This window comes from Schistocerca cancellata, chromosome 7 (assembly GCF_023864275.1).
Source record: "Schistocerca cancellata isolate TAMUIC-IGC-003103 chromosome 7, iqSchCanc2.1, whole genome shotgun sequence".
NCBI classification, from domain to species: domain Eukaryota; kingdom Metazoa; phylum Arthropoda; class Insecta; order Orthoptera; family Acrididae; genus Schistocerca; species Schistocerca cancellata.
In genome coordinates, this window is record NC_064632.1 from 160779455 (window position 1) to 160923633 (window position 144179).

Genomic DNA, 144179 nt, shown 5'->3' on the forward strand with positions numbered 1-144179 from the left:
GCAAAGTTATGATCTGTCCATTCGTTCATTGACGTCTCTGTTCACTGTAATAAGTTTAGTGTCTGTGTTTTGCGACCGCACCGCAAAACCGTGCGATTAGTAGACGAAAGGACGTGCCTCTCCAATGGGAACCGAAAACATTTGATCGCAAGGTCATAGGTCAACCGATTCCTCCACAGGAAAACACGTCTGATATGTTCTATACGACACTGGTGACGGCATGTGCGTCACATGACAGGAATATGTTGTCGACCCACCTAACTTGTACACTTGGCGAATGGGTAAAAACATTCTTCTACGTTGCCCGATTTAGGATTTCATGTGGATGTGATAATTACTCCCAAAAAAGTGATGAAAACATAAGAGTTTGTCACATAAACTGCAACAAATGAATCCAACAGTTTCGCAATCGCTCACTTTTCCCTGTGCTCTGTCAAAACATATGTTTCAAATTTTTCCGTGTGTAGACCGTCAAATCCTGCCTATGTCCAAGCAAATCTGAACATGTCCTGGAATTTTGGAGAGCGAAGTTGATTATGTGTGAGTGCCTGAACGTTGATAATTGTCTGAAAATAAGAAATAAAACTTTTCGCTCGAAGGGAGACTCGAACCTATGACCTCTCGTTCCGCAGCTGCTCACGCTAACCACGGGACCACGGCGTTCCTGAGTTCAATTTATCGTTGATGTTGCATATCTTGCACATCGACTACTCGGTTTGTATATTTTGCTTATTTTTTCATAGTTACACACAACTTCTTCCTGTTTTCTCGATTGATCTGTGTTCAGGTTTTCAAGACCTATCCACTGTGCCAACTTATAACTAAATCTGAGGGGGTTGCGATGGGGAGGTTCCCTTGTGAGGTCGCTGATATGGAGTACCTGACAATAGATGGCGGCACACTGTACCTAATATGAAAAAATGTATGTTTTTTTTGGGGGCGGGGGGGGGGGGGGGGGTCCGGATACTTTTGATCACATAGTGTATGAAAGATAGCTTCATCAGCGAATAGAACCTGTGCCAACTAATGTTCATTGTTTACGGCCTCAATTAAGACATGAACATGGCCATGGCCACGGCCACGAGTGCCGCATACCCTTCAGATTTAAGACCATGGACGACTTCGGGATGCCGTGTTCCCGACTGAGATGACGTCTCGAGGCTTTTGGATGCTGCTCGAAAGCCTTTCGCATAGTCTCCACAGTTTCCTAGGACGTTTTCTCTTGCTCACGTTCCCTGTTCGCTAGAACTTGTTGACCTAACCTCTAATGATTGTTCTCAGTGGGACTTATGTGCGGTAACATTGACGAAACCGTTCTTGAATCTCAGAAAAAGGCATTCCATTGAGTCTCCAACTTACGACGCTGATTTGTCGTTCTGTGGTCAGCATATCTCAGATTGCCTGCAATAAAGAGACAGAAATTAACGTTGTCCCTGAAATGGTTAGATACTTCTCTGGCACTCTGCATATGTAGATACGGGTAAATCATTCCATGCTGCTTCAACTGTATCGTAGCGGCTGTGCCAGTCTCTCAGCATCCTATAATCGGGTGTTCTTAGGGGTTGACAGATACGGAAAACGTGCTGGCCATTGAAATAGCCGGGCAAACACTGTATCGAGGCATATCAGAGCACGGACGACACACGGTATTGCGTTATCTTATTGAAAGATAACGATGCGGACATCTCGAATATAGGGCACAGCCACTGGCCTTAATACGTCAGTAATGTAACGTCTGCTGTCTAAATTAGCGACTACACTAACCGGAAGTGGAAACGGCCTTGCCGTAGTAGATACACCTGTTCCCGTCAGATCACCGAAGTTAAGCGCTGTCGGGCATGGCCGGCACTTGGATGGGTGACCACTGGGCTGCCATGTGCTGTTGCCATTTGTCGGGGTGCACTCAGCCTCGTGATTCCAATTGAGGAGCTACTCGACCGAATAGTAGCGGCTCCGGTCACAGAAAACCATCATAACGACCGGGAGAGCGGTGTGCCGACCACACGCCCCTCCTATCCGCATTCTCAGCTAAGGATGACACGGCGGTCGGATGGTACCGATAGGGCACTTGTGGCCTGAAGACAGAGTGCATATCCGGAAGTCATCGTATTGTGTACCCAATGTATCCAACACCGTCACATTAGCTGTTGGGCCTATATGACGATGACAAACGATATCTAGCAAGGTGCCGCCGTGCACGGATACGTCCATCGGATCTGTCGTGTCCAGCCTTAATGGCGTGGCATGGCCCTACTGAACCCACCGATTATATTTTATCCAATGCGAGCATGAAGACTGCGGAACGATAAACCGTAGTGGCACATGACAGGGCACATCCTGACTCTGTCAACCTCCGACACGTACCGGTAGACGTTTCTTCTTCTGACGCGAGGCGCAGCACGAACTTCCCCACAGGGAACCAACAATCAAATGCCAATTTTGAATAAGCGTTACTCCTGCTTAATTTGCACAGTTACGCTGAACTGTTGGTGTTTTGATGGTGGACAATCTAATCAAAAGCCTGGGCCTTCCCATCACGTATTGGTACAATAAGCTCCGACACACGCTTAACCCACTGACTTACTAATTATTCTCCCCATAGTGAGCCCTATATATACTATTTAAATTTTCGAAAATCAGCAAATTTTTACTTACACACTTTTCTCAGAATTATGTAAGTCTTCTTTTAGTCATTGTTTATGCACTTACCAGTGAGGACCCCCTTCGTAATAGCCGGTAACAGCAACGCCGCATTGTGGCACGGAAGCAATGACGCCTTAGTACACTCCTGGAAATGGAAAAAAGAACACATTGACACCGGTGTGTCAGACCCACCATACTTGCTCCGGACACTGCGAGAGTGCTGTACAAGCAATGATCACACGCACGGCACAGCGGACACACCAGGAACCGCGGTGTCGGCCGTCGAATGGCGCTAGCTGCGCAGCATTTGTGCACCGCCGCCGTCAGTGTCAGCCAGTTTGCCGTGGCATACGGAGCTCCATCGCAGTCTTTAACACTGGTAGCATGCCGCGACAGCGTGGACGTGAACCGTATGTGCAGTTGACGGACTTTGAGCGAGGGCGTATAGTGGGCATGCGGGAGGCCGGGTGGACGTACCGCCGAATTGCTCAACACGTGGGGCGTGAGGTCTCCACAGTACATCGATGTTGTCGCCAGTGGTCGGCGGAAGGTGCACGTGCCCGTCGACCTGGGACCGGACCGCAGCGACGCACGGATGCACGCCAAGACCGTAGGATCCTACGCAGTGCCGTAGGGGACCGCACCGCCACTTCCCAGCAAATTAGGGACACTGTTGCTCCTGGGGTATCGGCGAGGACCATTCGCAACCGTCTCCATGAAGCTGGGCTACGGTCCCGCACACCGTTAGGCCGTCTTCCGCTCACGCCCCAACATCGTGCAGCCCGCCTCCAGTGGTGTCGCGACAGGCGTGAATGGAGGGACGAATGGAGACGTGTCGTCTTCAGCGATGAGAGTCGCTTCTGCCTTGGTGCCAATGATGGTCGTATGCGTGTTTGGCGCCGTGCAGGTGAGCGCCACAATCAGGACTGCATACGACCGAGGCACACAGGGCCAACACCCGGCATCATGGTGTGGGGAGCGATCTCCTACACTGGCCGTACACCACTGGTGATCGTCGAGGGGACACTGAATAGTGCACGGTACATCCAAACCGTCATCGAACCCATCGTTCTACCATTCCTAGACCGGCAAGGGAACTTGCTGTTCCAACAGGACAATGCACGTCCGCATGTATCCCGTGCCACCCAACGTGCTCTAGAAGGTGTAAGTCAACTACCCTGGCCAGCAAGATCTCCGGATCTGTCCCCCATTGAGCATGTTTGAGACTGGATGAAGCGTCGTCTCACGCGGTCTGCACGTCCAGCACGAACGCTGGTCCAACTGAGGCGCCAGGTGGAAATGGCATGGCAAGCCGTTCCACAGGACAACATCCAGCATCTCTACGATCGTCTCCATGGGAGAATAGCAGCCTGCATTGCTGCGAAAGGTGGATATACACTGTACTAGTGCCGACATTGTGCATGCTCTGTTGCCTGTGTCTATGTGCCTGTGGTTCTTTCAGTGTGATCATGTGATGTATCTGACCCCAGGAATGTGTCAATAAAGTTTCCCCTTCCTGGGACAATGAATTCACGGTGTTCTTATTTCAATTTCCAGGAGTGTAGATCGTTGGGCACCACATCTGCACATACGAGTCTCCTAATTGCCATAAAATCCGGGGATTGTGCGATAAGCTCTGACGCCACGTTCAGTCGATATGAGACGTGTCCGAACCGACTCAGATCTTGCGAGTTTGGGGACCAGCACAGAAATTGGAACTCGCCACTGTGGTACTCGAACCACTTCATTACACTCCTGCCCTTGTTACAAGGCGAGTTATCTTGTTCAAAAATGCCACTACAGTCAGGAAATATGGTCGTCATGAAGAGGTGTACGTGGTTTGCAACCAGTGTACGATACAACTTGACAGTGATGGCGAGTTGCACGAGCTCCACTCGACCCACGGATGCCGACGTGAATGTTTCCCGAACACACGGGGCCACCGCCAGCTTACCTCCGACCCGCAGTGCAGGTGTCAAGGAGCTGTTCCCAAGGATGGATTCGCGCCGTTCCATAGCCATGATGAAGAAGGTATCGGGATTCTTCAAACCATGCAACGCTCTGCCACTGTGGCAACGTCCAGTGCGGATGGTTATGTGCCAATTTCAGTCGTCGTTATCGATGTCGTGATGTTAACATCGACACATGTGTGGGTTGTCGGCTGCGGATGCCCATCGTTAGGAGTGATCGCTGCACTGTGTGATCAGGCACACTTGTACTCTGTCGAGCATTAAAATCTGACGTTAGTTCCGCCACAGTTCGCCGCCTGCTCTGTTTTACCAGTCTGCCCAGCCTACGACGTCCGACATCTACACTCCTGGAAATTGAAATAAGAACACCGTGAATTCATTGTCCCAGGAAGGGGAAACTTTATTGACACATTCCTGGGGTCAGATACATCACATGATCACACTGACAGAACCACAGGCACATAGACACAGGCAACGGAGCATGCACAATGTCGGCACTAGTACAGTGTATATCCACCTTTCGCAGCAATGCAGGCTGCTATTCTCCCATGGAGACGATCGTAGAGATGCTGGATGTAGTCCTGTGGAACGGCTTGCCATGCCATTTCCACCTGGCGCCTCAGTTGGACCAGCGTTCGTGCTGGACGTGCAGACCGCGTGAGACGACGCTTCATCCAGTCCCAAACATGCTCAATGGGGGACAGATCCGGAGATCTTGCTGGCCAGGGTAGTTGACTTACACCTTCTAGAGCACGTTGGGTGGCACGGGATACATGCGGACGTGCATTGTCCTGTTGGAACAGCAAGTTCCCTTGCCGGTCTAGGAATGGTAGAACGATGGGTTCGATGACGGTTTGGATGTACCGTGCACTATTCAGTGTCCCCTCGACGATCACCAGTGGTGTACGGCCAGTGTAGGAGATCGCTCCCCACACCATGATGCCGGGTGTTGGCCCTGTGTGCCTCGGTCGTATGCAGTCCTGATTGTGGCGCTCACCTGCACGGCGCCAAACACGCATACGACCATCATTGGCACCAAGGAAGAAGCGACTCTCATCGCTGAAGACGACACGTCTCCATTCGTCCCTCCATTCACGCCTGTCGCGACACCACTGGAGGCGGGCTGCACGATGTTGGGGCGTGAGCGGAAGACGGCCTAACGGTGTGTGGGACCGTAGCCCAGCTTCATGGAGACGGTTGCGAATGGTCCTCGCCGATACCCCAGGAGCAACAGTGTCCCTAATTTGCTGGGAAGTGGCGGTGCGGTCCCCTACGGCACTGCGTAGGATCCTACGGTCTTGGCGTGCATCCGTGCGTCGCTGCGGTCCGGTCCCAGGTCGACGGGCACGTGCACCTTCCGCCGACCACTGGCGACAACATCGATGTACTGTGGAGACCTCACGCCCCACGTGTTGAGCAATTCGGCGATACGTCCACCCGGCCTCCCTCATGCCCACTATACGCCCTCGCTCAAAGTCCGTCAACTGCACATACGGTTCACGTCCACGCTGTCGCGGCATGCTACGAGTGTTAAAGACTGCGATGGAGCTCCGTATGCCACGGCAAACTGGCTGACACTGACGGCGGCGGTGCACAAATGCTGCGCAGCTAGCGCCATTCGACGGCCAACACCGCGGTTCCTGGTGTGTCCGCTGTGCCGTGCGTGTGATCATTGCTTGTACAGCCCTCTCGCAGTGTCCGGAGCAAGTATGGTGGGTCTGACACACCGGTGTCAATGTGTTCTTTTTTCCATTTCCAGGAGTGTAGTATGAGGGGTGGCCAGCCAACTCCATGACGTCTGGACATGGTTTCACTCTGGTTTCGTCACGTGTTGAAGACACTCAGGATTGGGTCGATTAAACCTAAAAAGCTTGAAACGATTGCTCGCAAAATATCGAAAGAAATCGAGTGTTATACACGACTAAAGAGATTGCTTTCTCAGTTTTCCAATGGTGCGTAACATGTCGTGCCATCTATTAACGGAGAAGGAGTAACACTAAGAAGAAACCATAGCTGTTCGGCCTGTCTCACAGCTAGAGCCCTCCAGAAGAACAGTATAGATCTTACGATAACACTAAAAGGGCCACACCAGCTGCAAGTTTTAGCGTGAGACCTTTTCGCGTCTCTGTTACGATGCAAACTTTAAAAACATTGCCCCACCACGAAAAGTATAACGTTTCTCATGGGATAGACAGAATTTTTGTAGGCGGAGCTTAAGGTTAACATTGAGACCCTGATTGGTAAGATGAAAACACAGCCAGATAGTTTTCTTTTAAACCAACTTCGGTAAATTGTAGTAAGGAGAAGTTAGGAGAGAGTTGCTTCCGAGACAGCGAGCTGTATGGAGCTGCGTCGCCCGCTGCCCTCTGACGCTGCATAGCCAACGACAAGGTAATGATGCCGAATCTTTGAGCGCATAAGGCTTCACTCAGAACTGCAGAAGTCTCATCTGTTACAACCCCTTTTTACGTAATACTAGTGTCGATCGTCAATTGAAGCTCATGGTATTCACGTTTGCTATGTAAGTTAAAATCTGAAACGCGATGATTTTTCTGTTATATAATTATTGAGAAGCCACATCAGCCACTGTAACTTACGACAAGTTAGATAAGTAATTAAAGATAATTGAGGGTCACTGTAGACCATTTTGATAGTTTTCTCTTTTGTGAAACTAAATTTAAACCTAGATTATAGATGTGATATGGCAAAGGTCATCCTTCGATCCATTGTAGAACTTGGAAACCAATTCAGGGAATATTCGTTCACATTTTTGTTGAACGCAGTTGGTTTTTATCATCCTGTATTAAAACATTTCCTTTTATCAATAGTGCAATTTATAAACAACGTTTTGTGAGTAGAATAAAATTTCCAATGGTAAACTTAACTGCTTTTTCGACGTTATTTTACCAGCTAACTAAAAATAGGAAAGCCTTGAACCCCTTCCACTAAATTTAGTTAGTGTTAAGATTCTTTTACAGGGAGTGCAGTGGAGCTGACGCTGAAATCATTAAGTATTGGATTATATCATCGCTAGTCTCACTGAACTCTTCTGAACTCTACATGTCATGTGTGGTCTGGCGTCTCCTTACCAGCAACAGGTCCCAGCTTCAAACTAGTCAATTCCCTAAAAAACACGCTCAGAGCGTCGTTGCGCGAAAGTGGTAGGGAGACACAACATAGAACAACAGACACCACGCAGAATGTTAGAGAATGGCGACCCTTCCAGGATGGTAAAATACCATGATTGAAGGGCGACCACATGCCTAACTATGTCAGAAAAATACCCTGTTGAAAAATTTTCGTAGTAAAAAATTTTTTCCTAAAGTTATAAATAGTCGAAAACAGTAACTGCAGCGATAGATAGTAAGAAAGTATTCAATAGAACGTGAGACATTCTAGCAGAGACAATAGCATAATTAAGTTATGAATTTTAATATTGTAAGAATTAAGTTTTCTCTCCAATGCAAGCGCACAGGTGGCGGATACATCGTTGACAAGTTGGTTCTCACCCAACAAGTAAGTGAATGGATTGTCAAGACCTGTGTGCAAAAATTTTATGAAACGCGTGAGATCGTATGAGCGCATGTTGTCGCGAAGTAGGGCGCGTGAATTGCTTTTAAAACAGAAAATGAGGGATTCGGAAAGATTAGCAACGGCAGATCGAGACCTTGACCGAATTGAGGTCGAGACCCAGCATGAAGATGGACAGAGAATAGAGGACAGTACAACAGACGATGCTGTATCGCGAGAAATAGGATATATAACGCACCATAACGAGGATAATGAACGTCAAGGCATAGAAAACGTAAATCAGCATACGACAGAGGAGCAGGAAGTAGAGAGACAGCCGATGAGGATTCTAACTTGCGTCTTGAATACGTAGAGCCCATAGTACAAGTAATCAGAGCTCCCTCACCACAGAGTACAAGGAATTCGAGCAGAAACGTGTCACCGCACAGTTCAATGAATCGGTTGCAAACCAACACTTGGGCTAAAACACAGAGCGTAGGACGTCGGAAGAAAACGCAATATGACCCACCAATCTGGCAGAATTATTACAATTAATGACAGAAACCATAACAAGACAAAATAAAGAAATCGCGAACCAAATTAAAATTCAGAATGCAGAAACGACGGACCAAATTGCAGAAATCACGAGACAAATGCGTGAGATTAAAGAACAAAACAAAAAAATTCAGTTACACCTAAGTCATATTGAAGACGAGGCAAAAGAATCTCTAGAAGTGATAGGAAACTTAGTAACAGGTCACAATCAATTGAGAACAGACATTGACAAGGTACAAGCGGACGTACAAACATTGCGTAATGACACTCAAGACGAGATCAAAACATTACGTACAACACCCAGGGAGAAGTCAAGAAACTAGAGAAACAGATAAACGTAATTACTAGACAAGCAGCAGGTACAGCGCGTGAAATTGTTGAAAACAGTGTGTTACGCAAACTATCACAAAAGCAGCGCTGAAAAGATATGATAACCGCATAGTCAAAATAGAAGCGCAAACGAAGCGACAATTTCAGAAATTGCGAACAGAGTTGTTGCAAACCATTGAAGAGCGTAGTGAACAAGATCGAACAAGCACTGAGTCTGCAACTACATCCGTATCTGTAACAGCACCGGAAAAACAAACAATTAAGAATGACGCGAGATAAAGAGGATGAAGAATTATAATGGTATGCACAAAAGGGGGAATCGCCTCAACTCATGTTAGAAGTCCATAAAGAAATCGACGAAAAATTGCAGGAAGTTCAAGGTATTTCGGAACACAGTAAAAGAGAATTAGAGGGTATTTTACGAGATAAAACAGAGTTATTTTTACCTAAGACTGGCAGTATTAAACACTTTCGGTACAAGTTTGAAGTAAAACAGCACAAACCATTTAGAGTGCCACCCTATACAATCCCATTAAGCTACAGGAATAACGTATTCCAGGAGATATCTAAAATGTTAGATGATGATATTATTGAACCAGCTACCTCCACATATAACAGCCCGCTCCATATTGTACAAAAACGAGATGGGAGCATCAGGTTAGTGCTTGATTCCAGGCAGATCAACACAATCATAATCACTGAGACAGATCGCCCAGAAAATTTAGAGGAATTGATACAAAACTTCCACGGTGCTAAGATATTTTCATCAATTGATTTACGGAGTAGTTTCTGGCAAATAGAATTGGCCCCAGAATGTAAAAAATTTACAGCATTTATCGTATTCGGTAGATGTTACCAGTTTAAACGATTGCCATTTGGTTTAAACATATCATCAGCAGCGTTTATTAGGGGATTTAATACTATACTCAGTCCTGAAATTTTACAAAAAGTTACTTGTTATGTTTATGATGTGATTATAGCAGAACCCTCTTAGGAACATCACAACGACACATTAAATCAGTTTTTACAGATCATGAAAGAGCATGGGGTCACAGTAAACATAACAAAATCCAAATTTGGAAGGCGAGAGGTCGAATTTCTAGGACATATAATTTCAGAGAAAGGGGTAATGCCCGACCCAGAAAAACTAACGGCAATCAAAGAATTCTGTACTTCATATAATAAGAAAACTCTCAGAAGATTTCTAGGTCTCACCGGATTCTATAAAAAATTTATTTGGATCGACTCTCTCGCAACACCACGCCTATGTGCATTGACTGGAAAAACACGCCATGGGTATGGGATCAACAAGCCAATGAAGAATTTTTAAAAGTGAAAAACGCACTAACAACAGCACCGATTTTAGCACATCCTGATCTAACAGAAAATTTTTGTATGGCCACTGATAGCGCGAAAACAGGTTTAGGAGTTGTTTTATTCCTAGAATACGATCAGGCAGGGCTAAGATCATATAGAACAATTGCATTTTCCAGTCGGGTACTCACAAAAAGCGAGAAAAACTATTCAGTCACGGAGCTGCAAGCATTGGTCATTGTATGGGGCTTCCAACGTTTTCGATACTTCCTATTCGGAAGAAAAACAAAAGTATACACAGACCACAAAGCATTATAATTTCTGTTATCCGCCAAACTAACTCATGGGAGGTTAACCAGATGGATGTTAAGACTACAAGAATTTGACTTCACTATTACACACATACCAGGACCAGCGAATGTATTAGCAGATGCTTTATCACGATGTCCACAGGGTGCATCCAATAACATAGGTTTGGAAGCAGCAGAAGACCAGTTTACAATGTACTATATGAAAAAAGTACCTTTTGAAAACTACATTACGACAGCATTGAAAGACATAGGCAAAGAACAGGACAAGGATCCCGAAACACTAGGAATCAAACACAAGTGGAGAAGTAAGGATTCTCCAGACATTCGACAGCACTATCTCGTAAAAAACAATGTTTTATTTTTTACACGAAATGTTGCAACGAATGAATGGTTAATTTATATCCCAGATGAACTAATAAATAAGTACATATGGTATACACATTTAAGTAATGGCCACTTTGGACCAAAGAAATGCTTTTTAAAAATAAAACAAACAAGCCATTTTCCTAATATAGAAAGACGAATTAGAACAGTATTAGTCAAATGCAAAAAATGTATGAGGGCTAAACACGTCACTTTCCAAACCAAACCACCTATGTTTCCAATAATCCCTAAAAAATTAAAACAAATAGCTGCAACAGATTTTATGGGGCCCCTCCCACGCACAAAAATGGATATATTTTCATATTTGTCGTTTTGAAATTTACTTCTAAAAATGTTACCTTGACACCATTAAAACGGGCAACAGGTCTTACTATAAGTAAAGCATTTAGACAAGATTTTCTCAGACAAGTAGGTCGAGTGGAACGAATAATTTCGGATAATGGCCCACAATACGAATCGGTGCAATGGCAGAACACGTTAAAACAACACAAAATAAAACCCATCTACATATCTAAGTACAAACCTAGCGTAAATCCAGCAGAACGATCTATGAAGGACATAGGCACTTTATGCCGATTATATGCAGGCAAAAGACACAACACTTGGGATGTATACCTTGAAGATTTTCAAGAAGTAATAAATGAAATGCCACATAGCACTACACTACTACCTCCAGTTACTGTACTTAAAAATATTGAACCCCCAAACATAACTAGAGAAAATGTTAGATTTCCTATTGTACCACGTAGACAGCACAAACAAGTCATAGCAACAGCACTCTCCAACATCAGAAAGGCAGCCATTAAAAAAAAAAAAAAAGAGGAGATAGAACAGCAATTAAAAGAACATTCTCAGTAGGCCACAAATTATTTGTAAAAACACACCATCTCTCCAGCAAACAGAAACACAAAATACGTTTTACGCTGCATACAAAGGACCTGTCATAATTAGCCGAATTGCTCATGATAATGCTGTGGAACTAATGAACCCAAAAACAGGCAAAACCTTAGGACTTCACCATGTGAGCCATATCAAAAAGTTTGAAGATTAATTTTATTACTGGTAAATAATCAGCACAATATTTCAAGATTATGTTGAAGATAAGATCGTCAGGACAAAGAAGAATGAAGAGAGAGGAAGGTGGGAAAAAGAAATTAGTTTCAATAAAAACAAAAACAAAAATAACACCAATAGTACCATAGATTAAGGTGAAGGGATAAAGCGTAGATAGTCTAACAGCATGAAATACTAAAATGTTATACACCACGACACTACACAAAAATAAAAAACGAATTTGAGGATTCTTGTAGAAGTTAAGACTCAAAATATCTTAGAACTGTAACGTGGAAAGGGCGTCGAAATTTGTAAAGGTTTTTAAGAAGGCGTAAAACAATGTAGGTACTAGACATATGTTAGATGATTAAAAGTAAAATTTTTTGTAAGAACCATTGTAAAAACTCCAGCAAAGACCAGATGCAACGACCCACAAGTTTTTCGACGTTATTTTACCAGCTAACTAAAAATAGGAAAGCCTTGAACCCCTTCCACTAAATTTAGTTAGTATTAAGATTCTTTTACAGGGAGTGCAATGGAGCTGACGCTGAAATCATTAAGTATTTGGTTATATCATCGCTAGTCTCACTGAACTCTTCTGAACTCTACATGTCATGTGTGGTCTGGCGTCTCCTTATCAGCAACAGGTCCCAGGTTCAAACTAGTCAGTTCCCTAAAAGACACGCTCAGAGCGTCGTTGCGCGAAAGTGGTAGGGAGACACAACATAGAACAGCAGACACCACGCAGAATGTTAGAGGATTGGCAGAAAATTAATGCGTGGTGTAATGACTGGCAGTTACCTCTCAATATCAGTAAGTGTAACATACTGCGTATAGCAAGGCGAAAATCCCCATTAACGCAAGAGTACAAAATAAATGCCCAGTCTTTGTAAGCGGTAACATCCGTCAAGTATCTGGATATGGCTATTCGAAATGATCTCAAATTGAATGATCAGGTTACACAAGTAACGGGTATGGCAAACTCTAGATTGCGGTTTATTGGTAGAATCCTGAAGCGATGCACTTCTTCAACAAGGGAAATAGCTTACAATACCATAGTTCCTCCAGTCTTAGAGTATTGGTCGTCTGTATGGGACCCTTACAGTTGGGTCTGATTCAAAAGATTGAGAAGGTCCAAAGAAGAGCGGCAAGATTCGTGATTGGTACATTTACCCATCGCAAGAGCGTTACAAATCTCATGGAAAGTTTGAAGTGGGACACACTTGCAGACAGACGGTGAGCTAAACGGAAGGGGCTGATCACTAAATTCCAAAATCCGATCTTCACCAAGGATGTAGAGCATGTATTATTATACTAGCTTTCAGGTCGCGTAATGATCACCATTCAAAGCTAAGGGATATTAGAGCTCGTACTGAGGCGTTCAGACAGTCGTTTCTCCCTCGGGCGATCCGTAAGTGGAACAGAGAGGGGGGGGAGGGGGAATATAACTTGGGCACTCCGCCACACACCGCTTAGTGGCTAGCGGAGTATATACACTCCTGGAAATTGAAATAAGAACACCGTGAATTCATTGTCCCAGGAAGGGGAAACTTTATTGACACATTCCTGGGGTCAGATACATCACATGATCACACTGACAGAACCACAGGCACATAGACACAGGCAACATAGCATGCACAATGTCGGCACTAGTACAGTGTATATCCACCATTCGCAGCAATGCAGGCTGCTATTCTCCCATGGAGACGATCGTAGAGATGCTGGATGTAGTCCTGTGGAACGGCTTGCCATGCCATTTCCACCTGGCGCCTCAGTTGGACCAGCGTTCGTGCTGGACGTGCAGACCGCGTGAGACGACCGTTCATCCAGTCCCAAACATGCTCAATGGGGGACAGATCCGGAGATCTTGCTGGCCAGGGTAGTTGACTTACACCTTCTAGAGCACGTTGGGTGGCACGGGATACATGCGGACGTGCATTGTTCTGTTGGAACAGCAAGTTCCCTTGCCGGTCTAGGAATGGTAGAACGATGGGTTCGATGACGGTTTGGATGTACCGTGCACTATTCAGTGTCCCCTCGACGATCACCAGTGGTGTACGGCCAGTGTAGGAGATCGCTCCCCACACCATGATGCCGGGTGTTGGCCCTGTGTGCCTCGGTCGTATGCAGTCCTGATTGTGGCGCTCGCCTGCACGGCGCCAAACACGCATACGACCATCATTGGCACCAAGGCAGAAGCGACTCTCATCGCTGAAGACGACACGTCTCCATTCGTCCCTCCATTCACGCCTGTCGCGACACCACTGGAGGCGGGCTGCACGATGTTGGGGCGTGAGCGGAAGACGGCCTAACGGTGTGCGGGACCGTAGCCCAGCTTCATGGAGACGGTTGCGAATGGTCCTCGCCGATACCCCAGGAGCAACAGTGTCCCTAATTTGCTGGGAAGTGGCGCTGCGGTCCCCTACGGCACTGCGTAGGATCCTACGGTCTTGGCGTGCATCCGTGCGTCGCTGCGGTCCGGTCCCAGGTCGACGGGCACGTGCACCTTCCGCCGACCACTGGCGACAACATCGATGTACTGTGGAGACCTCACGCCCCACGTGTTGAGCAATTCGGCGGTACGTCCACCCGGCCTCCCGCATGCCCACTATACGCCCTCGCTCAAAGTCCGTCAACTGCACGTACGGTTCACGTCCACGCTGTCGCGGCATGCTACCAGTGTTAAAGACTGCGATGGAGCTCCGTATGCCACGGCAAACTGGCTGACACTGACGGCGGCGGTGCACAAATGCTGCGCAGCTAGCGCCATTCGACGGCCAACACCGCTGTTCCTGGTGTGTCCGCTATGCCGTGCGTGTGATCGTTGCTTGTACAGCCCTCTCGCAGTGTCCGGAGCAAGTATGGTGGGTGTGACACACCGGTGTCAATGTGTTCTTTTTTCCATTTCCAGGAGTGTATGTAGTTGTACATGTAAATGTAACTTAGGTACCGTCTGCTGCGAAGCCCCTAGTTCAACCATGTGCGCTGAACGATGTGCTCCAAACACTTGTACTTTCAGAAGTGTTGTACCCTGTCGTCAGATACGCCACAGATCGCCGATTACCCAGCTTTGCAGAGCAGTCAAGCCTTTGAACCGATGTTTTGTGATGAGGGGGCGCGGACGTGTAACACCTCGTCTCCTACATGTGATTTCATTCTCCTCCATCCATTTTCGACAGTAGCACTTGAACAGGCGACTAGCTTCAGCGATCCGAGATGCTCTTTCTCACGCGCCGGACGGCAGCAGTCTGCCCTTTGTCAAGGCGCTTATGCTAGAGGATTTCGCCATTTGCGATCCGTATCGTCGCCAGAATGACTCCCCACAGACTCTCCTGAGCCTATAAATATTGTAATGTTGTTGCTTTAATTTGCTATGAAAGCGGTGTTGATTGACAATAAAGGCGGTTTAAAAGCTGTGAGCTGTCTGGGGAAGTTAACCTTGCATTACTGCGCAACTGTTTCACCAGGTATCCAGTCTAGCTTACCAAATTCCCAACCAGACTAACATTAATTATAATCTTTTAATAGTCATACGACATCCAGTTATATATATATATAAAAGAGAATATAAATAAAAAGAAATAAATCAGTTTATATTTGGAAATTTATTTTAACATTGATCATTTAAATTTCAGCATATTAAACGTGAGTCATAACTAAGCTGGTGCCTTATTTAGGATTGTGAAAATGTGAGTTTGTAATCTTACGGAACACATCAAATAGGGAGCCAAGATTGGGAGACTGCATACAACACTGCATTCATAAAATAACACACAAAGAACGTTGAAACATATGCAAGAGGAAATTAACCACAACCAACCGATTCAATTTTCACCCAAAGAAGTTACGTTCGTAGCTCAATCCTGTCCGTCCCTGTCCGTCATGAAATTACCACACACTGGTATACTAAATTCATACTAACTCTCTGTGAAATCTTCCCGAAAAGAATAGCTGGGGGCTACTTTCATGATTACACCACATGCTTCACGTGGTCAACTTGGTTTACACAAAGAGTGTAACTCCACAATAATTTTGATAATTAAAATAAATTAGATCGAAAAGCAATTTACAAAAGAAGAACATCGAACTGGTTACTAACGTCTTACTATTAACCTGATGGGTCAAACAATTGTATAAGCACGTGGTACTGGTCTCACAAAGTACACCCCACGTGGGTTGAACATAAAGAAAAGCTGCTATATTGAAAAATAATGTCAAGACGAGACGCTATAATCTCACGCACATTCGCATTTAACATTGATGAACTTAGTTAGAGTTACTGATCAACACGTGGTTCCACTTTACTCACAAAGTATTGACAAAGCAACTACCGGAAGATATTCTGAACTTCACACCCGAATTACACCGCGTTGCAATTTAAGATAACATTAGATATTTTAGAGCTAAACCTGAAATAAAGGTGATTAAATTTTCAGTTAGGCTGAACTTAAGCAATCCATTGTCCTACGGACTTAGCAGACACGCGCTTAGCTGGAGATCTTACCACTTCAGACGCTCGCCACGGACAGACTGACCTGGTCCCTTCCTGAGGGGTGGCTCACAAATACAAACGGAAGTGGCCAGAGGGGCAGCTTCCTATACCAACATGACAAGGGACAGACAGGACCATACCACTGGATAGAAACCTCTTCGCTTTTAGAAAGCGTAGCTACCTGTTCCGACGTTGGTCCTACTGTTCTCTAGCAGACAGGCTTGTCTGCTACCCTCAAGCATGCAACTAGAAATACATTTGCTCATTCATCCTCTCACACAGAAGGGAAGGGGGATGACAGTATCTTATCATAAACAGTATATAAAAGAAAGCGGATGTAGGTTCCGTATGAGACTGTGTGACATGAATTACATATAAACTGTGTTTTAAAGTGTAGTAGTGTGACAGATCGTTCTTGTTTATGTGTAAAAGTAACACGTTCCACTACTCAGTCTCCTCCCAGATAGTCAGAAACGCCACAGTAAATTTAGAAGAGGAATTCATGCCGTAAATGGCAACATATTTCAGAAATTAACATGAAAGGAATCCAACAGAGACCTTTCAATATTACATTACCACGTCACGCGACTGTAGCATCACCAGGCAACAATCACTATTGCGGTAGGCAGGGGTTGTAATGTGTTCAGTGCATGCATGGTCATAACGGTACGGAGGTGAACGGTTTGGACGGCCTCTCTAGTTACAACGCATTACTGCAATTCATCCTCTATGCTACTTTGGAAAGTGGCTATAATTTCGCACCTTACAAGAACTCATCCACCTACTTTGCCGTGATCTACAAACACAGTTAGGTATCATGCGATAGGTTGTACTTCGTATATATGAATATATAAAGGAGACTGACATTGTCACGTACGTTTTGTAAATAATAGTTAACGCTTATTGCATGAATGGTGACGGAGTGTCTTTATTATAAAACAGCGTAATGAATGATTGCCTATACTAGTAGAGGTTCGAACTCCAGTGGAGATGAAACGGCAGGCAGAACTCAAGCTCTGGGTGGAAGGCCCGCACAGGTGTTGGTCCTGCTTAAACACAGGAAGTAGCTCGACGGACGTCGTGGCACCTGAGTTCTGGAGCACAAAAGTGTGACGGCCGGCCGCTATTGTAGTAGGAGAGGGGAACGAAGAAGCGGCACCTCGGAAACCACGCAGGCTGGGTTATTTCCAAGGATTTTTACTCAGAAGCGTACCCTTATACGAGTATAGATTTTTCCTCGCAAACTTCCCGCCCTGGACGACAAAAGACTAAAATACGGTTGGTCGGCGTTCGGAAGAATCCGTAGAGAGGGTGAATATTCCGTGGTTTCGGGAATATGATCCGTTTTCGGAATTACGATGGTGGGGAGCCGAGCCTTGCTGGGAAGCCAGCGCTGGAGAGTCGTGGTCTTCCGTTATGAGCGTCCGTGTGTGACGGTCGCTCGATATCAGCTTTTGTTGGTACAGACGGACTTGCTGTCTTTGCTCTCAGTAGAGTTTATAGTTAGAACAGTTAGGAGCTGTACTGTTGCGAACCTATACGATTCTGGACTTCAGCTCCGAGTTGGAAGTTGTTGTTGAGTACTCAGCGTTCAGGAATTGAGAGCACTTCCTCTGCCTATACAGGGTTATTACAAATGATTGAAGCGATTTCACAGCTCTACAATAACTTTATTATTTGAGATATTTTCACAATGCTTTGCACACACATACAAAAACTCAAAAAGTTTTTTTACGCATTCAGAAATGTTCGATATGTGCCCCTTTAGTGATTCGGCAGACATCAAGCTGATAATCAAGTTCCTCCCACACTCGGCGCAGCATGTCCCCATCAATGAGTTCGAAAGCATCGTTGATGCGAGCTCGCAGTTCTGGCACGTTTCTGGGTAGATGAGGTTTAAACACTGAATCTTCCACATAACCCCACAGAAAGAAATCGCATGGGGTTAAGTCGGGAGACCGTGGAAGCCATGTAAAGCCCTACACCCCACTGTGCTATTCCTGCTTTGATTTCTGACAGGTAGACCTTGTATTCTCCCACTTCCTGGCCTGGCGGCAGAAACCTGAAGTGCGGCTTCAGCCGAACAAAACTTTATGAGTTTTTCTACGTATCTGTAGTGTGTCGTGACCATATGTCAATGAATGGAGCTACAGTGAATTTATGAAATCGTTGAGACGTTATCTGAACTCCGTCCTTGTGGTTCGGAGTGCGCGTTCTCGTCTGTAGAACACAGAGAGGAGAAAACAGTATTAGAGTATATTAGTAGCAGGACCGCCTTCTGCCGTCCTAGTGTTTGAAAGAGTTTATTTGTGGCTGGAATTCTTCCATCGTCGCAGACGAGTACGAGAACCAGCACTTCGACGCACCGGACGCAGTACATACGGTGATATCGCAAATTGCTAAACGGCTGTGATCACGTTAGTTTATTTCCACTGAGGATCCACACCACCGTAGATCATCTTTGAAAGTAGTGTCTTCTAGTGTTTGGTACGCAGATGATGTCAGTCATTCCGCGTTATTGATATTAGACCGCGCAGTCATAATAAGGGGCAGAGGTGGGCAATTGATCAGTAATTTTCTTAGGAAATGTAAACTTTGTAATATAAAGTTTTTCTTAATCTACAATAAATATATAAGCAGGAACTATGTTTATCATTTAGTAGGATCAGTTGCCTTCATCATTCATTTATGTTTAGATTGTAAATTATATGTTAAAGTCCATTAAGAGGTCCTAAGATCTGCTTCAGGGGGTAGTCAGACAGGGCCAAATCTTCATTTTAGCGTTTATTATTTTCCGTTGCGCACATTCATTTTACACCCGCCTGGAGTAGCATCTTGGAACTTGGAACTGTTCTAGCAGCTGAAGGAGATGTTTCGTCCATGCTCAGATTATACCAAATGCCGTCCCTTTCTGCACCACAAACGTCCACTGCGGAACTAGCCTGGTGATGTGGTGACCAGCAGAGATAATCACCATTTACAGAGCGCACTGCGTTGTACAGGTCTTCAACGAACATCACACTTGATCCTTCACACTTAGGGCATCCGGCTGTAGAAGATCCATTCGTTCCACTGTCTTCTCCAGAGTGAGGTTAGCGACAAGATCTAGGGGGACATTTAAAGGCACTGCTGTATGACCGTCCCATCGCCAATGTGCAGGCGTTACAGGAGCATGTGGCTAACGCATGTGAAACAATCCATATGGATCCAGGTGTACCTGAAAATGTGCATGATTTACTGTGAACAAGAGCTGAAGGATTTGTGAGGTTGGGTAGTAACCACATGGGCAGCACTGCTTATAACTATAGTACCTATTTCTGCGTAACTTCTACGTACATGTTTTTCGTAAGTGGTCTACCAGTCACATTTTCCTATGCCTTGCTTTTACCTCTTCTGTGGTTTTACATCTTTTTTTAATCCCAGGTGTAGTACCTTTCTCCACTTCAAAGTTGTTTTCAGGCGCGTGAGATAGTGTGACTGTGTGGCTCAATACGAATGTGGTAGGTGTGAGTTAATGAGTGTAATTTTATAGAGTTTCTCGTGTGCAACAATTTTAGATGTTTCAACCACATTCGTTTGTTCTAATGAGTCTAAGGGCGCTCATAACCTCGCCATTGAGTACCAATAAGCTACAAACACACACACACACACACACACACACACACACACACACACACACACACATACACACACGCGGTGTTCTCAGCAGCAGGATAGCGAACTCGTATTGGCTACAAAATTCGTCTGATTTGAACTTGATGAAATACATCTGGGACGCTACTGGTAGCCATATGTACACACACAAAACACCGTACCTAATTTAGAGAAATCGCTTGAAATGCATTTAGAAATCTGGTGCTACAAACGAACAGAAACATGCCGAACAGAATCGATGGTACGAGGGTGAGTCAAATGAAAACCTTAAATTTGTAATAACAAATCGAAATTTCGCGCCGTTATCCTGTAAGTTGGTAAGTTTGCTACAAACAGCGTGCACAATGGCCTGTAGGTGGCAGCATAGTGCAGATGCACAGTGTGGTGTGCGTACTGTAAGACCTTCGGTACACACACCATAAGATTATTTGACTTGTCGCTCTAGCGAAGTAGGCGAGTGTCAGCAATATGTCTCGTGGTCTTATCGTGGCGTGTTTATCTTCTGCCGTTAGGTCAGACGATAGAAATGCCACTTGCACGCTTAAAGTAGCAGATTGACGGTGACCAACTTTAAACAGAACTTGATTAATTTTCACACACATTTATTAAAATAATAACAATCGTAAACCTTACTTGATTCTGGATGCTGTTTACAATTGACAATCTAAAGTTCCTTTGGTCTTGGTACCTTAATCTTATTCTCACATATCTCAGATACTTGATAAAGTGTCTATTCATTTATCTTTATGGCTAAGTACAGGAATATGATAATCTTATTAGGCGAAGACTGAAACTTGACTACAGACTAAGGCAGACATGCAGACTTATGCAGACTGACTAATCGGAGGTCTGTACACTCGTTATAATACCTCGAGCGTTCAGGTATCACTGCGCGAGTGTGATCCGCGAGGAGAAAAGGTTCTACATTAGCAGTAATCTCTTTGGCTGCGTTACATATTAATACGCGGATCGGCGGAAGCAGAATTTGGTCCGTCTTTATGGCAGCCCCATCTCGTAGTGCGGAGACAGACGAGCGCTACGCCGGCGCTGTTGTGCTTACCGGGCCCCCTCTAGTGGGAAAGTTGTGTACGCGCTGACTACGCGGAACTATGTACACAACACACACATACCGTCGCAGTATCAGTATGAAGATGGCCGCCCCACTTGCGACTTGCACCAGGGAAGAACAGCGTTCTGTTATTCCGTTTTTGCGTAGTGAAGGTGTGAAACCTATAGAAATTCATCGACGAATGAAGGTTCGGTACGGTGATGCATGTTTGTCACAGCAGCAAGCCTACGAATGGAGTAGCAAGTCCGCAAATGGTGTGACTTCAGTGGAAGATGCTCCTCGTCCAGGTCAGGCACAACGAGTTGTGACTCCACAGAACATTGCAGCAGTTGAAGCCATAGTGAATGAAAACCGCCGAGTGACACTCAATGACATTGCAGCAGATTAGTCATGGATCAGCACACCACACTGTGCATGATGTGCTCCAGTTTCACAAAGTGTCTGCAAGATGGGTGCCACGGCAGCTGACACCTGAAATGAGAGAACGACGTGTTGATGCTTGTGAAGAACTTCTTCGGCGCTTTGAACGAGAAAGTGATGGCTTCCTTGGAAGAATCGCACTGGGGACGAAACCTGGGTTCACTTCAACCAACCGGAAAAGAAGAGAGCGAGCAAGGAGTGGCGCATTCCTCATCACCAAAAAAATGTTCAAATGTGTGTGAAATCTTATGGGACTTAACTGCTAAGGTCATCAGTCCCTAAGCTTACACACTACTTTATCTAAATTATCCTAAGCACAAACACACACACCCATGCCCGAGGGAGGACTCGAACCTCCGCCGGGATCATCACCAAAACCAAAGAAGTTTCGAACAGAACCGTCAGCAGGGAAGGTTATGCTCTCTTTTGGGACGAAAAAGGCGTCATTTTTTATCATTACATGCCTAGAGGGACCACTGTCGCCAGCGCATCGTACACAGATCTCCTAAAAAATCATCTGCGGCCTGTAACAAATGAAAGCGACGTGGATTGCTGTCAGCAGGTGTCCTTTTGCAACATGACAACGCAAGGCCCCACACCGCCCGTACAAAAGTCGCAACAATCACAGACCTACATTTTGAGTGTCTTCCTCATCCAACATACTCACCAGACCTCCATATGTTTAGACCACTCAAAGACGCAATGGGAGGAAAGAAGTTCCGTTCTGATGAAGATGTACTCCGCGCGGTGCATGAATGGTTGAGCGGACTACCAAAAGAATTTTTTTCTAAAGGAATTTATGCACTTTGTAAGCGCTGGAGGACTTGCATTGAGCGTGGGGGAGATTATGTTGAAAAGTGATACAGCTTTGTACCACTTCTGCACAATAAATAATATTTAAAAAAATATTTAAGGTTTTCATTTGACTCACCCTCGTATATTGCATTCCTAAGGCGAACAAATAGTCCATTAAGCTGATGTTCATAATGCTTGGGCTCATTAATGTAATTAGCAGCTGCACAGGAGAATTCTGCCGCTACAATCAACTCAACAAAAACATAAGTCGATTGACATCATTGTTATTTCATTGTCATAACTTTTGCTTCAGTCTTGCATACAGACTTACTTCACTGAAAAGCTGAAAAACAAAACAGTGATACAGGCATCTTAGAGGATTTCAACACTTGAGAACGTTGGTAGGTGTGGCTGCCACGATCGGCGACTTCTCTCGAGTCACTCTTGCGCAACAGTTAGACAGACCGCACACTGGATACGAAAGCCACCACAACGCTGGGAGAGGGACGTGATGGTGTTCCAGCAACGAGGTACGAGTGTTGCTGCTGTGTGGGGGAGGTGTGAAAGCTCCGCTAGGCCGCCCTGCTGACTCACCGTCTCTGAATGGCCGTGCCTTTCATGAAATGTCTGAAAGGCTCGCGACGGCTGCGGTGGACCAGCGGCGTGAAATCCGTGGGCGGAAAGGAATCTGGATGTTGATGACAGGTTTGGGTTTGCCTGAAGCTGACAGTCAGCAGATGCGGAGAGCTGATAGTGTAGAAAGAGTGCCGACAGAGATGATTAAAAACGCCAATAATTTTAATCGGAAGCAGGAGGGTGTGAAACTGAATGGTGTCTTCATTCAGGTGCTGAAAAAAAATTTGTGCGATAACAATAGCAGATGACAATACCCAACTTCGCGTGAGGTTTGAGACATGTGACACCACACATCTGTTCTGGAGCAAGCAGAAACGAAATTTTACTTCGGAGAGTAGCTGTCCATAGTGTGCATCGGACATTAATAAACATCTGCAACCATCTTGAAGATGTCTTCTGCAGATAGTGACGAAACGTTGTATTTTTCCAAGAAATTCACTCGACCGTGACACAATAGACTGGAATAATAAAAATAATGAAATAATTGATCAAAGTCAATCATTAGAACTACGCGTAAAGAAACTAAACGCTATGTCAGCTCTACATAAGCGTTGCTTCCTACTTACAATGGCGGAAAAAATCGCAGCACCAAAAATTCGTTAATGTAGAGTAATGAAATTTTGAGAATACATTTGTCTAGGTAACATGATAAACATTGCAAGATCACAGGTTAGTGTAAGTACGAGATAAGCCATTGAAAATGTGAAATGCTGGTATATTAATAACCGGTGTAACCGCCAGAACGTTGAAAGCAAGCATCCAAACGTGCATGCAATGTGCTGTACAGGTGCTGGATGTCATTTTGTGAGATGGAATACTACGACTGTTGCACTTGGGCGGTCAGTACAGGGACGGCTAATGTTGGTTGTGGATGACGCTGGAGTTATCGTGCGATGATGTCCCGTGTGTGCTAGATGGGAGACAGGTCGGTGATCGAGAAGACCAAAGCAACATGTCGACAGTCTGTTGACCATGTTAGGTTACAACAGAAGTGTTATTCTATTGGAAAATACCCTTTGGAATGATGTTCATCAAAGGCACGCAACAGACCAAATCACCAGACTTTCCACATGTCGGTTGGTTGGTTGGTTGTTTGGGGAAGGAGACCAGACAGCGTGGTCATCGGTCTCATCGGATTAGGGAAGGATGGGGAAGGAAGTCGGCCGTGCCCTTTCAGAGGAACCATCCCGGCATTTGCCTGGAGTGATTTAGGGAAATCACGGAAAACCTAAATCAGGATGGCCGGACCCGGGATTGAACCGTCGTCCTCCCGAATGCGAGTCCAGTGTCTAACCACTGCGCCACCTCGCTCGGTCCACCTGTCGGTCCAGTGTGTCTAGCACCCAGACAGAATCAAATGATAATTGAATGAAGACCCTAAGCTGTCACAGGCGTTGATATACATCAACGGGGACAGTTTAAAATTGTGCCCCGACCGGGACTCGAACCCGAGACGCTCTATCCATCTGAGCCACCGAGGGCACAGAGGATAGTGCGACTGCAAGGATTTATCCCATGCACGCTCCCCGTGCGACCTACATTCCCAACTTAATGTCCACACACACTACATTCGTAGTGCCCCTGCCCATTACACTCATTTTTCGCGGCAGACAATCTTACGATTCCCGTAAGAGTTCGAGCAATGCGAGTGCATCCAGCACAGAAGAAGAAGGTCAATGGTCAGTTAGCCTTAATTATATATATATATATATACTCCTGGAAATTGAAATAAGAACACCGTGAATTCATTGTCCCAGGAAGGGGAAACTTTATTGACACATTCCTGGGGTCAGATACATCACATGATCACACTGACAGAACCACAGGCACATAGACACAGGCAACAGAGCATGCACAATGTCGGCACTAGTACAGTGTATATCCACCTTTCGCAGCAATGCAGGCTGCTATTCTCCCATGGAGACGATCGTAGAGATGCTGGATGTAGTCCTGTGGAACGGCTTGCCATGCCATTTCCACCTGGCGCCTCAGTTGGACCAGCGTTCGTGCTGGACGTGCAGACCGCGTGAGACGACGCTTCATCCAGTCCCAAACATGCTCAATGAGGGACAGATCCGGAGATCTTGCTGGCCAGGGTAGTTGACTTACACCTTCTAGAGCACGTTGGGTGGCACGGGATACATGCGGACGTGCATTGTCCTGTTGGAACAGCAAGTTCCCTTGCCGGTCTAGGAATGGTAGAACGATGGGTTCGATGACGGTTTGGATGTACCGTGCACTATTCAGTGTCCCCTCGACGATCACCAGTGGTGTACGGCCAGTGTAGGAAATCGCTCCCCACACCATGATGCCGGGTGTTGGCCCTGTGTGCCTCGGTCGTATGCAGTCCTGATTGTGGCGCTCACCTGCACGGCGCCAAACACGCATACGACCATCATTGGCACCAAGGCAGAAGCGACTCTCATCGCTGAAGACGACACGTCTCCATTCGTCCCTCCATTCACGCCTGTCGCGACACCACTGGAGGCGGGCTGCACGATGTTGGGGCGTGAGCGGAAGACGGCCTAACGGTGTGCGGGACCGTAGCCCAGCTTCATGGAGACGGTTGCAAATGGTCCTCGCCGATACCCCAGGAGCAACAGTGTCCCTAATTTGCTGGGAAGTGGCGGTGCGGTCCCCTACGGCACTGCATAGGATCCTACGGTCTTGGCGTGCATCCGTGCGTCGCTGCGGTCCGGTCCCAGGTCGACGGGCACGTGCACCTTCCGCCGACCACTGGCGACAACATCGATGTACTGTGGAGACCTCACGCCCCACGTGTTGAGCAATTCGGCGGTACGTCCACCCGGCCTCCCGCATGCCCACTATACGCCCTCGCTCAAAGTCCGTCAACTGCACATACGGTTCACGTCCACGCTGTCGCGGCATGCTACCAGTGTTAAAGACTGCGATGGAGCTCCGTATGCCACGGCAAACTGGCTGACACTGACGGCGGCGGTGCACAAATGCTGCGCAGCTAGCGCCATTCGACGGCCAACACCGCGGTTCCTGGTGTGTCCACTGTGCCGTGCGTGTGATCATTGCTTGTACAGCCCTCTCGCAGTGTCCGGAGCAAGTATGGTGGGTCTGACACACCGGTGTCAATGTGTTCTTTTTTCCATTTCCAGGAGTGTATATATATATATATATATATATATATATATATATATATATATATATATATATAGGGTGTTACAAAAGGTACGGCCAAACTTTCAGGAAACATTCCTCACACAAAAATAAAGAAAAGCTGTTGTGTGGACATGTGTCCGGAAACGCTTAATTTCCATGTTAAAGCTCATTTTAGTTTCGTCAGTATCTACTGAACTTCCTCGATTCACCGCCATGATTTCATACGGGATACTCTATCTGTGCAGCTCGAACATGTGCCTTTACAAGTACCACACAACATGTGGTTCATGCACGATGGAGCTCCTGCACATTTCAGTCGAAGTGTTAGTACGCTTCTCAACAACAGATTCGGTGACCGATGGATTGCTAGAGGCGGACCAGTTCCATGGCCTCCACGCTCTCCTGACCTCAACCCTCTTGACTTTCATTTATGGGGGCATTTGAAAGCTCTTGTCTACGCAACCCCGGTACCAAATGTAAAGACTCTTCGTGCTCGTATTGTGGAAGGCTGTGATACAATACGCCATTCTCCAGGGCTGCATCAGCGCATCAGAGATTCCATGCGACGGAGGGTGGATGCATGTATCCTCGCTAACGGAGCACATTTTGAAAATTTCCTGTAACATAGTGTTTGAAGTCACGCTGGTACGTTCTGTTGCTGTGTGTTTCCATTCCATGATTAATGTGATTTGAAGAGAAGTAATAAAATGAGCTCTAACATGGATAGTAAGAGTTTCCGGAGACATGTCCACATAACATATTTTCTTTCTTTGTGTGTGAGGAATGTTTCCTGAGAGTTTGGCCGTACCTTTTTGTAACACCCTGTATATATAGCCTTAACTATATGTCCGAAAGAACAGATACCATTGGTGACCATGAAGCTCTGTTAGAATGAAATGATAATTAAATCAGGAGCCTAAGCTGTCGACAGACGTTGATATATGTATATCAACGGGGTGTGGTGAAATAAATAAAAAAAATTAAATTTATTGGTTTTTTGAAAAGAGGAAAAAATTATTGGCACGGAACTGTAACTTTACAATTTTTGAAAGGCTTTTTTTTACGGACTGTATTGACCGGCTTGAATGCGGACAAATTCAGTGCTGCGTGAAAATTGCCTGTAATATAATTTACCATTCCGATTAATTACATTTTGAATTCTACGTCATTGTTGATTTAATCAGAGTTCTCACCTTAGACGTAGAATTAGTCCTTCTGCCACAGTATTAATTCATTAGTCGCCATCGGTGTTCTTCTCTTTGTTGACCGTGTGTATCTTCCTGAGTCGGTATCGGTTCACTTCACGAAGACGGTGGAAACCAAGGTATACAATGCTACGTTACTTTAAATAATTCTCGTAAAACTTAGATACTTCTCACTATGTTTTATTCACAACACAATAACACTTGCTGTGCTCGTCGCACAAACCATAATTACTAACCATATGGCTGCCTTTCCGCACACTCCAAAAATTACGTCCAACAAGGCAACAATCGAGAGTGTCTCTTAGATCCTTCTTGGAGTATGAAACAAAAGAGAATCCAATGTGAACATTACAAAGATTATAATCTGCATGCCTCTCAATTTAATCTTTGGCGCAGCCTTTAAGGTATTGCATGTTTCTGCGTCGGAATGTGTCATTACAGGGGACAGTTGAAAATGTGTGCCCCGAACAGGACTCGAACCCGGGATCTCCTCCTTACATGGCAGACGCTCTATCCATCTAATCCACCGAGGGCACAGAGGACAGTGCGACTGCAAGGATTTATCCCTTGCACGCTTCCCGTGAGATGCACATTCCCAACTTAATGTCCACACACTACATCCGTAGTGCCCCTGCCCATTACACTCATTACCCGCAGCAGACAATCTTACCGAGTCCCGTAAGAGTTCGGGCAATGCGTGTGCATCCAGCACAGAAGAAGAAGGTCAATGGCTGGTTAGCCTTAACTATATGAAGATGCTATCTGTTCTTTCGGACATGTCCGACAGACAGTAATGTCGCAAATTGAGTCCACCTTGATGCAAAACACCTTGTTATTCGTTTATTTTTTTATTATCCCAAGCTAGTTTCGGCGACAAATATCACCATCATCAGTGGGTTTTTTAAATCTTATTTATTGTATGTTCGCGAACAGCTAGATGGCGTAATATTCTGGATTCAGAAACAAAGTGCAAAAGTTTTGTTTTCCTGTGCAAAAAGCAGCCACACACAATCCAACGAACATGACATGATGTTGGCTAAGTAAACAGACGGCAACAGAGAAAAAAGAGCACAGAAATCGTGTCACAAACAGCGCCAATAATTGCTTAAAACATGCTGTAGCATACAATAAATAAGATTAAAAAACCCACTGATGATGGTGATATTTTTCGCTGAAACTAGTTTGGGATAATAAAGAAATAAACGAATAACAAAGTGTTTTGCAGGTGTGATTACTCTGCTAGCAGGTCGTAGTCCACCAGAGCGCGTGATCCGTCGTCAGTGTGCATAGGCTCGACCTCTGCAGAAATGGGGAGCGGAACATCCGAAGCGTCAGAAAGTATTTTATCTTCCTGATTATTCCTCTTATCCTTCTGAGACTTTGATTTCTATGAAGATTTCCTCATTTTATCTTCCGGGAGCGAAGCAGACCATATTTTTCTTCAGTCTGTAGCCTGTGGTTGCTGGTCCTTGTCTTGAGAGGGGGCACCTCGACAGGCGTCCTCGTCCGTGGTGACGCCTGAGGATGACTAGGCATCTCTGACAGTGTTTAGCATCAAGGTGGACTCAATTTGTGATATTACTGTTTTTCTATGCAAACACGGACCAAATGGAAAAGTACCAAGATAATACACTCCTGGAAATGGAAAAAAGAACACATTGACACCGGTGTGTCAGACCCACCATACTTGCTCCGGACACTGCGAGAGGGCTGTACAAGCAATGATCACACGCACGGCACAGCGGACACACCAGGAACCGCGGTGTTGGCCGTCGAATGGCGCTAGCTGCGCAGCATTTGTGCACCGCCGCCGTCAGTGTCAGCCAGTTTGCCGTGGCATACGGAGCTCCATCGCAGTCTTTAACACTGGTAGCATGCCGCGACAGCGTGGACGTGAACCGTATGTGCAGTTGACGGACTTTGAGCTAGGGCGTATAGTGGGCATGCGGGAGGCTGGATGGACGTACCGCCGAATTGCTCAACACGTGGGGCGTGAGGTCTCCACAGTACATCGATGTTGTCGCCAGTGGTCGGCGGAAGGTGCACGTGCCCGTCGACCTGGGACCGGACCGCAGCGACGCACGGATGCACGCCAAGACCGTAGGATCCTACGCAGTGCCGTAGGGGACCGCACCGCCACTTCCCAGCAAATTAGGGACACTGTTGCTCCTGGGGTATCGGCGAGGACCATTCGCAACCGTCTCCATGAAGCTGGGCTACGGTTCCACACACCGTTAGGCCGTCTTCCGCTCACGCCCCAACATCGTGCAGCCCGCCTCCAGTGGTGTCGCGACAGGCGTGAATGGAGGGACGAATGGAGTCGTGTCGTCTTCAGCAATGAGAGTCGCTTCTGCCTTGGTGCCAATGATGGTCGTATGCGTGTTTGGCGCCGTGCAGGTGAGCGCCACAATCAGGACTGCATACGACCGAGGCACACAGGGCCAACACCCGGCATCATGGTGTGGGGAGCGATCTCCTACACTGGCCGTACACCACTGGTGATCGTCGAGGGGACACTGAATAGTGCACGGTACATCCAAACCGTCATCGAACCCATCGTTCTACCATTCCTAGACCGGCAAGGGAACTTGCTGTTCCAACAGGACAATGCACGTCCGCATGTATCCCGTGCCACCCAACGTGCTCTAGAAGGTGTAAGTCAACTACCCTGGCCAGCAAGATCTCCGGATCTGTCCCCCATTGAGCATGTTTGGGACTGGATGAAGCGTCGTCTCACGCGGTCTGCACGTCCAGCACGAACGCTAGTCCAACTGAGGCGCCAGGTGGAAATGGCATGGCAAGCCGTTCCACAGGACTACATCCAGCATCTCTACGATCGTCTCCATGGGAGAATAGCAGCCTGCATTGCTGCGAAAGGTGGATATACACTGTACTAGTGCCGACATTGTGCATGCTCTGTTGCCTGTGTCTATGTGCCTGTGGTTCTGTCAGTGTGATCATGTGATGTATCTGACCCCAGGAATGTGTCAATAAAGTTTCCCCTTTTTGGGACAATGAATTCACGGTGTTCTTATTTCAGTTTCCAGGAGTGTATTATTGTCCGAAAGAACAGATACCATCTTCATACACGGAGACAGAATGGTTGCAAGTCCTCCTAGTCTCCTTCCAACGAACGTATGGCCATTACTGGCACCGAGGCAGAACCAGCTTTCATCAGAAATCACGACAGATCTCCACCCCGCCCTCCAATGAGCTCCCGCTTGCCACCACTGAAGTCGCTCATGACGGTGGTTTGTGATCAGTGGAATGTACGCTACAGAGCTGTCTGGCTCGGAGCTGTCCTTGAAGTAACCGATTTGTTACTGTTCGTTGTGTCACAGTGATGCCAACTCCTGCTCAGTTGTGCGCCCTAAAACACCAATCATCATCATCATCATCCTGCTCAGACTGCTGCTACAGATGCAGCACGATGCGCCAGAGCCATACATCGAACATGATAGCCTTCCCTCTTGGTAGTGCTGTGTGGCCATCCGGAACCCGGTCTTCTTGCGACCGTACATTCTCGTGACAACCGCTGCTAGCAATCTGTGCATGACTACATGCCTGCGAAGTACTTCAGCAGTATCGCAGGAGGAACAGTCACCTTCTCATAGCCCTATTACCCGACCCCATTCGACCTCCGCGAGTTTTGATAATGGCGTCTCTGTCGCCTTCAAGGCATTCTAATTGACACCAGCTTACTACGTTCAGTTCCAAAGGTAACTAACGCACACGACCGTTACAGCGATATTTAAAGCAAACCTGATTTGCACTGTCATAGTGGCGCTACTAGCGCCAGTCTTACGCAACTAGCGCAATTTGAACAGTCGTCATCTTGCAGCAGAAACACGCTTACCAACTTTCGTTTATGTCGCACTCCTTCTTGGTGTTGTGATTTTTTTTCTGTCAATGTATTTTGGTAACAGCCGGCCGCGGTGGTCTAGCGGTTCTGGCGCTGCAGTCCGGAACCGCGGGACTGCTACGGTCGCAGGTTCGAATCCTGCCTCGGGCATGGGTGTGTGTGGTGTCCTTAGGTTAGTTAGGTTTAAGTAGTTCTAAGTTCTAGGGGACTTATGACCTAAGATGTTGAGTCCCATAGTGCTCAGAGCCATTTGAACCATATTTTGGTAACAAATATCAAGGAGCTTAGATAACAGGAATAATTTATTTTTGCACTAAACTAAGGATTTTTCAGACTTTAAGGATTTTGTTGATGTCCATGATGAACATCAACAAAAGCAACACGAAGATAATGGAATGTAGTTGAATTAAATCGGATGACGCTGAGGGAATTAGATTAGGAAATACGTAAACGTAAGCTCCGTCCAAAGACCCTGGCGGGCCCAGCGGTACCGACCGGCCGCCGTGTCATCATCAGCCCACAGGCGTCACTGGGAGCGGATATGGAGGGGCATGTGGTCAGCACACCGCTCTCCCGGCTGTATGTCAGTTTCCGAGACCGTTGCCGCTACTTCTCAATCAAGTAGCTCCTCAGTTTGCTCATGAGGGCTGAATGCACCCTACTTGCCAACAGCGCTCGGCAGACCGGATGGTCACCCAGCCAAGTGCTAGCCCAACCCGACAGCGCTTAACTTCGGCGGTCTGACGGGAACCGATGTTACCACTGCGGCAAGGAGATTAGAAAATGAGACACTTAAAGTAGTAGATGAGTTTTGCTATTTGGGGAGCAAAATAACTGATAATTGTCGAAGTAGAGAGGGTATAAAATGTAGACTGGCAATGGCAAGGAAAGTGTTTCTGAGGAAGAGAAATTTGCTAACGTCGTGTATAGATTTAAGTGTCAGGAAGTCGTTTCTGAAAGTATTTGTATGGAGTGTAGCCATGTATGGAAGTGAAACATGGACGATAAATAGTTTGGACAAGAAGAGAATAGAAGCTTTCGAAATGTGGTACTACAGAAGAATGCTGAAGATTAGATGGGTAGATCACATAACTAATGAGGAAGTATTGAATAGGATTGGGGAGAAGAGAAGTTTGTGGCACAACTTGACTAGAAGAAGGGATCGGTTGGTAGGACACATTCTGAGACATCAATGGATCATCAATTTAGCACTTGAGGGAAGCGTGTGGGGTAAAAATCGTAGATGGAGACCGAGAGATGAAAATAGTAAGGAGATTCGGTAGTATGTAGTTTGTAATAGTTACTCTGAGATGAAGAGGCTTGCACAGGACAGAGTAGCATGGAGAGCTGAATCAAACCAGTCTTCGAACTGAGGATCACAACAACAAGTTGCTTCCAAAGCATTTCAGCCTGACATTAGCGTTTCTTGCTACTTGTTGTATGTGATCTTTCCAATATAGCTCGCTTCAAGCGATTACTCGTGAGGCATTTCGCGACTGTTACTGTTTTCAGTAATTTGTGTCTGCAACAGCGTGATCGACCAATAATGGATCTCTTCGCCTACTTATCCGCGATTATTTGGGTTTATTATCGCTCAGGGTCAGCTGACAGTCCGCGTACCACTTGTCGATCTTGTGCAGTTCTTCCTACATTTTGCTGCCATCTTCTGGTGTTGCAACCATCCTACACACGTCATCATTTATGAAACACCCCAGGCAGCTTCCGACGTTGTCTATATACAATGCCGCCAAAAAAAAGTGAAGCACACAAAACGGGAGGACTGAACGAATTGAAACTTCACGGGTTGAGAGAGCATGTAATGGTATTTCAGTAGCTACAAAACTAATTTAGAAAGAATTTGGCACTATGAACCCACTAACCAGTATGACATTGTACCAGGGTGTCACAAAGGCATTGTATCCTCCCCTGACGCAAGCTTGCCCACAACGGTTGTATCCCATCCTTGGCACCCTGTGTATCGCCACTGGGACGGAGCTCGTATCACATACGCTCTGCTGGAGTTAGATCTGGGGATCTTGATGGTTACAGGAGTACCTCAGCATCACACAAACAGTTCATAGAGACACGTGTCAAGTGTGGATGAGCATTGTCCTGTTAGAAAATGGCACCACGATTCAGTTCCATGGGAGGTAACACATGAGCACACAGTATGTCCATGATGAAACATTGTGTCATAAGAATTTCCTCAACCACTACCAGCTGGGACTTGAAGTCGTACTCGATGGCTTCCCACATCATGACACCCGGACTGACATCACTGTGCCCTCCAGAATATTGGAAGAATGGAATCTCTCCCAAGTTAGCGGTAGTAGTCGCCGACAATGATCGCCCGGGGTAGTGCGGCACTGTGATTCATCGCTGAACACAATGAGATGTGACTCATCAGTAATGCATGCTTACTGGTCACAGCACACCTTAGACGCAGCTGTTTGTGTTGTGGTGATAAGGGTAGCCTAAGTATGGGACGGTAATTCAGTAGTCCCTTTGCCACTTGTCTCCAACCAATGGCGCTGGGTGACACAAATGTTTCAGGGATTCCATTACGTGTTATCGGACGACAGGCGCCGATTTCAAACGGGTTGGTATACAATGTGACGATCCTTCACGTGGCAGTCAGACCTGGTCGACAAGAAACCTTCCAAAGCGTATGCCTGCCATCCCGTTCCCCTGTAATCCACCATAGGGCCACTGTCACAACGGAATGCCCGAGAAACTTGGACGCTGCACGGTTCGACCAACCGGCCAAATGGAGATCCAGAATAACGCCCCTTTCAAACTCTGTCAAGTAGTGGTAACCCTTTCTCATACGGGAATGAGCCATCTCTGTGTCGTTCACAGTGATCAGTCAACATCTGACGCAGTTTCCCGCCTCCTATATACGATTAGACTTGGCGGCCATAGCTGTAACAACTGGCTTTCTGTTATATCGGTTTTTTTCACGCTGTTTCAACCGGACTGTTAAAATCGCTCAAAAATAATCAGTTTCTGAAATAACCAATTTTCGGCTTTTCATTCCTGTTATTTCCTGTAATATGCAGAAATTAAGCGAACAGGGAAATGTTTTGACTCCCTCAGTTTCACAATATGTAGAATTAAAATACTCAATCAAATAAGCAAAGAAAAGAAAACTGAACCTGTAAGTTGCTTTTCTTGAAAACTGGAAAGTGCTTGACTACTACAAAAAACACCAGTATTCTTCTACTGATTCTAGTTTTTTTGAAACTCTACTCAAAAATCGTTTTGTATCGGGAATAACACCATTATTTGGACATTACGAATAGTCAGTCTGCTGAGGTTGAATACCTCTATTTTTCGTGTTAATTTGTCCGTTTTCAAGGGCTAAAAGCAGATAAGAGCAATATGTAAAGATTTTTTGATCATGATGTGTTCAGTATCATTATATCATGATGTGTTCAATAATATTGTAACAGGCGCTCAATTTGTAATGTATTTCGTCAGCCTACATCTGTAATGCGATATGCCTCGGGCATGGATGTATGTGATGTCCTTAGGTTAGTTAGGTTTAACTAGTTCTAAGTTCTAGGGGACTAATGACCTCAGAAGTTGAGTCCCATAGTGCTCAGAGCCATTTGAACCATTTTTGTAATACGACAACAAGACGTGCAGAAGACGTGTAAACATATGACACCACATAAATCGACAAATCGATAGTCAAATCGAAACCGGCTGTATTTAGACCGACATCTTGTCCACTGCACTACAGAGTTGTTTGTGATATTGTTTCCAAGTTACTGTTACGTAAGTGAAAATTTGTGAACAGTGACCAAGAAAGTCAAGAGAGCCACGGAAATGGAAACACCTCAGCACGTCACAACGAGACTCCCACGCCAGAAGAACAACGTGAGTGACGGTTACAAAACATTTTTGTGCAAACATCAGTCCAGATTCCAAAGTGACATCGCCTCTTCCACAGGATGGCCACAGCATTTATAAAAAGACTATGTAACATCGGTATGATGTCATTGTAAAGTTGTTTTTGTAATGCCATTTAGCCTGAATATGAGGTATTCCCTCAAAACATGTCGCTAAATAAATAAGTATTAGCTACAATAGTTGACAAAGTTTGTGACTGGTAGCGGTAATTTAAAAAAATCCATTACATATTTCTTGAGACAGTCACGGTCGAAAAATGGTCAGAATGGCTTCAAAGATGAGAGCAAATTGTGTAGAAACAGGCAGCATAACAGCTACCTTCCATTTTTATTGTACTTTATGTATTAACTGTTAAGTTTTAAGGTTTCTCCTCATATTATGTCGCGTGTCTAATCTTTTAAATCAAATGGAGCATTGTATTGCATTGATACTGCACCTCGTAAAATACTTACAGTCTAGGGATGGTGCCATTCTGCGAGAAACTATCATATAGACCAGACGGGGCAAGTCTTGCACAGTGAATGTAGACACGTACCATGTAATAGGCCACGACACATGGTAAGAGATTCACCACTGTCCCAGCAATACTGTACTCTCGTTTCTGTTAACATCTTTGTTATAATAGTACTGTTCGCTTTTCCCTATTTTCTATAATAACTCAATATTTCAAAGCAATCCTAATTTAACGAATAAAAATTGCTCATTCTTTAATAAAAATGTTCCTTTAAAAACGAAAATTCTTAGCACTGCTATTGTGGCTAATTAATGATTCGGTTTTTTACACGTTTATTAGTAAAAATAAAAGCACCTGTCAAACTAAGACCAAACACATAGAGAAAACACCGGTTACTCAGAACTAAAATACCGGTATCGGTTTTTAGCGACCGGTTTTTCCTGTCCCTGATTACAGAGTCTGATAATAACGCTAAACACGGAGTTCTGCACTCTGGTGATTATTCTATTCTGCACTCTGGTGATTATTCTATCTGTCACAAAGAATTGCAGTTCTAATCATTGACGTATCCGCCGTCAGTGTATACGTGTACAAAGTTATACAGACATCTATCCGTGTTTTCTGGGTGTTTCACTTTTCTGGTCAGGAAGTGTACATCGTAAAGAGAAACAGCCGTATGAAGCTCTCTTGGGGTATCCCCGGAATTACCTATACATTTGTATATTTTGTCTTCTTAAGAACGATGTTATGAGTTCTATCAGGGAGGAAGTCACGAATCTAATAAATAAAATCTGATACTATGTCTTATATCCATTTGCAAGCGAAACATCCTCTTTAGACAAAATCTTAGTTTGTTTAAATCGTACTGCTTGATACAGCGTCTGTACTTCGCTCAATACGACATTAATGACGTCCACAAGGATCCGATTACCACTCCTTCGCGAAGCCTTGTTCTCTCGCCTTATTGCAACAGAATAGCCGTTTTTTTTTTTTTCTTCTTACAAGTACTGATTAGGAAGTATGTTAATTAACTACCCATAGCTGCATCGTATTACAATTTAATTGCAAGTGCCTCGTCCCTTCATGTCTGACCTGATTCTTATTTAGCTAAAACAGCTAATTGGCTGGGAGCTTGTAATGAAAATTGCTGTCCATTATCTGAGTATCGGATGTCGTTTGGCACGTCAGGGATTGCGGGGACGCAGAGGCAACTCAGACCGGTCCCCCCCCCCCCCCCCCCCCCCCCGGTAAACATGTCCGGACAGGTTCTGAGCTGGCGACCTTCACCCCACGCTCCCATCTAGAGCAGCACAGCCGTACATACAGATGTTGCGCTCATCCGCTTCATAGGTCACATTGTGGACACTCATTATTTACAAGATACTTCAGCGAAATTATCATCTGGAAAGTTTTCTTTATCTTCGCACTGACCAACTGGGATCAAGTAAAATCTCTCATCTCTCTTTATTGTTACCTATTTTTTCAGTATCTCTTCATATTCTCTCGATGTCGTCTTCTTCTTTCCTCCTTCCATATTATTTCTTCCTTAATTTATTCTGTCTTTAAATCTTTCAAATTTATTATATTATTCTAAAAATAGTTTCTTCCTGTAATTCCGATTGTTTTCTATTACAGGGTGGCGTACGAAATGTGTCACCATTTTGTTTCTGAGTATAAACTTTATTGTCAATACAATCTGAAAGGAACATATAGTACAATGAAGAGCCGTCCATGGAGATTTGTTCTAACTCAGCACATGCTCAATATGTCCACCATTTCGTTTCCTAACTTCCTTCAAATGAACACTGAAGTTAGTGATTACCCTCCGGCACATGTCTTCCGTAATTTCACTGCAATCTTGAAGAATAAGTCTTCTGAGCTCCATTAAATCACGTGGACGTTTCGGGAAAAATTTTTCCTTTAGGGCCGGCCGAAGTGGCCGCGCGGTTCTGGCGCTGCAGTCTGGAACCGCGAGACCGCTACGGTCGCAGGTTCGAATCCTGCCTCGGGCATGGATGTGTGTGATGTCCTTAGGTTAGTTAGGTTTAACTAGTTCTAAGTTCTAGGGGACTAATGACCTCAGCAGTTGAGTCCCATAGTGCTCAGAGCCATTTGAACCATTTTTTTTTCCCTTTAGGTACCCCCAAATAAAAAAGTCACATGGATTGAGGTCTGGACTATTGGGGGGCCAATTTTGTTCGTCATTGAAGCGACCTGGAAAACTGAGTGAAATGATCCGCATACCGAAATGCTCGAGTAAAATCTCTAACACAGTCTTTGCAGTATGTGGCCTTGCTCCATCTTGCATGAACCACATTGCGTATTGACAGGCAAGGCAATAGCAAGAAGCTGTGGAAAGAAGCTATTGCGAAGCATGCTCAAATAACGCTCGCTGTTCACAGTTTCTTCAAAGAAAAGGGTCCAATAAGTCCGTGACTGGAAATTGCTGCCCACACTGTAATCCTCGGAGCATAATGCTGTCGTTCATGAAGCACTTGAGGGTTTTCAGTGGCCCAAAAGCGTACATTTTGTTTGTTAACCAAACCGTCTAAATCAAAATGCGCCTCATCTGAAAACCAGACGTTGTTGAGAGTTTCTTCCCTATCCTCCGTCCACTGAGCAAACAGTAGTCTCTGTTGCTTGTGTTCTTCAGTGAGCTTCTGTGCACAGGTCATCTTGTATGGATACATATGGAGGTCACTTTTAAGAATGCGTTGAACGGAGCGTCTGGATATTCCCAGTTGCACTGCTGCCGTTCTACACGATTTCCCGGGACTTCTCTGTACAACAACTCGTACCGCTTCAGTATTCTCCGGCGAACAAACAGGCTTACGCCGATGTCGCTTCGCTTCCAATACTGTTACTTCCTGTACAAATTTATCGTACAACCTGTGGATGGTCTTCTTGCAAGGGACCCATCGTGTGTTAAACTGTTGTCGAAAACGCCTCTGATTCACAACAAGGCTTTTCGGTTCATGAAAAAGTAACACAATTGCCGATCGTTGCTGTGTCGTCAATCTTCCATTGTCAGCCATTGCTGCTTACTAGTCTCCTAGCGGCAGTATCGTGAATTACACGTCATTTCGTAACTCATTTGTTTTTCCAAGCTCTGCTGGTACTGCTGTAGAGATCCCAGCGGTATATCTAATGTGCGTCGTAAATTGAGAAAAAAACAATTGGTAACACATTTCGTGCGCCACCCTTTATTTATTTATACTTGTTTTCTTATTTCCGCAATCCACGACACTGTTGACTTTTTTCATAGATATACAGTAATACAGGATGACCCGAAAGTCCGTAAACATTTGAAACTTCAATATTTCACGGAATAATGTAGGTAGAGAGGTAAAAACTGACACACGTTGTTGAAACGACATAGGGCTCTATTGAAACCAAAAAAGTGCAGAAACTGACCAACATATGGCGCCTGATATGATACAAAAGCAATAATTAGCGTAATAATTGGTTTTTAGCAAAGAAAATATTATGTATAACAAATGCTCAACATGTCGATCGCCTTTCATCAACAATACCTGTAGCCGAAGGACAATGTTGTGAACAGCACTTACAACATCTCAGTAGGTATAGTGAGAAATTGCCGTCGGATGTCGTCTTTTAGCAACTCCAATGAGATTACGGTAGACTTGCAGCCCTACAACCAATAACCACACGGACTGAGGCCTGCGGACCTGGGAGTCCAAACACGACGGAAGTGGCGGCTCACCACCCGATCATCACCCAAACTATGTGCACAAGAGATCTTTAATACGTGTAGCAGTATAGGGTGGAGCGTCATCCTGCATAAAAGTCAAACTTCCCAGCAGGTGTTTATCAGCCAGGCTAAGGATAATGCGACTCTAGCACCTACTGGCGTGCCTATTCAGCTTGCTGAAAATGGTTCAAATGGCTCTGAGCACTATGGGACTTAACATCTGAGGTCATCAGTACCCTAGAACTTAGAACTACTTAAACCTAACTAACCTAAGGACATCACACACATCCATGCCCAAGGCAGGATTCGAACCTGCGACCGTAGCGTTCACCTTGCTCAGTAGACGATGCGAACGTAAGGACCACACAACACTGAGTCCCTGAACAATCCCTGACTCGGTGGCGGATAGAATCCCGGCTCTTTCGCTTGGTGATCCGCCACGCTGACGCGCGCTTATGGGTGATGGGACACCTTTGGAGTGTGAAATGGGCTTCGGCGCTCCACAAGACGATAGAAAACCAATCGTCGCCTTCCCTCATTTTTTGAAGTGTCCACACCGCAAATGCTTTCCGCATCACGAAATCGGTGGCTAACACTTTATGATGCCGCTGGATTTTGTACGGATAGCATTGGAGGGTACTGACGTGTTGCTGTCCAGCGCTCTGTTGGCCGGTTTTTGCACTCGTTTATGGTTTCAGTAAAAACCCATGTCACTTCACGCATCTGTGTCAGGTTAACCTCTCTTCCTTCATTACTCCGTGAATTAGTGCATTTTCAAATGTTAACGGACTTTTGCGTCACCCCGCATTTGTTGCGTTAGCCTGTTCCCATTCATTCGCTAGATGTGTCCCCATACCTCCGATATTTTCTCTACGTTTTGGTAGCTCTTGTAACACCACCTTCTCCTTCCAGATACGTAGACCACATTCAGAGTGTGCTACAACAACACGATTTGTAGTAAACATCACTCGAATTTTGATGATTCATCAGTTGATTGAAAACAGAAGCTCTGTGGTAGAAGTAGACACGATTTTCATTACTACTTTTTCGTCACACAGATCCATATCATGTACCATCAAATTGTTTCAGAGTAAATCAACATACCTAAGAATATTTATACCGGATACACTACAGAGAATGATTTAAACATTAAACGGAGAGCATGACGGACCAAGATGACAGTCGGCGATACAGCTCCAATAGAAGTACACTGGCGAGCAACAATAGGTTCCTCCCGTCTGTTGCGGCATTGTTGATGCAGCCAGTTAGATCCAACATTGTTGGTGTAAATGAATGTGCTCTCCTGTGCTATGATAAGATCGTGCGGATTAAATGTCCCCGTTACTTCCCGTTTTTCAACAATCTTTTGTTTGTGTTACTCCCGTTATTTTCCTAATGACACTTCTTTCAAGTATCTCTATTCTGACCACTTCTAGTTCTCTGTTAAAAATTTACGTGCATATAAATACTGCGGTCTTACTACTCGGTATAGCGCTTCAGTTTTGTATTTCTGAAGGTGTATTTCTTGTTGTACATATTTCTAGTACACGATAAAGTTTTTCAGTTTCACTAATGCTTACATTTACCGAAAATCTTTATGATTCCTCCTGTTGCATGTTTTCTCCATGATACTCAAATTTACGAACTTTTTCTGTTTGGTCAGAAACAGTTTGAAATGCTTGCTAGGGTACTGCAAGGTAGGTTGTGCTCATAAATAATCGTTAAGGAAAAACTTCGATACGTCCCGCTGTTCCCTAGTTCATTAGCATTGAAGTCGATCGATCAGGCCGTTGCAGCTAGCCATATACAGTTATTAGTGTCAGCTGTTCTCATTTATATGACTGACCGAGCCGACAGCCAAGGTGGGGTGAGGGCTGTACTTGATAACAGCGCACATTCCATAGACAAATTCCCCTCCCACAGGTTCATCACATCGAGCCAGCGGGTTCTGAAACGATAAATGACAATCAAGCGACCTGTCTCACTGCTGCGTACCACCCTCCTACACAAAACATTCCAGCTGCAAAATGGTTCAAATGGCTCTGAGCACTATGGGACTCAACATCTTAGGTCATAAGTCCCCTAGAACTTAGAACTACTTAAACCTAACTAACCTAAGGACATCACACACACCCATGCCCGAGGCAGCATTCGAACCTGCTACCGTAGCAGTCCCGCGGTTCCGGACTGCAGCGCCAGAACCGCTAGACCATCGCGGCCGGCCATTCCAGCTGCAGAACTGGACCTCTCCTAGACCAAAATCACAGAGTCATTTGAGGAGGGAACTGAAACGACTAGCACAGGGTATGCCGAGTCACAAATACTCCTACAACACTTAGACACTCACCCAGAAGTGGAAATAACGCCACCAGAGCATCTCGTGGTCGTGCGGTGGCGTTCTCGCTTCCCACGCCCGGGTTCCCGGGTTCGATTCCCGGCGGGGTCAGGGATTTTCTCTGCCTCGTGATGGCTGGGTGTTGTGTGCTGTCCTTAGGTTAGTTAGGTTTAAGTAGTTCTAAGTCTAGGGGACTGATGACCATAGAAGTTAAGTCCCATAGTGCTCAGAGCCATTTGAACCAACGCCACCAGAAAGGCCAACACACTTCCATCGTGACTCCAGATGTCGACCGGACAGACTAGACGTCTACTTACACAAAAATCTCCCCGAGGTCATCAACGCCTTAAACTCCGACCACGACGCCGTCATTTTGCGATTCGCGATGAGCACATTTACCCTGAGGCGAAGAACACAGTAACGTATAACTCCAACTGGGACAGATACAAACAACTGGCAGGCGAGACTTCGCCCCAGAGATGCCTCACAAATGAGACGTAGACGCCGATACCGAGGATTTTACTCGTGTAGTGACGACTTGCAGCGCTACAATAAAAATTACGCTCCAATACAGACGCGACTATCTACCTCCCGACCTCGTGCAACTACACCCTTCTGGGACGTTTCTCTCAACTGAATTTTTATCAAATCGTAATCCCAAGTACTGAACTGTGTCAACCTGTAATTTTTCCTCCTATCTATGTAATTATGTAGTTCTCAATTCGTTCGAGCAATCAATCATTCAAAATAGGAAACACAATCATAGCTCAGTGACTCAAAATGATTCAGAAATGTTACTTGTTAGAATGAAATCAGGCGATGATTCTTCATCTCTGCAGGCTCGTGCTTTGCGGCAGTTTGCTAATCTGTAGAAATAAAATGCCTCGTAATTTCGGGAGCGTTGTATAATCAGTCGGGAAACCTCAGATCAAGCGGATATTTGGCTTTGATGAAGTTTAACCTTCCGAAGAAGTAATGGAGCTCTTGGATTATTAAATGCAGTTTCGTATCCAGTCTTTCGGAAGTTCCCTTCTGATTAACAACTACGCAATATATCGGTGAATATCATTAATTCTCAAATGTCAAATACACACCTTTTGTATGAAGGAGCAATATATATGTATATTTCCCTTTTAACCGTACAATTTCGTCTCGGTTATCTTTTGTCATAAATCTCAATATTCAGATTACAATTCTTCAAACCAAGCTCAGGCTAATCTGCACGAAGACCATCTCGGAAGCTTTTTTCTTCTAACAACCACCAGAGAGAGTACTACAAAGAATAAATATGCGCTCATGGCATAGCTATTGTATGAAACTACTTTGTGCATGGATTCTGCGGGTATGAAGATAGAAAATTAGTAAACGTCATTCAAGGGTAGAATTGTATCAGAATAATTCATCGAATATAAAGAGATATTACAAACCCCCTCCCCGACCTATTTACCAAGTTACGAAGCAGGGCTATGCCCCAGCCGATTTGCCAAACTATTTAGTAGACATATGGATCTGATATCCACCACACGTATGCTTTAGCGTACTGTCTCCCCGACAGATATTCGAAAATCCTCAATGAAAAGAAATTTTATATAATGAATGTAGAGGTTCTGAGTGTGGCCTCTACTGTGGCGGGTTATACTGAATGCTGAGTGGATGCCTGGTAGTCGTTCGCCGCATTGTCATGGAAACATAATTTTTAAAACATTAATTTATTGGTCAATAAACTACAAAATGCGTTAATGCTATTATTCCTCTGCACCCCCCCCCCCCCCTCCAATTGGCCATGGCATGTGGTAAACATCTCGACGCTTCGGAGACAGTATTTGTCATATCAACAGGTACACCTTGATGTAACTTCGACTGGCTGGCACGTAGTAAGCCGTTTCCGTGGTCTCTTGCATTAGCCGTGCAATCTGTCTCAATTTTATTCAGCTATGCCCGATAAAAATATACTGAAAGAGAACGGGTTGTTAAAATTCACGGTGAGACCTCCGGCTGTCATTTATTTTGCAGAATTCGCTACTAGTTTCGGTCAATGACCATTATCCAGCTTAATTGGCGTAAACGGCAGGAAACTTATACCGTAATTTGAATACCGACCAGTGTGTTACTAGCTGTCAATGTGAACTTGCTTCTTCACGAAAATAATCGTGCACAGTTGCTATTGTGCAATTTTTTTTTACATATTATAGTGGGTTTAAAACAGCAAATTACTTTTGTTGGAAATAATGGCATAACTTTCCTGCCATTTATGCCAGCTAAGTTTGATAATGGCCATCGACCGAAACTAGTAGCGCATTGTGCAAATTAAATGACAGCTGAAGATTTCACCACGAATTTTAATAATTATGTGGCGGCTAAATATCCCCACCTGCAAACATACATAAATAGACCGGAACTGATTTGTGCTGTGTTTACATTTTCCGGTCAATAACTTTGATGTATGATGTAGGGACATTATGAGGGTATGTGTAACAACTTAAATGTTGCTTACTACTGTGCAATCTGTATGAATCTTGCATTAGATTAGATTAGATACAGTTTTCGTTTGTTGGACACAAAAATGAAATGATTCTCGTGGGCGTTGAACATGTCACACAGTACAACAGAAAAAGCATAGAGCATTTGAATATAATACTTTTCTGATCATTTGTCAGTGTATGTGATTAGATCACAGTAAACTGGAACTGCTAATATTCACAGAATTCACACACTATCAGAATGAAACATAGTTAAGCACTTTTAATAAATTTGCCATACACAAAATGCTTAACCTTCACTGTTATGACCAAGTGCTGTCACAACTGAAATCTAACAGACATTTTTACTTAAGCTGGACGAGCAGTCTCCGTTAAGACATTCTTCTATATAGAGTACAAGCAGATGCCTACCAAAATGTCTTTAAAACTCTGTGTAAACTGCGTTTTATCTGAAACCAAGTTTTTAACTGCTGCTGGTAATTTATTGAAAATGTGTGTATTCTGAGTGTTGGTGATTTTTAGGTCTTTCTGTAGATTGTTCTTATTCCTAGTACATAGCGTATTGAACTATTGGCTGGAAACACAGACATGTTATTTGCAACAAATTTCATTAAGGAATAAATGTAGTGAGAAGCAGTGAATAGAATACCCAGTTCTTTGAACAGGTTTCTACTTGATGTTGCTGAACTAACACCACAAATGAGTCTTATTACACACATTTACACTCTAAAAACTTTTTCTCTGTTTGGCGAGTTACCCCATAATAGGATCCCATATGATATAATGGAATGAAAGTAAGCAGACTGTGGAAGTTTGGTTTATATTTCTAGCTCCTACATCTGACATTATTCGCACTGCAAACACAGCTGTGAGACCGTGGAGCAACAGGACACATCATCAGTGAATTCCCTGATCATCTTGCTGAAATTCGAAGCTCTTGTTGTTACTTTTTGCTTGTTTTAGAATCAAATATTGTCTCTAAAAAGCTCCACCTTTCACAGAACATAAGGCTTTCCATTTTATTTGTACCCGTGATTTTTCGACGGGCTTCACTTTTACATCTCTGAAAATGTCATCTGTTCTTTTGATCTGTTTTCTCGTTAGCTCTAGAAGTGTCTATTCTGTTGCACCTGCACGTTTGAAGGTGCACGTTTCAGAGCTTGGATTTCCTTGGTTCCCCAGCTGTTTACTCACTCTATGACTTAACAGCAGTTCACCTCCAAAGTAGTCGGAAGTAGGGTGTTTCTTTGTTAAATAATACCTGTTTCTTTATAAATTCGCCAAAATAATAGCGGACACACTATTCTATCGTTTATTATCATATTATGCAACCGTGGCGTACGTTGTGGGATATACTTTTACACACGGTACTTATCATACCCAACCCTTGACGCTCATACATATTAGAAATGGCGTTCAAATTGCCGTTTTTGCAGTTTCGTGCAGTTCTGTACCCTTCTCCTCGACATTTTAGGAAATCTTTGTAATACTTCCGAAATTGTTAAGAGGCATTTACAATTCTCCGGTTCAACAATCGCGTTAATTGAGGTGATTCCCATGACGCTTTTTGGGTGGTCCAGACACTTAAAAAAAATCCTTCAGATCAGGGAATCTGCCTCCACATATGTCTTTCACTGTAGCAGAAGAAAGTGCCAGTGATCAATCATGAATGTGGAACTTTATCCCATACTACAAAAAGCAGTGCTTCTGCCAGCCAACGTATCCAACAATTTTTCTTAACTGTTGCCATTCTCCTGGCTAGGTTCACGTCAGCAAACATTGAAGCCAACGGCGAATGGTAACAACCAGTTTGCTCCATTAATAACGATATACGCTGTATATATTACTCCGGGATCGAGAACGTGAGAACGGGAAAACCTTCACGTTTAAACCAGTTAGTTAATTAGCTCCACGTTCTATATGTCTTTCGCACGATTTTCATCGCGTGTAGAACAAGTCGGGCTACGTGCAGATCATCTGTTTGTGTTTATGGCCATGTACAGACCATATACACATCACGAAGTACCGAAAAGACTTAAATTTATTAGCAAAAATCAGCCTGAAAGTCTGAACATTACTCACGCAGTAAGAGAAGCGTAGTTAAATGAACCCGCAATAATGATTTTTTTATCTTATATATGTTGCAAGTGTCAATACTTAATTTAGCTATACAATAAACATATTTGTCTTTTACATAACACAAGCTGCTAGTTTTTAATTACAAATTCATCTCCAGGACAAAAGAGACGATTAGAAATACTTCGTTTCAGATTTAAAATTTGCCTAACTGAATATCAGTTATTTATGTTTTCGGAAAAATGATGGCAGACTGCTTCATGAGAACAGCAATCTTTTCTGAGCCAGCTGCAAAGTTAGTGAAAAATAGAGGTCATTATTTACTCTACCAATGTAGCCGTGGACATGTCTAGTCCGTTCAGAATTACAGGATAAAGTAAGGCATTTTTGCAGTAGAGTTAATTTTGCAGTTTTTGTCATAAACTCGCTAAGACGAACTCATCCAGTGCAGTGGTCCTGCTTTTGACAACACACAGCATGACAATATCTTCACGAGTCTACAGTTGCGCTCTCCACAGTCAGTGGAACGCACGGACAAAACAAGTTACTGTGGTGTGGCATATCTCATGGTGGAAGCAATGTGATTTGTTCCCTCGTATCTGTGAATCCATTTTAGGGCTACAAGAAGCAAGAACTATTCATTTTAGGTATTATGAGATCTACGGAAATAATTTATTTATTTTGTGAAATATGTAAAGAGAGGGAACTGAAGAAGTCAGCGCTTGAGGTTAACAATAATCGCAATCCATCATAGGTCACTCAGCCAGACGGCTGTTGCCGTTGCTCTTACATCAGCTCTATGCGTTTTTGCAAGACGTTTGTTGCAAATACACTACTGGCCATTAAGATTGCTACACCAACAAGAAATGCAGATGATAAACGGGTATTCACTGGACAAATATATTACACTAGAACTGACATGTGATTACATTTTCACGCAATTTGGGTGCATAGATCCCGAGAAATCAGTACCCACAACAACCACCTCTGGCCGTAATGACCACCTTGATACGCCTGGGCATTGAGTTAAACATAGCTTGGATGGCGTGTACAGGTACAGCTGCCCATGCAGCTTCAACACGTTACCACAGTTCATCAAGAGTAGTGACTGGCGTATTGTGACGAGCCAGTTGCTCGGCCACCATTGACCAGACGTTTTCAATTGGTGAGAAATCTGGAGAATGTGCTGGCCAGGGCAGCAGCCGAACATTTACTATATCCAGAAAGGCCCGTACAGGACCTGCAATATGCGATCGTGCATTATCCTACTGAAATGTACGGTTTCGCAGGGATCGATTGCAGGGTAGAGCCACGATAGTAACACATCTTAAATGTAACGTCCACTGTTCAAAGTGTCGTCAATGCGAACAATAGGTGACCGAGACGTGTAACCAATGGCACCCCATACCATCACGCCGGTTGATACGCCAGTATGGCGGTGACGAATACACGCTTCCAATGTGCGTTCACCGTAATGTCGTCAAACACGGATGCGACCATCATGATGCTGTAAACAGAACCTGGATTCATCGGAAAAAATGACGTTCTGCCATTCGTGCACCTAGGTCCGTCGTTGAGTACACCATCGCAGGCGCTCCTGTCTGTGATGCAGCGTCAAGGGTAACCGCAGCTATGGTCTCCGAGCTGATAGTTCATGCTGCTGCAAACATCGTCGAACTGTTCGTGCAGATGGTTGTTGTCTTGCAAACGTCCCATCTGTTGACTCAGGGATCGAGACGCGGCTGCACGATCCGTTACAGCTATGCGGATAAGATGCCTATCATCTCGACTGCTAGTGATACGAGGTCGTTGGGATCCAGCACGGCGTTCCGTATTACCCTCCTGAACCCACCGATTCCATATTCTGCTAACAGTCATTTGATCTCGACCAACGCGAGCAGTAATGTCGCGATACGATAAACCGCAATTGCGATAGACTACAATCCGACCTTTATCAAAGTCGGAAACGTGATGGTACGCATTTCTCCTCCTTACACGAGGCATCACAAAAACGTTTTACCAGGCAACGCCGGTCAACTGCTGTTTGTGTATAAGAAATCGGTTGGAAACTTTCCTCATGTCAGGACGTTGTAGGTGTCGCCACCGGCGCCAACCTTGTGTGAATGCTCTGAAAAGCTATCATTTGCAAATCACATTATCTTCTTCCCGTCGGTTAAATTTCGCGTCTGTAGCACGTCATCTTCGTGGTGTAGCAATTTTAATGGCCAGTCGTGCATTACTCGAGCAAGTACTTCGCATGTTTAACTATAAACATATTTGCCAAATTACCTAACCTACTGTTCCTAACTTACATTCCTTCAAACGGAATTTTTTATTTAACATACACCTATGTGAAATGTATTTTGACCTTTTTTGATAATATATTTTATTTCAAAGGTTTCCGTATTTGGTTCGACATGCGTCCTAAGATGAGGGTCGCGTGTGAAAATTAAAACTTAGAGATACCGATCAAGTGAAAAGTAAAAGAGTGTACGAAAATTACGAAACTTCGGACCTCTCGGCTGCAGCCTTTTAGTGGAACATGAAAATATAAATGTATACGAAAAATAAAAATTGATCATATGGTAGCGATGGCCAGGTATCCCCACTCCGACGTAAATACTTGTCTTAGCGTCGTACCAACTTTCCAATGCCCTCGTCATAGAAGGCAGCCGCCTATGCTTCCCGCCAATTCTCTACGCTCATCTATAGCTCGTTGTCTGTGCGAAAATGTTGTCTTCATAGCCAGTAGCTAATGTGAGCAGAGATGAAACACAGAGGGAGCCAATTACGGGCTGTAGTGAGGGTGATCAAACACTTCCCATCGAAAACGCTGAAGGAGCATTTTCATTGCCCCTGGAGGTGCCGACCGAGCATTGTCACAAAGTAGGGACCGTATGACAGTTCTGTAATGTGGGCTGCATAACATCAGGCGAACTCTCTCACCAGGACCTCATACACTATTTTCTGCGCATCTTTATGTGCTCACCATGGTCTCAGATCTGAAAAGAGCGAAGTGATGTAATCGACAGGAATACTAGAGACACTGTCGAACACATATGTGCAAAGCTTTACTAGATTTTCACAACGGTTTCCATTTCTTGAGCGATCGGAACTTACTTTCCGAATATCCCTCGTATATATTGGAAAGTGAAAGGAATATAAATTTTGAATAACCTTTTTTTTAAGAGAAGATGTCTGCGGTAAGACTGCAGCATTGCAATTTGTAGAAATGACTATTGGCAGCTAGTTTGTTCACTTGCTCAAAGCTGAGAGAAAGACTGCTCCACTTCCCTGAGTCATGCATTAACATATTAACTAACTAAGCTATTTAGTTTTTACAGAAATTCTCTGTTAACATTGTATCCTTTTCGAATCATTGTTCACTTTGTTAACCACACTATTGTTCTGACCAACGTTATGTATGAAGATCACGCTAAGTTTTTCTCTGACTTTTAGAATATATGCTTCATTCTAAAATCGTTGTCTTGGAATATCATTTCATAGGAATAGTTACCCTCCCCATCCTACTTTTTATCATTAGGCATTACCACATATCACCAAGTAGTATGCAACAGTTTCAATATATCCAGAACGAGAATTTCACTCTGCAGCGGAGTGTGCGCTGATATGAAACTTCCTGACAGATTAAAACTGTGTGCAGGACCGGGACTCGAACTTGAGACCTTTGCCTTTCGTGGGCAAGTGCTCTACCAACTGAGCTACCCAAGCACGACTCACGATCCGTCCTCACAGCTTCAATTCTGCCAGTACCTCGTCTCCTACCTTCCAAACTTCACAGAAGCTCTTCTGCGAAACTTGCAGAACTAGCACTCCTGGAAGAAAGGATAATGCGGAGTCAGGGCTCAGCCACAGCCTAGGGGGTGTTTCCAGAATTAGATTTTCACTTTGCAGCGGAGTCTGCGCTGATATGAAACTTCCTGACAGATTAAAACTGTGTGCCGGACCGAGACTCGAAACATCCCCTAGGCTGTGGTTAAGCCATGTCTCCGCATTATCCTTTCTTCCAGGAATGCTAGTTCTGCAAGGTTCGCACAAGAGCTTCCGTAAAGTTTGGAAGGTAGGAGACAAGGTACTGACAAAATTGAAGCTGCGAGGAAGGGGCGTGAGTCGTGCTTGGGTAGCTCAGTTGGTAGAGCACTTGCCCGCGAAAGGCAAAGGTCCCGAGTTCGAGTCTCGGTCCGGCACACAGTTTTAATCTGTCAGGAAGTTTCAGTTTCAATATAGTTTGGAAAGTTTATTTAGAAGTAGAAATCTAGCTTAGCCGCTGCCTTCTTGCTGTTTGCCGGTGTGCTTTCGAGAAATCTGCAACAACGTTGTGAAGACGCGAGGTACACTACGTGATCAAAAGTATCCGGACACCTCGCTGAAAATGACTTACAAGTTCGTGGCGCCCTCCATCGGTAACGCTGGAATTCAGTATGGTGCTGGCCAATTCTTAGCCTTGCTGACAGCTTCCACTCTCGCAGGCATACGTTTAATCAGGTGCTGGAAGGTTTCTTGGGGAATGACAGCCCATTCTACTTGGAGTGCTGCACTGAGGAGACTATAAATGTCGGTCGGTGAGGCCAGGCACGAAATCGGCGTTCCGAACCAACCCAAACGTGTTCTATAGGGTTCAAGTAAGGACTCTGTGTAGGCCAGTGCATTATAGTGATGTTATTGTCGTGTAACCACTCCGCGACAGGCCGTGCATTATGAGCATGTGCTCCATCGTGTTGAAAGATGCAATCGCCATCCCCGACATGTGGGCATTTGCTATACCCACACCCTGCCATCGGATCGCCACATTATATACCGTGATTCGTCACTCCACACAACACTTTTCCACTGTTCAATCGTCCAATGTTTAAGCTCCTTACACCGAGCGAGGCATCGTTTGGTGTATACCGGCGTGATGTGGGCCTTATGAACAGCCGCTCGACCACCTTCTGCCTAATTGTCATAGTACTTGCAGTTGATCTTGATGCGGTTTGGAAATCCTGTGTTATGGTCTGGATAGATGTTTGCCTATTACACATTACGGCCCTCTTCAACCGTCGGCGGTCTCTGTCAGTCAACAGACGACGTCGGCCTGTACGCTTTTGTGCTGTACGTGTCCCTTCACGTATCCACTTTACTATAACATAGGAAATAGTGGACCTACGGATGTTTAAGAGTGTGGAAATCTCGCGTACAGACGTATGACACAAGTGACACCCGAACTCCTGACCACGTTCGAAGACCGTAAGTTCCGCAGAGCGTCCCATTCCGATCTCTCATGATGTCTAATGACTACTGAGGTCGCTGATATGGAGTACCTGGCAGTAGGTGGCAGCACAATGCACCTAATATGAAAAACGTATGTTTTTGCGGGTGTCCGGATACTTTTGATCACATAGTGTAAGTGGAAATTTTAATTAGGGTCAGCTAATAGTTTTACTTCAGTTGTGCATTTAGTATTAAGACAAGCTGTATTCATACCAACTGAAATATGTCAATAGAAAATCAACCAGGCCAAAACATAAATAAATCAAGGTAATAAACAGGTGAAAAATATTTATAAGCTAAGAAATATGTAAATAACAATTATAGTGTGTAAGAAAAATATAAAAAAATGTTTTGTAAAATTTATTTAAGTTCTTTGCGTATCGATAGTGACAGTGAAGTATCCGCACCAAGCTCTTTGTTGGCGGGAGAGCTCGCGCATTGATGCATAGGGAGCGTGCAGCATTGTCGATCGAACACTCTTGAGTCAACCTTTGTGCAGTGAAGTTGTGTTTGGAGACAGATCGGTGTGCTGTTCGCCACCAGCTATATATTACTTGAAGAATACTATAATTATGTAATTGTTAATTATTTATGAATTATTAAAAATCGACGTCATGAAGACATCAAAGGTATTTCAGCCATAACTGCGTATTGTAAGTTCGTTGTTACATTTTTAATCTGTTTTATGTAAACCATTCCCCAGCTAATGTTTTATAAATTGAATCATTATAAAGAGTTAAAAATTTATATTCAATCATTTTCAGAACAGATGAGTTTATCTCAGTCAGTATCGTATTATTTTTCATTGAACCCAGTAACCACAAGATTTAACTTTTGTTGAGTTTTCTCAAATTATTTTTTTAATGATGACATTGAATTTTGCACCAATAACTTCAGTCAAAAAAGCAAATGAATAATAAGTACAATTTTAGCTCACATATTTGCAATCCTAGTAAATGAATGTCAACCCAAATAATTATCAACAATAGATCAGAGTGAGCATATTCAGACATGCAGTCAGATGACGTTAGCCAGAGGCGACCCAGTAAATAAAAGGCAAGGAAAATACATATGTATGTTTTCAGGTTCACTGCATAGACAACCAGTATTAACGGTCACGGCGCAAGTTGTGAGTTCACGTCGAAATAATTTTCTTTTGATCAGTCACATTAATATCGTTATCAATAAAGGCACAAGGCGTACAAAATTGTGTACGCTAAAGACTATCAGATAAGACACGTTGTCAAAAGCAAGTCCACACAGGAAAGCTGCAAGGCACAAAAAGTTCAATTATCCTTCTTTCTTTCATTCGACGGAAAGTAAGTTAAATTATTTTTTTTATAGACGGGAAGGGTATCGTCTAAACGCACTAAGTTCAATCATTATTTCTTTTATTTATTCGATGGGAAGATTTCACAATTATAGTTCAATTGAAATTAGCTTCTGTTTAGTCAAACGTTAGCATACGAGTTTAAGTATATGGGTGCATAGTTTTGGCAATACGTAGACTTTTATTGAGTGGGAGGTAAAGGAGGAAACTTCGGCATTGTGTTATTCACACACATTTGAACATTTTTTGACGCAAGGTGTGGTACCTGCCCAATGTTGTCCGGGAAATCGACAGATTTCCAAGATTCTGTGATGTTGTGGTGAGGGTTCAGTGTTGACAACCATACGGATCTTGTTGTTGTCCATGGTCGCCTTACCATCAGGCAATACGTCGAACAGATCCTGTCGGACGACGTGGTGGCTGTTCATACGGTGGTGACCCTGAATTGCTTCAAATGCCAGGGTCTGTGTGGGGGCCATCAGCAGGAATGTCTCGCGAAGCCTGAACATTGAAGTAATGGAATGGCCGGCGATGAGTTCTGACCTAAACCCATCGCGCATACGTGGGACTTGTTTGACAGACGTGTTTGTGGTCATCCTATTCCACCACATACCCTCCAACAACTCTCATGGTCTCTCACTAAAGGATAGCCTCGATTGGTGAGAAGTCAGCGTGGCTGAATGCCATGCAAAGGGGCCCGGGTTCGATTCCCGGCTGGGTTGGAGACTTTCTCCGCTCAGGGACTGGGTGTTGTGTTGTCTTCATCATCATCACAGCATCCTCATTGACGCTCAAGTCGCCAAAGTGGCATCAACTAAAAATACTTGCACCAAGCGACAGCTCTACCCGACGGGAGGCCCTAGCCACACATTTCATTTCACTAAAGGATGGGAAGGGATGCCACAGGGTGACCTCCGTAGACTTATACGCAGCATAGCACATAAGTGTCCGGCAGTCACAGAAGGCATACACGTTGTTGAAGCTCTCCAAGACCAACGAAAACCACCCAGAATAAGGGGACGAATGATTGTTTCCACTATGTTTTCAACACCTGTCGGACATTTCAGTTCTTTTCATGCAAACGATCGGGGACACAATGATGCTCTATGGCGTATTTAATTTGTGAAAAATAAATGTGTTATTTTGTAACATACCCAGTCCTTAGTTACTGCTCAATACAGTATGTTAGACACCCAGATTCATGTTCCCCTAATTCTTTTGAGCAGTGTATATTAACCGCATACCAGCGGACATGTGTTGTGTGTGTGCCGCGGCTGCTGGTATGAGACCAGGCGCCGGCGGGAAGCGTCTCAAGGTCGCCAGACCGGCAGGCCCGTCTGCTCGCTTCAGGACCACATGTCTGCTTCACGTGGTCCACTGATTACGACAGTCTGCAGATTATCAAATAAAGTACTGCCAATAGCACATTCAGGGTTGGAAATTGATCATCTGTCACTCAGAAAGTAAATGGGCAGCTCAAGGCGTCTAATTTCCGTTTCGTTTGCTACATCTGCAGCTTGTCAGCTACACGTATGCTGTCGAAATCGTGTTACAGATAATTTTTGTGATTTTTCGTATAAGGTCCGAGTAGAAATTTTCGAAAAAAGTACGTTTGTCTCATTTCGTTTGTACGAAAGTGTGCTGAGAATTTTCTATGCGGAAAAAAAAACAAAAAAAAAAGGTTATCAGCAATCTACATGTTTATTCTTCATGTCTACATAGTCACTCTGCCGGTGAACTCATTTCTCCCAGCGAGAGATCATTCAAAAATGGTTCAAATGGCTCTGAGCACTATGGGACTTAATTTCTGAGGTCATCAGTCCCCTAGAACTTAGAACTACTTAAACCTAACTAATCTAAGAACATCACACACATCCATGCCCGAGGCAGGATTCGAACCTGCGACCGTAGCGGTCGTGCGGTTCCAGACTGTAGCGCCTAGAACCGCTCGTCCACACTGGCCGGCCAGTTTGTTGGCACCGTCACTGTAAAATGCCTGGCTTTGTTGGCGGAGCCACAACCTCACCTCTGCTTGCATCTCTGTCAAAGTGAAGTCCTCGAAGGTGTTCTTTGAGTTTTACAAACAGATGAAAATCGCAAGGGGTCAAGTCGGGACTGCATGGAGGATGATCGATGACAGTGAACTCAAGGCGTCGGATTGTTACAGATGTCGCAGCACTCGTGTCTGATCTGGCATTGACATGGAGAAGGAGACGGTAATCCACGTGTGGACAAGCTGTTTGAATTCGAAACTCCGTTACAACACGTTGTTTCTCACGCAACGATATAGTTACGTTACACACCAGCATGGTATACGTAGAGTTACAGTATGTTAATAACGTTTGTTTTATTTAAAAAGATTGAACCGTTTTCACATAAAAATTCGGAAGCAATACTTTTCAGCATGCCCTCGTAAGATCCCTTCACGACTTTGATTCTTAATGTCATCTAGATTTGGCAGTTTTACTTCAATTGTTGCAGTTGTAAGTACGATTCGAAACTTACGTCACGTTCGAGGAATGGTTTTAGTCACCGTGAGGTAATAGTTAAGCGGGAAATGTGGAATTTTCAATGGACAACAGTTCACAGTTTATAATAAACTACAGTCAATGATCTTCACAAAATCCTCTGCCATTTATTCTGTATCTTCACTGGGTTGGCATGTTAACACGAATTTGACAATGGTAGTATTTGAGGGTGACCAGATGCCCTTCGAGTCAACTCCCATTCCAGCTCCGGACGGAAACTAGTGTACCCTGCCTGTCTGCGTCTAGTCTTACCTCATGTAAAACTGTGAGACTTTTTCGAAATAGTGTAACCGACACGGGACATGGGTACCAACCCAGTATTCACTTAGTCAAATGTGGAAAACCGACTAAAAACTACATCCAGAAAGGTCAGCACACTGGCCCTTGTCGTTAATCCACCGCTCATCTACATCTACGTCTACATAGATACTCTGCAAATCACACTTAAGTGCCTGACAGAGGGTTCATCGAACCATCTTCACAATAATTCTCTATTATTCCACTCTCGAATAGCTTATATTCCGTGCTAGCTCTGATTTCCCTTATTTTACTCTGATGATCGTTTCTCTCTATGTAGGTCAGCGTCAAGAAAATATTTTCGCATTCGGAAGAGAAAGTTGGTGATTGAAATTTCGTGAGAAGATTTCGCCGCAACGAAAACCACCGTTGATGGGTCCGGAGCGCGCGCCTCTCCCCTCCGCCACACACCGTTGGGTAGCTTGCGGAGTATAAACGTAGATGTAGATGTAGAATCCCGGAAGCTGCGAGCTAACGCATGCAGCTATCCGAACGGACGATGATCTTTAAGAAAAAACTCTTGGCAGAACAGACTTGTAAATTAAATACACCACATGTCTGTCTTAACAACTCCTATGCATCTAACTGAGTCGCCATTTCATAACCAAATTTCCGAGATAATCGAACCACCCTTCCGCCGTCGCTGACTCGGAAGCGACAGTAAATCCGCTATTACACGGCGCACCTATCGTACGCAAGGCTGCACCAGCGCCCCAAGCGTACAAGTCCCGAACTGGCCACTTTTTCGTTAGTATTATTACATAGCAGACTGCACCAGCGCTCCTAATGTATATGTTCGGATCCACAGTCTTGTTTACATCGGTTCCGTCGTTGAATGTGGAAGTTCATATCTTTGTACACCTGCTATTTACTCAAATTCAAGATTTTTGTTTATTAAGCAGTGACTGTTACATTGTACAGCTACAATAAAATTACTTTATAATTATACAGAATTATGGACGACAGTGTTCGTTTTATGTCGTGTGGTGCAAGAAAATAGTTATTTTTACGTTTACGACATTTAAACATTGCCTACGTAGATTTTTGTGCCAGTATCCGCCTTGGTTGTTAGAAGGGCAGAACGGTGACGTAGCGCCGGGAGTAGGAATTGGGTTCGACCCTGTCTGGGAAGAAGGGGTGAAGGCAGTCATAGACCAGCAATTAGAGGTGCTGTGTACATTGATGAGACAAAGCTCCTTATGACCGCCTGCTTAATAGCTTGTTTGTTCGTGTTTGGAACGAAATACATAACTGATTCTGCGTATCTGGGATAAGAAAGTTTGTTGGTGGGTTTGTGGTGGTATGTGGCATTAGATATCTACGCACAGGTTACGTAATTCACGTAAATAAGAGGCCGCTGATTTGCATACGCTGTGCCGTCACCCGATAGTGACCCAGATGGGTTCCATAGGACTTACATTAGGCGAAATCGGTCGCCGAGACATCAAGGTGAGGTCACTATAATGCACCTCAAACCACTACAGCATGGTTCTGGCTCCGCCACATGGACAACCCCCGTCGGGGGTTCGAGTCCTCCCTCGGGCATGGCTGTCTGTGTCCTCCTTAGCGTAAGTTAGTTTAAGTTAGATTAACTAGTGTGTAAGCCTAGGAACAGATGACCTCAGCAGTTTGGTCCCGTAGGAACTTACCACTACCACCACACGGACAATTGTACAGCTGAAAGACTACATCGCCGTCGGGGAAGACACCAAGCATGAAGGAATGCAGGTGGTTCGCAGCTGTCAGCGTGTCTTCGGTTACTACCACAGGTCCCATGCAAGCGTAGGAGAATGTCTCCCATTGTACACTCCTGGAAATGGAAAAAAGAACACATTGACACCGGTGTGTCAGACCCACCATACTTGCTCCGGACACTGCGAGAGGGCTGTACAAGCAATGATCACACGCACGGCACAGCGGACACACCAGGAACCGCGGTGTTGGCCGTCGAATGGCGCTAGCTGCGCAGCATTTGTGCACCGCCGCCGTCAGTGTCAGCCAGTTTGCCGTGGCATACGGAGCTCCATCGCAGTCTTTAACACTGGTAGCATGCCGCGACAGCGTGGACGTGAACCGTATGTGCAGTTGACGGACTTTGAGCGAGGGCGTATAGTGGGCATGCGGGAGGCCGGGTGGACGTACCGCCGAATTGCTCAACACGTGGGGCGTGAGGTCTCCACAGTACATCGATGTTGTCGCCAGTGGTCGGCGGAAGGTGCACGTGCCCGTCGACCTGGGGCCGGACCGCAGCGACGCACGGATGCACGCCAAGACCGTAGGATCCTACGCAGTGCCGTAGGGGACCGCACCGCCACTTCCCAGCAAATTAGGGACACTGTTGCTCCTGGGGTATCGGCGAGGACCATTCGCAACCGTCTCCATGAAGCTGGGCTACGGTCCCGCACACCGTTAGGCCGTCTTCCGCTCACGCCCCAACATCGTGCAGCCCGCCTCCAGTGGCGTCGCGACAGGCGTGAATGGAGGGACGAATGGAGACGTGTCGTCTTCAGCGATGAGAGTCGCTTCTGCCTTGGTGCCAATGATGGTCGTATGCGTGTTTGGCGCCGTGCAGGTGAGCGCCACAATCAGGACTGCATACGACCGAGGCACACAGGGCCAACACCCGGCATCATGGTGTGGGGAGCGATCTCCTACACTGGCCGTACACCACTGGTGATCGTCGAGGGGACACTGAATAGTGCACGGTACATCCAAACCGTCATCGAACCCATCGTTCTACCATTCCTAGACCGGCAAGGGAACTTGCTGTTCCAACAGGACAATGCACGTCCGCATGTATCCCGTGCCACCCAACGTGCTCTAGAAGGTGTAAGTCAACTACCCTGGCCAGCAAGATCTCCGGAACTGTCCCCTATTGAGCATGTTTGGGACTGGATGAAGCGTCGTCTCACGCGGTCTGCACGTCCAGCACGAACGCTGGTCCAACTGAGGCGCCACGTGGAAATGGCATGGCAAGCCGTTCCACAGGACTACATCCAGCATCTCTACGATCGTCTCCATGGGAGAATAGCAGCCTGCATTGCTGCGAAAGGTGGATATACACTGTACTAGTGCCGACATTGTGCATGCTCTGTTGCCTGTGTCTATGTGCCTGTGGTTCTGTCAGTGTGATCATGTGATGTATCTGACCCCAGGAATGTGTCAATAAAGTTTCCCCTTCCTGGGACAATGAATTCACGGTGTTCTTATTTCAATTTCCAGGAGTGTATAACACTGCTCCCACCGGCCTGCGTCCGTGGCGCGCTGCACATTTTGACCCGCTGTTCACCTCGGTGACTGCGTTTATAGAAACGACCATTGACCTACTGTAGCAAAAATGTGATGCGTCAGAAGAGCCGACACAGTCCCATCGATCGACGGTCGAACCTAGATGGTCCCGTGCCCACTGCAATCGTAATCGATGATGTCGTTGGGTAAGCGTGTGAACACGTAAGGATGGTCTGTGAAGCTCCATGTTCAACAATGCGCTATGAAAGGGATGCTCCAAAGCACTTGTGCGTGCACCAGTATTGTGCTCTTTCAGCAGATGCCACAGATCAGCATCTATCCTATTTACCCCACGTTCTGTGAAAAGTCGTAGGTGTCCAACCATTTAGCGCCTAGTGGTAGTTTCACTGTCCTTCTACCTCAGGATGATTTGGACAGAGCGATGGAGGAACTGAAGAGGTTAAGGGGGGAGGAGGGTAAACAGCGGTAGGAAGTGGTAGCTGGGAACAGGGGCCACAGAAAGAGAACAGTGTCTGAGAATTTCCCAATTGGCACAACCAATAGATTTGTCTTGCTACCACAGTTAAGTAAGGAAGAGGCTCCAGTAGAAGTAGATATAGTTAAGATGCAACAGAATCTCACTATGAAACCAAATGTTTAAAAAAAATAGAAAGTAAGAGGAAAGTTCTGTTGTTAGGTAGCAGCCATGGAAGAGGCGTGGGCCAGATTTTGCAGGAAAAATTAGGTGACAGGTACCAGGTCACAAACTTTTTGAAGCCAATTGCTTGTCTTAGCCAGGTGGTCGAGGCTATAGGATCCTTGTCTAAGGGTTTCTCAAAGCAGGATCATGTGATGATAGTCGGTGGAGTGGGAAACTGTATTGATAGGGATCAGGGCTACAGTATTGAGTGTGACCTGGTGAAAATAGCCTCGGCAACGACCCATACCAATGTTGGGCTGGTGCGGCATGATCAGCCCCAGTTGAACCGCTCTGTCAGGAGGGTAAATATGGAGTTGCATCAGTTGCGTAGGGCGGCCACTATGTCAGACACTGGATTGGTTCCTGTCGAGGCTATTGATGGGGGGGGGATTTCATAAGGCATGGCATACACATCAGTAGGAAAGGGAAGGGTAAACTGGCAGGGTTGATAGTGAAATCCTAGTACTCATGGATGTACCTCTTTTTTAGACTAATATCAGTGTCCAATGAGAAGTTCAGGCAGGCAGGTGCTAAAAAGGTCCAAAACTCACAAGATTCTCACAACAGGAAAGACAATAATAATGTTACCATATTTAATCTAAATATTGGTGGATTAAAGAAAAAGGTAGATTCTCACAAAAGTAAAGTAAAAAATAATGTTACCATTTTTACCAAAATATTTCGGGATTGAAGAATAAAGCAGATGAGCTCCTGGTTTGTTTAGATGACATTGAATCTGATAATGTAGTAGATACAATATGCCCATCTGATCATCACATTGTGTCTGATATGGAAAAGGTAAATATCAGTGGCTATAAACTAGTTGCACATATGAGTAAAGAGAATAAAGTGAGAGGAGGAGTTGCCATACACGTCAAAAGTTATCACTGTGTAAAAAGCTTAGATATAAAAATGTTTTACCTACAACAACATATAGAAGCATGTGCCTGTCAACTTAAACTGAAGGAGGGCTCTTTTATAATTGTAACAGTATATAGGCCCCCTTCACGAAACTTCCATTTATTCCTGGAAAACTTGGATACCTTGTTGTGCTATCTGTCAGACTGGGGAAAGCAAATTATTATGTGTGGGGACTTCAATGTTGACTCACTGAAAGAGTGTAATAGGAAGATGACCTGGAAGTCTTGCTCAGGTCTTTCAATTTGACATCTGTCATTAATTTTCGTACTCAGGTAGTAAAGGACAGCAGCACATTGATAGATAACACTTTTACAGACCAAGATAAGTTTAAAAACATAAATTCTTGTCCTGTTGAGAATGGCCTTTCTGATCATGGTGCTCAGCTAGTTACAGTATACGACATAGCTCCATTCAGTAATTCAAAACTACCCTCCAAAGTTGTGCATTCAATTAATGACTCAACAATTAGAAATTTCAGAGAAAATCTTCAGCAGTTGGACTGGGATGAGGTGTACAAGGAACACGATGCTAATTTAAAATATAGCTTATTCCATGACACACTTGTAAGAGAATTTGAAAACTGTTTCCCCAAGAAAGTAGTTAAATCTAATTATAAGAAACCATGCAAAAAACCTTGACTTACTAAAGGAATAAAAATATCTTGTAACCACAAAGGGGAACTGTATCTAACAACAAGAAAGAGTAATGACCCAGAAACAGCCAAATATTATAAAAACTACTGTGCTACATTAAGAAAGGTTATTAAAAAGTCCAGAAGCATGTACATCGTGTGTGATATTAATACCTCAGATAACAAAATCAAAACAATTTGGAATATTATTACAAGGGAGACAGGGCAACCAAGAGTACAGGATGACGGCATTACCATCAAAGCGAATGGAAACTTGTCAAACAACAAGCTGGAAGTCGAAAACATTTTGAATAATCATTTTTTAAATGTTGTAGAGAAAATAGGATCTAAAAGTTCATTAGAAGGAGCAAGGCAGTTAAAGGAAGAGGCCTTACCCACACCATTTGATACTACTGAAATTCCACCCACCTCTCCTTCTGAAATTAGGAAGATAACAAACTCTCTCAAGAATAAAAGCTCACATGGAATTGATGGTATTTCCAGCAGGATAATAAAAGCTCGTTCCCAAGAGATAAGTTGGATTCTTAGCCACATATGTAATAGCTCTCTGAAGCAGGGTATTTTCCCAGATAGACTGAAGTATGCCATTGATAAACCACTGCATAAAAAAGGGGTAACATCTGATGTCAACAACTACCGCCCAATCTCTCTTCTGACTGCCTTATCCAAAATTCTTGAAAAAGTAATGTATTGTAGGGTCGCTTCACACATTTGTAAAAATAAAGTTTTAACAAAATGTCAGTTTGGTTTCCAGAAAGGTTTTTCAACGGAAAATGCTATATATACTTTCACTAATGAAATATTAAATGCTCTGAGTAACCGGAAGTCACCCGTTGGGATTTTTTGTGATCTCCCAAAGGCTTTTGATCGTGTAAATCATGGAATACTTCTAGATAAGCTCAAGTACTGTGGTATGAATGGGACAGCGCTGAAATGGTTTAAATCATACCTAACTGGAAGAGTGCAGAAAGTTGAAATAAGCAGTTCACATAATATGCAAAAAACTGGTGATTTCTCAAAGTGGGGAACAATCAAGAATGAGGTGCCGCAAGATTCTGTCTTGGGTCCTCTGCTGTTCTTAAAGATATTAATGACTTACCATTCTATATTCACGAAGATGCAAAGCTGGTACTTTTTGCCAATGATACACACCCAACAGACAAGAATTAACTGGTGAAATTGAAAACGACGTTTTTCAGAAATCATTAAGTGGTTCTCTGCAAATGAGCTCTCATTAAACTTTGACAAAACACAGTACATTCAATTGCACACAGTAAATGGAATGACACCATTAATAAATATACACTTCGATCAGAAATCGATAACTAAGGTAGAATACTCAAAATTTCTAGGTGTATGCATTGATGAGAGGTTGACATGGAAAAAACACACTGAAGATCTGCTGAAACGTTTGAATTCAGCTACTTATGCTATTAGGATCATTGCAAATTTTGGCGATATACATCTCAGTAAATTAGCTTACCAAGCCTATTTTCATTCTCTACTTCCGTATGACATCATATTCTGGGGTAACTCATCATTGAGTTAAAGAGTGTTCATTGCACAAAAGCGTGTAATCAGAATAATCGCTGGAGCTCATCCAAGATCATCCTGCAGACACTTATTTAAAGAGCTAGAGATCTTCACTGTAGCTTCACAATATATATATTCACTTGTGAAATATGTTATTAACAATCCGAACGAATTCAAGAGTAATAGCTGTGTACATGGCTACAACACTAGGAGAAAGGATGATCTTCACTACTCAAGGTTAAATCTAACTTTGGCTCAGAAGTGGATATAGTATGCTGCCACAAAAGTCTTTGGTCACTTACCTAATAGCATCAAAAGTCTGACAGATAGCCATACAGCATTTAAAAGGAAATTAAAATAATTTCTTAATGGCAACTCCTTCTACTCATTAGATGAGTTTTTGGATATAGTAAGTGGCTAATATCCCAAACTCCACAAAAAAAATATTGAGTGTCATGTAATATTTGGTGTAATGTAATATCTTGTATAGACACCTTTTATTAACCTGACACGTTCCACATCATTACGAAGTTTCGTATTCATGATCTATGGAACAAGTACTAATCTAATCTAATCAGTAGATGGTCACAATAGTAGCACGTGTATATTAGATCAGCTTCGTCGTTTTCAAAATACCCGCTCACAGTCCCTGCATAATAATACTCTGCCCTTTCTCAAAGCCTATGTCTCAATGTATTTCCCAATTTGCAGCCCGTATCATCCCTAGGGCGATGCCATTCCGTGTCTAACAAACTTCTGTTACCGGGTCACGTGCTCGTAATGCCACAAGGTGGCATCCAACGTTGCGGTGGGCAGTGGTCATAATGTTCTGGGTTATCAGTGCACCAGCAATTGGAGGTGCGGTAGATACTCCCTGTTAATGAAGGAATCGAGGTCCGAAGATCCACAGGCATTTAGGAACTTCGTTAGAATGGACGGGATTCGCACAAGTGGCGCAGTAATGAGGGACGCTATTTCACAATAGCGCGACCACCAAGGTGCAAAACGACTTTTGCAGTCCTAATTGGTCGCGGCCGACACAACTGCTCTGACTCTTGTGGCTGTTTATCCTTCCCAGTATGCTGAATAACACAAAAGAAGCAGTCAAATCATATACATGCGATACTCTCACCAATTAAGGTGATATATACACATATCGAAAGTGAAAAACATTTACGTAACACGAAGAAACCCAGAATTAAGACGCTACGGTCGCAGGTTCGAATCCTGCCTCGGGCATGGATGTGTGTGATGTCCTTAGGTTAGTTAGGTTTAAGTAGTTCTAAGTTCTAGGGGACTGATGACCACAGATGTTAAGTCCCATAGTGCTCAGAGCCATTTGAACCATTTTTGAACCAGAATTAAGATTTGTAGAGGAACCTAAATGTGTAACAACATATCTAAAGGATCATATCCTTGCTGTATATCTCAGTAAGGTCACTCTTTACTTTGTTTCATTCCCTTTCAGCAATAAGAAGCTATCATTAAATATGTAGCTTTTCTCAACGCCAATACAAAAGAGAGAATTTTCATTTGTTTTACTACTGTATTTAAAAAAATTACACACTAGAAAAAGGCGTAAAAAATTTCGCGCAATAGCCAAAGAGTGTTTAGAGCTCACGTATTTCTCGTCTGCTGACCAGACGTGAAAACAATAACAAGCAAAATGTCCGCTCGAAATGCTGCTTCGTTATGCACGTGCGCGCAAACACCTCTTGTATTGCGAATTCGCCAATCCACGGCCGAATAGAATATTTCACTCCGGCGGAAAAACCGTCTGGTGAAATCGCAACATAACCCGTTCTGCCGCTAGGTGAGAGGCTGAGCCCCACCTGACTTGTACGTCGTTAGGGGTGTCGTATAATACCGGCTTCATTCTAGATTCACACGCTACGATTTCTGCCGTACGGCAAGTCGTCTGTTCTTCAATAGTCCACAGCCGCACACAGGGTTTTTAAACGCGGCGTGCAGTGGCCGGGACACAGCAACTGCGGTCCATCGACCTTAAGTCCTGCCGCCGCCGAAGCCAGCCGCCGTACAGTAGGCTGTCGTGTCGGCCGATAGTGTCAAGGCGTTTGCGCTGCGAAGGACTTCAGAACAATGCAGCGAAAGAAGGACGACGAGTGTTGTCGAGCAACGAACTGCGCTATTGCTTGCGCTCTTTGTTCACCCTTAGGACTGTCGACATTTTTAAAAATATCGGTAATCCGATAAAACGATATTTAAAAGAATTTCGTTACCGACCCTCAATGCAGTGACCAAAATAATCGATACATCGCCAGTAAAATACCGTCGAGCCGGTCAAAAAAAAAAAAAAAAAAAAAAAAAAAATTACTGGTTGCACATCGTAAATATATTGCCAGTTTGAAAGCTGTATATTTAAGTATTTATTTATTATTAGACATTCTGTGCATGAACAAGTTAGCAGCCTGCTTATCCCCCCTTAGAACAAGATCAGGCAGCAAAACGTTGCACTTTCATACTTGGTTATAACCATTTTGCTAACAATTGTAACTGCATGTAAGTTGCACAATAAAAGGTGTCCGATGGATCTGTCATTCGGTTTCGTCACATGTCGGATTTGCGTGGAACACTTTATGTCGACTTCCCTGTTTTTTTCATTTCTGCAAAACTCCAGTGAACTAGCAGTTGCAGTGTCAAAACTGCGTGGAGAAGTGAAACGTTACAGTTTCTGTTGCCAGCGCCGACCACCGACTACGTCTGCATTTCCCCTCACGCATCTCTGCCCACCGCGAAGACCGATCATGTCATTCAGATTTTTGTTTATCAGTTTCTGCAACTGTTTTCTGAAGAATGCCGATGTGAAGAAATAGCACATTAGTTGTGTTAAAAATTGTTTTCACATCCGATATCTTGTTATTCCATTCACACCGTCTTCCTCCTCCCCCCCCCCTCCCCACCTCCAAGCGCAACCTGACTTCTATGTGCCATCTGTTCTTGCTTCACACAGTCGAAGAGAAAGAGTGAATGTGATGAAGGCTCAAAAGGTAGTAACACAATGAAAGCACGTAAAATCATGTTGTACCACAATTTCAAAAAAATAATTTCAAATATTTAACGAAAGTTCTAGGGGACCGATGACCTCAGATGTTAAGTCCCATAGTGCTCAGAGCCATTTGAAACATTTTTGAACCTAAATCTCACCAGGCAAATCACGGGACAGTTTCCTTAAAAGGGCACGGTCGGTTTCCTTCCCCATCCTTGACACAATCTTAGCTTGTGCTGTAACGACCTCGATGTCGATACGATGTTAACCTCAATCTTCCTTCCTTCCTTCTTCTTTATTGTGTCTACGATGCTTCTGAACGGGAAGACGAAACGAAATGAAATTTCACAGGTTGAAAGGAAATTTGATGTTATTCCAATGGCTACAAAATCGAATTAAATTTGCAAAGAATTTGGGAACATAGGCCCTCTTATCAGAGTGACAGTGCTCTTCCCCTGCCCTGGATGCACGGAGTTATTCGGTAGGGAACGGTGTCATATAGCCGCTGTAACTTCCTTTGACGCCAACTGGCCCACAACTTTTGCAACTGGTGCTTGACATCCCGCTTTATGGTGCTGGAGCGGAGTTGGCATCCACGCTTGTGCCACACATGTTCTGCCAGCGACAGCAGCACCTCAACATCAAATAGACAGTTCGTAGGGATAGGTGTCATGTATGTACGAGCATTGTTCTGTTGAAAAATGGCGTCACAATACTGACACATGTGAGGTAACACATGAGGACGCAGAATGTCCGTGAAGTACCGTTGTGCCACTAGAATTGCCTCGATCACTGCCAGCCATCACCTGGAGTCATTCTCGGTGGCTCCCTACACCAAGACACCAGAAGTAACATCGCTGTGCCTCTCCAAAACTTTGGAGGAATGGAACATCTCCCTAGGTCACCGTCGTTGTCGTCGGCAGTGGTCCTCTGGGGTAGTGCAGAACCAGGACTTATTGCTGAACAGAATGCGCTGTCATTCAATAGCAGTCCACGCTTCCTGGTCACGGGAGCACTCCAAATGAAGCCGTTTGTGTTGTGTTGTTAACGGCGGCCTATACGTGGGTCAGTAATTCCCTAGCCCAGCTATTGCCGGTCTTTGACCAATGGTATGGCATCACAGAGAATGTTGCAGGGAGTTCATTAATATAAACTTCCTGCTAGAATTAAAACTGACGCTCCCACATATGATTTAGCCAAACGTTTTACTTACTTTCAGAGATCATTGGTTGGCAAGTGTCCGCATCATACACGGAACTCTCCCGATTTTATTAATAGGCTGGGGGCTCTCCACCTAAGTAGTTTGGATCTTCTAGTGAGTTTTGATGTAGTATCTCTTTGTACAAAAGTACCTCTTGCTGATTCCTTGGTGCTAATTGGTTAACAGTTTCAGTCGGACATCACTGCTTTGTTTCGATACGCTCTTTCCTCAACCTATGTTATGTTTAACCAAGAATATGCTGAACAGACTGACGGCGTCGCCATGGGCGAGAAAACAGCACTTGAATCAGCGGTTTCTAAACGAACTGTTCTTTGGAGATACGTGGATGATACTTATGTCGAGCGGTTCTAGGCGCTTCAGTCCGGAACCGCGCTGCTGCTACGGTCGCAGGTTCGAATCCTGCCCCGGGTATGGATTGTGTGATGTCCTTAGGTTAGTTAGGTTTAAGTAGTTCTAAGTTCTAGGGGACTGATGACCTCAGATGTTAAGTCCCATAGTGCTCAGAGCCGTTTTGAACCAAGCTGCTGGTGGCTCCATAATGGACTCTCTTCTTTGGATGTTCGGCTACTTGGAGATCATTGATAGCCATTCGTGGACGTCATGTTCCCTTCGTTGGAAATATTTCCTTCAAAATAGCAAGAACCCTTAGTAATTTTCAGGCAAAAGTAATTTTCCGCCCACCATCTAAGATTTCGGACCTGCTTATTACGGAAGTCAGGAATTTACAAAATAACTTGCTATTGTAGTTGTAATTTTTCCTCCTATCTACGTGATTATGTAGCTTTCAATTCGTTCGAGCAATCAATCATTCATAATAGGAAACACAGTCATAGCTCAGTCACTCCAAAATGATTCTGAAATTTTACTTGTTAGAATGAAATCAGGCGATGATTCTTCTTCTCTGCAGGCTCGTGCTTTGCGGCAGTCTGCTAATCTGTACAAATAAAATGCCTTGTAATTTTGGGAGCGTTGTATAATCAGTCGGGAAATCTCAGATCAAGCGGATATTTGGCTTTGATTAAGTTTAACCTTCCGAAGAAGCAATGGAGCTCTTGGATTATTAAATGCAGGTTCGTATCCAGTCTTTCGGAAGTCCCTTCTGATTAACAACTACGCAATATATCGATAAATATCATTAATTCCCAAATGTCACATACACACCTTTTTTTGAAGGAGCAATATATATAGATATTTCCTTTTTAATCGTACAGTTCGTATCAGTTATCTTCTGTGATAAATCTCAATAATCAAATTACAGTTCTTCCAAACCAAGCTCATGCTAATCGGCACGAAGACAATCTTGGAAGCCCCCTTTCTCTTTTTTCTAACAACCACCAGAGAGAGTACTACCAGGAATACTTATGCGCTCATGGCATAGCTATTGTATGAACTACTTTTCGCATGGATTCTGCGAGTATGAAGATAGAAAATTAGTAAACGTCATTAAAGGGTAGAATTGTATCAGAATAATTCATCGAAGATAAAGAGATATTACATAGTGTCGCCTAAAAATCATGCACGGTGGAAGACCGTTGCCCATAACATAAACGTTGCCGTCTCCTTCTGCAATCCAACAAGTCTGCAGTTGCGGAACATTGTATGTCCGACGAACATTCAATGGAGTATGACACATTAATTTTGGCCAGAGCAACATATTTCTGGGACTCCGTTGTAAAAGAATCCGTTGAAATACGCATCGCGGGAGATCTAATGAACCGTGACAGCGGCTACCAGCTGGAAAATGCGTGGAATCCCGTCATCTCCGAGATTTGCTCCACACGAAGACGCCAGAATACTCCGATGACTGCGGCGAGCGGAAACGTCAAAGACAGCTGATCCCTACAGTTAAACCAGCGAGGGCGCTGCCGCCGGTCGGTGTGGTCCGTGTGTCACCGTGACACACGCATTCGCGGCAATACTATCTACAGAATTAGCGCGCTATGTAAGGCAGATCGGAGGACATCTTTGTCAATCTTTGATGGTTCACCTGATGATGACTGGCAGGTGTCCAGTTGAATTCTGGAATGAAGTTTACGACGACCGGCTGCAATCCCGAAATCTCTTCGAACAACAGAATTAAAACTGTGCGCCGTACCAAGACTCGAACTCGGAACTTCTCCTTTCGTTGGTAAGTACTCTACCGACTGAACTACCCACGCACAACCCACGACCCGTCATCACAGCTTTACTTCCGCCGGAAACTCCTGCCCTACCTTACAACCTTCACAGAAGTTCTCCTGCGAAAGTTGCGAGACTAGCATTCCTGGAAGGAAGGATATTGCGGAGACATGACTTAGCCACAGCCTGGGGCATGTTTACAGAATGAGATTTTCACTCTGGAGCGGAGTGTGCGCTGATCTAAAACTGTGTGCAGTTTTAATGCTGTCAGGAAGTTTCATATCAGCGCCCACTCCGCTGAAGAGTGAAAATCTCATTCTCATCCATATCTCATTCTCATCCATTATTTGTTCTCGTAAGACAACGGCAAACGTGAAGGCGTTACGATATGCTTGGTACACAATACGGCAGTCCTCCCTAGTGATGGTCAAACTTGAGGTCTACCGGAAACCTGACGATCTGTATGCCTGCTCTCAAATTTCCGTACAGTCCAATATCAGGCCATTGCCACATCCGAATGCCCTATGTACCTGGATACTGCACATTTGGACCAGCCAACTAACTGGAGACCCACAGTCAGGCTCCTTTCAAACTCTGCCATGTGCTGATAAGACTGTCTCGAACGAGTACGCGGCGTCTCCATATCCTTCACAGTGATAACTCAACATCGGGCGCTGTTCACGCACGTTATACACTGAGGTGACAAAATTCATGGGATAGCGATATGCTCGGCGGTAGTACCAAGCACACAAAGTTATAAAAGGGCAGCGCATTGCGGAAGCTGTCATTTGTACTCAGGTCTTTCACGTGAAAAGGTTCTCGACGTGATTATGGCCGCACGATGGGAACTGACAATCTTTGAATGCGCAATGGTAGTTGGAGCTAGCCGCAAGGGACATTCCATTTCGAAAATCATTGGGATATTCAATATTGCAAGATCCACAGAGTCAAGAGTGTGCCAAGAACACCAGATTTCAGGCATTACCTCTCACCAGAGACAACACAGTGGTCGACGCCATCTGCATAGAGCTGTCAGTGCTAACAGACAAGCAACACTGCGTGAAATAACCGTAGAAATCAGTGTTGGACGTACGACGAATGTATTCGTAAGGGCAGCAGCGAAATTCGACGTTAATTGGCTATGGCAGTTGACAACCGACGTGAGCGCCTTTGGAGACCGCTACGGTCGCAGATTCGAATCCTGCCTCGGGCATGGATGTGTGTGATGTCCTTAGGTTAGTTAGGTTTAACTAGTTCTAAGTTCTAGCGGACTAATGACCTCAGAAGTTGAGTCCCATAGTGCTCAGAGCCATTTGTGAGCGCCTTTGCTAACTGCACGACATTGCCTGCAGCGCCTCTCCTGGGCTCGTGACCATATCTATTGGACCCTGGACAACTGGAAAATCGTGGTCTGGTCAGATGAGTCCCGATTTCAGTTGGTAATAACTGATGGTAGGGTTCGAGTGTGTCGCAGGCTCCACGGAGCCAAGGACCTAAGTCGTCAACAATACACTGTACAAGCTGCTGGGGCCGGCCGGTGTGTCCGAGCGGTTCTAGGCGCTACAGTCTGGAACCGCGAGACTGCTACGGTCGCTGGTTCGAATCCTGCCTCGGGAATGGATGTGTGTGATGTCCTTAGGTTAGTTAGGTTTAAGAAGTTCTAACTTCTAGGGTACTGATGGACTCAGAAGTTAAGTCCCATAGTGCTCAGAGCCATTTTGAACCAATCTGCTGGTGGCTCCATAACGGATTCTCTTCTTTGGATGTTCGGCTACTTGGAGATCATTGATAGCCATTCGCGGACGTCATGTTCCCAAGGCCGCGCGGGGTAGCCGCGCCGTCTAAGGCGTGTTGTCACGGTCCGCGGGCTCCGCCCGTCGGAGGTTCGAGTCCTCCTTCGGCCATGGGTGTGTGTGTTTTCCGTAGCGTAAGTTAGTTTAAGTTACATTATGTAGTGTGTAAGCTTCGGGAGCGATGACCTCAGCAGTTTGGTCCCATAAGACCTTACCACAAATTTCCAAATTTCCATGTTCCCAAACAACAATGGAATTTTTATGGATGACAGTGCGCCATGTCACCAGGCCACAATTATTCGCGATTTGTTTGAAAAACATTCGAGAAAATTCGAGTGAATGATTTGGCCAGTCAGATCCCCCGACATAAATCCTACAGGGTGTTTCAAAAATGACCGGTATATTTGAAACGGCAATAAAAACTGAACGAGCAGCGATAGAAATACACCGTTTGTTGCAATATGCTTGGGACAACAGTACATTTTCAGGCGGACAAACTTTCGAAATTACAGTAGTTACAATTTTCAACAACAGATGGCGCTGCAAGTGATGTGAAAGATATAGAAGACAACGCAATCTGTGGGTGCGCCATTCTGTACGTCGTCTTTCTGCTGTAAGCGTGTGCTGTTCACAACGTGCAAGTGTGCTGTAGACAACATGGTTTATTCCTTAGAACAGAGGATTTTTCTGGTGTTGGAATTCCACCGCCTAGAACACAGTGTTGTTGCAACAAGACGAAGTTTTCAACGGAGGTTTAATGTAACCAAAGGACCGAAAAGCGATACAATAAAGGATCTGTTTGAAAAATTTCAACGGACTGGGAACGTGACGGATGAACGTGCTGGAAAGGTAGGGCGACCGCGTACGGCAACCACAGAGGGCAATGCGCAGCTAGTGCAGCAGGTGATCCAACATCAGCCTCGGGTTTCCGTTCACTGTGTTGCAGCTGCGGTCCAAATGACGCCAACGTCCACGTATCGTCTCATGCGCCAGAGTTTACACCTCTATCCATACAAAATTCAAACGCGGCAACCACTCAGCGCCGCTACCATTGCTGCACGAGAGACATTCGCTAACGATATAGTGCACAGGATTGATGACGGCGATATGCATGTGGGCAGCATTTGGTTTACTGACGAAGCTTATTTTTACCTGGACGGCTTCGTCAATAAACAGAACTGGCGCATATGGGGAACCGAAAAGCCCCATGTTGCAGTCCCATCGTCCCTGCATCCTCAAAAAGTACTGGTCTGGGCCGCCATTTCTTCCAAAGGAATCATTGGCCCATTTTTCAGATCTGAAACGATTACTGCATCACGCTATCTGGACATTCTTCGTGAATTTGTGGCGGTACAAACTGCCTTAGACGACACTGCGAACACCTCGTGGTTTATGCAAGATGGTGCCCGGCCACATCGCACGGCCGACGTCTTTAATTTCCTGAATGAATATTTCGATGATCGTGTGATTGCTTTGGGCTATCCGAAACATACAGGAGGCGGCGTGGATTGGCCTCCGTATTCGCCAGACATGAACCCCTGTGACGTCTTTCTGTGGGGACACTTGAAAGACCAGGTGTACCGCCAGAATCCAGAAACAATTGAACAGCTGAAGCAGTACATCTCATCTGCATGTGAAGCCATTCCGCCAGACACGTTGTCAAAGGTTTCGGGTAATTTCATTCAGAGACTACGCCATATTATTGCTACGCATGGTGGATATGTGAAAAATATCGTACTATAGAGTTTCCCAGACCGCAGCGCCATCTGTTGTTGAAAATTGTAACTACTGTAATTTCGAAAGTTTGTCTGCCTGAAAATGTACTGTTGTCCCAAGCATATTGCAACAAACGGTGTATTTCTATCGCTGCTCGTTTAGTTTGTATTGCCGTTTCAAATATACCGGTCATTTTTGAAACACCCTGTATCTACCATTTATGGGGCGTAACTGGGAGGTCAGTTCGTGCACAAGATCCTGCACAGGCAACACTTCCACAATTACGGCAGGCTTTAGAGGCAGCATGGCTCGACATTTCTGCAGGGCACTTCCAGCGACTTGTTGAGTCCATGCCACGCCGAGTTTCTGCACTACTGTTGGCAAAAGGAGGTCCGACTCGATATTAGGAGGTATCCCGTGACTCTTGTCACCTCAGTCTAGTGTCACAAAGGCGGTTACGCCTTCTGCACGCAAAGTGCAATTGGTCCAGGCACTGAACCCAGACGATCGTCCTCCGTGGTATGCATTCACGTGCTCCGTGTTTGCGTCCTATCTGAGTACCTGAAAAGCTCCTGTTTCTAATGAAGCAACCCTCCATATTTCTAGGCATGTGATTCGCCACAATGTTACGGTTTGGTGCTTCGAAACCGATTAAACACAGGTGAACATATCTGTGATGACCCGAAGCTTAATGTTTGCTGTGGCGTAATGTGCGATAGCGTGATAGGGCCGTAATGGAACTCTCGATACACTCGAACAGCTTCTAATATCAACGATCGAAGAATTCAGTGCCCCTCACTGGAATTTGAACGTACGGAATATGCTGAATGAGTAATTTCCTGATAGGTGGACCGGTCGCGATGGTCCCACCACATGGCCACCTCCACTCTCCCACTGTCACGCCAGAAGAATTCTGTTGCCGGGCTACTTCAAGGATCGTGTGCACACAATACTAGTCACTGACATCACTACCCTTCATGCAGAATTAATCGAACGTAAATGTAGAATCACGCTATTTAAGAGCTAGAGGCTCGAAGTATTGCGAAGCACACAGCCTCGGATGGCGAGTAGTAATAGGTCGGGATGGGTCTGCCAAGGATCCAAAGGCTTAATGCCTTACTGAAGGGCTCTCCCCTGGACACCTTCGGTCTTGGCAGTCCGTAAATCCCGTAAATCTAACACTTTACATCTATAATTTCCTACTGTCGTAATACATAAATTGTTAATTTAAAGTATTTTTATTTCCTAATTAGTTTTAAGTTTACAAGTGTTTAAAGGTTGAAGACTGTTAAACTTCGTTAAAGAAAGACGACAGCAGATATGCTTCATATCCTGTATATGTACAATTTAATTTTGTGTAAACACGATTTGTTTTAGTAACTAGGTAGCAGGTCATTTGTAAACTCAAACAAAAAGATTAAAACAAAAGAAAAGAAAAGGAAGAAAGACGCACCTCGAAGGAGTTATCCAGTGGTGGGACGAAAATCGATAATGTGTCGTACATGTATGTACAGACAAACAAATGTTTACATTTCCAGAAAAATTGGACAATTTTGTAAATAGGCTATTTAGGTTTGAGAATGCGCTAGGTGACGATCAGTTTGGCTTTAGGAAAAGTAAAGGGACGAGAGAGGCAATTCTGACGTTACGGCTAATAATGGAAGCAAGGCTAAAGAAAAATCAAGACACTTTCATAGGATTTGTCGACCTGGAAAAAGCGTTCGACAATATAAAATGGTGCAAGCTGTTCGAGATTCTGAAAAAAGTAGGGGTAAGCTATAGGGAGAGACGGGTCATATACAATATGTACAAAACCAAGAGGGAATAATAAGAGTGGGCGATCAAGAATGAAGCGCTCGTATTAAGAAGGGTATAAGACAAGGCTGTAGCCTTTCGCCCCTACTCTTCAATCTGTACATCGAGGAAGCAATGATGGAAATAAAAGAAAGGTTCAGGAGTGGAATTAAAATACAAGGTGAAAGGATATCAGTGATACGATTCGCTGATGACATTGCTATCCTGAGTGAAAGTGAAGAGAATTAAATGATCTGCTGAACGGAATGAACAGTCTAATGAGTACACAGTATGGTTTGAGAGTAAATCGGAGAAAGACGAAGGTAATGAGAAGTAATAGAAATGAGAACAGCGAGAAACTTAACATCAGGATTGATGGTCACGAAGTCAATGAAGTTAAGGAATTCTGCTACCTAGGCAGTAAAATAACCAATGACGGACGGAGCAAGGAGGACATCAAAAGCAGACTCACTATGGCAAAAAAGGCATTTCTGGCCAAGAGAAGTCTACTAATATCAAATACCGGCCTTAATTTGAGGAAGAAATTTCTGAGGATGTATGTCTGGAGTACAGCATTGTATGGTAGTGAAACATGGACTGTGGGAAAACCGGAACAGAAGAGAATCGAAGCATTTGAGATGTGGTGCTATAGACGAATGTTGAGAATTAGGTGGACTGATAAGGTAAGGAATGAGGAGGTTCTACGCAGAATCGGAGAGGAAAGGAATATGTGAAAAACACTGATAAGGAGAATGGACAGGATGATAAGACATCTGCTAAGACATGAGGGAATGACTTGCATGGTACTAGAGGGAGCTGTAGAGGGCAAAAACTGTAGAGGAAGACAGAGATTGGAATACGTCAAGCAAATAATTGAGGACGTAGGTTGCAAGTGCTACTCTGAGATGAAGAGGTTAGCACAGGAAAGGAATTCGTGGCGGGCCGCATCAAACCAGTCAGTAGACTGATGAACAAAATAAAAAAAAAAAAAAAAGGTTTTCTTATTGGTAACGCCACGTAACGCTCTGTATGAAAAATCACTGTGCTGTGTGCAGTCTGTGGCTAGTTTGCATTGTTGTCTGCCATTGTAGTGTTAGGCAGCTGGATGTTAACAGCGCGTAACGTTGCGCAGTTGGAGGTGAGCCGCCAGCAGTGCTGGATGTGGGGAAGTGAGATGGCGGATTTTTGAGAGCTGATGATCTGGACGTGTGTCCATCAGAAACAGTACATTTGTAAGAATGGATGTCATGAACTGCTATATATATTAGGACTTTTGAACACTATTAAGGTAAATACATTGTTTGTTCTCTATCAAAATCTTTCATTTGCTAACTGTGCCTATCAGTAGTTAGTGCCTTCAGTAGTTTGAATCTTTTATTTAGCTGGCAGTAGTGGCGCTCGCTGTATTGCAGTAGTTCGAGTAACGAAGATTTTTGTGAGGTAAGTGATTTGTGAAACGTATAGGTTAATGTTAGTCAGGGCCATTCTTTTGTGGGGATTTTTGAAAGTCAGATTGCGTTGCGCTAGAAATATTGTGTGTCAGTTTAAGCACAGTCATGTATAATTGTTCAAAGGGGACGTTTCAATTTACTCAGGAGAAAGAGCTTCACAAATTAAGCAAGTCAATAACAGATTGGATTGGATTGTTTGGGGGAAGAGACCAAACAGCGAGGTCATCGGTCTCATCGGATTAGGAAAGGACGCGGAAGGAAGTCGGTCGTGCCCTTTCAAAGGAACCATCCCGGCATTTGCCTGGAGCGATTTAGGGAAATCACAGAAAACCTAAATGAGGATGGCTGGACGCGGGATTGAACCGTCGTCCTCCCGAATGCGAATCCAGTGTGCTAACCACTGCGCCACCTCGCTCGGTAGTTAATAACGCTCTTCAGAATGAGATTTTCACTCTGCAGTGGAGTGTGCGCTGATATGAAACTTCCTGGCAGATTTTAACTGTGTTTCCGACTGAGACTCGAACTCGGGATCTTTGCCTTTCGCGGGCAAGTGCTCTACCAACTGAGCTACCGCAGCACGACTCACGCCTGGTACTCACAGCTTTACTTCTGCCAGTATCTCGTCTCCCACCTTCCAAACTTGCCCGCGAAAGGCAAAGGTCCCGAGTTCGAGTCTCGGTCGGGCACACAGTTTTAATCTGCCAGGAAGTTTCAATAACGCTCTTGTCTGTCACTGGCCCTTTAGCAAGCAGTTATTCGGCTTGGCATTGATCGACAGAGTTGTTGGATGTCTTCCTGTGGGATATCGTGCCAAACTCTCTCCAATTGGCGCGTTAGATCGTCAGTATCGCGAGATGGCTGGAGGAGAGATCCGCCGACCTCGCTGGCCAGGATAGGGTTTGGCAAGTATGTAGACAATTAGAAACTTTCGCCTTGTAGGGGCGGACATTATTGGGCTGAAATGTAAGCTCAGTTTGGCTTGCCAAGAAGGAAACAAAATAGAGAGTATAATACCGTCGACTTACCGCTGCGGTGTATGGGAGCCGCAGATGACAACCAAAAGGTTGCTGCTGTGAAAAGATCACTCCTGGCTGTCGGGCCGTATGGATGACGACAGTCACTCTGGTGTCGCACTGCTGTCTGGGGCGTTCTCAGGCACCTCTTCGCTGGTCATGGGAGCTCATTTCGAAACAGGACTCGTCACTGAGAACAGTTCTACTTCAGTCCAGGTCTAAGACAGTGGTGGGATACAAAACCTCACTGTCGCCTGCCGTACGCCAGGACAGTCAGGAGTGATGGTGTGAGGAGCAATTACTTCTCATAGCAAAACCGTTTTGGATGTCATCAGCGGCAACCTTACAGCACAACGGTACGTCGACGATTTCTACACCCCATTTTGTTCCCTGGGCTTATATTTCAGCAAGATAACGCCCGACAGCACACAGCGAGCGTTTCTACTGCTTCTCTCCGAGCTTACCAAGCCCGGACTTATCCAAGAAGGTAGCCAGATCTCTCCCCAGTTGAGAACGTTTGGAGCATTATGGGCAGGGCCCTCCAACCAGCTCGGGATTTTTACGATCTTACGTGCCAATTGGACGGAATTTGCCCCCGGGAGGATACCCAGCAGCTTTATCAATGGCAAACTGAATAACTGCTTGCATAAGGGCCAAAGGCGGACCATCGCGTAATTGACTTGTTTACTTTAAATGCGACCATTTTAAGTTAGGCTTTACCGTTACTGTTATTGTCATTAAATGAAACAACAAGTTTACTGTTACCAGTCACTATTTATTTATTTCCACGACGCGTTTCAAAGGTTTAAACCTCCATCATCAGGTGTGTTACGACTGTGAAAGGAAACTGTGACCACTGGAGACAGTGCCACAAGTTCCTCAAAAAAATTGTGACTTGTTTAACTCGTAAAGCTCTTTCTGTTGAATAAATTATCCGTTTTTCTGGAATTGCAATCATTAGCTTGTCTGTACAAGTACATCACATCTCCCGATGCTGCAGTTCTGACCCCTACAACGGCAGAACTCGGATATCGCCTTGATGTTTTACGAGCGACGAGTGGGCCACAGTTTGAAATTCCGCCATGAACGAAAAAAATCTTTGGGAATTGCTAAGCGTTTTACAACAAACAACGATGTTTTGAAATGACAGTGTGACTTTATAGAGACCCTGTCGCTGTAGGTGCTAGGTGGCGAGGAAGGGGGGGGGGGAGGGGCTCAGAGAAAAAATTTGTCCCGGACGACACTTTCCCGGCGGCGCCATTCCGAGGATCGCATTCGTGAGGAGATTTCGATTTTTCGTGGTTTCCCCTGATAACTGAACGGGAACGCCGGAATGGGTTCTTCCAAAATGACACTAGCCGTTTCCTTCTTCATCCTTCCCCGATTCTGTCTAGATCTCCTTCTTTGGTTGGTTAGTTGGTTGATTTGGAGGCAGGGACGGGGGGGGGGGGGAGAGGACCAAATAGCGAGGTCATCGGTCTCGTCGACTGGTCGTTAAGCTCAGATGTTGTATCTTAGGACGTCGCGTCCGTAGGACATTAATCTGTAAGCTTTCGTCGTGATTCTCCTTGCAGAAAGTCGCGGTCGATTCATTGCTCTATCCTTGTCCGTTCCCAAGCCGTGCTTGTCCCTGATAGTGCAGGTGCCGGCGAGCCATCTCTCTCGGGTTTCGCCAGCTTCCTCAGGAAAACGGACGGCGCCGGGGTTGACACACGCACGCGGTGAATCACTCGCTCCCACTTGACGTCAGGGGCCACTGAATCAGCAGGCGACGCGAAGTGCTGTGTTGATGATCCACACGCGCGCCTCTTTTTGCGCGGCGGCACGTAGTGTCAGTGTCGTTCCGGCTGTAGTCAGCTGTTTGGATGTCACACAACGCATATAACTCACAGAAATGTTAGAGCGCAGAAGAATCACTGTTTGACGCTAGGACACACATTTCAGCCACCTTAACACCTTCCAGTTCACTTTGCAGCGTTACGCGCAGCTATTCTGAGAACATCCTCGTGTATTTTTGTGGTGGTATCGCTGCTCATAAATTCCATTCATAGAAGGGAAATATCGAAAGAGGATTATGTGAATAAGAAGGGCTTATTTTAATAGTGGTACAAGTCCATTACCTCCACTTTTCTGTCTATAATACTTCTGAAATAATGATCCAAACAAACAGAAAGAAAGGCTCATCTAGCAAAAAGCCATATGCTTGAATATTTCTGGTATCTCAACTGCAGATTTTTCAGCGTTCATCTAACTTTAGAACTCTGCATCCCAAAAAAGCGTTCATCTAACTTTAGAACTCTGCATCCCAAAATCAACAAAGATGGACTTGTACCACTGTTGAAATTAGCCTTTCATGTGTACCAATTTGTTTTGCTTCCGTATGGCCACTTTATGAAATGTAATGTGACGTAAGTGCCAGCTATGTGTAGAAATGAGAAACAAATCGGACTGCGAGAATGTAAACGAAATATGTCTTGTCTGAACCAACACTCAAAATGAACAAAAATGGACTTGTACAACGAATGAAATTAGCCCTTCATGTGTACCTGTTTGTTTTGCTTCCGTTGTGAGCGTGTGAGTACTATTCTGTCATTCTGCGCAACGGATTAATCTGGGATGTACCCTTTACCCTGTGGCTCCTGCAAGATCCAATTTCCACCCCCACACTACTACAGAAGTCTGACAGACGCTCCTAACGTTCTAAAGAGAAATGCCTGAAAAACTTTCAGCAATAAATATCTTCTCCACTGTAAGGATGACACAAAAAATTCACAAAATTACTTACGTAACTAGTGGGATACTTGGGTACTGGAGTAGTGCTACTTAGTGTAAGGAAAACATGAAACGATCGAAAATTATTATTTATTTTGCAAAAATTCTGAGAAATCACAATGTCACTTTTAGTTATGAACTGAACAAGTTATTTCTGGGTTCTTTTCGGAATGTGAAGTTACCTCTTAAGGATAGGATTCGATAATGAAATTTCTATACAAAGTTTAAGATTGTTATTGACTTGGCAGAATGGCTGAGAGCCGCGCCTACTCTACTTGATTAATTATCCGTTAGAATGTTGCTAGGTACGGTCGAGGCTGTCGCGTGTGAAATGCAGTGAAGTGTACTGTTGTGGAGGAAATGTGGGGCTCGCAAGAGCTGTAGCGCACAATACCGTAAGCTGCGATGACTGCTGTCTGCGCTACTCGCTGCTGACAAATAAGATAACTCTCGTTCTATCGGAATTGACCTTCGCCAATCAAACTCTCCCTACACCTTGATGAAGTCAAGGACTCCTATACACCCTTAGTCTAACTATTGGCGTGGTACACCGATCAGATAACCAGTCCACCACGATGCCACTCAAAAATTCGCTCGCAGGCGTTTACTATAACTCTGTCCGTTCACACCACACAATAAGTGTGGTGGCCAACACAGTGAACAATGCTTAATCACAAGGACTCAATATAGAGTCGTACTCCGCTTCACTCTCGACAGAGGTGCTCTCCCAGTGAAGTACTGAGGAGAGACTTGTTCCTCGCTCTTTGAGTACACGTACAAGTGCACACGTTCTCGTTACGTGTTCTCGCTCCAAGAGCGACAGCAGAACGGCCCCTCCCCACGCCAGACGTGAAGGGGTATATCTTTCGGTCTCTTCCATTGCTCCTTCAGCTCAAGGCGTCGGGAATATCGTCTGCCAATCAGCATTGCTCTTCTAAAACAGGAGAATGACGTTTCGTTTAAGGCGACCAATCCGGAAATCTGTAGCATCAGCATTTGGCGTTTACTGTCTCCCTGTGAAAACCTCTGAAACTGCGTGCTATGTTTGTAAAGAATGCTTAGGCTGGGCGCTCACACACAATGTAGCGGAATTTGCTTTTAAGCCAAACACGGGGTCGTTCTTCCTTTCACTCAAGGCAAACGTTGTCTGCTCTACAGGCAGTCACCGTCAGACGTATATAGGCTGGCTCGTCCTCTGAAGGGACCGGCCTCCTGGCGTGCGGTCTACCTCTACCGAAATAAAAGCCCCTGTGACCGTCGTGTCTTGAATGTGTGTGTGTAGGCCAGCATCGAGTATTTCAATCTTGGTGCGCACTTGCGATTTACTACGAGGGCAGTTCAATAAGTAATGCAACACATTTTTTTTCTCGGCCAATTTTGGTTGAAAAAACCGGAAATTTCTTGTGGAATATTTTCAAACATTCCCGCTTCGTCTCGTATAATTTCATTGACTTCCGACAGGTGGCAGCGCTGTACGGAGCTGTTAAAATGGCGTCTGTAACGGATGTGCGTTGCAAACAACGGGCAGTGATCGAGTTTATTTTGGCGGAAAACCAGGGCATCTCAGATATTCATAGGCGCTTGCAGAATGTCTACGGTGATCTGGCAGTGGACAAAAGCACGGTGAGTCGTTGGGCAAAGCGTGTGTCATCATCGCCGCAAGGTCAAGCAAGACTGTCTGATCTCCCGCGCGCGGGCCGGCCGTGCACAGGTGTGACTCCTGCAATGGCGGAGCGTGCAAACACACTCATTCGAGATGATCGACGGATCACCATCAAACAACTCAGTGCTCAACTTGACATCTCTGTTGGTAGTGCTGTCACAATTGTTCACCAGTTGGGATATTCAAAGGTTTGTTCCCGCTGGGTCCCTCGTTGTCTAACCGAACACCATAAAGAGCAAAGGAGAACCATCTGTGCGGAATTGCTTGCTCGTCATGTGGCTGAGGGTGACAATTTCTTGTCAAAGATTGTTACAGGCGATGAAACATGGGTTCATCACTTCGAACCTGAAACAAAACGGCAATCAATGGAGTGGCGCCACACCCACTCCCCTACCAAGAAAAAGTTTAAAGCCATACCCTCAGCCGGTAAAGTCATGGTTACAGTCTTCTGGGACGCTGAAGGGGTTATTCTGTTCGATGTCCTTCCCCATGGTCAAACGATCAACTCTGAAGTGTATTGTGCTACTCTTCAGAAATTGAAGAAACGACTTCAGCGTGTTCGTAGGCACAAAAATCTGAACGAACTTCTCCTTCTTCATGACAACGTAAGACCTCACACAAGTCTTCGAACCCGAGAGGAGCTCACAAAACTTCAGTGGACTGTTCTTCCTCATGCACCCTACAGCCCCGATCTCGCACCGTCGGATTTCCATATGTTTGGCCCAATGAAGGACGCAATCCGTGGGAGGCATTACGCGGATGATGAAGACGTTATTGATGCAGTACGACGTTGGCTCCGACATCGACCAGTGGAATGGTACCGTGTAGGCATACAGGCCCTCATTTCAAGGTGGCGTAAGGCCGTAGCATTGAATGGAGATTACGTTGAAAAATAGTGTTGTGTAGCTAACAGATTGGGGAATAACCTGGTGTATTTCAATGCTGAATAAAACAACCCCAGTTTCAGAAAAAAAATGTGTTGCATTACTTATTGAACTGCCCTCATTTGCATATCGTTTACATGAATTCATACAACATTGCCTTTATCTTATCGAGTTTGGGTTCGAATGAAGCGTCTTGATGTGCGCAATATGATTGTGAGGGCGGAATATGTAAGCAATGAAGGTCAGGAGACCACGACATCTTACATGTAAGGTAACGTGACGTACATTCAAAAGTTCCATTCAGAGTATTGAAATATGCGAACAAACTAACGTCACATGCTCAAGTAAGTTCCAGCCACGTGTAGAAATGAGAAACAAATCTGACTGCGAGAATGTAAACGAAATATACCCTGTCTGAACCATATCTCTTGTATTTGACTTACCTGCATCACAATGGAAAACACTGTGCAAATGCTCTCGTAGAAAAAGAAGAAAAGGGTGCATCTCAGTTTCTCAGCTGCTACTAACTGCAGAGAATCGCTGTAGTACAATGTGAGCTGTTAAATACATGTACTGCAAACTTGGTTCTTACAATATTTATCTCTCATAAAAAAGGATGTTCATCAAGTAATGGAAGCTGGATAAGGTCGTAGGATAATCTGAGTTACTCTCTAGACAAAAATTCTTGTCAAGAAACTGTTTAAAATAAATTCCGCTAAAAGAATCTAGATACTGTTCCATTAACAAAATTTCACCATTGAAGGCTTACAAGCAATAAGAAAAGATTTCATTACAAATTAAAATTAAGTAAGGTCAACACTAGAGACTGAAAAATGTAACTCAGCACGAAAATATATTCTAACACAGAAGTCCTCATACTGATGATTAAATTTTTTTCTACGAACTTGCAGCATGCTGAAGATGAAAAATAGGTCCGTAACTTGTTTTACAATTGAAACAAATGGTTGTGGCTTCATCATAAGTTGCGGTGAGAGGTGTTTTTTTTTTTTGTTTTTTTGTTTTTGTTACTCCTTGCTGGTGACTAGTTTCTGACACCTGTGTCCATTTTCAAACCATCAATACCGTAAGTGTGCCCTTACAGCCGACAGGTGCCGTATTTACTGTTGGTAAGTCGATCAAAGTGCCGCTTTGATCATCACTGCAGGGGCAGTTTTTGTACAAAGGCTATCGCCTGTATTGTCACACGTACAATATGGATGGTTTGAAAATGGACACAGGTGTCCGAAACTAGTGAACATCAAGAAATAAAAGAAAGATACTTCTCAAGACGGAGCTACAAATATTTCTTTTCGTCTTTTCAGATCCATTAACATTGGCTGTGACAAAACTTTATAATAACAGCAAGAAATTTCTGATTTGGATGTTTCTGTTGAACCAAGAATATCTAATTAAATGTTGCCGCAATTAAGTAAAAATATATTCATTCCTTACCTTAAATCCTACTGTTCTCAAAATAGTGTCTGTCTTAGTAAATCCATCTCATTCAGTGCAGAATGATAATATTCCTTTTGTAATAATAATATCTTCCATCGGATCAATAAAATAATTCCCAAGATCACCATGTCCTGCGTCCTTCCTGTAGAAGCTCACTATCGCCACACCCTGCTACAGTTATCTGTCTCCTCGCGATCAACACTGAACACCTGCGCACCTTGGTAGATGAAAGGTGACCTAACTAGTCTCCGACTTGTTCCTGACGATACAAATATTACATGTGCGTCCTAAAACATCCAAAAACAAGAAAGTTTTCTAAAAAATTACTTACACACCTAGATCGTCTGTTAATGTGTGTTTACATTTTATCTATGTTCATCCCTTTCCGTCTACCCTCACGGACAAAAGTTTATCGGAGCAAGATCCGGCATTATTAGACGCCAACAGAAGTGACAGTTGCGGTTGACTCGTCGAGCACGTAATCTCAGATTTGGATCCAGAACGAATCCCTCACTGTGGAGCAGACTGTGCACTGCTTTGAAACTTCGTAGCAGATTAGAACGGCCCGAAGTCGGGAAAGTCGGAGGTAGGTAATAGCATAAATGCAACTGGGGGGGTAGGTCCTAGACTGTATCTGGGCAGGTCAGCCTGTAGGACTGTTGCCCGCTAAAGGCAATCAAGGAGCGGGGTTCAAGTCCCGGTCCTCTATGACTAACATACTTCCTAGGCACATACTATCCCATGACAGTCTAGTTTTCTAAGTTTCAACACACACCTGTAAGTAAGGAATCAACCCAGATTAATCCTTTCGGATTAAAACTCTTTGTCAGACAAAGACTTTAAGCATTTAGTGGCAAATATCATACAGACTGTCCGCCTGGTTAGCTGAGTGGTAACTTATTTGCCTACCAAGCAGCAGGCTCGTGTTCAGTTCCCGGACGGGTTGGAAATTTTCTCCGCTCGTGGACTGCGTGTTGTGTTGTTGTCATCATCATCATCTCATCATCAAGTCGCCCACTGTGGCGTCACCTGAATGGAGCGTTGCAACCCGGCGGACGAACTTCCCCGGATGGGGCCTCCCGGCCATCGATGCCTCACGATCATTTCACTTTCATCCTACAGACTGACATATACTGGAAGCTTCCTATAAAACATTATCTACACTCGTGCTCATAAATTAAGGATAACTGCAGAATGTGGTGCCACACAACGTGGCACGGCACAAAACTGGCGCTAATAGCATAGACACATAGGGAACACAGACGACACAGCTCTGTAAGTCCACGGTATTGGTGATAAGTTGAGAAAACCGTCCCGAAACACATGTGCTACAAAACGCCACTGTTTCCTGCGCATGTACCCCGACATCAGTATGGGATATGATCACCGTGCAGACGTACACAGGTCACACAACGGGTTGGCATACTCTGGATCAGGTGGTCGAGCAGCTGCTGGGTTACAGCCTCCCATTCTTGCACCAGTGCCCGTCGGAGCTCCTGAACTGTCGTCGGGGTTTGAAGATGTGCAGCGATACGTCGACCGAGAGCATCCCAGACGTGCTCGATGGGGTTTAGGTCTGGAGAACGGGCAGACCACTCCAATCGCCTCATATCTTCTGCTTCAAGATACTCCACCACGATGGCAGCTCGGAAGATGGGACCCACTGCACCACTGAAAAGGCGGACACACTGGTGCAAAATGACGTCCCGACACACCTGACCTGTTACAGTTCCTCTATCAAAGACATGCAGGGGTGTACGTGCACCAATCATAATTCCACCCCACACCATCAAATCACGACTTCCATACAGGTCCCTTTCAAGGACATTATGGGGTTGGTATCTGGTTCCTGGTTCACGCCAGATGAAAACCCACCGAGAATCACTGTTCAGACTATACCTGGACTCGCCCGTGAACATAACCTGGGACCACTGTTGCAATGACCATGTACTGTGTTCTTGACACTAGGCTTGACGGGCTCTCCTGTGACCCGGGGTCAGTGGAATGCACCTTGCAGGTCTCCGGGCGAAGAAAAACCATGTCTGTTCAGTCGTCTGTAGACTGTGTGTCTGAAGATAACTGTTCGAGTGGCTGCGGTAAGGTCCCGAGCAAGGCTACCTGCAGTACTCTGTGACCGTCTGCGGGCACTGATGGTGAGGTATTAGTCTTCTTGTGATGTTGTACACTGTAGACGTCCGGTACTGTAGCGCCTGGACACCCTTCCTGTCTGCTGGAATCGTTGCCACAATCTTGAGATCACACTTTGTGGCACACGGATGGCCCATGCTACGACCTGCTGTGTTTGACCAGCCTCTAGTCGCCATAGTATTCTACCCCTCATAACGTCATCAATATGTGTTCTTTGAGCCATTTTCAACACACAGTCACCATTAGCACGTCTGAAAACGTCTGCACACTTACTAGCTGCACCGTACTCTGACATGCACCAACACACTTCTGCGTATGTGGACTGCTGCCAGCGCCACCGTGCGACGACCGCAGGTCAAATGCACCGCATGGTCATACCCCCGAGGTGATTTAAACTGGCAAACCGCCCACCAGAGCGTTGTTTCACCATGTATCAGCATTATCCTTAATTTATGAGCATGAATATATAAATGAAAATACTGAATATAACTTTCTCCTCGTGTAAAGTGCGCTTTAGATACCGTATTCAATTGCTCAGCAATACTGACTGTTTCTTGACGCATGTGAATAGTGTCGCGAAACAAAACTTTAAACTTATTGTGATACTGAATTTGAAATAATGAGAACTCTCAATAACTATTTAAGTGAAACTCAATATTGAAATACATTACGAAAATTGAGCAGCATGAAGGGCAATTTCTGACTTGAAATGTCGACAGAAATAAAATACCGCTCCACTAGGAAGAAAAATAACTGTCTGAGATTACCTGCACTGTTCACTGTAAATTAATCTGCTTGTTTTGCGCAAGACCTGGCAATTCTGACTACGAACTGTTTCCTCATACGAATGCGAAGTGAGATCTGAACTGAAATAAAAGCGACTTACCTCATGCTCAGCGTGATGTTTTGTGTATGATGTACTGACGTCCCCGAAAGCAAATACGAATCAGCAGATGCAGCACTTAAAGAAAAAAATAAACTACTCACAGAAAAATTCGATTTCTCCTTGTCAGAAACAATCTGTGGCTTCGTATCACGTAAGGTACAATGCAAACACGACGAAATATACAAAACTTTACTAAGAAAGATGGAGGAGGGTATCACTTTAAATAGAGTCATTCTTGGCAAATTAACTCTAGTTACTGTCAAGAAGATTGTACAACATAAAAATACTGTAAAAATTACGAAATTCTCTCAGTACAAAAATTACAGATATTCCAACCAATTGCGTTGTTTCTGACACAATGAAAACAAAGAGGTGAAATTAACACAAATGGGCCGGACTCAGTGGCCGAGCGGTTCTAGGCGCTGCAGTCTGGAACCACGCGACCGCTACGGTCGCAGGTTCGAATCCTGCCTCGGGCATGAATGTGTGTGATGTCCTGAGGTTAGTTAGGTTTAAGTAGTTCTAAGTTATAGGGGACTGATGACCTCAGATGTTAAGTCCCATAGTGCTCAGAGCCATTTGAACCATTTTTTTTAACACTAATGATGAATGTTATTAGTTATGAGGGACAAAGATTTCCTTCAATTAATATTTCTGAGAAATACGCGTTTCATTCTTGCACATACATTGTTTACCATGAAAAATTCCTCCAAAAATAGAATCAAAAATATGTCCACAACTACCGTCCCATGTCCAATTTTTGTATTGGTCTCTTGTTCGGTTTTAGGAAACAAGCGAAGATCACTTTTGGCGACACTGTCTCTGTAGGGCCTCTTGAATTTGTGCGCGCAACGACCTGACGTTAATGCTAATCAACTCGAAACCGGTGCAACGTATAGATTTTTTTCCTTAACAGTCATTTCTCAGCACAACATATCCTGCAACACCCTTAAAAGCTTTTGAGACTTTTTCTGGCCACCGTGTCTACTATAAAGTAATTATATTCTTTTGTACTCATTTTTAATTTCTATGTTGATTGAGGGCGTTCAGTGTACTTCTGCACAACCTTTAAAAAAGTGGTTTTCTAACAGAGTAGGTTATTAAGAAATATGGTGTAAATGTGTCTATTTCTCTTCAAATCTTCCTTGTACCATTCGCAACCGTCGACTCCCATTTCTTCCTGAGACAAGTCCACCCCCTCACGGAGTCTTTCAGTGCACTCTTTCCATCTGTTCGCTCTCTCCTCCTCGCTTAACAGTGGAATTCTCATTTCGTTGTTGTTGTGATCTTCAGTCCGAACACTGGCTTCCTCCGGCTCTCCGTGTTACTCTGTAAGTTCTTCCCGCAGTATCACATCTCCTATCTCCCAGTGCAGTGACGCCCGTGCTGACCCTCACGTCTGCTAAGCTAAAGAGACGACCGCGTCGTTTGGGCGCCCTGGTTTCTCCAGCAGTGGGCGACAGATTGAGCGAGGCGAGTGTGACGCAGGAAGCCTGCCGCCTCACTCTCTGCGCTTAATGCCCGCCGGAAATCCAATCAGGGGCGACGACGCGGCGCGACGCGACGCGACACGTCACCAGGCGGGCGGAACACTCACTGTCCGCTGCTGTCCGCTGCTGGATGTGACAGGGGACGTGGAAACCAAAACCCCGTCCGTCGATGCGCTGCGAGGACACTGAGTGGCGGAGCGAGGAGGCCCAGCCTAACCTCGTGGCGGACTGCCATCGGATATCTCGTCTCGACTGACAACTTGTGACGAGCGCAGCGTGCCTAGCTTTTCTTGTACTGAGTCTCGTCTGACCACGAGTGGTCATCTTTGTTTACGCATCGGCGCTAAAATCCCGTGCGTTGTGTGCTGTGCAGCTTGGAACCTGAACAGTGAAAATGAAGTTACGATAGACTATCCTTTTTACCAAAAAATAAAACTGTAGTAACTCCTTTTTCATAGGCCACAAGAAGTATACTTACCACCAGACCTCCAAAACTACCGTAAGCTACCATAGAGTATCGTAAGCAAGCATATAATATTTCTGGCAGCCTTGGTAAATTAAGATCATACCCGCATTACCTGTAGGTTAGGTGTGTTGCATATCTATTGGGCGTTACCTCATATGATCGCTTTGTTTACATATACGATAAGTGTCTTCCTAGATTCTCCTAGAAACCGGAAGAGGCGAACAGTCTAGGAACTCAGTGAGAATATACAGGGTGGTTCATTGATCGTGACCGGGCCAAATATCTCACGAAATAAGCGTCAAACGAAAAAACTACAAACAATGAAACTTGTCTAGCTAGAAGGGGGAAACCAGATGGCGCTATGGTTGGCCCGCTAGATGGCGCTGCCATAGGTCAAACGGATATCAACTGCGTTTTTTTAAATAGGAACCCCCATTTTTATTACATATTCGTGTAGTACGTAAAGAAATATGAATGATTTAGTTGGACTACGTTTTTCGCTTTGTCATAGATGGCGCTGTAATAGTCACAGACGTATGGCTCACAATTTTAGACGAACAGTTGGTAACAGGTACGTTTTTTAAATTAAAATACAGAACGTAGGTACGTTTGAACATTTTATTTCGGTTGTTCCAATGTGATATACGTACCTTTGTGAACTTCTCATTTCTGAGAACGCATCCTGTTACAGCGTGATTACCTGTAAACACCACATTAATGCAATAAATGCTCACAATGATGTCCGTCAACCTCAATGCATTTGGCAATACGTGCAACGACATTCCTCTCAACAGCGAATAGTTCGCCTTCCGTAATGTTCGCACATGCAATGACAATACGCTGACGCATGTTGTCAGGCGTTGTCGGTGCATCACGATAGCAAATATCCTTCAACTTTCCCCACAGGAAGAAATCCGGGGACGTCAGATCCGGTGAACGTGCGGGCCATGGTATGGTGCTTCGACGGCCAATCCACCTGTCATGAAATATGCTATTCAATACCGCTTCACCCCACGCGAGCTATGTGCCGGACATCCATCATGTTAGAAGTACATCGCCATTCTGTCATGCAGTGAAACATCTTGTAGTAACATCGGTAGAACATTACGTAGGAAATCAGCATACACTGCACAATTTACATTGCCACCGATAAAATAAAATGGGGACCAGTAATCCTTCCTCCCATAATGCCGAACCATACATTAACCCGCCAAGGTCGCTGATGTTCCACTTGTCGCAGCCATCGTGGATTTACCGTCGCCCAATAGTGCATATTATGCCGGTTTATGTTACCGTTGTTGGTGAATGACGCTTCATCGCTAAATAGAACGCGTGCAAAAAATCTGTCACCGTCCCGTAATTTCAGTTGTGCCCAGTGCAGAACTGTACACGACGTTCAGAGTCGTCGCCATGCAATTCCTGGCGCATAGAAATATTGTAAGGGTGCAATCAATGTTGATGTAGCATTCTCAACACCAACGTTCTTGAGATTCCCGATTCTCGCCCAATTTGTCTGCTACTGATTTGCGGATTAGCCGCGACAGCAGCAAAAACGCCTACTTGGGCGTCATTATTTGTTACAGGTCGTGGTTGACGTTTCACATGTGGCTGAACACTTCCTGTTTCCTTAGATAACGTAACTATCCGGCTAACGGCCCGGACACTTGGATGATGTCATCCAGGATACCGAGCAGCATACATAGCACACGCCCGTTGGGTATTTTGATCACAATAGCCATACATCAACATGATATCGACCTTTTCCGCAATTGGTAAACGGTCCGTTTTAACACGGGTAATGTATCACGAAGCAAATACCGTCCGCACTGGCGGAATGTTACGTGGTACCACGTACTTATACGTTTGTGACTATTACAGCGCCATTTATAACAAAGCGAAAAAAGTGGTCCAACTAAAACATTTATATTTCTTTACGTACTACACGAATATGTAATAAAAATGTGGGTTTCTATTTAAAAAGACGCAGTTGATATCCGCTTGACCTATGGCAGCGCCACCTAGAGGGCCAACTAGAGCGCCATCTGGTTTCCCCCTTCAAGCTAGAAGAGTTCCGTTCTTTGTAGTTTTTTCATTTGATGCTTATTTCGTGAGATATTTGGCCCGGTCACTATCAATGGACCACACTGTAAAAAGGGCCGCATAACATAGGGAACATTTTTGTTCTGTATAGTTATCCTTCTGTCTGTTACTTAAAAATAAACAATATTTAAAGCAAAATTGTAATTATCAATGTTTAATTCAGGTTTTATTAGAAAATTATTTATATGTAACATGAGACAGAGGAATATTGTCGTAATTATTTTTTTAAAAAGCAATACAGGTTTATCATATGGCCCTAAAAAACATAAGTGCATCAAAAAAAAGGTAAAATTAAAAAAAGACGCAAAACTGAAATACATCATACATCGCCTCAGTACCTTGATGAACTTATATAAATCACGGTTCTGTCATTCTTAAACAACGTTCGCATTTATCAGTAATTACAGGAGACTCTTACCTTTGATTGTGATGAAGAACGTTCTGTCAAGACAAAATAACAAAAATAATTATATAGATTTTTATGTTTGTGCTTGTAATCTGAGCTCGTATCGAATGTAATTCGTTTCGTTACATAAAAGCTCAGAAGTTACGCGATCAACTAATTTATATTAATTATAATATGCAATTTATAATCTGTAGTGATATAAAGTACACAATTGACAAACACTGAAGGATGTGTGGTTCTAAACACTTGGAAACAAACAGAGCAATGGTCGGCTCCCAGTTTCTCTCTCACACATTAATTTGTGTTTCTTTCCCTAATACGGTCGCAGGTTCGAATTCCGGCTCGGGCACGGATGTGTGTGACGTCCTTAGGTTAGTTAGGTTTAAGTAGTTCTAAGTTCTAGGGGACTGGTGGCCGCAGATGTTAAGTCCCATAGTGCTCAGAGCCATTTGAACCATTTTTTCCCTCATAGTGCTACCAACATCACCGGTAATCCTACCATTTACTGCGTCATTCATGCGCTCTACTAAAAATACTTACCATCAACTGTGTTTCTTTACTGCTTCCACAGGAAGACATCGTACCACTTCTGTACCCACCTGGCATCTAACGGTAGCCCGCTGCACCAGCTGTAGTTAATGCTTGTTGTGAAACATGGGTTTTAATTGTCATGAAATGTGTCTCGTGTCTTTCAGGGGCCGTGGTAAGTTTAAATACCACAAAATAATGTTTTTTAAAAGCCAGTGGAAATTACACTTATCACATAAAATTTTTTTGTCGATAAATGGGAAGTGTACTTGCCAAAAAATTAATATTTCCTTTTGTGTACTTTGAAAAGCATACTTAATACCAGTGCTGAGTTTCCGGGCATACACTCGAGAATGCGTCCTCTTTTAATTTTTTGAATCCTCATAGCGAGAAAAAAGTTACATTTCATTTATATTCAAATACATCAAAATCATACGTCAATGACGTTATTAGCAAAAGCAGGTAATGATTTCAAATTTTGTCTGCGTCTAGGGCATTTATAAATGGAATCTTGGTATTCCTTGTCCTGGGAGCCAATCTCACAGCCTTGTCAAATTGTGACGAAAATTTCTATCTGTCCAGTATTATTGAAATCTTTCCGCATCTAATGGTAAGAGTCACGGAAATAAGTAACAGTCTCATATGGTCAGGCTTTAAAATACATACATCAAAAAAGTTTTGCATCACCCTGATTCCCAGAACTCTGGAAGATAGACGTTGACTGTGGATATTGTATCACGGACACAGTCCCTTTGACTGTTCACAGATGGGACTAAAACCGCTCAAAGATGTAAACAACCATGCATGAGCAGCGTCTGTTGGACGGGCGGGGTCCGACAACCAATCAGTTCCAGTCATTCCACAAGGAAGGAGGTACGCGGCTCGTGTTGTTTGTAGTTCAGCTACGCCTAGACGGTCAATACCGCGGTTCGATAGCGTCCTCTTTGTTACTTTGTGCCAGGAAGGGCTCTCAACAAGGGAAGTGTCCAGGCATCTCGGACTGAACCAAAGCGATGTTGTTCGGACATGGAGGAGATACAGACAGGAACTATTGATGACATGCCTCGCTCAGGCCGCCCAAGGGCTACTACTGCAGTAGATAACTACCTACGGATTATGGCTCGGAGGACCACTGACAGCAACGCAACCGTGTTGAATGATGCTTTTCGTGCAGCGACGGGACGTCGTGTTACGACTCAGACTGCGCGCAATAGGCCCCATGATGCGCAACTTCACCCCTGAAGTCCATGACGAGGTCCATCTTTGCAACCGCGACACCATGGTACCGATGGGCCCAACAACATGCCGAGTGGACCGTTCAGGATTGTCATCATGCTGTATTCACCGATGAGTGTCGCATGTGCCTTCAACCAGACAATCGTCGGAGACGTGTTTGCAGGCAACCCGGTCAGGCTGAACGCCTTAGACACACTATCCAGGGAGCAGCAAGGTGGAGGTTCCCTGCTGTTTTGGGGTGGCATTATGTGGGGCCGACGTACGAGGCTGGTGATCATGGAAGGCACCGTAATGGCTGTACCATACGTGACTGCCATCCTCCGACCGATAGTGCAACCATATCGGCAGCATATCGGCGAGACATTCGTCTTCATGGACGACATTTGGCGGCCGCTTCGTGCACATCTTGTGAATGACTTCCTTCAGGATAACGACATCGCTCGACTAGAGTGGTCAGAATTTTCTCCAGACATGAACCCTATCGAACATGCTTGAGATAGATTGAAAAGGACTATTTATGGACGACATGACCTACCAACCACTCTGAGGAATCTACGCCGAATCGCCGTTGAGGAGTGGGAAAATCTGGACCAACAGTGCCTTGATGAACTTGGGGATAGTATGCCACGACGAATACAGGCATGCATCAATGCAAGAAGACGTGCTACTGGGTATTAGCGCTACTGGTGTGTACAGCAATCTGGAGCACCACCTCTGAGAGGCTTGCTGTATGGTGGTACAAAATGCAATTTGTGGTTTTCATGAGCATTGAAATGGGTGGAAATGATATTTATGTTTAGCTCTATTCCAATTTTCTGTACAGGTTCCGGATCGCTTAGAACTAAGGTGATGCATAACTTTTTTTGATGTCTGTGTATATGTATGGAGCGAATACTAATAAAGTCGTAAAAACGCAGGGACGTAGTCCTGAATGGAAATGGAAGCAAAAAGGTCCTATGAAAATGTGTCCGCAAAAGGACGGTGTAAGTGCAACGACAAGAAATTATCCCGGAACGCAGTACAGAGCTGCATCGCATCCACGTCACAACAGATGTTCAAAGTGGCCTGCATGGGATGCAATGCACGCGTTCGCACATCCCTCTCTCACAGTAGACATAAAATCGTACTTTGGTTTACATCATGTTGGTACGTCACAAGCCTGGACCTTGTACTAGGACTCATGTCAATATCCTGTAGAACCTGTCCACCAAATCTGGTGTAAGCACAATCCGCCGCCTCCTGGCACGTTCCCCTACGATCACACAAACTCCCGTAAGGAGCTGGGAATGTTGTGTGATGTGGTAGGTATCTGTGTTGGCTCTCGACCGTTTCCATCTGCTTGGCCGTACACAAGCACCATCTGGGTTTGTTCCCGAAATGAATACCGGTTCATTCTGCTGCTACAGTACGCTGCGTCACTCACACAGCCTGCAACACTCAAGGAACACACGGCACGTGGTCAGAGGAAATTTCATTCGTCAGCGCCATCTACTGTGGCAACGATGCGTTTCCGGACACATGTTCATCGGACCTTTTATTTTCCGTTTCCACTCAGGAATCCTTCCCTGCAGTTTGTCGGTTTTATTAATGTTCATTCTGTATACATTGTGTTCCAGTTAAGTCAGGACTGCTTGTGTTAAATTCCAGCCGGCCGCTGTGGCCGAGCGGTTCTAGTCGCTTCAGTCCGGAACCGCGCTGCTGCTACGGTCGCAGGTTCGAATCCTGACTCGGACATGGATGTGTATGATGTCCTTAGGTTAGCTAGGTTTAAGTATTTCTAAGTCTAGGTGACTGATGACAGATGTTAAGTCCCATAGTGCTCAGAGCCATTTGAACCAAATTGCAACACTATCCCGTAGCAAGTTGCGGCCATTGCAGTCCTTGAAGTTTCGTCAACAGTCGTGAAGGAGGTCAAAGCGCTAGCATCGTTGCAGCAGGTGTCCTGTCCACGAATGTAACAGTATTTGTCTGACAGTCTTTGCAAAGCAGTGACCCGCCAGGATAGCCGAGTGCGCTAACGCGCTGCTTCCTGGACTCGGGTAGGCGCGCCGGCCCGGATCGTATCCGCCCGGCGGATTAACGACGACGGCCGGTGTGCCGGCCAGCCTGGATGTGGTTTTTAGGCGGTTTTCCACATCCTCCTAGGTGAATACCGGGCTGGTCCTCACGTCCCGTCTCAGTTACACGACTCGCAGACATTTGCAACACATTCACATTGTTTCACGATTTATACTAAACGCAGACAGCTGGAGTACACTAATTCCGTCCTGGGCGGTATGGGGTGGCGGCAGGTAGGGCATCCTGCCACCCCTTAAAATTAACCATGCCACATCCGTCCCTAACCCTGCCGACCCTGCACAAAATGTGGGATAAAGGCAGTAGCAAAAGAAAGAAAGAAAGTCTTTGCAAAGCAGTAGTGCAGCGAGGCAACATCAAGTTTCATGTTAATTTAGGCACATCAGGCAGTGAATTCGTCGATTTCCACCTGAATACCGGGAGGAAGGTTCCCTGTCGGTCCTGGACGATAACGCTCCAGCCCACAAAAGGAAGATCGTGCGAGAGCTTTGGCTAGCAAACGGGTCACAGTCCTGGATCAGCTGCCGCACACGCCGTGTTTGACCGCAGTCGACTTCTGGTTGTTCTCTAAATTGAAGTTGGAAATGGAACGACACTGTTACGACGTCGTGAAGGACAGCCAAGAAAATTTTACTGCAGTACTAAATTCAGTTCCAAAAAAGGACTACAGAACTGTCCCAAAACACTTTTAAAGCGATTTCAGCTATATATTGATTCAAGGAAAGAATGTTTTGAATCAATACAGTAATTTTGTGAACACAGTCCGCGACTTTTATTTTTCATAGCCATAGTACCAACGGAACTGGAACACACTGTGTATACTTCTTCAACCTCCAAACTCTAGAGAACGGTGGTTTGATGTCGTGCGAGATTAAGAAGTGAGATGAAATTTCACACACTGTTTGGGACCATTAGATTATAAATATGTGGTACTGGCGTACCCAGCTAACAGTGGTGAAATGCCTGGGCTAGCAGGACAGAGCGGATTAGGTTGTGGAAAGGGGCCAAAATAGGTTGCTGTCAGTTGCACTCAACATAGAAACTTTATTTACCAACACACAGTACTAAAAAAGGATGCAAAACACTGAAAACTTTAATTGACCTCCTTTGATTAACTTGAGATCGGTTGAAGGCCACACTCAAAATCCAAGACGCAAGGCCTAAGCAAGAAATTGAAATACAAAGTTCTTCTGGAGGTTTCACCCAAAAATATTTTCTAAATCCTCAATCTAAACAGGCTGAGGGCCTTAGGAATTTAATTTTAATTGAACTTGGCTGCAGGCTGCATATTAGGCAATAAGAAGAGTTTCAGTCAAAAGGCAGAAGGCCTTATCTTGAAACACTCCATGCAAAATTCGGCTGATGGACCCATACAAAAGCATAACAACCTTATGCCTTAATGGCAAGACAAGAACATTAATTTAAGACATATTACAACTCGGCTGAAAGTCGCACAACAGCAAATAATTTAACGGCTTAAGCCCTAGAAAGAAGAGTTTCAATTTTAAAAGACAGAAGGCCGTATCTTAAAACATTTCATATAAAATTCGGCTGAAGGAATAACAATCTCATGCCTTACGAGCAAGAGAAGATCATTAATTTAAGAGGTATTAACATTCGGATGAAGGCCACATATCAACCAAATATGTTTAACGGCTTAAGGCCTGGAAAAAGAGTTTCAATTTAAAAGGCAGAAGGCCTTATCTTAAAACATCTCATGTAAAATCGGCTGAATGCTGCATATAAAAGAATAAAAATCTCATGCCTTAAGGGCAAGATAATAACATTAATTTAAGAGATACTGATACTCGGCTGAAGGCCACACATCAACCAAATAACTGAAATCCAAACAGGGAAATAACTATGTAACACACAAGGAACGGCGATCAGAAGTTTCCAAGGGTCGGCAGGGATTGTAACACTAACGCCCGTTTAGGTGAGACAGGCAGCCTGTTCAACGACTTCTTAATCTGAAGGCAACCCAACCGACAGACAGCCGACCGACCAATCAACAAGATCAGTTCCGCTCCACGCATCGAGCAAACCGACCAGATTTCAATACAACGACACAAAAAATATTGGCGCCCACAACGACCAACAACACCTCAGCTGTCGACCTACACGCCACGCTGGACAGCAACAACACTACAAGGAAAATACATTGCCGAAAATTACGTCAACGACCAGGGCAGGTAACAGGAACGTCAATGGCCACAAGGCAGAAGATACCGCTGGTAAACTTCAATAACGGGGAATAAATCAAGTTAAACTCCACAGGAATTTGAATGAGTGCAAAAAACTTAGTCTTTACACAGTAGGACGTAGTAAAACAAGGCTTCAACGGAAAGAGCCGCGTGCACATGCCCGACTGTTGCATGTCTGGAGTGGGGCAGACTGCTGAGCGTGTTCACAGATCAGAGGCGTGCGTGACTTCACCGTTACACGCGCAATGCAGTGATACACCTAGTGTGCACGGAACCTTGCGCAGGTGTCAACACGCATTAAGACACACAGCTGCTAAGTTTGCACGCAACACGACTTCCGGAACACGAGAATCGAGTGTGGAAAATCGATTTTTGTAGTTCATATATTAAGGCGCAAATCGATTTCAGCAGCCTGGTCAAACATCGGTTTTCCGATCGTCAGTTGTCTTCCACCAAAGGCCTCTACAAATCAACTGCTCCGGTTTTCGACTTAGTCAACAAGAGAGGTGTTTCTCTTCAGTGAAGTACGAGGTGCATTCAAGTTCTAATGCCTCTGATTTTTTTTCTCCGGACTGGAAAGAGACAGAAACATGCGCATTGTTTTAAAATGAGGCCGCGTTCATTGTCAATACGTCCCAAAGATGGCAGCACCGTACGGCAGATGTAATTTTACCACCAGCGGCGAGAATGAGAACTGTTTTAAATACTTAAAATGGCGACGTTTTCCTTAGTTGAACAGCGTGCAATCATTCGTTTTCTGAATTTGCATGGTGTGAAACCAACTGAAATTCATCGACAGTTGAAGGATACATGTGGTGATAGAGTTATGGATGTGTCGAAAGTGCGTTCGTGGGTGCGACAGTTAAACGAAGGCAGAACTTCATGTGACAACAAACCGAAACAACCTCGGGCTCGCACAAGCCGGTCTGACGACATGATCGAGAAAGTGGAGAGAATTGTTTTGGGGGATCGCCGAATGACTGTTGTACAGATCGCCTCCAGAGTTGGCATTTCTGTGGGTTCTGACACACAATTCTGCATGACGAGCTGATAATGCGAAAAGTGTCATCCAGGTGGGTGCCACGAATGCTGACGGACGACCACATGGCTGCCCGTGTGGCATGTTGCCAAGTAATGTTGACGTGCAACGACAGCATGAATGGGACTTTCTTTTCGTTGGTTGTGACAATGGATGAGACGTGGATGCCATTTTTCAATCCAGAAACAAAGCGCCAGTCAGCTCAATGGAAGCACACAGATTCACTGCCACCAAAAAATTTCGGGTAACCGCCAGTGCTGAAAAAATGATGGTGTCCATGTTCTGGGACAGCGAGGGCGTAATCCTTACCCATTGCGTTCCAAAGGGCACTACGGTAACAGGTGCATCCTATGAAAATGTTTTGAAGAACAAATTCCTTCCTGCACCGCAACAAAAAACGTCCGGGAAGGGCTGTGCGTGTGCTGTTTCACCAAGACAACGCACCCGCACATCGAGCTAACGTTACGCAACAGTTTCTTCGTGATAACAACTTTGAAGTGATTCCTCATGCTCCCTACTCACCTGACCTGGCTCGTAGTGACTTTTGGTTTTTTCCAACAATGAAAGACACTCTCCGTGGCCGCACATTCACCAGCCGTGCTACTATTGCCTCAGCGATTTTCCAGTGGTCGAAACAGACTCCTAAAGAAGCCTTCGCCGCTGCCATGGAATCATGGCGTCAGCGTTGTGAAAAATGTGTACGTCTGTAGGGCGATTACGTCGAGAAGTAACGCCAGTTTCATCGATTTCGGGTGAGTAGTTAATTAGAAAAAAAATCGGAGGCCTTAGAACTTGAATGCACCTCGTATATTAGGTGGATGACATCTTGGCCAGTCCAGCATTCTTACTTCTTTGTCGCTGCACGAAAGGACATTCCGTGCAGATTAATCAATATTTTTAAAAGCAGTAGGAAGTGACAACCTAAGCTCGTTGCGGAAACGGTAGTAAGTTGACATGGGAGTGAAAATGCTTTGTGGTAAAGGAAATCTGGCAGCTGGAACCATATTTCCAAAATCGATATTCTGGTCTTTACATGGCCAACCAGAAGCAACATTTATGAAATCGGACTTATACACTCCTGGAAATTGAAATAAGAACACCGTGAATTCATTGTTCCAGGAAGGGGAAACTTTATTGACACATTCCTGGGGTCAGATACATCACATGATCACACTGACAGAACCACAGGCACATAGACACAGGCAACAGAGCATGCACAATGTCGGCACTAGTACAGTGTATATCCACCTTTCGCAGCAATGCAGGCTGCTATTCTCCCATGGAGACGATCGTAGAGATGCTGGATGTAGTCCTGTGGAACAGATTGCCATGCCATTTCCACCTGGCGCCTCAGTTGGACCAGCGTTCGTGCTGGACGTGCAGACCGCGTGAGACGACGCTTCATCCAGTCCCAAACATGCTCAATGGGGGACAGATCCGGAGATCTTGCTGGCCAGGGTAGTTGACTTACACCTTCTAGAGCACGTTGGGTGGCACGGGATACATGCGGACGTGCATTGTCCTGTTGGAACAGCAAGTTCCCTTGCCGGTCTAGGAATGGTAGAACGATGGGTTCGGTGACGGTTTGGATGTACCGTGCACTATTCAGTGTCCCCTCGACGATCACCAGTGGTGTACGGCCAGTGTAGGAGATCGCTCCCCACACCATGATGCCGGGTGTTGGCCCTGTGTGCCTCGGTCGTATGCAGTCCTGATTGTGGCGCTCACCTGCACGGCGCCAAACACGCATACGACCATCATTGGCACCAAGGCAGAAGCGACTCTCATCGCTGAAGACGACACGTCTCCATTCGTCCCTCCATTCACGCCTGTCGCGACACCACTGGAGGCGGGAAGCACGATGTTGGGGCGTGAAGACGGCCTAACGGTGTGCAGGACCGTAGCCCAGCTTCATTTAGACGGTTGCGAATGGTCCTCGCCGATACCCCAGGAGCAACAGTGTCCCTAATTTGCTGGGAAGTGGCGGTGCGGTCCCCTACGGCACTGCGTAGGATCCTACGGTCTTGGCGTGCATCCGTGCGTCGCTGCGGTCCGGTCCCAGGTCGACGGGCACGTGCACCTTCCGCCGACCACTGACGACAACATCGACGTACTGTGGAGACCTCACGCCCCACGTGTTGAGCAATTCAGCGGTACGTCCACCCGGCCTCCCGCATCCCACTATACGCCCTCGCTCAAAGTCCGTCAACTGCACATACGGTTCACGTCCACGCTGTCGCGGCATGCTACCAGTGTTAAAGACTGCGATGGAGCTCCGTATGCCACGGCAACCTGGCTGACACTGACGGCGGCGGTGCACAAATGCTGCGCAGCTAGCGCCATTCGACGGCCAACACCGCGGTTCCTGGTGTATCCGCTGTGCCGTGCGTGTGATCATTGCTTGTACAGCCCTCTCGCAGTGTCCGGAGCAAGTATGGTGGGTCTGACACATCGGTGTCAATGTGTTCTTTTTTCCATTTCCAGGAGTGTATATGCCTCTACATACACACTCCGCAAGCCACTATAAGGAGCATGGTGGACGCTATTCTGTACCACTACTGTAGTATACATTCACCGCCTTTCTTGTTCCACTCTCAAATGGAGGGAGAGAGAATCACCTATCTGTATGCTTCAGTATGGACCTGGACTCACATTCGGGACGTCGGCGGTTTAATCCAGTGTCCGGTCATTCTGATTTGGGTTTTCCGTGATTTTCCTAAGTAGCTCCAGGTAAATGGTTCCTCTGAAAGGGCACAGCTGATTTCCTTCCTCATCCTTGAAATAATCCGAGCTTGTGTTCCGTCTCTAATGACTTCGACGTCGACGGGGCATTAAACCCTAATCCTCCTTTTTCTTCTTCAGTGCAAACCCTGATTTCCCTTTTGTTGTCTTCGTGGTCCTTACACGAGATTGTACGTCTTTGAAAGTACATTCGTTATATAGTATATAACAAAAAGCCGGTTCTCTAAATTTTCTCAATAGTGTTTCGTGAAAGGAACGTCGTCTGCCCTTCAGGGATTTCCATTTGAGTTCACGGAGCATCCCCGTAAAATTCGCATGTTAATCAACCCTACCGATGATGAATATGACAGCAAGCCTCTGATATACTTCGATGTCTGGCATTAATTCGACCTGGTGAGGATCCAAAATACTCGAGCAGTACTCAAGAATGGGTCGCACAAGTGTTCCAATATACCGAAGTCGACCATTTTCCTTCTCTGCAAGAGATCTTAAGCGCTCGTTCCACTTCATCTCGATCTGAAACGCCAGAAAATTTAGTCAGTAAGACCTGACATTATCAGATGACGGAGAAAATTATCTTACGTATTTTTATAAATGACCAAAGAAAGTTTACATCGCTTAAATGTCTTGACCGCAAAAAATATATTACGTTGCAAGTGATAAATGCTTTCCGCTACTGCACAACCATCCTGAGACCACTCACGGTAAGGCACTGTGTCTAAGAACAATGTAGGCTAGAAAGCCATCGTCTGGTACTATACCTCGGTACAAGCCCGTTACTGAGTCAAGTTTCATTACACTGTTGGCTACATCAACGAAGTTACAGACTGTTATTCCATTTACACCGGACTGCTTCTTTCTGCCGAATATACGTGATTCACACAGTCAAAGAGAGTGACTGGACGTGATGAAAGCTGAGAAAGTAGTAAGACTCCTCCACACAGTGAAAGTGAAATTATGTTCTACTACAATTTCAAAAGAAAAATTTCAGATATTTACCGAAAATTGCGAAAAAATAAAAAAAAATCCTGAGGCATGTTTATTATGAAGTGTATCTGTTTACAAAGTTTACATATCTTCTTTACGAACTGTAACTCGTCAGCATCAAGAATGTGAAGTACAAAATTATGCAAAGTTGGTCAAGCTTGTTTGTCACCATCTGAGGCAATTTTCAACTGCGTTCTATTAAATTCTTCTATTCGCTGCATTTATTTACAGCAGAGGCGAACAGTGAAAAGAGACTTCAGCAAAAATATATTGGTTCAGGTACTGACGGTAGAATAAGCTAGAAAGGAGGCATCTCCACGTCAATCGCAACTAGTGATACGATCCCAGAGCAGAAAACTCGTGTACAGAATACAGACTTTGGCTTCACTATTGTTTAACAAACAGTTTATGTTTAGTGTTGTAGAAAAAACATGTACCGAAATTCCCGTACTTGTGCACTGTTGTACTTCAAAACGCCGTGTAACCCACGGTTCAAGAAAATGAGGATCTCAACCATGCTTTCCGAAAAGAACTTACACTGTAATATGAGGGGTGATCAGAAAGTTTCCTTTCGAACGCTACACTAACCCCTTGCCAACAAGTAGGTGCTTATACAGGGTGGTCCATTGATAGTGACCGGGCCAAATATCTCACGAAATAAGCATCAAACGAAAAAACTACAAAGAACGAAACTCGTTTAGATTGAAGGGGAAACCAGATGGCGCTATGGTTGGCCCGCTAGATGGCGCTGCCATAGGTCAAACGGATATCAACTGCGTTTTTTTTTTTAAATAGGAACCTCCATTTTAATTACATATTCGTGTACTACGTAAAGAAATAGGAATGTTTTAGTTGGAACACTTTTTTCGCTTTGTGACAGATGGCGTTGTAACAGTCACAAACGTATAAGTGTGTGGTATCACGTAACATTCCGCCAGTGCGGACGGTATTTGCTTCGTGATACATTACCCGTGTTAAAATGGACCGTTTACCAACTCCGGAAAAGGTCGATATCGTGTTGATGTATGGCTATTGTGATCAAAATACCCAAGTGTGCTATGTATGCTGCTCGGTATCCTGGACGACATCATCCAACTGTCCGGACCGTTCGCCGGATAGTTATGTTATTTAAGGGAACAGAAAGTGTTCAGCCACATGTGAAACGTCAACCACTACCTATAACAAATTATAATGCCCAAGTAGGTGTTTTAGCTGCAGTTGCGGCTAATCCGCACATCGGTAGCAGACAAACTGCGCGAGAATCGGGAATCTCAAGAACGTCGGTGTTGAGAATGCTGCATCAACATCGATTGCACCCGTACCATATTTCTATGCACCAGGAATTGCATGGCGACGGCTTTGAACGTCGTGTACAGTCTGCCACTGGCACAAGAGAAATTACGGGACAATGGCAGATTTTTTTGCACGCGTTCTATTTAGCGACGAAGCGTCATTCACCAACAGCGGTAACGTAAACCGGCATAATATGCACTATTGGGCAACGGAAAATCCACGATGGCTGCGACAAGTGAAACATCAGCGACCTTGGCGGGTTAATGTATGGTGCGGCATTATGGGAGGAAGGCCATGTGAATGGAATAACAAGATTTCAGATGTGTAGATGGTTCAAATGGCTCTGAGCATTATGGGACTGAACATCTATGGTCATCAGTCGCCTAGAACTTAGAACTACTTAAACCTAACTAACCTAAGGACAGCACACAACACCCAGTCATCACGAGGCAGAGAAAATCCCTGACCCCACCGGGAATCGGACCCGGGAACCCGGGCGCGGGAAGCGAGAACGCTACCGCACGACCACGACCTGCCGACAGATCTGTAGAAACAGCACATCATTGCGTTAGAAAACAATTTTTAACGCAACTAGTGTGCTATTTCTTCACATCGGCGTTCTTCAAAAACGTTTGCTAAAACTGATGAACAAAAATCTGAATAACTAGATTGGTCTTTGCGGTGGACAGAGACGTTGAAAATGCGTCTTTACTTATTTTTATCATTTAAACACTGACCTACAGAATTTTCCCATACAAAGACAACTCAAACTTAACCTATTCATTTATTACCCACAATATACAATCCCAACACAATCTAACGCTATACAGTGACAACATGACTTCCAATAGTTATCGCAAAAGAATCGCCCTGAATTTCAAGATATACTAACAATAATAAAAGTCCAAAAAATATGAAGTTAAAGAAATATGAAACTACTTCCAACTCCGTTAATTGCCAAAATCATTTCAATCACGAACCCCATATATTTTTTTTATAAATCACCTACCTCACAGAAAATCTTCATAACACGAACTACATCAATTACAGAAAGCAGCAGCTTCAACTAGCTAAATAAAAAGATTCTAACTACTATAGACTCTAACTACTAGGAGGCATATGGTTAGCAAAAGAATGATTTTGTGGAAGAGCAAACAAAATTTTACTTTATTCACGTGACATCCAGTTCTAAATATTATATAATAGTCAAAATAATTCCACAACCCAAACGTAACCAACAACACCCATCCACATTTTACGTTTCCTTGGGTCTCACTTTACAATGCATGTCCTGCCAACACAAAGTCTCCACTAAGAAAAAACGTGTCCATACACTTCTCTGTGCACTCGCTAACTGCTAGTCCGTCCAACCACAGAATCTCTTGCCGAGGGCGTAGAGCGCTGTGAGCGATACTGACACAGTCTATAGCGCTGCCAACATACAAACAGGCTACTTACAACGTGTGAGGGGAAATGCTGATGTAAACAGAAACTGCAACGTTCAGCTTCAACACACAAGTCGTGTTGTTCGCAGGAGTTTGCAGTAATGAAAAAACAGAGGAGTCGACATGAAGCGTTGCAGACAAATGCGATAAGTCGATATGTGACGAAACCGAGCGAGGGACCCATCGGATACCTGTTATTGTGCCACTTACATGCAGTTATCATTGTTAGCAAAGTGGTTACCGCCAAGCATGAGGGTGGGTCGTTTTCCTTTCAATTCTTCCTCTAAGGGAGTAAGCGGGCTGCTAGCTTGTTGATATACAGAATGTCTAATGAAAAACCAATACTTAAATACACAGCTCTAAAACTGGCACTAAATTTACAGTGTGCAGCCCACTTTTTTTCTTTTTGTCTGGTACGTTGATAATTTTCCCCTGTCATATCGATATATCGATAAGAATTATCGATATGTCGACCGCCGATTATGATATACTTTTAAATATCGATGTATCGGATTACGGATATTTTTAAAAATATCTGCAGTCCTAGTTCTACCCCATATAGCTTGCGAATTAGTGAGATGATCGTGCAGTGTTAATCAAGGTGTCTACCAGGCCTCTTTGTTTCCATGACAGGAAGTCGTTCTCTTTTTGTTGAAGGCCAGCATTCAGCACCATACGGTGCAACTGAATGGATAACAGACCGGTATACTTTCGACGTGAACCCGTTTGGAATCTTCTGGTCACAGGTTTTGTGTCTTGTTATTACTTCCCCGCCACTGCCACCTGAATCTAGTGTGAAATCCAGAAACTGTCTCGTATTATTGTACATCCCTGACATTTGTAAATTTTGTACTGGGTTATCTGATGACGCTACTGAACAATTGCACCTAATCGAAATAATAAGAAAACAACAATCCTTTCCCACTTAAATGATTTTTAGGGGTACAAAATTATCATGATAGCACGCAGGCAGATACAAATACAACACAAAAAATGATATAATTTTAAATATCGATATATCGGATTACGGATATTTTTAAAAATATCTGCAGTCCTAGTTCTACCCCATGTAGCTTGCGAATTAGTGGAATGATCAAGGTGTCTACCAGAGCCTCTTTGTTTCCATGATAGGAAGTCGTTCTCTTTTTGTTGAAGGCCAGCATTCAGCACCATACGGTGCAACTGAATGGATAACAGATCGGTATACTTCCGACGTGAACCTGTTTGGAATCTTCTGGTCACAGGTTTTGTGTCTTGTTATTACTTCCTCGCCACTGCCACCTGAATCCAGTGCAACTAATTTGTCACATAAGTAAACAAAATCTGTCAGCGGGAAAGCATTACCAAATCTTTCCTTGAAAACTTGTCAAGCGCCTGACGATTAACTGTCTGAATGAAGTAACTGAATTCGCGTGCGCACGTTAAAAGTGTTGAAAAGAAACACTGGTGTCGTAATGCTTTAATGTGTCAGGAAATTGGAAAGTTTGTAATACAGATTACATTACAAAGTGGTAAACAATGAAGTCACCAGACCGACGTTACCCCACAGAGCTGATTGTTAGGATATTCCACTCAAAAAGTAATAGAGCCTACTGACACAGTTGATGAAACGTCTGTTTAAAGACTTAAGATTTACTGCAGAGTTTACGGCTGAATACATTAGTCAACAGGATACATTATCGGTAAGTAACAGCTTTGTTCCTACGATTAACTAGCATACCACGGTACACCAGTATTTCCCCAGTCTCAATTTTATGTTCAAACAGTGTGTTCTCTTCTTCAACAAACGCTAGTGCACGCACAGACCAGAGGTAAAATAATGTCAGACGAGGTACATGTTCCCGTAATAAGTATTCCATCTCGTATTCCGCAGTTGATGTATGTGAAATGAATGTTAAATAGCTGCTGTTCAAATCCTGCTGTCTGTCTCAACATTTATTCCTGTGGGTTCATGCGGAGAAATGTAATGAAATATTGAAGACATGTTTTTAAAAAAAGCACGGTGTGATCTGCATACAGTATTTTTGCATCGTATAACCTGTCATTTAGTGTGAAATCCAGAAACTGTCTCGTATTATTTATTGAACATCCCTGACGTTTGTAAAGTTTGTAGTGGTTTAACTGATGACACTACTGAATAATTGCACCGTATCGAAATAATAAGGAAACAACAATCCTTTCCCGCTTAAATGATTTTAAGGGTTTAAAATTAACACAATAGCACGTAGGCAGATACAAATACAACACAAAAAAAAGCAAAAAATTTATTGCACAAAAAACTATGCGGGACCCGGTAGGCAGCAACCAAACAAATTAGACGTCCTTGCTGTCCTCTTATAATGACACGCGGGTGGTACGACTGTGTGTTTCTTTCAGAATTATTTTACACGTGTACCGACTGACAAAGTCCTGGATCTGAAACTGTTAACTGAAGAGCACACTATTTTTTTTTTCATCAGTCTACTGACTGGTTTGATGCGGCCCGCCACGAATTCCTTCCCTGAGCTAACCTCAGAGTAGCACTTACAACCTATGACCTCAATTATTTGCTTGACGTATTCCAATCTCTGTCTTCCTCTACAGTTTTTGCCCTCTACAGCTCCCTCTAGTACCATGGAAGTCATTCCCTCATGTCTTAGCAGATGTCCTATCATCCTGTCCCTTCTCCTTATCAGTGCTTTCCACATATTCCTTTCCTCTCCGATTCTGCGTAGAACCTCCTCATTCCTTACCTTATCAGTCCACCTAATTTTCAACATTCGTCTATAGCACCACATCTCAAATGCTTCGATTCACTTCTGTTCCGGTTTTCCCACAGTCCATGTTTCACTGCCATACAATGCTGTATTCCAGGCGTACATCCTCAGAAATTTCTTCCTCAAATTAAGGCCGGTATTTGATATTAGTAGACTTCTCTTGGCCAGAAATGCCTTTTTTGCCATAGCGAGTCTGCTTTTGATGTCCTCCTTGCTCCGTCCGTCATTGGCTATTTTACTGCCTAGGTAGCAGAATTCCTTAACTTCATTGACTTCGTGACCATCAATCCTGATGTTAAGTTTCTCGCTGTTCTCATTTCTACTACTTCTCATTACCTTCGTCTTTCTCCGATTTACTCTCAAACCATACTGTGCACTTTTTAGACTGTTCATTCCGTTCAGCAGATCATTTAATTCTTCTTCACTTTCACTCAGGACAGCAATGTCATCAGCGAATCGTATCATTGATATCCTTTCACCTTGTATTTTAATTCCACTCCTGAACCTTTCTTTTATTTCCATCATTGCTTCCTCGACGTACAGATTGAAGAGTAGGGGCGAAAGGCTACAGCCTTGTCTTACACCCTTCTTAATACGAGCACTTCGTTCTTGATCGTCCACTCTTATTAGTCCCTCTTGGTTGTTGTACATATTGTATATGACCCGTCTCTCCCTATAGCTTACTCCTACTTTTTTCAGAATCTCGAACAGCTTGCACCATATTATATTGTCGAACGCTTTTTCCAGGTCAACAAATCCTATGAAAGTGTCTTGATTTTTCTTTAGCCTTGCTTCCATTATTAGCCGTAACGTCAGAATTGCCTCTCTCGTCCCTTTACTTTTCCTAAAGCCAAACTGATCGTCATCTAGCGCATTCTCAATTTTCTTTTCCATTCTTCTGTATATTATTCTTGTAAGCAGCTTCGATGCATGACTTGTTAAGCTGATTGTGCGATAATTCTCGCACTTGTCAGCTCTTGCCGTCTTCGGAATTGTGTGGATGATGCTTTTGCGAAAGTCAGATGGTATGTCGCCAGACTCATATATTCTACACACCAACGTGAATAGTCGTTTTTTTGCCACTTCCCCCAATGATTTTAGAAATTCTGATGGAATATTATCTATCCCTTCTGCCTTATTTGACCGTAAGTCCTCTAAAGCTCTTTTAAACTCCGATTCTAATACTGGATCCCCTATCTCTTCTAAATCGACTCCTGTTTCTTCTTCTATCACATCAGACAAATCTTCACCCTCATAGAGGCTTTCAATGTATTCTTTCCACCTGTCTGCTCTCTGCTCTGCATTTAACAGTGGAATTACCGTTGTACTCAATGTTACCACCGTTGCTTTTTTTAATGTCACCAAAGGTTGTTTTGACTTTCCTGTATGCTGAGTCTGTCCTTCCGACAATCATATCTTTTTCGATGTCTTCACATTTTTCCTGCAGCCATTTCGTCTTAGCTTCCCTGCACTTCCTATTTATTTCATTCCTCAGCGACTTGTATTTCTGTATTCCTGATTTTCCCGGAACATGTTTGTACTTCCTCCTTTCATCAATCAACTGAAGTATTTCTTCTGTTACCCTTGGTTTCTTCGCAGCTACCTTCTTTGTACCTATGTTTTCCTTCCCAACTTCTGTGATGGCCCTTTTTAGAGATGTCCATTCCTCTTCAACTGTACTGCCTACTGCACTATTCCTTATTGCTGTATCTATAGCGTTAGAGAACTTCAGACATATCTCGTCATTCCTTAGTACTTCCGTATCCCACTTCTTTGCGTATTGATTCTTCCTGACTATGTTTTGAACTTCAGTCTACTCTTCAGCACTACTATATTGTGATCTGAGTCTATATCTGCTCCTGTGTACGCCTTACAATCCAGTATCTGATTTCGGAATCTCTGTCTGACCATGATGTAATCTAATTGAAATCTTCCCGTATCTCCCGGCCTTTTCCAAGTATACCTCCTCCTCTTGTGATTCTTGAACAGGGTATTCGCTATTACTAGCTGAAACTTGTTACAGAACTCAATTAGTCTTTCTCCTCTTTCATTCCTTGTCCCAAGCCCATATTCTCCTGTAACCTTTTCTTCTACTCCTTCCCCTACAACTGCATTCCAGTCGCCCATGACTATTAGATTTTCGTCCCCCTTTACATACTGCATTACCCTTTCAATATCCTCATACATTTCTCTATCTGTTCATCTTCAGCTTGCGACGTCGGCATGTATACCTGAACTATCATTGTCGGTGTTGGTCTGCTGTCGATTCTGATTAGAACAACCCGGTCACTGAACTGTTCACAGTAACACACCCTCTGCCCTACCTTCCTATTCATAACGAATCCTACACCTGTTATACCATTCTCTGCTGCTGTTGATATTACCCGATACTCATCTGACCAGAAATCCTTGTCTTCCTTCCACTTCACTTCACTGACCCCTACTATATCTAGATTGAGCCTTTGCATTTCCCTTTTCAGATTTTGTAGTTTCCCTACCACGTTCAAGCTTCTGACATTCCACCCCCCGACTCGTAGAACGTTATCCTTTCGTTGATTATTCAAGCTTTTTCTCCTGGTAACACACATAATAATAATAATAATGTGGTGTGACGAGGGCCTCCCGTCGGGTAGACCGTTCGCCTGGTGCAAGTATTTCGATTTGACGCCACTTCGGCGACTTGCGCGTCGCTGAGGGTGAAATGATGATGGTTAGGACAACACAACACCCAGTCCCTCAGGGGAGAAAATCTCCGACCCAGCCGGGAATCGAACCCGAGCCCTTAGGATTGACATTCTGTCGCGCTGACCACTCACCTACCGGGGGCGGACAACACAGGTAACAAAAAATAGCAACTGTAGTTGATTTGTTACGTTGTCATTTTACACAATTTGTTACAGGTTCAGTACATAAAACTTACGTTACTGTTGTCTCAAACAGGATTAGGAGGTCCTCATTGTGGACCACACAGTACATTATGGACAGGTTTAATATCTGCCATTAAAAAACGAAAGGCAGTATAAGACGCGCTCCCACGCTGCGACAGAAATTCGAGATCGCAAAGTGGTTCATTTGCAAGTTTACGGCTGCTTGAAACCTGATAGCAGTTTTGAGTCAATGCAGAGTGATCCTGGAAGAACCTGTCTCGATGATAGACGCGCCATTTTAGGCAGCGCTTCGAGTTAGCGAATGGACTGCTAAGTGGCTTCGCGGATACAGTCGTGGAGGGCATATTCCGGTAGTCGGCCGGCTCTCAACGACCCCTCACATCAGACTGCGGTAGGCGTCCGCTGTTTGGAGACAGATTAAAAGTCGGCTCTTACTGGACCTCACGGAACGGAAGACATTTCAGTGGTTCAAATGGCTCTAAGCACTATGGGACTTAACATCTGAGGTCGTCAGTCCCCTAGACTTAGAACTACTTAAACGTAACCAACCTAAGGACATCACACACATCCATGCCCGAGGCAGGATTCGAACCTGCGACCGTAGCAGCCGCGTGGTTCCGGACTGAAGCGCCTAGAACCGCTCGGCCACCGCGGCCGGCCATTTCAGTGGCAGCGTGCAAGCAGAACTTCAGCGAAACGGAACGGAGCAAAGACGGAACGGAGCAAAGACGGAACGGAACGTCAACGTAAAACATCATCGGGAAAAAAGGTGTTACGTTGAAGTTAGTGCGCAGATGGCGGGTCGAACGTCGGACGTAAACCAGTTCCTACCTTTATAGTGATGTTGTTTTTGTCTTCAATCCAACGTCTGATTTGATGATTCTTTCCATACTATTCTTTCCTGTGCAAGCCTCTTGATCTCAGAATCAATACTGCAACCTAAATTCTTTTGAACCTGCTCACTGTATAGTATGAGTATTAATCTCCTGGCTTCCTTCTAAATTTTTACCCCCCCCCCCCAATTCCCTCAAATATAAAATTGGTTGGTTAGCGTTTGATCTCAGAACAAGTCCTATTAACCAGTCTCTTCTTTTAGTCAAGTTGTGCCACAAATTTCTTCAGCATTCTTCTGTAGCACCACATTTCAAAACCTATTCACGTCTCGCGTAAACTGTTTATTGTCCACGTTTCACTTGCATAAAAGGCTACACTCCAGAGTAATACCTTGAGAAAAGATTTACTAACAATTAAATCTATATTCGGTGTTCTTAACAAACATCTCTTCTTCAGAAATCCTTTCGCTGCTGTTGTCAGTATACATTTTATATCCTCTCTGATTCGGCCACCATCAGTTATTTTGTTGCCCAAATAGAAAAACTCATCATTTACTTTGTCTTGTTTCCTAATCTAATTCCCTCAGCTTTTGTAGATGTTCATCTCATCTTCTTTCAAAACTCTGTCCACTCCGTTCAGCTCCTCTTCCTAGTCCTGTGCTGTCTCTGACCGAATTACGGTGTCATCGGCAAACTTCTCCCTGAACTTTAAATCCTTCGCAAAATTTTGCTTCGGTTTGCTTTACTGCTTGCTCAGTGCGTAACGTCGGGTGCAGGCTGCAAATATTGTCTCACTCCCTTCCCAACCATGATTTCCTTTCATTCTCGTTAACTCTTATAGCTGCTGTCTGGTTTCTGTACAAGTAGTAAATAACCTTTCGCTCCCTGTAATTTACCCCTGCTGCCTTCAGAAATTGCAAGAGAGTATTCCAGACGACATTGTCAAAAGTTTCCTCTAATCTACAAATGCTGTAAATGTAGGTTCGCTTTTCCTTAATCTATCTTCTAAGACAAGTCATAGGGTTGTTATGCCCCGCTTTTTGCTACATTTCTCCGAAATCCGAACAAATCTTCCCTAAGGTTGGCTTCTACCAGTTTCTCCATTCTTCTCTAAATAATTCGTGGATGCTATGCCTTACTAACCTTCATTTTACTCTTTACTTTGGTACAGTGACACTTTGCGAAGGTTCCATAATTTCTTGAATATTTTTCTTGTACGCATTTTTCACACAAAAACGGCTAAATATCTGGAAGAAAAACTGGTTTAAGTTTTACGACACTTGGACAATAAAAAATACTGCGCTGTGAATAATTAAGAATAACTACCGTAAAAGTAATTTGTTTTTGACAGTGAAACAGCGACCTCTATGGAAGGAAGAAAATACAGTTGTGTTTTAGGTCATTTGATACTTAGAAAGGAAACAAATCAAAGCGGATAAGGGTAAAAGGCTCTATTTGTTGCCTTCTAAATATTGTTGCAATGAATTAACAGCAAAAAAAACATGGTGTTTAAAGAAAGTGTCACATATTCGCCGGCCGCTGTGGTCGAGCGGCTCTAGGCGCTTCAGTCTGGAACCGCGCGACCGCTACGGTCGCAGGTTCGAGTTCTACCTCGGGCATAGATGTGTGTGATGTCCTTAGGTTAGTTAGGTTTAAGTAGTTAGGTTCAAGTTCTTGGGGACTGATGACCTCAGATGTTAAGCCATTTGAACCATTTGTCACATATTCCTGCAGGACAGTGATATTGGTCAAGACTAGAAGAAAAGATCCTGTACTTATATGCCCGGAAACGACTACCTGTTGCGATATAGACCGTTATGTGTTCTCATTCCCACCTGTGCTTTATGTAGAAGTAGACACTACAGGCAGTGTTCAATATGGTTATCACACATCCTGACACATCCTTCAGCCCTTCGTCGCGGTGGAAACACGTGAAAATCACCTAGGTGTATGATTTTCTTTAATCCTCTAAAATTAGTTGTGGGTAGGCCACCTAAGAACTAATCTCTAAATGTTTGTGCTCAAAGTATATGTATAGCGTGAAAATGACGGCCCAAGGGACAGCCCTTGAAGTGGGAAAATTGCAAAACAAACATCTTACTCTGACTAACGTTATCTGACTAGAGTAAAATGTTGGTTACGACTTTGACCTGGTTGTTGATTTCTTCCTGGACACAGATTAAAGCCCTCAAGGTAAGTGAAGGTTGAACAGAAACAATGATTAAATTCAATACTCACATGTATTCATAAACACAATTGCGGGATCAACATACAAAACGAATCAAGAAAATGCTGTGAGAATTTCACCCATGTTCAAAAATAAAAGAGGCAGAACTCCTTGAACGACTTGAGATAGGACATTCATATTCACAGCACATGTACACTAGAATGTTCTGCAGATATTAGCATTTCAGTCACCTCCATTCAGCATGTGCCTTGCTGCCTAGTAGACACAGGGTCTGCCATGGGTCCTGATAACTTGTTCCATGCGTGATGGCATCAACGAGTATAAGGTGCGAAAGGCGTCCTGTTGCATAGCCATTCACGCTGCGTTCACCTGGTTGCAAAGTTCATCTGTGGTTGTCGGCATTGGGTCACATCGCTGCATCCGTCGTTTACCATGCAGGATTTCAAATATAAATGGTGGTGGTGTGGCCCTCAACTACGTAACCACAGACTCAGAGTTGAAATATTTAAAGTTTTGGCTGGTTTCGTAGTCTAGGGGCTGGGACACATAGTTGCGACATTACAAGCCAAATACTCCTGTGTCTACAGTATACCATATGAATAAACACATAAATCGAATGGTCGAAGGTTCCTATCACTCGGCAATTGTGAATTTTGAACGTCACCTAGACATTTATAAATGAAACATTGCAATAAAATAAATTCTACAGCTACTATTTTAACGACTTTAAATGATGATTACGATAGCAGAACTGCCTTTAAGAATGCCCTTTATTACTGTTAAACACTTATTGTTGTCAATGGTCCAGCAATTATATAAAATATAAGTTGAATAACAGGGAAACAATAGATTCGTGCTTCACGTAATTAGTTATGAGCAATGACATAGCTCGCGAGATATTCACCTCTAAACGTATACTACGTCTTCACTGGAGAAGCCACGGAAATCTCACAAGCGCTCAAGTCGGCACTACGAAATATCTCCATCTCCACTCTCCAAGTCTTTCCCGCGACTGTGCGTCCGTCGCGTCGTATCGTCCAGGACTCTCTCGTTTCCTCTCCCGTACTGCCCCTCGCGCCGCACTGTTCAAAACTCCCCCTCCATTCACTTCGGTAGTCGCGTCCCTTAGTAACGAGCGCTGTGATTGGCGACAGCGCTCCCATCATATCTCCAAGCTAACGCACACTCACAAACATGGAACACATTCGAAATAGTGGATTTGCATTTGAATAACTGGAAATTAAATAAATATTCCTAAGGCTGGACCATAAACACGCTCTAACATACATTATTAAATACATAAACAAATTAAATAAACATATATCAAAGGAATAGAACAGAAGAAAGCCAGTAACCTAATGTTTCTGTGTTTTCTGAAATGCAGTAAATAACTGACCAAATCTTCATGAATAGTAGATATCGGATATAAACAAAGACATAGATGAATAAAAATATCTTTAAGCATGCTGCTACCGTTTTTTCGTGTAACTGTGGAGTACTTATGGCCTGACGCGATCGATAGTAATCGGCCACTTTGACCTCCAAAAACTCATGTACTATTCAAGTTACATGCCTGTAATTTATACCAATTTAGGTTTACACTTATAGCTTTCTAAAGACAGGTCGATCGACAAAATCGGATGAACCGTTTAGATTTTGGAATTTAGTTGCTGTGTGTTACTTAAATAATTTATCATCAAATACTAAACTTTAAACAAATAAAGATATTGAAAACATGATTACACCATAGAATCATGGTGCAAATAATGGTAATGTACATGTTTCATTTTGAGTTATCATGATTCATCTGGCTCCTATTAATTTCTATATGAACTGTGAAATGTGTACCATTAAGGTTTCACAAAGTCCGCCATCTTTGGCACTCCCTGCATGTCTCCTTCATCGACACAGCGTCGCAATGGAATTCCCAGCCATGCGGTCCCTGGACCCCGGCTAACATTCGGTACCACGCGGCCGCCGACGAACCGCGGCTCAATGAGAAGCCCCAGCGCGGTGGCTGCAAACTCCGAACTTACAATATTTCCAGGGCGCCACAACTCGCCCGCTACCTCACAACCATATCCCACACATTTTCGATAGCCGACAAGTCTAGTGATCTCGCGGGCCAGGGCAAAAGCCTGAGATCCGTTGACACCAACAAGTCACCTGTTCATGCAGCAACAAGTGGTAGTGCATTGTCTTGTGGAGAAATGGCGCCTGGATTGTTGCAGAAAGCCTATGGTTACGGGTCACAGGATGTTATTCATGTCGGTCACACTGATCACAGTACCCTGGACACGCACCAACTGTGATTGGTGGTTGTGCCCAATAGCAACCCACTCTACAAAGCCTCGAGTCCTTTGCGAATGCAGTCACTGCGATGCCGCTCGCCCTTTCGGCGACGAACTAAAATGCGGCCATCATTTTCAAACAAACAGAACCTGGAGTCGTTCAGAAAATCTATCTGATGCCATTCCTGTCCACATTGACGTCGTTCCATAAACCATTGCCGCCTGGCATGTTACTGCACATTCGTAAAATGTAAGCGTAAAAGTGGACGGCGCGCACGCAACCCGTGCCGCAATAAACGACGACGGACTGTCACCTCTGATAATGTACTACGTGTTACAGTGCTCCACTGTTGCGCCGGAGGCGCAATGCAGTGCCATTAAGGATGAGGTTTCGATCTTCTCGGAGGGTGGTCTGGATGATGCGACATCCATCTCGTGTTCTACGGCCTTGCGTGAACCATTCTGCACGCGCTCGTTGCAATGCTGAAACACTTGGTCCCACACGAGCATCAATTTTTGGTATGTGTGCATCACATTCTCCTCTCATGTGAATAATGCGACCACTTCCAATCCAAACTCACTAATTTGACGGTACAGTTCGAGCATAATTCTGCGGGGTATCCTGTAGATCTGCTCACGTCACACTGATCCACGACCTTCGGTTTATAGCGACAACGAGCGTCGCAGGCACGCTGTACCTGTGGGTGGTGTTGCGCCGCGATATCGATGTCGACCTAATCATTTCTGCAAAATATACTAATGTTCAAGTCATGTGCATATGAACGTTCTATCCCTAGCGGTTCAAGGTGTTCTGTTTTTTTTTTCTGAACATGAGCGTATATCTATTTAAAGTTTCATCAATATTAAATGGAAAGTGATGTCACTTCCCTATCAGATAAATTACTTCTTGCCTTCTTAAGAATTTACTCTCTCTCGGTATTCACGATAAATGACAACTGTTTACTCCTACAGTTCAAACGTCCCCTTAGAACAATTTATACAAGACTGTGCTTAAACTGACATACAATATTTTTAGCGCAACGCAATATGACTATTAAAAATCCCTACAAAAGAATGGCCCAGACAAGCATTAAACTATACCTTTCACAAATCACTTACCTCACAAAAATCTTCGTTACTCGAACTACTGCAATACAGCGAGCGCCACTATTGCCAGCTAAATAAAAGATTCAAACTACGGAAGGCACTAACTACTGATAGGCATAGTTAGCAAATGAAAGATTTTAATAGAGAACAAACATTGTATTTACCTTAATAGTCATAATATATACAGCAGTTGATAACATCCATTCTTACAGATATCAAAACTCCGCCATTTCTCTCCCCACATCCACCACTGCTGGCGGCTCACCTCCAACTGCGCAACGCTACGCGCTGTTCACATCCAGGTGCCGCTGCCCAACACTACAATGGCAGACAACAATGCAAACTAGCTACAGACTGCACACAGCACAGCCAGTGATTTTCATACCGAGCGCTACGTAACGTTGCCAATAAGAAAACGTAAACAGCCTACTTATACAGTTCCCGATCAGTACAGCGACCAGTAGTTGGTGACTAAACCTAAAAAGTCCATGCATTCATTAGCAGTACAAAACGAGACGAGACAGGCAATCGTCCTGGATTCTGCACGAGAGAAATCAAATTGAACTACTGTACCGGTGCTGCGAATTATGCTCATTGTATGAATGACTTGCTGCGTCAAGCTGTGTGTTGCAGACTTGCCGGGCCCTTCATAAAGGTGAAGTCCTGAGCAACTTAACGGGACTCCAAGGTGTAGCAGCCTCTACCGCGCTGCTATGCCAAGTCGATCAGGACACCCTCGCATTCCTCCCACATACTCTCGCGTCCCACGGACCAGTCAGTCGCATCATATGGGCGAATCCAGCCGAACACTCACCCGTCCTACCGCCGAGTGCTTCTTTCGCGACGCTCACTTATTCCCTGTGCCGCCATAACGTACCAATCGCAGAATTACGAACCACTGCACACCAGTCACGAGGATTCCCTCCGACAGAGTACCCCGCCAAAAATAGCGCGTCTTTTTTCCAGGCTACAATGACACATTAAACTCTCCCTATTATCAAAATGTATTCATTTCAACGCTGCGATCTCACATCACACATATTTACGCGAATTGCATGTTGTTGTTGTTGTGGTCTTCAGTCCTGAGACTGGTTTGATGCAGCTCTCCATGCTACTCTATCCTGTGCAAGCTGCTTCATCTCCCAGTACCTACTGCAACCTACATCCTTCTGAATCTGCTTAGTGTATTCATCTCTTGGTCTCCCTCTACGATTTTTACCCTCCACGCTGCCCTCCAATACTAAATTGGTGATCCTTGATGCCTCAGAACATGTCCTACCAACCGGTCCCTTCTTCTGGTCAAGTTGTGCCACAAACTCCTCTTCTCCCCAATCCTATTCAATACTTCCTCATTAGTTATGTGATCTACCCATCTAATCTTCAGCATTCTTCTGTAGCACCACATTTCGAAAGCTTCTATTCTCTTCTTGTCCAAACTATTTATCGTCCATGTTTCACTTCCATACATGGCTACACTCCATACAAATACTTTCAGAAACGATTTCCTGACACTTAAATCTATACTCGATGTTAACAAATTTCTCTTCGTCAGAAACGCTTTCCTTGCCATTGCCAGTCTACATTTTATATCCTCTCTACTTCGACCATCATCAGTTATTTTGCTTCCCAAATAGCAAAACTCCTTTACTACTTTAAGTGTCTCATTTCCTAATCTAATTCCCTCAGCATCACCCGACTTAATTCGACTACATTACATTATCCTCGTTTTGCTTTTGTTGATGTTCATCTTATATCCTCCTTTCAAGACACTGTCCATTCCATTCAACTGCTCTTCCAAGTCCTTTGCTGTCTCTGACAGAATTACAATGTCATCGGCGAACCTTAACATTTTTATTTCTTCTCCGTGGATTTTAATACCTACTCCGAATTTTTCTTTTGTTTCCTTTACTGCTTGCTCAATATACAGATTGAATAACATCGGGGAGAGGCTACAACCCTGTCTTACTCCCTTCCCAACCACTGCTTCCCTTTCATGTCCCTCGACTCTTATAACTGCCATCTGGTTTCTGTACAAATTGTAAATAGCCTTTCGCTCCCTGTATTTTACCCCTGCCACGTTCAGAATTTGAAAGAGAGTATTCCAGTCAACATTGTCAAAAGCTTTCTCTAAGTCTACAAATGCTAGAAACGTACATTTGCCTTTCCTAAATCTTTCTTCTAACGTAAGTCCTAAGGTCAGTATTGCCTCACGTGTTCCAGTATTTCTACGGAATCCAAACTGATCTTCCCCGAGGTCGGCTTCTACTAGTTTTTCCATTCGTCTGTAAAGAATTCGTGTTAGTATTTTGCAGCTGTGGCTTATTATACTGATTGTTCGGTAATTTTCACATCTGTCAACACCTGCTTTCTTTGGGATTGGTATTATTATATTCTTCTTGAAGTTGCATGTTCTCCCACCATTATTCACAGCCTCGCAACTGGGTTCGAGGAATTCAAACAGGGCCGCTTTGAGGCTACAGTTCGTTTTCTGTGGCCTGTGCTTTCTACGTGAAGCAGGTGCTGATCTTGAAAAGAAGTCAGAAAACATGGAAAAGCACCCGTGAATCCCCGCACGCCGCTGTACCGCCATTGGTACAGCCGCAAGCAGAACAACACTTGCCGCCCCCTGTGGATTCTGGACCGACCTCACTTCCAACACTCTTACGCCACCCAGGTCGTGGTCTCGTCCACTGGTCACCGACTTGCTTGGCCGAAGATTTTCCCGATGCTCTGTCTCAGCTCCACTGCTGCACACATTCACATGCACACCCGAACCATTCATAATCCATTAAAGTGTGTGTGTGTGGTTTGAGGTTTTCGGGCGCTAGACAGCGTGGTCATCAGCGCCCAAACGCATAGAAACAGGAACACATGCAATGAAGGGACGAAGACGGATACCGAACAAGGATAACGGCTAAAAGACACAGACCTGACGCAGTTACAAATCCTCACATACAGAGGCAAAACAAGAGGAGAAGAAACGCACTAAAGGAGGAAAGGAAACACAAGGAAAAGAGAACAGAAATCGAAGTGAAACAAGTAGGTAATCGTGACTGGCGGACCTCTTACCGAAAGCCTGGGTGAGCCAGTCACCCAGCAGCACATTAAAATCCTCTCCCTAAAATCCGAGGCAACAAATTGGACAGGACACAAAACCGCAAGACCTTAACCAGAGTCGTTGCGTCGTCTTGCAAAATAGAGGGCAAATCCGGTGGCAAGGAAACCACCGCCCTCTGGTCAGAGAATAAAGGACAGTCAAGTAAAATGTGGCGGACCGTAATCTGGACGGCACAAGCACTGCAGATTGGGGGGTCCTCCCGCCGGAGTAAAAAACCGTGCGTTAAGGGACTGTGCCCGATGCAGGTCGTCACCGAGTTAATAAAGAGGGACATGCAAATTTGACTAAAGTGACAGAAGTCATGGGATAGCGACATACACATACACAGACTGCGGTAGTATCGCGTACACAAGGTAAAAAAGGACAATGCATTGGCGGAACTGCGAGGGGCCGACGGCCTTCACCTCGCGACCGTGGGCAGAGGAATTTGCGGTGCAGATGCGCAACCGACATTCGAAATCCTACAGGAATCAGAAATGTGCGACTAGGGAATTAACGGGAGAGGTCTTTGCTGTGTGGCGAGCGGGAAGTTGGAAACTGGGTCTGACGAAAAGTGCGTCCTGACCACCGAGGCGTATGGTGAACAACATACACATGAGTCACCAAAGACTCCAAAAAATGGTTCAAATGGCTCTGAGCACTATGGGACTCAACTTCTGAGGTCATTAGTCCCCTAGAACTTAGAACTAATTAAACCTAACTAACCTAAGGACATCACACACATCCATGCCCGAGGCAGGATTCGAACCTGCGACCGTAGCGGGTCTCGCGGTTCCAGACTGCAGCGCCTAGAACCGCACGGCCACTTCGGCCGGCACCAAAGACTCCATTCAATGCAGATTCCAGACAGATTCTCTGTTATGTCTCCAGTGCCACCTAACTGATGCAGATGAACACCATCTGGAATGTCGGTCTGCTGTGCAGGTTGGCGAGACTGACGTTGGCCCTCATTCAGCACACGATCCCAACTACAGTGACTCTGACATCCCTTCTCATCCCGGAGATGACGTTTCACCCATCTACTAGAATGCCTGCAGTGATACGGATCAAGGGTTAGTCCATATCGTATTTTTACTGGGATAGCGACAAGCGCTTTCTCGATTTCTGGGCTTTCCTACTGGAACAACTGCCTCGTCTCCAACGCCGCTCGCTCTACCTCCAATACTTTGCTCAATATCTGGGTAGCGTCTTCTTGGAGTATACCGTCAATTGGGACGTGCCGGGTTTGAATAGTTAACCTTATGTGCATGTCATTTTTACCAACCGGAACAAATGACAGAACCATATGGACCCTTTCTTTGTGAAGATGTGCCCGGCCCTAAAGTAGGGTTAGAAGTGTCTTCGGACATCTTGTCGCTTATGTCTAATGTTGGTTCCCCAAGAAGGGCGCCTTTATGTTGTATTTATGCTTTAATTTTGGAAAATTGGAAATTTGTGGTAAGAACTATAGGACCAAACTGCTGAGATCATCGGTCTCTAGGCTTACACGCTAATTAAGCTAACTTAAACTAACTTACGCTAAGGACAACACACATACCCATACCCGAGGGAGGACTCTAACCTCCGACGGGGGGAGCCGCACGAACCGTGGCAAGACGCCCAAGACCGCACGGTTACCCCGCACGGCCTTTAATTTTGTTTTTGTTGGTTGGATACTTTGTTTAGGCCAAGAAGGGCACCATTTTATAAATGAAGATGTTTTGTTTACCTGCCTTCCCGCTCCACAAAAAAGAATAAGAAATAAAAATCAGATGGTGCAGCATCGTGGCCAAGACACGGGTTTCGACCCCCACCCATCATGTCTCGTTCGGCTTGAAACTGACTGCTCTATTTCCGTGAAAATTAAAAAGAAAAGTAATACGGCTACTTCGTGCAAGGAACGCTGCATTAACTCTAGGTTCTAATCTCTCAAGAGGCCTAAAAATGTTGTCTACTTTTTTATTTTTTACTCTTACCAAGTTAGAAGTTACCAGATCGAAACAAAATAAATAAATTAAGGCGGTTAAAGCAGTGATCTACAGAAGCTGAGGATCCGGGTTCGAGTCCCGGTCCAGCATAAATTTTCCCCTCTCGCCGTTGCATTCGCGCGTGCCCTGTGCGGATGGAAGCCATTTCCTTCCTGTCTCTTCCCCATTTCGTTTCCTTTCCATTTCTTTTACCCTAATTATTCAGGGAGACTATTTTCTAGGCATCTCTACAGTTCACTGGTGCACTCAGAATTGAAAAGTGCTACGTGACGCGATACACAGTAGAGACAGTGCTCAATACATCTGCGCAGAGCTTTATAGATTTTCACTGCGGTTTTAATTTTACGACCGATTGGACGTTGGAAAAAAAAAAGCCGTCGTAGATGGCAGCTAACGCTCGGTTAGCAGCAGCTACGCAGCACTGTAATCTAGGGATGGGGAAAATTAACCGGTTAAAACCAATACCGGTATTTTAGTTCTGAATAACCGAAATTTTTTGGTATTTGTTTGGTCTCGGTTATAACAGCTGTTTTTTCGTTTTTTACTAATAACCGAGTAAGAAACTAAAATATATAGAGACACAGCAGCAGTTCCAAAATGTTTCGTTTTTAAATAAACGAAAAAGGAATAATTTTTATTCGTAAAGTTTGCACTGGTTTGAAATATTACTTTATTATTTAAAAAAAGCAGTCAAAGCTAATTTAATAACATTGCCGACAAAACAAGTAACAAGCATATGGCGTAAGAATTGGTACGGCATTGCTGAGGCAAGATCCCTGTCGCCGTGTGTCGCGGAGTGAGATACGCATGCACGTGCACTGTGCAAGACTTGCCCCCACCTGGTCTGTACCGTAGTTTCTCGCTTTCGTCGCCGGTCATCCATTCTACTGCAGGATAGTACAAACCCTAGTTTGGAAATACACTCCTGGAAATTGAAATAAGAACACCGTGAATTCATTGTCCCAGGAAGGGGAAACTTTATTGACACATTCCTGGGGTCAGATACATCACATGATCACACTGACAGAACCACAGGCACATAGACACAGGCAACAGAGCATGCACAATGTCGGCACTAGTACAGTGTATATCCACCTTTCGCAGCAATGCAGGCTGCTATTCTCCCATGGAGACGATCGTAGAGATGCTGGATGTAGTCCTGTGGAACGGCTTGCCATGCCATTTCCACCTGGCGCCTCAGTTGGACCAGCGTTCGTGCTGGACGTGCAGACCGCGTGAGACGACGCTTCATCCAGTCCCAAACATGCTCAATGGGGGATAGATCCGGAGATCTTGCTGGCCAGGGTAGTTGACTTACACCTTCTAGAGCACGTTGAGTGGCACGGGATACATGCGGACGTGCATTGTCCTGTTGGAACAGCAAGTTCCCTTGCCGATCTAGGAATGGTAGAACGATGGGTTCGATGACGGTTTGGATGTACCGTGCACTATTCAGTGTCCCCTCGACGATCACCAGTGGTGTACGGCCAGTGTAGGAGATCGCTCCCCACACCATGATGCCGGGTGTTGGCCCTGTGTGCCTCGGTCGTATGCAGTCCTGATTGTGGCGCTCACCTGCACGGCGCCAAACACGCATACGACCATCATTGGCACCAAGGCAGAAGCGACTCTCATCGCTGAAGACGACACGTCTCCATTCGTCCCTCCATTCACGCCTGTCGCGACACCACTGGAGGCGGGCTGCACGATGTTGGGGCGTGAGCGGAAGACGGCCTAACGGTGTGCGGGACCGTAGCCCAGCTTCATGGAGACGGTTGCGAATGTTCCTCACCGATACCCCAGGAGCAACAGTGTCCCTAATTTGCTGGGAAGTGGCGGTGCGGTCCCCTACGGCACTGCGTAGGATCCTACGGTCTTGGCGTGCATCCGTGCGTCGCTGCGGTCCGGTCCCAGGTCGACGGGCACGTGCACCTTCCGCCGACCACTGGCGACAACATCGATGTACTGTGGAGACCTCACGCCCCACGTGTTGAGCAATTCGGCGGTACGTCCACCCGGCCTCCCGCATGCCCACTATACGCCCTCGCTCAAAGTCCGTCAACTGCACATACGGTTCACGTCCACGCTGTCGCGGCATGCTACCAGTGTTAAAGACTGCGATGGAGCTCCGTATGCCACGGCAAACTGGCTGACACTGACGGCGGCGGTGCACAAATGCTGCGCAGCTAGCGCCATTCGACGGCCAACACCGCGGTTCCTGGTGTGTCCGCTGTGCCGTGCGTGTGATCATTGCTTGTACAGCCCTCTCGCAGTGTCCGGAGCAAGTATGGTGGGTCTGACACACCGGTGTCAATGTGTTCTTTTTTCCATTTACAGGAGTGTATTTTTAAGCAATGAGTGACCTAGAAATGAAGGAGAACACTTCATTTGCTTTAAAAGACTAAAGAAATGTCTGCCATTTCTATGAAATAATAAAAGAGGAGGGAAATAATGATAACAGGTTGGTTGGTTGGTTGGTTGTTTCGGGGAAGGAGACCATCGGATTCATCGGATTAGGGAAGGACGGGGAAGGAAGTCGGCCGTGCCCTTTGAAAGGAACCATCCCGGCATTTGCCTGGAGCGATTTAGGGAAATCACGGAAAACCTAAATCAGGAATGCCGGACGCGGGATTGAACCGTCGTCCTCCCGAATGATAACAGTAATAAATTAAATACGTAATAACAATTGAACGTAATTACAATTGATCCATAGGACAAATAAAAGAGAAAGTACGGTAGCTGATCTGCTGCCTGTGTCTGCATAAGACGGCTTTATCTGCTTGTAGCCCTTTAAAACTGACGAATTAACACGAAAACCACAGTTCTTCAAACTCAGTTTTCATCCTTTAGCACTGACTATTCTATGTTCAAACAGTGTTATGGTTCCCGATACAACATGGTTTTTTGTAGAGTTTCAAAAAATTAGAATCAGTAGAAGAATTCTGGCGATTTTTTGTGTAGCAGTCAACCACTTTTCACTTTTCGAGAAAAGCAGGGTACGGCGGGCGGAGTAAGTTTTCTTTTATTTGCCTGCCTAATTGAGTATTTTGATTCTACGTGTTTTGAAACTGAGGGAGTCAAAACATTTCAATGTTTGTTCGATTTCTACTATATTATAGGGAATAATAGGTATAAAAAACCGAAAATCTGTTATTTCAGAAACTGGTTATTTTGAGCGGTTTTAACAGTCACGTTAAACTGACGTGGACAAAGAAAACGACATAACCTAGAAGCGATGACCGCCAACCCTACTGTAATGCCGCACTCACTGCTGACTATAAATTACAGTTGCATTTGGTGCGGACATATTACGAAGCTATCTGCAACGCCGTAGTGGGGTTCGCTGCCAGCGTCTGGGTGTATCGCATACGATTAGGCAGCTACGAAACAATACTGCGACGAATTCAGGGGAGCTTACTTCTGAGGATCGCCGGTAAACCTTTCGCGCTCCAGGTGTCGAGAGCTTGCTGGCGATTTTCGGGACATATCTGATGGATATCGTGGTAGCGCGGCGCTGTATTGGTTGGGAAGCGTACAATATGATCGCATGTATGAGATCACAGCAGCTCGTGTTACTTGTGAATGACATAAGAGTCTGAAGTTAGATGAATGGCATTCAGACTGCGGCACTAGAAGCACTGTAAGGCTGGTTTACAATACTTGTATATTCCCAAGCATCAGGAACAGCGTCAAACTGCGCGAAATCACCCCTCATCGAGGTATGGTGCACCTTAACAGGTCACGGTCTGTGTCCCAAACATTTGCATCAGGTGGATGTAGTAAAACACCAATCTGTGAAAGTGGAGAGGAAGGCTTCGCTGATCATGTTGTTCTCAGATGCTTCCTTTCTTCACGCAGAGAGAGACGGCTGATAGTTTCACTGCTATCTACAAACAACTGTTAGTGGCCAAAACTTGTGGACTACAGTTAATATGAACATAGAACATCAAAAAGGCATCTGCTTAACGTTCAATCTACAAGTTAAAGTGGACGCTGTGAATATCACATCTACGTCAACAGATCACAAGAGGCGTTTCTTCCATTATAGATAATAATAGGCACATATAAATTCAATTAAGAGAAAATTTAAAATACAACGTGTTCTGTGGACAGTGCGGTATAGTCGAAAATGAATGCACTTCATACGCCGCGATCGCAGTGTAGGCATTTTTATTGCTTCAAAATGACCAGTCATCTTGGAGCACTAAAAGTGTCTACAGTGCGATCGCGGCGTACAAAGTGTATTCACTTTAAAAAACAGATATTTATAAATCAGTAAGGATAATTTTTAAAAGAAGGAAGAAAAGAAAGAAAGCTGTGACAACGCGCAAAGTTATGCGAAGACTCGAGGATTGCCGAGGCTCGCACATACCAGTGTGGGCAATATAAAACAATGCACCACTAATAGGTTCAGAAGTAGGCAAAGCTCGAGTTAGTCCGAGGCTGTCAGTAACATTTAGTACCACACTGAAGAGCCAAAGAAACTGTTACACCTGCCTAATACCGTGTAGGACCCCCGCAAGCACGCAGAAGTTCCACAACACGACGATGCATGGATTCGACTAATGTCTGAAGTAGTGCTGGAGGGAAATGGTACTATAAATCCCGCAGGTCCTTCCATTAATATGTAAGGGTACCAGGAGGTGGAGATCTCTTCTGAATAGAGGCATCCCAGATATGTTCAATAATGTTCATGTCTGGGGAGCTTGGTGGTCGGCGGAAGTGTTTAAACTCAGAAGAGTGTTCCTTCCGTCGGAATGAACAATGGACATGAACTGATGCAGGTGATCAGACAGGATGCTTAAGTACGTGTCACCTGTCAGAGTTGTATCCAGACGTATCAGGGGTTCCATATCACTCCAACTCCACACGCCCCACGCCTCACGCCATTACAGAGTCTGTATCAGCTTGGACAGTTACCTGCTGGCATGCAGGGTCCATGGATTCATGAGGTTGTATCCATACCCGTACATCTACATCTACATTTATACTCCGCAAGCCACCCAACGGTGTGTGGCGGAGGGCACTTTACGTGCCACTGTCATTACCTCCCTTTCCTGTTCCAGTCGCGTATGGTTCGCGGGAAAAACGACTGTCTGAAAGCCTCCGTGCGCGCTCTAATCTCTCTAATTTTACATTCGTGATCTCCTCGGGAGGTATAAGTAGGGGGAAGCAATATATTCGATACCTCATCCAGAAACGCACCCTCTCGAAACCTGGCGAGCAAGCTACACCGCGATGCAGAGCGCCTCTCTTGCAGAGTCTGCCACTTGAGTTTGTTAAACATCTCCGTAACGCTATCACGGTTACCAAATAACCCTGTGACGAAACGCGCCGCTCTTCTTTGGATCTTCTCTATCTCCTCCGTCAACCCGATCTGGTACGGATCCCACACTGATGAGCAATACTCAAGTATAGGTCGAACGAGTGTTTTGTAAGCCACCTCCTTTGTTGATGGACTACAATTTCTAAGGACTCTCCCAATGAATCTCAACCTGGTACCCGCCTTACCAACAATTAATTTTATATGATCATTCCACTTCAAATCGTTCCGCACGCATACTCCCAGATATTTTACAGAAGTAACTGCTACCAGTGTTTGTTCCGCTATCATATAATCATACAATAAAGGATCCTTCTTTCTATGTATTCGCAATACATTACATTTGTCTATGTTAAGGTTCAAAAATGGCTCTGAGCACTATGGGACTTAACTGCTACGGTCATCAGTCCCCTAGAACTTAGAACTACTTAAACCTAACTAACCTAAGGACAGCACGCAACACCCAGCCATCACGAGGCAGAGAAAATCCCTGACACCGCCGGGAATCGAACCCGGGAACCCGGGCGTGGGAAGCGAGAACGCTACCGCACGACCATGAGATGCGGGCCTGTTAAGGGTCAGTTGCCACTCCCTGCACCAAGTGCCTATCCGCTGCAGATTTCCTGCATTTCGCTACAATTTTCTAATGCTGCAACTTCTCTGTGTATTACAGCATTATCCGCGAAAAGCCGCATGGAACTTCCGACACTATCTACTAGGTCATTTATATATATTGTGAAAAGCAATGGTCCCATAATACTCCCCTGTGGCACGCCACAGGTTACTTTAACGTCTGTAGACGTCTCTCCATTGATAACAACATGCTGTGTTCTGTTTGCTAAAAACTCTTCAATCCAGCCACACAGCTGGTCTGATATTCCGTAGGCTCTTACTTTGTTTATCAGGCGACAGTGCGGAACTGTATCGAACGCCTTCCAGAAGTCAAGAAAAATAGCATCTACCTGGGAGCCTGTATCTAATATTTTCTGGGTCTCATGAAGAAATAAAGCGAGTTGGGTCTTACACGATCGCTGTTTCCGGAATCCATGTTGGTTCCTACGTAGTAGATTCTGAGTTTCCAAAAACGACATGATACTCGAGCAAAAAACATGTTCTAAAATTCTACAACAGATCGACGTCAGAGATATACATGTCGAATACATGTCCATCCACTCGACACTATCAGAAACGAGACTCGTCCGACAAGGGAACATGTTTCCACTCATCAACAGTCCAATGTTGGTGTCGACGGGCCCGGGCGAGGCGTAAAGCTTTGTGTCTTCCAGTCATCAAGGGTACACGAGTGGGCCTTCGGCTCCGAAAGCCGATATCGACGATGTTTCATGTAATGATAAGCACGCTGTTATTTGTTTATGGCCCAGCACTGAAATCTGCAGCAGTTTACGGAAGGGTTGCACTTCTGTCACGTTGAACGATTCTCTTCAATCGCCGGTGGTCCCGTTCTTGTAGAATCTTTTTCCGGCCGCAGCGATGTTGGAGATTTGATGTTTTGCAGAATTCCTGATATTCACAGTCAAAAAAATGGTCAAATTGCTCTGAGCACTATGGGACTTAACATCTGTGGTCATCAGTCCCCTAGAACTTAGAACTACTTAAACCTAACTAACCTAAGGACATCACACACATCCATGCCCGAGGCAGGATTCGAACCTGCGACCGTAGCAGTCGCGCGGTTCCGGACTGCGCGCTCAGAACCGCTAGACCACCGCGGCCGGTGATATTCACAGTAACTCGTGAAATGGTCGTACAGGAAAATCCCCACTTCATCGCTACCTCGGAGGTGCTGTGTCCCGTCGCTCATGCGCCGGCTATAGCACCACGTTCAAACTCACTTAAATCTTGAAATCTTGATAACCTGCTATTAAAGTGGCAGTAACCGATCTGACAACTGTCGGCCGTTGTGACCGAGCGGTTCTAGGCGCTTCAGTCCGGAACCGCGCTACTGCTACGGTCGCAGGTTCGAATCTTGCCTCGGGCATGGTTGTGTGTGATAGGTTAGTTAGGTTTAAGTCGTTCTAAGTCTAGGGGACTGATGACCTCAGATGTTAAGTCCCGTAGTGGTTGGAGACATTTTAATCGGTCTGATAACTGCGCCAGACACTTTGTGTCTTATATAGGCGTTGCCGACCGCAGCGCCGTATTCTGCCTGTTTGCACATCTCTGTATTTAAATACTAATGCCTATACCAGTTTCTTTGGTGCTTCAGAGTATAAGCTGCAAATTATTCACTTGGAACTTGAGATAATTCCTACTATTTCATGTATTTTTAATTCTTATAATCAATTTTCTGTTTTATTTTTGTATTAATATTACAAATGGTTGTTATTAACATCATTTACTACTATATTCAAATACAAGTCTTTGTATGTCACCATGATTATTGAATACATGCGACGAGTTTTCAGGTAACAGGTCAAAAATTCGTGGCAATAAGTTGAACTGAATCGAAATTGTAATGTCACGTCGGCCGGGGTGGCCGAGCGGTTCTAGGCGCTACAGTCTGGAACCGCGCGACCGCTACGGTCGCAGGTTCGAATCCTGCCTTGGGCATGGATGCGTTGTTGTCCTTAGGTTAGTTAGGTTTAAGTAGTTCTAAGTTCTAGGGGACCGATGACCTCAGAAGTTAAGTTCCATAGTGCTCAGAGGCGTTTGAAGCGTTTGTAATGTCACATTCGCCCGTCGTGTCCAGACAGTGCCGTCAGACCGAGCTCTCGCCCGTCGCTACGAGTGTCCCCCCGCCCCCACAGCCAGGCGCCGGCCAGGGCCAGACCACTACTGTGCGGTCGGCGCCCCCGGCGACCTCTGCGCGGCTTTGGCGGTGTCTCCGCACGTGTCCCGTGTCGCGTCCCGGCGAGCCGCGACCATATGCGCTCTGGCACGGCCGCAGCCGGGCGGCCTTGATCGCCCCAACTGGAGCTGCAGCCGCGGCGCCGAGCGCCGGACCAGATCTGCCCACGCCGAGGTCGCCGCGCAGGCGCAGTACACGCCGCCGACTCGGCCCGCTGGAGCACGTGCCGTCCCCAGGACTGCCCGCTGACAAGTTGGCGGCGCCACAGTTTCGCTACTTTCCAGATTCGTATCTAAAATCACGCGGGCGTGCAACTTACACGCTGTGGTGTGCCTGCAATGTACCATGCGTAGAGTTGTAAAGCTACCGTAGGCTATCGTAGCTTTGGTCAGTTAAAATCATACCCACATTACCTGTCTACATCTACATCTACATTTATACTCCGCAAGCCACCCAACGGTGTGTGGCGGAGGGCACTTTACGTGCCACTGTCATTACCTCCCTTTCCTGTTCCAGTCGCGTATGGTTCGCGGGAAGAACGACTGTCTGAAAGCCTCCGTGCGCGCTCTAATCTCTCTAATTTTACATTCGTGATCTCCTCGGGAGGTATAAGTAGGTGGAAGCAATATATTCGATACCTCATCCAGAAACGCACCCTCTCGAAACCTGGCGAGCAAGCTACACCGCGATGCAGAGCGCCTCTCTTGCAGAGTCTGCCACTTGAGTTCGTTAAACATCTCCGTAACGCTATCACGGTTACCAAATAACCCTGTGACGAAACGCGCCGCTCTTCTTTGGATCTTCTCTATCTCCTCCGTCAACCCGATCTGGTACGGATCCCACACTGATGAGCAATACTCAAGTATAGGTCGAACGAGTGTTTTGTAAGCCATCTCCTTTGTTGATGGACTACATTTTCTAAGGACTCTCCCAATGAATCTCAACCTGGTACCCGCCTTACCAACAATTAATTTTATATGATCATTCCACTTCAAATCGTTCCGCACGCATACTCCCAGATATTTTACAGAAGTAACTGCTACCAGTGTTTGTTCCGCTATCATATAATCATACAATAAAGGATCCTTCTTTCTATGTATTCGCAGTACATTACATTTGTCTATGTTAAGGGTCAGTTGCCACTCCCTGCACCAAGTGCCTATCCGCTGCAGATCTTCCTGCATTTCGCTACAATTTTCTAATGCTGCAACTTGCGGTGTTGGGTGTGTTGCGTACCTATCAGGCGTTACCTCATAGTGGTCGCTTTCTTTACATATACGATCTGATTCTTACTAGATTGCCCTTGATCTGGATACAGAGAACCATCTAGAAACAGACTGAGACTGTGTAAAGGGCCACGTAACCTACGGAACATTTTTGTTCTATATGGGTATCCTCCTCTCTGTTACTTAAGAATAAACAGTATTTAAAGCAGACCTGAAACTGGCAAGATGGAATGTCGAATCAAAACACCTTTCAGCGTCTAAATTTCTAAATTCATTTGAATATGACCCTCTCGATAGTGCACATCCACGAATCCCTGTTTACCTCCACTCGATATTTGTACAACGGCAGCTCACCCGTGTTATTTGCGCACGCTTGTGAGTTGTCAGCATTGGAAGAAAAACGATAAAACATCCCCCCCTCACTTCCATTAACACTGTAGTGGCCCCTGACGTAAGCGGCGAACTTAACTTAGCTCACTAACGTCAGTTTAAACTAAGCACAACTTAAAATATTACTGTCTCTGTAAGTATTTTTGTTTGGTACTGAGCGAGAAAAATACGTTGTTGCAACAAAAAAAAGACTGTAGCGCCTAGAACCGCTCGGCCACTCCGGACGGCAATACGTTCTTAAGAGGCTCTTAACGTATATTGACGTTTTTGGATTCGACTGTTAGTTGCTTGATGCATATTACTGTGAAATACGTCAGAGAACCGCGGGCCGCATGAATACCCAGGCCAAGTTTAGCTGTCACTGTGCTATAGGGTTGTGTAAAATTGGAGTACAATTGAAATCATTGTATGTAAATTGAGGGTGGAGAGGGGAGAAAAGAAGGGAAAGGGAAAGGGTTACTGATGTCAGTTGCATCGGGAAATTACGCAGAATCAGCGGCGACCAGCGACAGTGTGTACCGGACTGGGATTCGAACCCGGGATCTCCTGCATACCAGGCAGATGCGTTACCCGATGTGCCATCTGGGGTACAGAGTTATCGCATCTGCGCGGACTATCTCGGTATGCCTAATGGCCGATTCACATTCCCACCGAGCGCCACATATCCACAGTCCCGGTTATTTTCTCCATGCTCACTGCTCTGAGATTCCCTCAGGAGGTCGGACGTACTTGTGATTCCATATAGCAGAAGGTGGGTCTGTTTACCAGCCAGGCATATCAATTACACGAATGTGTGGCGTCTGTTCTCTTGGACATGTCCGAAAGAACAGACACAAGCATTCATATACAACTGAAATCAAAGAATCGTCACTCGCAAGTACTGTGTGTGGAATGTGTAATGGTAGTGACACACCAAAATCACAATAGTAATCCGTTGTAGTTGCTATATATTTTATTACAATCAAAAGCGTTATAAAATCACAATCACAGTAATACAGCGGACTGCCTAACAAGGGCAGATCACTTGGACAAACAACAAATAAATTTCTTTAACCGGAACAAGACCTATAAAACTTGAAATTTGAATATGACTAAGTAAATATACTCAGGTAAAGCTGTACTTAAATAGTACAAATGTCCATACAAGTCCCATCAGAACTCTCATTACTTCCAATCAGCTGAGGAACAGATTAAGGGTAAGAACACATATCTTTTAAGGTTTGGCTAGCCAACTTTTCTAAACAAAACTATATACAAATGACTAAAACAGTTAAGGAGGTGCTTTAATTTTGACCAAACCAATCTTCAAATTTACTTATTCAGTTGATTAATCAACAATATTCTTAGAATGATTACAACTAGAACATGACCATATGACAATACCCCTAAAATGACGTTGCTTCAATATTGCGTGAGAATCAGCAATAGACGCTAGCAGACCAAGGATTTAAATCAATACGAGAGATCCACGAGACAAGAAATTACATAGAAATGTACTCAACTTTGCACTGCAATTGAACTTCAGATGCTATTATTCTCCACCGGAAAGATGGAATCATGCAACAGTGACAACATAACCCAAGATTTAAAGGAGAGGACAGGGCCTTAAATATCTCTCTACCCCTGTGGTGCTCTGCTCCCAGTATGCTCGCGTCGACCGCTGCCAATTATCTGTAACACAGCACACATCAACGGCAGGCAATATTCTGAGACATAAACTACACAATTTTATCTAGAGAACAGGTGATCAATACAACTGAATAGAAACAAATTAGCCTCCATGAGTTACTTGGCCAGTACCAGCCTTTAAACTTTCATCAATAATTTCGCCAAAAATCATGCCCTAAAGTTAAGATGACAAGAATCATCTCGGCGCACATTTACACGCCAAACTACCAAATGAACTGTAAGGCAGAATAGAGGACGTATCTCGGCGTGTCTTGAAACGCCAGAGACGGACTTGTATGTATTGTAATCTATGTTAACTGGGGACCTAGAAACGACGGAGAGGCTCCGTCCCCGCCGCAGCCGCAATGGTCCACACCCCCACGACGACTACCGCAGTCCACTTCACCCCTCCGCCGCCCCACACTGAACCCAGGGTTAGTGTGCGGTTCGGCCCCCGGCGGATCCCCCCCCCCCCCCCCCCAGGGAACGTCTCACACCAGACGAGTGCAACCCCTACGTTTGCGTGGTAGAGTAATGGTGGTGTACGCGTACGTGGAGAACTTGTTTGCGCAGCAATCGCCGACGTAGTGTAACTGAGGCGGAATAAAGGGAACCAGCCCGCATTCGCCGAGGCAGATGGAAAACCTCCTAAAAACCATCCACAGACTGGCCGGTTCACCGTACCTCGACACAAATCCGCCGGGCGGATTCGTGCCGGGGACCAGGCGCTCCTTCCCGCCCGGAAAGCCCTGCGTCAGACCGCACGGCCAACCGGGCGGGCTGAGACGGACTTACTACTCGTTGCACTTCTAGCTACGTCTTCAACCACGCTTCATGTCGGTTGGTTGGGCGCAGCCACACTTCCTCAACTGCCGTTAAGATAGTTAGTCATGACACCGAGGTAAGTGATAAACAACTAAAACAATTCCAAAGGATTTTTAGTACACTCGGATATTCAATTAAGCCGCAAGCAACCCACCGAAGCAACTCGGCGACTCCAATTCAATCGGCCGGCCTAGCTTATAACAGACTCGAAGGAGCTTTTCCTTCCGACCTCTAGGAAAACCAAATCACCATGGGTGGTGGATCTGCCCTCACGACTCAACACGCCGTAGCCGCTGGCCCCGCTCCTTCGTTGTCCGACTCGTCCTCTCGCCGTCCTGCCTACGTACGCAGTCCCACGTGACTCTCATTCACCGCCGATCCCGACACACCTCCCCAGCAGAGCGCACGCGCTGCCGTTAAATCCGCGCCGCCAAAGAGGAGCAGAAGACGAATAAGCATCGAAGTCGACTCAAAGATCAAAATGACGATCGATGGAAACTGGCGCCAGAAACGCACCAGCTCAGTGTGGTTTATGCGTGCCTATTTTCTTGTTCGTATTGCAAGACCTGGACTGGCGATTTTCACAGAATTTTCAGAACTTTAGAGCATGTTTTCCCTGCTGAAATGCACGCTACAGAAATGTTTTCTGGTTATCTCGTTCGAATAGTAGGGCATTTAAACTCATTACATCCTCACTACTTCTTTCAAAATATCTTGAGATATACAGATTTTCTTTTCTTCCAATACTTCACATGCTGCAGTGTTGTGCACCACGTGCTTTGCACACGAATGCTGTGTTAGACATAGTGGCTTAACTGCATTTTGTGTGATTTTTCTAATCAGATATTTTAAAAGTCAGCATTTCATTGCTATCATCTTCCAGTCCTAAAGATTCTAAGCCAGGTTGCACTTTACAATCAACCCATTCAAAGTTACGCGCATTTTCCTTCAGTTTGTACGATCATCATTGCATTGTCTTCTAGATAAAGTGAGCAATATTCTTCGTTGTTCTTTGCATGCTTTTCAGAATGGAAGATAAGTGAGCTGTCGACGGTACTGAAGTTTTCTATATATCGCACCCGGGCAAGAATAGTGACACAACCCAAAAATCCAGTAGTTGAGATAAATCGACTTAAAGTGTGGTATCGATGGTTGCAATGCCACAGCGCAGGTTGGCACTACGAGATCGGAAGACCTTCGCCGGCCACAGCGCCCTCTAGCCGACGCTGCGCAGCTCTACGAACGCCGCTCCACTTTCGCCCAGTTCATGAAGAACAGACGGCCGAAAACCGTGGCTTTAGCTTAGCTTGCCATTGAGACTTACTTGTATGGACTTTGGCTGCAAACCTACGCGCTCATCACCTAAAGTTATGTAATATGTTTGCATATGTTTGTACTATAGTAAACCCACTTTTACTTTACTTGCAGTACCGACGTGCTTTACCTAACCTGCTCCTAATCGCTTCCTTCATTCGGGCTCTTTGTCAGATTTCAGGAGCAGAGCCACGCGCCGCCTTCCAGGCGGGATACAAAATAAAGAATTCACAAAACATATTTAAATAGTTGAAGCGTCCTTTAAATTTGAAGTTAGTGGTTTTGCCAGCAAATTTCATTGTGGCCTATACAACAGTAATACGGACATGTAATTCTGTTCTCATCGAATGTAAGGTGTTATCATCTAATCATTAATTAATTCTTTGAGTTGTGTCGCTTTTTTTATTTTCTAAAAACTTTTTTGTCTTTGTTATAACTCCTCATGCAATACTTTTGTCACTTTTCCACCCCAAATAATATATATTTTTTAATTACTGTGATGTAATAAGACATTCGACCCATTATCAGCAAAGTCAGTACTTACGTTAAAATAAAAAACGAAAAACAATTTGAAATTTTGTATTGGAAAGTTACAAAATCCAAAATTGTAATTTATATAATTTTTGTAATGAATATCAGTTTGGTACAAGTTAAGGAACATACACTCCTGGAAATGGAAAAAAGAACACATTGACACCGGTGTGTCAGACCCACCATACTTGCTCCGGACACTGCGAGAGGGCTGTACAAGCAATGATCACACGCACGGCACAGCGAACACACCAGGAACCGCGGTGTTGGCCGTCGAATGGCGCTAGCTGCGCAGCATTTGTGCACCGCCGCCGTCAGTGTCAGCCAGTTTGCCGTGGCATACGGAGCTCCATCGCAGTCTTTAACACTGGTAGCATGCCGCGACAGCGTGGACGTGAACCGTATGTGCAGTTGACGGACTTTGAGCGAGGGCGTATAGTGGGCATGCGGGAGGCCGGGTGGACGTACCGCCGAATTGCTCAACACGTGGGGCGTGAGGTCTCCACAGTACATCAATGTTGTCGCCAGTGGTCGGCGGAAGGTGCACGTGCCCGTCGACCTGGGACCGGACCGCAGCGACGCACGGATGCACGCCAAGACCGTAGGATCCTACGCAGTGCCGTAGGGGACCGCACCGCCACTTCCCAGCAAATTAGGGACACTGTTGCTCCTGGGGTATCAGCGAGGACCATTCGCAACCGTCTCCATGAAGCTGGGCTACGGCCCCGCACACCGTTAGGCCGTCTTCCGCTCACGCCCCAACATCGTGCAGCCCGCCTCCAGTGGTGTCGCGACAGGCGTGAATGGAGGGACGAATGGAGACGTGTCCTCTTCAGCGATGAGAGTCGCTTCTGCCTGGGTGCCAATGATGGTCGTATGCGTGTTTGGCGCCGTGCAGGTGAGCGCCACAATCAGGACTGCATACGACCGAGGCACACAGGGCCAACACCCGGCATCATGGTGTGGGGAGCAAATCTCCTACACTGGCTGTACACCACTGGTGATCGTCGAGGGGACACTGAATAGTGCACGGTACATCCAAACCGTCATCGAACCCATCGTTCTACCATTCCTAGACCGGCAAGGGAACTTGCTGTTCCAACAGGACAATGCACGTCCGCATGTATCCCGTGCCACCCAACGTGCTCTAGAAGGTGTAAGTCAACTACCCTGGCCAGCAAGATCTCTGGATATGTCCCCCACTGTGCATGTTTGGGACTGGATGAAGCGTCGTCTCACGCGGTCTGCACGTCCAGCACGAACGCTGGTCCAACTGAGGCGCCAGGTGGAAATGGCATGGCAAGCCGTTCCACAGGACTACATCCAGCATCTCTACGATCGTCTCCATGGGAGAATAGCAGCCTGCATTGCTGCGAAAGGTGGATATACACTGTACTAGTGCCGACATTGTGCATGCTCTGTTGCCTGTGTCTATGTGCCTGTGGTTCTGTCAGTGTGATCATGTGATGTACCTGACCCCAGGAATGTGTCAATAAAGTTTCCCCTTCCTGGGACAATGAATTCACGGTGTTCTTATTTCAGTTTCCAGGAGTGTATATTTTTTAGTTACTGTGATGTAATAAGACATTCGACCCATTATCAGCAAAGTCAGTACTTACGTTAAAATAAAAAACGAAAAACAATTTGAAATTTTGTATTGGAAAGTTACAAAATCCAAATTTGTAATTTATATAATTTTTGTAATAAATATCAGTTAGGTACAAGTTAAGGAACACAGTTTCCGAAAACATAGAATTGTAAATGGGCTTATATAATATAGTAACATATCTTTCGCCTAGAGAAGGTATTCAATATGAATTTTCTTTGTAACAGAAATTTCCATTTTTTTTTCCTTGTACACTGCAACGTAGGAAATTTCGTAATATTTACAACAGGTGTTATCGTCAAAACAGAATCTGTTTCTTCAAGTGCAGTTTTCTAACACGGATATTCCTTCGCATCCCTCGCGTATATGGATTTATAAATGTCTGAAGCACTTTGTAATGTAAGATCAGACATTGTATAAATACAGATACTGTTATAACCAGTAATATTAAAAATTATATTCAACTTAACTTACACAGGAGAAGTTTCACAGCTCAGAATTGTCCGCTCTGCTTGAATGAGCCATACACATTTTCCAGCAGCAACGATGAAATGACGCTGTTCCTACCGTGGTGAATCATAAAGGAGCCTACAAAAAACTGACAACAGTGCTGAAGTGGACAAATTGCGAGATAGGAATGTAACATTTTTTATGATCGTTGGGGCACTTACTACGAGTATTTAGTGACAAAAACTAAAAATTGCCTTTTTTTTTTACTTGTGTCACTTTTACTTCCGGGGTGCGATATGTGACTACTTTCGTCTTGTATTTGTGCGCTGCGCTAACAGACTTGGCGCAACACGCCCACAACTGAGCTGCAAGCACAATTGTTTACACGTAACTCAGGTAATTTAGGAATTTATTGCCACTTCTCAGATCCACATAAATCAATTAGTTACTAGGCCAGTCGCAAATGGGTGAAGGTCTTTTCTAATGTAGATCGTGTTTCCCTACTGTTGTGGTCACGTCACATTACTATTTAAATTCTCGAGGCTAAGCATTGTGTACGAGAGAGCGTTTGAATTAAGGATATCCTTCGGATTTACTTTTACATGCACTCCGGTTTCAATTTTAGAACAAGAAGCTTGCAAGCTATGTAGTAGGCAACGGCACCACGCTTAAGAGATAAGCGAGGGAAGGAAGCATCTTTAATGACCCATTCTGTAGGTGGAATAGTGTACTAGCTAGAGACGATGAAACATGCGTCTGTACCTTTCATGTATGAAAATTAATAATTATAAATAGCCTTATGCGATCATAGCGAAGAAAGTGGCCACTGAAAGCGCACGACTAGCAATATCAAGAGTCAGGATAGGGTTTTTGTTAAATCGGCATAATTTGAATAATGTGAAGTATAATATTTTCAACATTCTGTTTAGCAATAAAATGACAAAAATAACCTTCTTAACGACCATCTGCAGCTGCGAAACAAAAACTTCTTTGAAGGTTTTCAACCGTTATTCCATCCGCCATAATTTTAGGGAGTAGTCATTATACCCTTGGAAACATATCTTTAGCACCCCCGTTTTCTGAACAGCTGGGATTACCTGGTATTTCAAACCCGTAGTTATCCTCATGCGGTCAAGTTCGACGATTAGCCCGAATATTCTAGGTTGGCTTAAAATAGTAAACGCATTGCTCCCTTCACTTTTGACGTCCAACAAACTATTACAAATGTTAAGACAGTCGATATATCTTTTTTTCCTTACAGGAGAACGTATACGTCAATTTCGTTAGCCGCACCTGGTTATTCATAAAATTTTAAATTTAGGAGTACATGTTGGTACCAGTGTTAACAAGTACGCATGTCACTATCGCGCATGCGCTCTCGAGGCTGTAGCCAGTTCCACTACAACATCCGTTGATGGCGTACTGTGGTCGCGAAGTGGGGCCGAGACTGTTTCCCAGATAAGTTACTGCAATATGACGATGTATTACTGTATTGTAGTTTTTAGTTTTGACGTTGTCTATTATGGACAAATCGTAGTTCCTTTTATTCTGAAGAAGGTTGGGTTATCCCAACTGAAACCTAGGTATACATTGCAACTGAGGCTGTTGTTAATTTAAAATTAATGTGACGTATCTGCGCCAGAAGAATAGAAATGTGGAAAACACAAGTCCGAAAACAATTTATTGGACTCACCAAAACGGAACAATAATACAATCTCCAAAAGAACAACCGACTCGGTCCCAACTGCAGATCGACGCAAATACAAAATAACAAATAATAATAATAGAAAATACCCGACTCTTCACGGGGGGCGAACACAATAAACAATTTACAATGTCAAGAGGTTCGTCGATTATACCAAGTCCGTCTACAAGAGCCCGGCCAGCTAGGAGAGGCGTCTGGCCGTGGCTGCCGGGGCGGCAGTTCTGTATCCTTCCAAGCCGCGTGTCGAACTGCCTTTTGCCGACAGTGCGCCGCCTTATAAAGCCCGTTGGCGAATGTATCTGCCGGAACTATTGGCTGTTACGTGCCTGGCGTATCAAAGTAGTTCCTGGGCTAGCTGCGACCTCTGGTGAAGCTGTTCTGCAGGCTCCGAGAAAGGGAAGCGGTTCCTGCCGACCGTTGGTGGAGACCTGGTGTTTTCAGAATGAGATTTTCACTCTGCAGCGGAGTGTGCGCTAATATGAAACTTCCTGGCAGATTAAAACTGTGTGCCCGACCGACACTCGAACTCGGGACCTTTGCCTTTCGCGGGCAAGTGCTCTACCAACTGAGCTACCGAAGCACGACTCACGCCCGGTCTCACAGCTTTACTTCTGCCAGTATCTCGTCTCCTACCTTCCAAACTTTACAGAAGCTCTCCTGCGAACCTTGCAGTTCTGCAAGGTTTACTTCTGCCAGTATCTCGTCTCCTACCTTGCAGAACTGCAAGGTTCGCAGGAGAGCTTCTGTAAAGTTTGGAAGGTAGGAGACGAGATACTGGCAGAAGTAAAGCTGTGAGACCGGGCGTGAGTCGTGCTTCAGTAGCTCAGTTGGTAGAGCACTTGCCCGCGAAAGGCAAAGGTCCCGAATTCGAGTCTCGGTCGGGCACACAGTTTTAATCTGCCAGGAAGTTTCACCTGGTGTTTTGTTTGTGTTGTGACCACCGGTAAGTCTTTGTTTTGACAACACAGGCGACGTAGGTTTTCCTGGTAAATATCCGCCCTGTGTTGGTTGAACGTGTAGTGGGATGCCGATACAGTAGGCGCTACGATGTCCGAGGTTGATTACAATGATTAAAAATGCATTTAGTTACAAAATAATCTGGAAACCAGTAACTATAATGTTAGAACGGGATATTAAAATCAGAACAGCTGGTAAAAACCGCCCACTCCTTTTGCTTATGTAATCAGCACTTCTTTGGTGGGTCAAAACAGCAAGTTTCTTATCAAACAAACAGTGCTTAAGTTTATCTACCCGTTCGTGAGTTCAAATCATTTGAAATTCCACAAATATTAATAGATTTTGAGCCCTAGTTGTATCGCAAGGAAAAAATCTAACTACTGAACTTCATATCGACTGATCAGTCTTTACACTTTATTGAATACTTCCCAGAAACTTTCTCTTACAGCAGGGGTACTCAACCTTTTCAGGCTTTAGATCTACTACGTGCAACTTAGTCCATTTAAAGATCTACTGACTTAAAAATTCATGAACACTTAAGCACAAAATAACACCATACCCAGAACTAACCATTTTAATTACACAAAATACATAAAAGTTATTTTGTCTCCATCAAGAGTAGCAGGCCTACTACTCGATTTCCAGGATATTATACATTTGAAAAAATTAAAATATACATCATCATAAATGCCAAAGAATGCTTAGTACAGCTCTTGGTTTTGTATATTATTTGTAAGTTTATTATAATCCGCTGAATAACTTGTCAGAGCCAAGCTTACACGGTTGAAAGATAAGTATCAGTTTATTTCTACACTTTGGTTTCACTATATTCATTCTTGAAAACGCTTCCTCAGATAAGTTGATCCAAAGAACGAGAAAACCTATGATGCCTCTTTTACAACGTTAGGGTGGGTCTTTACATTCGATAAGTTCCGAAAGTTATCTTTATTGTATTCTGACGTTAAGGAAATGTCATTTTGAAATCTAATTATTTCCTTTCCACGTTCAGGCTCACTACAGGAGAAAAGAGTACTCGTTTTACTTTAGATATCTATCACATCCGATTTTTGGAAAGGCTCAGCTTTGAGAGATGGCTGTATACTTCTTTGCAGCTTCTTGGTATAATGATGCACCATGATCCAACCGTTCCGACTGCACATGAGAAAAGTGTTACACATTTGATTTCTGTAACTATGCTATCCGAAGGTCAAGTTTTTGCATGAAACACTTTATAGAAGATATAACAGCTATGACAGTTTGGTTTTTTCCTTGAAGTTCTTTGTCTCACTGATTTAGTCAATCTATCACGCCAGTTGAAAATGCCAGATCCAGCAACCAGCTCAAATCATACAGTTGTGAGTAATCTCTCTCTCTTTCGTACACAAAAGATTTTTATCTCTGGCAGAAGTTCTCTAAATTTGTTTAGAACCATCCCTGTACTCAGCCATTGAACTTCTGTGTGCAATAGAAGGTCTCCATATTGGCTAACCAATTCTTCTAATTGTACTCTAAATTTTCTTTTCAGTAGTGATTGTAACGTAACTCAATTCACTATTTTTGTGACAGCACTCATAACATGTGCCATTTTTAAAATATGTCCACAAAGCATTTCCCGATGAGTGACACAATGATAATTAAAGAGAGGCAAGAAAGATTTGTCGTCCGCACACAAGGTAACAAATCCTCTGTGTTTGCTTACAATGTAAGGCGCTCCATCCTTACTGATAGACGCAAGTGTCTGTCTTGGCAAGTCATATTCCGAAATGGATTTGAATGCATTGTAAAATTATTCTCCTCGTGTAGTGTCTTTCACAGTCAAAATTGTAAACAAGTTTTTTTGAGTCTGTAATCCGAAAACATCAATCTTATAAAAATCATAACTTTAGGTGAATGAACCCAATCTACTGACTCCCCTGCCTGCAATGAGAAACACAAGCAGAATTGCCGATCTGTTTTCAGTGGACCTTTTATATTATCCGTCATTAACTCCACATTTTTCTTGTTACAGTAGATCTTGACAGAGGTGGCTGGTATCATCTCTCACTTGTTTTTAAATGTGGAAAACACTACCTGTCAGAAAACACTTCTTAACATAGCGCCATCATCAATCAGTTTTGCGTGTTCCATCAGTACGTCCGATGCACGAAATGTTGTTGTGTTTCCTCCTCATTTCACTATCAACAGCTGCTTCCGATTCGCAGTCTTTGTGAACTGATCTAAAATGGCGTTCAGTGGTGTCCATATTAGGCATGGCTGAAATAGCGTTACATATCAAACAAACACACCCATCTTTATGCAGTGTAACAAAAAACTGTTCTTCGAACTCACCATGGGAGTGGTATGTTTTCTTGTGTTTAGCTGCACTCACTTTTCACAAACACGTTACCTCATCATACAGGAGGAAAGTATGGCGAGCGTTAAAGGCGGTGAAATTCAGATGGAGACGAAAGAGGCGGAAATAGTGTTGTCAGATTTACAGTCTGGAAATATTGTGCGAAACACACATTGGTAACAAACTGGAATTTTTTTTAAATAAAAAAAGTCTTTGTTCTTCAGATATATGATACATAATAACCCACCACCTAATACATTAGTGGGTCCTAATTTATACTTATTACAATTACAATTACTGCAGCTTATCTAAGTTCTAGGGATGTAGGGTTGTTCCTGTTTCCACTATGGGCATTACTGGCTGTGTCTTTGGGTTGCCGGTGTTTTACTTATTTACTACTTATTGCTAATCTACCCGACCTGCAGCGTTACAGGTGTGCCAGCGTTAATAACCTGCATTGTTGGCCGTACCCGCCGATCTAGTCCCAGTGGGCATGCCCCTGGCACCGGGCTGGTCCAGAACAGTGAATCGCTGCAGTACTATGCTAATGGAATTATCCTATCTTATCCTACGTCTAACCTAATACTACATCATACAGTCATGTCCGGTGAGTGTCTGAATCGGTTAGAATGTGCACCCTCCCCCCTTAATCCTAGACGTGGCGGATCCCAGCCTTGAAGCGGCTGGCAAGTCCACGCCTCGGCGGAGCAGGACAGATGTACGGAGTCTAAATCAGGTATGATGTATTAATGGTTATTTCTTAGGAATTCTTTTATGACTTTGCTTGATATTGCATTGGCAAGTTTATTCAAGATTTGGAAATGGTCCTCTTGCCTGAGCAGGTGGTACGTGTCGTAATTTGGTAGCTGTTGCCTTAATTGTGCCGCTACATCGTCGAACAGGTGGCAGTCATACACCACATGGTCCGTGGTGCCTGGTGTGGCCCCACAGTCACACGCTGCTGTAGCCCGCTTCCCAAACCAGCATAGGTATGCCGGTAGGGTCCATGTCCAGTAAAGAAGTGTAGCAGTCCTCTTGATGGCTTAAAGTATTGTAGCTGTAATCGCTCCATTATGTTGGGCGGCAATTCGTATGTTCTACGACCCGTTTCATCGTTGTCCCACTGTTCCTGCCACAGCTCGTCCCCCCTAAGTTTAATTTCTGATTTGTTCCCCACGTGAATCCCCATTAGTT